Below are 112,488 nucleotides of genomic sequence, written 5' to 3' on the forward strand. Positions count from 1 at the left end.
TAAATGAGATATCTTCATGACATTACTATCATCAGTTCCACAGCCCACAAAAGAGGCAGCTTAAATTTGTTTTTAGCTGTTCCAATTTTAAAATAGTGTTTTCCCCTTTTCTCAACACAGATCTTGCTGTACAAAGTACCTACAATATTTCACTGACTATGCTGGGAATGCCACATCTGCCCAGTTCCTATTGGCTACTTGGCACAATGCTCCATAGACATTTTGGCTTGGACTGCAAGAGAGATCAGCCATCTGCAGAGTGCCTAAATAGGCACTGCAAAGTGCTTGTCAAGCCTGATGTGTGCTCTTTATATACATGAGTTTATTGCTGTTTTGAAGGAGGCTAGTCCGATTTGTTCAATCCAGGTTTAATGGTTTTTTGAAAGGCCACTAGTCTGGCCCTTAAAAAACAGGACTAGTGCCCCCTGGAGAGATTCAGACTAGGAATGAAAGCCAAGTTCTGTTAACTGTGTGTTACAGGATCTATTTCAAATAAGCGCATTACATGTTCTTCTGCCAAGTAAATGTTCATATGGCTAACTTTCTACCTTTTTATTACTTTGTGGGGAGAGTGGTATCATTTTGCCATGCTGGCCACAGCCATTCATTACCAGCACTGCTATTCCATTGAGCTCTTATGGATTTGGGATATACTGGAACTGGATGAATCCGATTTCTGTCTATTTCTCCTTTCAGCCCAACTGACATGTTTCGAGTACACAGAGGTGCACAGGGTGAAGCAGGAGGAGATGTCTGATGATCCACAAAACTCCTTTACCACATTGATTACCCATCACTTGGGCTATTTCCAAATATGGATCTACCTGACTTCTGGAAAAGTGCTAAACTCATACCCCAAAATAGCTCAGCTAACAGGGCATGGATGGGAGTGCAGGATGAAGTGGGAGGGAGATTTCCTGCAGCAGGTGAGTTCCATCCCACCTTTTCATGTACCCCTTCTTTGCTCCACTCCCTGTCAGCTGGGCTATTTTTCAAAGTATCTTTCTGTAAGAGGCTAGGGTGAGGCTTGGAGAGTCATGGAAATAATGTTAGACAACTAAGAGATGAAACAGTTGGCAGTTTATGTCATAAATGGCAACTTAGCCCAGGTGGCAAGAAACCTGAAAGTAATGGCTCAAAACATTCCAAGAGTCTCCACCTTAATGAATTCACTAATAAATAAGAATGATTTGACAAGATTCTGTATTTCCCTAGTTCTAGCATTAAAGAGACTTTGCTATGTCTGCGCAATTCTTGCTTCCTTGATCTCACCCAGCTGCGCGGGACTTGACACTGTCCCAGGTAGCAGCCCACAGTCACCCAAGTCCGCTCCAGGACACATTAAGGTTAGCTATTGGGGTGAGGTGGGGTGGGGTATTTGTTTTGCTTTTCCTGTCAGCAAGGTGACAGTTGGTAGGCAAGAAATGCAGACAGGGAAATCCACCAATCACTGCCCTTAAATTACCCCACATGAAAACTAAGGACAGTACCAGGTCACCAGACTCATCACCAAAGACAAACAGAGCTCAGCCATCAGGACAGCACAATTTATGTCAGAATACTTTTCTGCTAACCCAAGGACTGGAGGAATAAACATTAATATAGCCATGAGGAAGAGACCTTCTGAATTCAGAAAAAAATTCTGAAAGGATTTTTTCTAAAGCATTTTGATGAGTTGCAATAGTATGTAATGAAGAATAATTAAATATGTGTTTATTTCCAGAAAGTTATGAAAACTTTTATTGAAGCCTTGAAATCAATACATGATGTGTGTGTGTGTCTGTGTTTGTGTGCATTAGTGTCATATTTCTTGGCATCGTTCCTGGCTTTCACACATAGTAAACCTGATCTCCAGGCTTCTATTCTGCACAAAGAACCCACATAAATCAATAAGAGTAGCCATTGTATAAGTTATCTCTCAACACATTGTGGAAAATGTTCTTACATATGCACTGCACTCAGAATAAGAATGCCTGAATAAGGTTTTGTTAGAGCAAACTTAGCTATGACATCCATTGTCAGAAAGTAATCAGTGTTCATGTACAATAAGAATACATTTACAAAGCAAACACCAATAAAAATTCCAGGGATGGTTAGGGGACATGCTACTCAGTTTGTGTCTTACTTGTTGACTTCTCGTTGGCATCTGGTTGGCCATTGCAGGGGCGGAATGACTTGGTTCACCAGATGGGCTTCATCAGATAGATCTATACAATAGGCTTCTTCCTATATTTTTAACCCTCCCCTCCCATACATATACTTTACCATTTGGAGAGAGTATACCCTCCACTGAGTTTGGACGGAAATCTCTACTGAACTCAGAAAGAGCCATTTTCGTAGAAGTGAAATCCCTTCTCCCAGCTGCCTATTGCTTGGATGCTGTTTGCTTTTTCAAACACTAGCAACTGATATTTATATTAATGTCCTATCTTGTTTGGTTTTATTTGTATATGTATTAGTTTCTATGCATGTTTAGAATTAGTAATTCACATACCTAAAGTCTCCCAGCTATGAGGTATTATTTTTTTTTCATTTTTTTTTCAGACATACTTTTTTAACACCCACTATTTTCTAAAGCTTTTGGAATGCATCAATAATCTTAGAAAGAATTATTAGAGGCATAGCAAAAGGAGGTCTGAAAACACCCCCAAAATGGGTCATTAACAGCAGTAATACAAAAAATGAGAGGCAGTGGTAGAAATAGTTTACAGTTCCTTTATTAAATCCTCTTATCCAGTTGCGTTCATTTTCAGCACTTCTCTCCAAGATGTCTTTGAACAGCCAGCCCTTTCTGCATGAGCCTGCAAGTTCATCTCTCTTACCTTTGCATCCATTCTTTCCAAATTATAGTCTTAAACTATCATTGCAGTAGGTGATGATTACTATAATTTTTAATTTCTGACTAGTAGTTTGGCCCAAAAGCAGTTCCTGTGATACACTCACAAACTGTATGCCCAAACTTGTTAATGTCTTGCAAAATTACTTCTCTTAGGCTGGTTTCTAGAAATTGACTATTCTGAAATCAAACCATTTACTTATAGCAACATGAGGTTTGCCTGTATAATCCAAAGTGATGTTTCTGAAGGAGTCCTTGCCATACACTTCATAGACACTGCATAAGAAACAGACCAATACTGTGTTGATGAATCCATTCCCTTTAATAGCAATAGCAGGCACAGAAGGACATATGTGAGAGCCAGTTTGGTATAGTGGTTAAGGCACCGGGCTAGAAACCGGGATATGGTGAGTTCTAGTCTCGCCTTAGGCACAAAGCCAGCTGGGTGACCTTGGGCCAGTCACTCTCTCTCAGGCCCAGGAAGGAGGCAATGCAAACCTCCTTTGCCTCTTGGCAAAAACTTTGCCAAGAAAACTGCAGGGACTAGTCCAGGCTGTCACCTGGACACACATACAAGGACATACATATGCATTTTCCTTGTTCTTATTCATTTTAATTAACAAGAGTTAATAACAGATAGGACAGAACTTTGTTGCTTACATATTCTTCTCTCTTTCAATATCACCTACCCTATTTCTCCAATTCAAAATGAATTTAAAACAGATTATTCTGACAGAAAGAAAATATTCACTTTTTTGAGAGTAGTGAAAGACTGGAAGGCATGAGCCCAAATATCTTTGATTTTAACTCTACTGGTTTCTCAACTTAGTGTTTTAGGGCTGGCCCAAGACATCTTGCTATTTGAGGCAAAGGACAAAATGCTCCAACAATTCCACATACAGAAGCCAGTTGGACCAAATCTATTTCAGCATCCTTTCCTGTACCTGAGGGCTGCAGTCTAGCCCAGGGTACTTAGTGCCAACAAACAGCCTCCTCCAACACCTGGTCACATCTGGGCAGTGTGACCCAGTAGCCGAGTCCGCCCTCCAGATTGTATGTTCCCATTCATATTAATGAGAGTCCTGGGATTCTCTTCATTTTGATTCACTAGAGATTCTTGTATCAATCTCTGAAAAGGCATCAGTGTTGCAGCTCTCAGACTCATGAGCTGGTCCTCATGATGTTTTGAGTTTCATACCCCTTTCTAACAGATACAAGTAAGTCCTCAGCTGAATGTAGGCGGGCATGTTGCAAGGAAAGAAAGTTAGGTAAATTAATTGGCCTTGGAAAGGGCACAGCCACAAAAACAGCTCTTGTGATTCAAAGTCGTCTATGTGGGCTGTGACCACTCTCGTTCTTTTGAATGTTGCGCTGCAAAAGGCAGATGAGAGAGTACATTGGAATGTTGTTCTGTGAGAGGAGAAAAGGTCCCTGTGCTCTAAAAACCTCACCCCCGGTTGCTTGTTTTCTATCTGGGTGACATTAGAGTCCGGCAAGAATGGGAGATGGAGGACAGTAATTAGTATGTGAATATCCTGTATCCAAATTAGGCAAGGTAGATGATACGTTGGCAGGTCTTACATTGCTGGCAGAGGTTCTGATCTTCTTCTGCTGTAAGTATGGGACAGGTAGAAGGAGAACAGGGCAGCTTCCTGGATATTGTATTCTTCGATTAGGTGAAAACAAAAGATCCCTGCCTCTAATCTAATTCAGAGTCTTAATTTTTACAACGGAGCTCAAAAACGAGTTCCTAGTTGAACCTGGGTATTTGTATCATTTTCTATCACGATCACTGATTAAAATATCTTCCTCCTTCCCCCCCTTTTTTTTTGGTCTAATCCGTTTTACGCCAGTGGGCACCACCATAACTGCGCTACAACTGATGAAAGCTGCATCTGTTGAATTCCTGCCTTTTCTTCCAGCAACAAAACATGGCCACATTGACACCACAGGACAAATCCCGCGCCGTCCACGCCCCCCATCCCTCCCTCCCACCTCAGGAAACTACGGAGAGGAGGGACCAGCGCAGCGTGAAGTCCTCTGGCCCTCTGCGGGTGGTAGCGGCGGGGTCGCTCCGCCCTTCCGAAGCGCCAGGCTCAGGTTGATCTTGGAAACCAGAAGCCTCCGGTTCTTCTTTCTCCCCGGATCGGACCCGGTTAGGGAGCGTCATGAATTTCTGCCGGGAGGCGTGGACGTGGGACTTCGCGTCTTCTTCTTAACGCCCAAGGAAAAGAAAGCCGGCGAGGCGTGAGCGAGCCCCTCTCGCCAAGCATCGGGTAAGCGGGCGCCTCCGTGGCTCCTTCCCTGGGGCGGTTTGCTTTCATTTCCACGGGGTTACAGTGTAAACAGAGCAAACGCGGCGGGGGGGGGAGAGGGAGAAGAGGAAACGGGGTAGCTCCTTCAGGGCCCTTTTCCCTCGGGCTTCCTCCTTATACCCCTCAGCTGTTCTAGAGGGCGATTTTCTGCGGCGCGGGTGGGTGGGCGCGCGAGCGTGTCGCCAGGAAAGAAAGTTAGGTCAGTCAGGCGGCTTTCAGAAAGAGCGTGGCGACAAAAACAACTCTTGTGGCTCGAAGACATCCGCGTAGGCTCCGACCACTCTCGTTCTGATGAAGGGTAATTCCATGCCTCTGTTGTTGCGCCGCAAAAAAATAGGTAAGAGGACCTTGGAGGGTTTTTCTGTGAAAGAGAGGAAGAGATCCATGCCTGCAGAAAACTAGTGCGTGAGGAGGATTACGCTAGAAACTTCACCCCGGTTGCTTGTTTTCTGTCTGGATGGTATTAGAGTCCTGCGAGAAATCTACATGTTAAAAACTACAAGGTTTAACCACTGCATCCTGCATGAGAAGAAGGCAGTGCCACTGGGTTTATCTTCAGATGTCCTGGTTTATTCAAAATCATTTCCACCATAGAAGCCTTGGGCCTTCAGACTATTGTGTAGCACCAGGATCTCATTTTCACCTTGACACCTCCCCTCTTTTTTCTGTTATATTACCTGGCCTCTGATTCCTTCACCCCAATGGACTTTTATCAGGGCTGTACTTTGACCTTCTATAGGAGGAAGCTATCAAGGAAGAGGAAAGGAGAAAAGCTTTGGAAATGTAGGATGTAATTAATTCAAAAGGTGTTTCCCTTTTTTACCTGCTGCCTGTCATATCCTAGCAGGGGTTAATCTGCTGGATTTCAGTATAAGGTTTTGATCATGTAAACAGTTTGCATGGTTCTAGCATCACCAGAGCAGTAATGATTTTTTTTTCCCTGAGTAAATGGAGAATTTGTGTTTAAAATATTTGACACAGTTGTCTTCATTAGAGTTGACAGGCTCCCCACATTGGAAGTGTTCCTGCATATTAGAAGTCCTGAGCAGCCAGACTAGAATTGGAGCCAGCCAGGGATGTTTAAACCAGCTCCTTACTCCCAGAAACAAAGGGGAGAGTGACTGTTGCACATGGATGAGGGCAATGGTGGCATTAATTGTGAAAGGGAAGGCAGAGTATCCTCCAGTCTCAGACTGCTGGCATTGATTTTTATTTGTGGTTTCTACCAGCCAAGCGAGTTGGAACAACTAGCATGTTGCTCTGAGGGTGATGAAGTAGCTACTATGAGGATGGCAAACTGTAATAAAGTTGAAGAGAAATATATCAGGAACCATATTTGGTATAGAGAAGGCAGTGGAACAGAGAAATATATCAGGAACCATATTTGGTGTGAAGAAGCTGAGAGGGCATTTTAGGGGCCATGTAAGAAAAACATATTAACACACACACACACACACACACACAAATTGGAAGCCAAATAGGCAATTAGTTCAAAAGGTATTTCCCTAGGGCTGTACTATATATCTGAGCAGCAAAAATCAGAACAACTACTAGATGGCAGCAAAGAGTTAAACATTCACTGTATCTCTTTGCAGACCAGACATGATAGCCACAGATTTTCCAGTCATCTTTGAACAGTTCAAAAAAGCAGTGCTTTTTTGGATTTTTAAGTTAAACAGCAAACTTTTTTTTCCTAAACATCTTGCTTGATGTTCTTTCATAAACTGAGATCATATGTGGTGTTCTTTGCCATCAGAAATGGAGATCAGTTGTGCCATTCAGAGATAGGAATGATATAATTTTGTTGTAACCTTTGCCTTTATTTCAAGCAAGGAGCTTCAAGCCCATATAAAGATCTGCTTGCTAAGGTGTCATGTTTTAGTATGTGTTATGTGGGTCTAGCCATTATGGCTTATAAACCATGGTTTATGGCCGAGCATGATTTAAGAATCCAGATAATTGGACCTTCTAAATAAACCATGAAATAGTATAAAGTATTAACTAGGTTATAATAATCCTTTAAGAATATTTTACCCCTGTTTTTACTATGCAGAAATATACATAGGCACAACTCTGTGTATACTTATTGGAAGTATGTTCTTTGAAACCAGTAGTGATTGCTTAAACATAGACATGTATAGAATTTTTTTTTTTTTTTTTTTAATCCTTCTTTTCTTGAAGCCCTTTTACCCATCATAGCAAGTGCTGAACAGGAAGTGCTGTGAGTGAAGAGAAGCATGCTCCATTTCCTCAAGTATTCCACGATGGACTGACTCTTCTCCTGCCTTGTTTTTCATACTGGAGCGCATTGGGGCTGGTGTTCTGAATATATTTCATCTGTCTTTGAGCTCAATGAATGGAAAACTACTCAATGTTTTACGTAATGTTGATAAGTAGTAGCAGCAGCAACAGTTGTAGTTTGCAAGATCCTTACAAGATCCTACCCTGAGCCGTTCAACATAAAAAGAGAACCAGAATTATTAGCCTTAGGCCTTGGAGGAATGCTGATAAATAAAGGCTTGTTCCAATAGAAGAGAATATATGTAGCTCAGGAGTCATTTCAGTCTTTCATTCATCTCCTGAGCTTATTTATAGAGATGAGAATAATTAAGTTTGAGGCTTGTTATTCTAGGCCTAGGATAATTAATTCCATTGGCTAGGCAACTTTTGATGCTTCAGGTATTGCTGAACTACAAATATGATCCCATTCCATCAGCCATACTGACTGCTGTGGCTGCTGGGGATGGTAGTTCAGTTCACATCTGTTACAGTACAAGCTGCCTATCTCTGCTATGAATTATCATTACTTGATGCTCTCATTAGCATAAATTTAAACATGTAACCTATCTTTGTTATGCTGCTTTGTAAAAGAGCTGTTTGCCTTATATACTCTCTCAGCTTCAGTGAACTAGTGAGTTATCCCTATAGTTATTCTTGGATACTGGCAAATTGTGTTTCTTAGCCAGTATTAGATTCAGAGCCCCAAGAGAAAGTTGCTATCCTGAGCAAATTCAGAACTGGACTGAAATGCATAATATAGCAGCAGGCAGCTTTGGACCGGCATGTCTTCTGTGCAAACAACATTGAACGTTCGCTCTGCGGGCTACTGTGATGCCTGTGTTACATCCAGTTAGGCATTTGTTCTATATTTATAGTACTATGCTTTACAAATCCATACGAGTATTTTAATACACAACAGCTATTTGTATTCTTTTCATTCATATTGGAAACTGAAGAAAACTTCATTTTCTTCCATTTTATTTCCTTTAACGCAAATGGTTTAAGCATTGCAGTAACACGTCCCACAGTTAATTCAGAGTCCTTTATATTAGTTAGCAAAGTAGTTCATATGCTGTAAATAGCAATGCAGGGTAACTGCGTCCAGTATAAAAAACATAAGATTTCCCTGATGTTCCAGGTAGAGCTTTAAAATAGAAGTCACCCCTTTAGAAAATAGACTTATCTTCAATTCTTACTTACTTTTCTTTTATTTTACCAAAGTATGGTCAAGGGCTTTATAACCCATTATTGTCTTTTTTTTAAAAATCAGAATGACAAAAAAATGCATCATCTATAAGAGAAGGCTTTTTACCCAGGCATTTGGCAACCAAAATTCCAAAGCCCCTGATCCTCTCTCAGAATGTCTGCAGAAAATTGAAAGCCCCATTTCCCACCAATTTAAAGTAGGGAACAAATGAAACTGCAGCAGTAATCCTACAATAAGTAATTCATAGTTTATTTAAAAAAATAATAACAACAACTCCCCCACATTGAACTTCATATCCCTCACCATCCACCAAGGCTTAATGCAGCTCTTGGTCATCAAGGATTTCTACCCACTGCTATGGCCCTTTTTGCAGCCAAGTTAATTTATAATCTGTCTATGACATTTGGCTATTTTATCTTTGCAATCAGAGATCCCATTGAAAATAATACTGTGGCCTTGTCATTCCCTTTGGCTTTGTCAAGGCCATGGTATAGGAAGCTGGGCCATGGTGAGCCAAGAGTGCAACTTGGGGACTACATAAAAATATACCAGCAACAGGAAGAGTTTATTGTTCAGATAATTTTCTATGCTAAATTGTCCTTCCAAGTAGTACAAAAGTCCAGTCACCAGTATAGGTGGACTCAGTCATGAAGTGTTTCAGTTAGTAAGATATTCCAAGTTGTAATTCCAGTAGCTAGAGATCCAGTGGTTAAAGTACTGGACTGTCACTGGGGACATCCAGGTTCAAGTCCTCTCTCAGTGATAGAAAGTCATTAAGTGACTTTGCTTTCTCTCAGCCCAGCTTACTTCACAGAACTGTTGGCAAACCATTGGAGAAGGGAACCCTTTATAAACCCCTTAGAGCTCCTGAACAGAAGGTGAGATATAAATGTAATAAATCAATAATCATCAGGGAGGCCCAGCTACATGTAGTACCAAATTTATCAACTTCTGAGTCTCTGTCAACATATTTGAAGATCCAGGAAACAAACAAAACATTGAGGGGGATCTCTTTTTTCCCCTTTGGGAAGAATATTTTCCTTTTGGCCTTCCCTTTTATTGGAGGAAAAAAACTGGAAAAAAAAATCTTCCCCCAAATTCATTTCTGCCTCAGCCTTCATATCTTTAACTCTATCCCTGATAGAGGCATGCAATACCTTTAAGGAGTAATAGACTATCTCAAGAGTGTCTCATGTTAATCCTCAAAGGTACCATAAAAATCTATAGCAAAGAAGAAGAAATCTTCCCTTCATGCCTCCTAAGACTGGGCACCCTACACCACTTGCTTGAGTCCACATTTTATTTAATATCTATCTAGTATAGATAGATAGATAAAACCATATAATCATGTGAAAGTGATATTTCAGATATTGTTTGATAATTTGATAATGATAAAAAACATATATCCATATATCCAGTGGATCTGCTTCCTCAGATCTTCTTACAGTGCACTACCATTTCTTTTGCAAAAGGAAATGAAAAACAGAATATCTGCTCTAGATGTTGTACAGTATGTTGATCTTAGTCCTGCAGACAATTAGGTTTTGCTGAGCTATCAGTACACTAATCAGATGCAGCGTTTTTTTTAAAATTCCAATCAAAATTCCTTTTTAGGTAGTCTTTCTCTTTCTGTCTCTTGTTACTTGTGCAAATCTACAGTCACTATTCCAAGGCATTTGGAAACCAGATGACTGAAGAGAAACTGAGGACACTCACTACATGCAGAATGCTAAGTTTTAGTTGAATGGGTTGAATGAAATATCCTAGAAGGTAGTTTAGTTAGTTAGCTAGTTAGTTAGTTCTCTAGAAAAAAAAATCTCTGTATTAAAGAAGGAACTACTCATTAAGAGTTTAGTTTGGGCCAGGGTTTAACGTTCAGATTTGTTTCCTGTACCAGAGTTTCACAACAGTGTATATGAAATACAATAAATATGAATACTTCTAGTACATGAAGGTTAATTTGGCTCAATATTGAGTGCCTTCACCAGTCCTCACATATTTGGGAACAGATGGAAGATATAGTTTACAGGATTGTTTGACACCTGAATTTTAATTTTATAGCTGGAAGACTGAAGCTGATACAAAAGAAATTGTAATACAATCGCTGCAATGGTGTCCATGTAATTAAGGTAACCCTGGATTCCAGACCAGATTCTGCTGGAAGCAGAATGCTGCCATCTGCTGAATATGATAAACCCCAGCCTTCCTCCAAGTCTTGGAAGGTGTAGAAGAGATGTCGATTGTCCTTGCAATTGTGCATATTTCATTCTCCAGCTTCAAAGGTTAGACTCAATGTTGCTGAAATACATGGAGTGTCTTAGCACTTAAGACCAAACCAGAAAGTTCTTGCCATCTTTATGACTCTGGAGCTAGAAGGGATGGCAGATAGATCTTATGCCTCTGGATTGCTAGAGTGTCTGAAGTGTCTCAATTTTAAACATTCCCATTTCAGTGCCCCACTGGAAGCTGGGGGTCAGAGCATGTTATTGTTCCTGGTAACTTGGTGTTGCCAATAAAACCAGCCGAAAATCATAGACCTCTTACATAGATATGTGAAGTCAGAGTCACATCTAAGTGTACTTCTAGATGATGGGATCTTCATATATCATGAATGTTGAGTGTCACAGATCTCATGGTGCTAAAGCTTGTTAGTCCAGAGATTGCCATCATCTACCAAAATCAAAGGTTGCAATCCAAAATGATAATGGCTATTAACCCAGTATGATTAAACTATTTGAATTTCTGTGAATGAGAAAAATTGGTATTTATAACTATTATCAATTTCACAGACACTTTTGTTTTATAATTTTCTCAGGAATGGAAGAATAATGAAGGTCTTTAAAAGTAATGCAGTTTGCATGTCTCTCTGCCACCTGCCTTACTTTACAAACACCAATTATTTATAGAAGATGTCTGGAAGTAGCCATGCTCAAGTAGGGAGATGAGTAAGGCCAAAGTTGTGACAGTTACTTTTTCAGTAGCCTGGGGAGAAAAAACGGGGGGGGGGGTTACAAAATAAGTATGAGGAAAAGGGAATACATTGTCTCTTATATTTAAATCCTCCATATATGCACATCTTGATGTACCCAATTTGCTTCAGTAAGACTGAAATTAACTAAAAAGCATTGTGAAGAAATCAGGAACAAGGGAAGACTTTGATCTAATGTTTGAAATAAAATAGAAGTAGGAATGAGCATGTGGTTCTGTAAGGCAGAACACATGAAATGTATCCACTAAAACACAATTGAGGAATGTTCTTATACAAAAAAAAAAGATATTAGATAAAAAAAAGAACAGAGAGAATGGGGATACCTGCATAAAAAGAGCCACTCTGACAAATGTAAGTAATCGTTATAGTCTATCTGTCAATTGCTAGAGTAATACCTACACAGTTGAAATGGCTCCAGGCCATTCCAGGCCATCCATCAAGATGTGAGAAGGATAGCTGTGTTTGATATTCATATGTTCCCTGTTTGTATATACAGGAAAGAATGAGAATTAAATAACTTCAGAGGAGGAGAATGGTTAAGGGGAACACCAAGTTCCCCTGCTATAGCTTGGCCAAGCACTCCCTTCCCTTTTCTTGTACTGATAACAGGGAAGAGCCAGTTGGGGAAGAGAAATGCCTAAATTCCAGAATTTGAGAAGGGTTCAGTTCATCTAACAAGTGGGCCCATTTTGGTCTAAGACAGCTTCAACCTCCATTTGAATAGGAGCAACCGCTGTTGTCTGTTTACACATATCTCCTTTGGCCCTGATGGATCTGTAGTTAAAAACCTATGAATGGGAAGTCTGTTTCAAGTGGTGATGTGGAGAGGGCAGCAGTGACTACATTCCTCCATTGGAGAGTAGAGGTTGTTATGGTCTGCCTCCCTTACATCTTCTGCAATGCAGGTGCTTAAGTAAGTTTGACCTGTCAGGCCAGTCTGTTTCAATAGGTGGATTGACTGAAGGTGCCATCTTGCCCTTCATGTCAAAGAGCAAACTATCTTAGGCTAGCTTTGTTTGAGCTGAGTATTGCAAACTTTCCTAAAGCTTGCATTTCACAGCCTGGGAAAACTCAGCAGTATTTCCAGTGTTGTACTAATACACTTAAAGGACACTTCAATACAGTGTATTCTCACTCAAACTCTCCCCTCTCCCCATCGCTCAAAAATCAGTCTGAAGCTTCTGCCAGCTTCAGAACGCTGAGAACAGGCCAGGAACACTAGGAGACAATCTGTCCTTCCTCCAGCTGAGCAGTAGGAGACTTCAAAAAATGGAACTCAAACAGTATCTCACATCTGAGCTGCTGAGCTGGAGTTAGAAAAATGTCTTTGTCCCCACTCCACACACACACAAAAGAAAGTAAAGTTCTAGTCCCATTCCTATTAAAATATTCAGCACATGCTGCATTTTATACCATTTACAAAAACAAAATGAGCAGTGGTTACCAGGTGGAGGAAAGCAATACTGTGTGTTTTCTTTAAAAAGGTTCTGCTGGCTATGATGCAGGAAAGATAGCATGGTGACATTTTTGCAAGCAGGTGCTTTTCACAGTAGCTCTAACCATGATTGTAGTTTGTGGTGAAGAGCATCTCTGTGTGGGTGTTGAAGGTGAGAGTGTAATTCTGTATCTTGCATGAGCCCAGATGCAGCAAGATGGGGTTCAGTGAAAAGGCAGGTTTTTGTTTTCACAAAGATTGTGAAATTGATTAGAGATTGGGTTTGTTAATAAGGTTGCCTGCATTCTTTCCCCAGCATAATTGCAATTTCCTCGTAGGCGAGGAACTAGGAGGTAATGAAGCAAGAGCAAAGCCAGTAGGAAAACAGACTGCCCACAGTCTCCAGAACTGCATGGAAAAAGGGTCCAGCTTTCCTCCTGTTTCAGATAAACCAATATGGTGCCTAAACAGCTAGTTCAGCCCTTACGATGAGCTAATGCCGTAAGGATGGCAAATCCAGTGGCAATTCTGGAATGGCCCAAAGAGACTTAGGGAGAGAAAATTCTTTCAAGAGTACAATTTAAATACTCACCACTGTCTGCCATAGCAAGATATCTGAGGCCTGTAGATCACTGTTGATAGCGCTAAGTCTTTCCTTCTCTACAGATCTTCTATAACCCTAACTTGTGCTTCTTTCAGAAAATTGCACACTTTCCTCTGGCTTTTGGTTTAGTTAGTGGAGCATCTTAGCTTTTAGCATTTGTTATATTGTGGATGGTCGATATTTCACTGCTTCTAATTTCATTTTAATGGACTATCTTGACTTTTGCTTAATTGCTATTGCCAGACACCACACTAAGAATGTTCACCATTGCATTATATACAACTGTACAACCCTTGCACTATGCTGAGTGGTTTAAGGAGGTTTTTTAAAATAGTTTAAAAATGTTGATGAAAGGCTGAAATTTAAAAAATGTTATGAATTTTGGCATGATTGAAAAGCATATTCTAACAGATCTGTTGGAATTGCAACTCTAGAATTTCCAGTTAGAATGGCCAATTGTAATCCTGATGTATCTGAAGAGGACCATGTCAGGGAAGACTGTTCTAATGGTATCTTTTAACATAAGAGGATAATAATTCATTTCTGAATTAATGTATGTGGAAAAAAGTGAAAATGGCTGGCTGTATATAAAAGGATGTTCTTGCCTACTTTGTTATACAGAAGTGAAAGTTGAGTGTGTTAGGACAAATATAAAAGTAAATTGAATGTAGTAGGAATGGGGTACTTAAGAAATGTGTGTGGTTAAAAAGAGAGAGAGGGTGGTGGTGGTGAAGAATGAATTATGAATTAATGTGGATTGAATACAAAGTGAATGATGAATATGAAAGAAGTAAATTGAGATGGCCTGGTATTATAGAGAAAATCAGTGAGGATCAAATTGCAAAACAAATATATGAAGGAAGAATGAATGGGTTATGAGGAAGAAGATCAAGAAAGTTGTAGTTGGTTGAGAGAGAGGTAAGAAGTTTAAAGTGACTTAAGGGCATGGTAGAAGCAATGGAGAGGTATATTGAATGGTGTTATGGTAGACCAGATTTAACTGTTTCTTTTTCTTATCTCAGGGATTTAATTTCTTGGGCTTACTACATTCTGCGCATAAAGTTGCTTGCTCCAAAAGGGAACAGTGTTTTGGATAGAAGTGTTTGTAAGATATCTTGATTTTTTTTTTTTTTTTGAGTTGCAATACAGACAGTCCCCTACTTATGAACTTTCAAGTTGCGAACTTTCACCAATATGAACAAGATGGATCCAGAAGTTGGGAGAAGGAAGAAAAGGGTTAGTTTCCAGCACACTGCAAACAACCCCTTTCCTGCCTTCTCCCACTTCTGGGAGGTTGGCGGTTTGCGTCGGAGTTTACAGTGCGCTTTGGGAGGCTGCAATCTTCAGCCTTCCTCCTGCAAGGCCTTGCAAAGGGCCAGCAGTTTTGCCTCCTGCATAGCCACCCCCTTCACCCAGGGAGCTACCGCTGCCTCTCCTGCCTTGCCTGGCACCGAAGCACACTGCACCCCACCAGCTTGTCCCACAGCGCTCTTAATAGTCTGAGGGCTATCGCTTCTCACATTGGCAGCAGAAGACAGGGCTTCTCTGCCCACACCACTGCCATGCCTCCTGCCTCCTCCTCTTTTTTTTTTTTTTTACTTTTGACAGTACTTTTTACTTGGTTGGACTTACAAACAAAACAGACTTATGAACAGCCTCTTGGAACATAACCTGTTCGTAAGTAGGGGACTGTCTATATTGAAATCAAGCCCCCTCAAGTCCTACCTCACTGTGGTGGGGTTTCTGGGAGGGATGAGCAAGGAATGCCAGGAGTGTTGCTAAGGGTATATAATCTCAGCAGGCTCACCAAAGGCGTGAAGGTCATTCCAGCTGCCCGCTAAAGCAGGCAGACGCATATATTTAGCAGCAACGATATAAAAAGATGCCAAAGGTAGAAGATCACTTTAGTGACGATGGCAAAGGTGTCATTTCATACTGTGCAGAAGAAGACAATGGTATATACCCTGTGTTTTTACCAAGAAAACCACATAGATAATATGAAGTGACTGACAATATAGTGGCAGTTGTTGGGCCCCATGGGTTGGATGGCATTTGACCTGCTACTGAGGAAGAGTTGAGGATCTTTCAGAGTACTAATGGTGTTTATGATGTGAGTAGATTAAAGCCTTTGGGTCATCTAGTTACTGTTATTGCCATGCAAAAAAAAGAAAATCCAAAGCTGAAAAGTCAGAATTACCATGGGAATATGGAACATAAGCATGAACCCAGGAAAACTCAACACAGTAAAAGATGAAATGAATCAGTGACACATTGACATCCTAGGCATCAGCAAATTGAAATGGACTGGAATTGGACACCTTCAGTCAGAAGATCATACTGTTTACTATTCAGGACACAAAAAAACAAGGAAGGAATGGTGTTGCTTTCATGGTCAGGAAGGATATAGCAAGGACAGCACTATGAAATTTATGTTCAAGCCACTGATGCAGCAGAAGAAGAGAAAACTCAGTTGATGAGTTTTATGGTCAAGATAAATCTGAAATCAGCAGAACAATCAAGATGCTACTCAGTGAAATGCAATCAGAGGCTTCTAATTAGTAAAGCTTAGGTACTGAGGTAGCTATGCTAAATGCAGGATGAGCTTATCTGCTCTATTTACAGTCCATCCCTTGGCTTTACTTTCCACCCAACACACACAAACCCAGGAATCTTCACAACTGATTCCTTTATTTTAATTCCTATCCCAGTGCATAAAAGATTCTTATGCAATAGTGCCTCAGTTCCTAAGCATTAGGGGGAAAGGTTCTGCACTTTCACATGGCTTGAAAAGGAAAAAATGAAGTTAGAAAAATTAAATAAATCTGTATATACATATATTCACAGACATCTTTTCTGGAAATGATTTTTTAAAAAAGGTTTGACAGTTGTAACAGTAAAAATTACTCTCAAAAGCATTATTACAATATTTATATCTCCAAAATTTACCTTGATAAACAGAATGCATGTGGATTTATAAATGTCTTATTGGAACATAATTATTTTATTTATATTTTGATTGGACCCAGCTTGTTAGAATGATTGATCAAACTTAGGAAACAAAAGGTTTAAAGCCACTGGAAAGTCATATCCTACCCTGCCAATTTTTTCACCTTTAAATTTTCCAGAGATTGCTACTCCTTTATTTCATTGTGAGGGAACAACTATAATTGTCTTCACCTCCTGAAAAGGAATGCAGAAATAATGTTGGCAAAGGAATGCAAGAACCACGGCAGAACTGTTAAGAGATAATAAATGAAAAAGTAAAAGGCAACTCAGTCCTGGGAAATGAAGTGCGAGAAAGAGACTCAAAATAGCCACACCTTGATTCTGTATCATATAAGAGGGGGGCAGAGAGAATTCTGCCAGGCCTTCAAGATTTTGTTATTATACCCTATAAATGTGTTTCTCAACCTTGGCAACTTTAAGCTGTGTGGACTTCAACTCCCAGAATTTGCAGCCAGCTTGTTGACTGGGGAGTTCTGGGAGCTGAAGTTACCAAGGTTGAGAAACGTTTCTCTGTAACAATAAAGTGGAGTTCCAATAATCCTTATGGTGTCCATTTCCTGACCTGGCCTACCTTGAGGGTTATCATTTAGCATCCAAAATGCATGCTAAATGATAGGATTTTAAATCCATCATACCTGGAAGTTTTGAAGCTGGGGAAAAACTACTACAGACACAAAAAGATGCTTCTTTGCACAGGAAACTTCAGAAAAGCAACCTGAAATTATGAAGACTGTATTTTTACCATGTGGGATGAATGTGTGTATAAGTGTCACCTTCCATCAGTGCTTTTGATCATCTTTCCAGCTTCCCAATTATTGTTAACTTGTCAAGGACACCAGATCTGCAGCTGACTACAGAGAAGGTCATAGCCTCTGTGGGAGACTGAGCTGTTGCTTCTCCCTCAGAAGAGATTTAAGAGGAGTAGTGGGTGAGTAGGAAGTGAACATGCACAAATCTTGATACGAATAAATATAAAGGAAGGGAAAACACAGTTTTAATCCTCTGGATGAATCGAACAAGTTGTCAGACTTCTCTGGTGGGGGAGGGAAGGAGGGAGCTGTGTCATCACATCATGTTATTAAGTATTAATGGTGCTATTAAGGGACAGATACCTTTGTCTCTTCAGACTGTTATCCAAACAGCACTGACTGATCCTCCAGCAATCAATCCTTTAATTTCCAAGATTGTCTTTGAGTCCATATGCAGCATGTTCTTTTGTCCTGAAGTCTGTCACAAATATACAAACCCTCTGAAAAATAACTTGCAATACATTTAGAGCAGACTTCCCAAACTGGCATTCTCTCGATATATTAGGAATACAACAACCAGAAGATATCATAGCCGTGCTGGTTGGGAATTGTAGAAGTTACAGTTCTACATTTTTGAGGAAGTTGAAGAAGACTGTACTGCAGCAACCTTTGTATCTGTAGACTACTTTAGGTAATTTTAGGACATGCAGATTTTCTGGCAGAGGTCCATATTTTAAAACATTTAGTCTCCAGTAGCAATATAGGGCACATCTGATGCTATGTGCAAGGGCAAAACCTTTCAGCTATTCCCTCTATTAGTGTGAGAGAGTTTTATGATATAAATAGGTGCTTTTACATCTCTTGGAAGTAAAAGGTTACACTACTAAATTGATATCAGTATGAAATGTTGGTGATATGATCTGGAAATATTTTGAGGATGCAGAGATGTGTTTAGGAGCCACATAGGATCTGGGGACCATAGATCATCAACTCTACTTTTGGGAGGCCTGTAATTCTCATGTACCCATTAGGTATGGAAAACAATTCTACAAATCAGTAGTAGTACTGCTTATATTATAATCATTAGAAGTCACTTTCCTCTTGTGTAAAAAGCTTTGTGCAATATGCAATTATCTAGTCTCGCGTGAAGATAGCAATAAAGCTCTTCACACATTATCACAACACCACTAATTATATAAATTAATCATAATAGGGGGCTAGAGTGGATTAAGAGTTTAAAATAAAATCAATACTGGTTGCACTGTAGTTCTTCAAATTGCTTCTTCTCGTGTATGTTTTCAGGAGGCTGAAAACACTCCCAAGAGATCTTCCGAGAGTTAAAAACTGAGAAAATGCCTCTATTTTAAAATACTGGCTCTCCTCGCACAACACTGTTATTTGATGGGTCCAGTGGCTTCTTTAGCCACTACTTTTACAAACCAAGTAGCAAGAACAGCTGCGGACAGCAGTGAGAATCCTCATCAAGCACAGAAAGCTGCTGTTTTGCTCATGCCCAAAGGCCCCAAAAAGGGATTTCATTTCAAACTGGGAAGAATCGTCTTTTCTGATGGAAATAGTTTTGTCTCCCTAAAGATAAAAATACTTCTGATAAAAGCATTTCCTTTTATATTTTTTAAAGTCCAAAATTAGTTTAAAGAGGACAAATCACCCTTTCTCCCTTTCTCACACCTCTTAACTGGTCATAAGTATGGGCCTTGTACAAAATGAATAGGTTAATTTTGCTCCAAAAAAAGGAAGTTCTTGTCCTCAGAGTTATTCAAACACGACTTTCCAGTCCTGCAGCTTTCTGTTTGCTGTGTCTTTGCACTTCCCTTTGGCTAAAAAGCCTAGGATTAAAACAAACATTTCATTTTTCATCACAGGCCAATCAAGTTTTTGCCCTACTATCACCACAATCTCAGTCAGGGATTATACAGATTACTGAGAATTTGGGTTTCTTTATACCTAGTAGTTTGAAGTCTTGTGAGGAAATCAACTCAATCCAGAACCGGAACAAACAAGGCGAATTAGGCTTTTCTTCCTTAAGGACCTTGGGGAGATTTTTTTTTTTTTTAATTATATATCCTAACTTTCCTCAAAGAAGCTCAAGGTGGCATAAATGCTTTTGAGAATACAGACTTCCACAAAATTATAACATAAAAAATACAAAGTATAAACTATAAAAGTAGTATTCAATGCAATATATAAAAACACATAAAATGTAATAAAACCACAGGAGCAGATAAAATATTAGTTAAGTTACTCAAAAGCATGGTGCATTCTTATCGTATAGATAAGAAAAAAAAGTCTTTATATAGCCACCTATAACTCTGGGCAGCAAACAATCCATACAAAATAATATTAAAAAAAACCTGATAACCAATTAAAATAATCCAGTGAAAGAAAAGATAACTGAGGCTCTACATAATTATTCCATAAAAACAAACACAGGTATATTGGGCTCCCTAACATCCTGACCCTAATGCCCGGGGGAAAAGCCAGGTTTAACAGCCTTCCAGAAGGCCAAGAGAGTTGGACCTATCCACATCCCAGGAGAGAGGCTGTTTCATAGGGCAGCAGAGAAGGCAAAATTGTGTGAGTAGGTTAGATTAGATTGAGAGATAGTGATTAGTCCAAGACTGACTGGTTCAATTTAAATATCGTAGGTTATATTTCATGAACTTGCTGCCATCAAGGTGTGTTGGATTAAAGTACCTTAATGCTCAGCCAGCATTAAATTGATGGAAAATCAGGAAGACATCACCTTGGGGAAGCCTGTCCTAGCAATTACATTAGTTAAAAATCTAGCTTCTAAATTATTCTTTAAAATAAAGAATTAACAAAATATGAAAAAAAACATAAATGGACAGGTACAAAATCATCCTTGTTCATTGCTCATCTTAAGAGTATCCTTAGTATCATAGTAAGGACATTCCAGAAGTAAATGTCATCAGTCACAGTAAAGAGCAGTGTCATACAGTCTAATCCTATGCATTGCCAACTTAAGAATTGCCTACCTAGAAATAAACCCAAATGAGCACAAATGAGCTTAATCTGAGCTAAACAGTATAAGACTGCAAGTACAGTTGTCTTTAAAACCTCTTTTGGAACTGCCTCAGAGTAACATAAGATTTTCTTGAGGAGAACTATGTCGTCTCCATGCTCCTTCAAGGCAATCTGCATCAGCCACATGACCCAAAGGACAGCCTAGAGGCCATGCTCAGCTTCATTCTACTGGCCTAGTTCAGCTGCAAGGGAAGGAGCAAAAAGGCTGGGAGTAGGGAGCCCACTCTAACATATATGTTGTCTTTGAGAGGTTTCAAAATATGCTGTTCCTAAAAAGTTATCAGAATGATTACTAGTAGAACTGAACAAATATCAATACAGAAGGATGGAATTGAGGAACAAAAACCACTTACATATTGGCATATATCAAACAGTTTACATACTCATCAATCAGCCTGTTGATTTTCAAACAAAGCAATGATTTGAAAAAATAATTTTTGTCACAGAATTCACGGATTAGTCTCATACATTAATTACTAAAATTCACTAAGGCTATTTCTCTGTCAGTCTGAGAGACAGCGTGTTGCTTTATAAGCTTAAGTTCTCAACCCACTTTAAAATGTGTAAACCTCAACCAACTTTCACTTCTCTTTAATGTTATCAGTGAAATTCTGCCGTAATGAATGTTTTTCAATAAGATGGACACTACTGAGGCACTAAAAACTAGAACATATAGAAGCAATCAAAGAAGCATTTTAGTGACCACAGAAATTATTGGCACTTGCATACTATGCTATTTCCACTCTGGAATCCAACTAGAACAAATTAAAATGCATCTGCTAATCATTTTCACTCAGGCCACCTTTGAACAAGGGAAGTCACAAAAGGCATCGTACAATCAGTGCCCCACCCAAACTTCTGCTGGAGGTGGAGCAACGGAAAAGCCCCTCAGTTTGACCCCACATGAAAAGGAAATGAAAAATGTGGTTTCTGTTCCCCTGTACATATTTTCAATACCTGTTGTATGTGCTTGTATGGTTGTTCATAGAAAAGTCTGTGTTTGTATGGTTGTCCACAGAAAAGTTGTTCACAGAAAAGTGTCTGTTATGGGTGAACCTGCCTGACCAAATTGTATTCCTTCTGTATTAAAAACCCCATTGACACCTCTGAAGGTAGAATGGTATTATGGGACCAATGTTGCAATCAGGTGCTTTTTCCAATGCTTCCAAGCATGCTTTTCACAGTTGCAGTAGCAGCTGAAGCAGGGAAAGGGGGCATTACATTCTAAGCAAAGTGCATATTTTGGCGGTGCAGGAACTAAAACTCATCATAAAGGTACTTCCGTGCCATCTTTCTTTCCACTCTACAGATGTAGCCAAAATTCCAAACCTTCAAACTATACACGAAAGGAAAAAAAAAAAAAAAGAACTACAAACTCCAAGCCTTCTGGTGCTTTGCATACCCACTCCTCCTTTGGGGAGAGAAAGCAGATAGAACTCTTGTCAATTTCACTCCTGCAGAGAATGGGCAAGGCTGTGCCTGGCACTGCCTTTCACTATTCTTTCTGTCTTCCCCTCCTCCCCATCCTTCTTGCTGTATTTGCAGAATATGCAGAAATCTCTGGCTGCTGCAACTGCCAGACGAGGTCTCAAAGTAATGTGAAATGCCTCAACAAGCGTTATCTCTGCACTTCAAAGTGAAACACGACTGCCTTGCAGATATCCTAAAATCATCTTATTTTTGGATGTTCTGTTAATGTTTACTAATCACCAAAGCATCTTTATGTGTAAATGTGAATGGCAACCTATATCAACTTTTCAATTTATATTTACAAGGATTCCGTAATATTGTTTTGCTTCTGTTTTTATGTAACATTATAAATCTTGATTTCAATCGATTATGTGTCATTAAGTTGATATCAACCCTTAGCAACCACACAGAAAGGTTTTCTCTGGGATGAATTATCTCCAGCCTGGTCTTTCAGATCTTTCGGGCCTGCTAATGGTCTTTTCAGATCTTTTCCAATTTTTAAAGATAAGGACCTTCTCCAACCTTCCTGTAGGTCATCTATTCTTCTGGTTTCTCAAAAATAATAAATTAAGGCTCAGCCAAACCATCAACTAGTTATTTCAGTACCGTAATATGTAAGACATCTGATCTAAAGATTTGATCTATCTACTTCCCTCCCTTCCTCCCTCTCCCCCAACATGTGATCCTAAAGTTTATCCTGTTGATTTTAATAGAACTTCAGGATGAATAGAACCAAATGTTAATGCATATGAAAAATTAGTACTAAAATATGAATTATAGTGTGTCATCACATCTTCAGATTCGAGCCTGGTATAAAATGTATGTACTACTAAGACAGTAGTAGTATAGCATAGGGAAAGAGATTAGCTGCATGCAAAGTGGCATGGTAAGTCATCTGAACACAAAAACACATTTAACATGGTTTCTTGGAATGTGGATTGTAGCAGTATGCGATGTCTATTCTTCAGCACAAAGTAGTGTTGGTTATGCCAAGATTCATCAGATTTCAGGAGTATTCATCAGTGGGGGCAAATGGGAACACTAGAAGAGTTCATTTGAGGAAGCTGTTTATTTTGCCATGATAACTTTTTCAGTCAGCCTTGAAAATGGATATTGCATCTAAGTTTTTACCAAGCATGCAGCTTCAATCAGTCAGGAGTAGTGCGAGAGATGCTTGCAGCTTGAAGTTTGTTTCTTTTGGTTTATATAGTTTTTATTTACCTAGCTACCTTCTTGTTTGCTCTAAAATATAACCAGTACTAGAAATCTGATTTCTGAAAGCAGCCTTCCATTAGTCCTTTGTAAGCCTGTAAGTCTGTGGCAGTTATTTTCCAGCTGACAAAAAAACAGATCATCTGCTTTGTATTCAGGAGGCTGATGCAGTCAACCAGGAATAAAAATTTCTCTAGGATAATTAAAGATGAACTTTCTGGATCCTGGCATACCATTGCCCAGCCAGCACAGTGTGGTTGTGTGTCTGTAGAATTAGTGGCCCAAACTAATGGGACAACTCTTGGAAATTAAGTTAGACAGAAAGAGCTTTAATGTATAGCTTATGATGTGGCCTGTACTTGCTATGCTACAGTTTCTACACTGTTCAGTGGTGGGAATAGTTCATATATTGTTGTTGTTGTTATATTTTTATCCCAATTTTTTAAAATTTATTTTGGTCAACTTAAGGCGGCAAACATACCATTATTAAGCAAGTTCTGTATAAATAATTTGAGCCTACATTGGTTCCATTACACTTTGAATGGATATAAGCCCTACCACGGCATTTGAAATAGACAGATCACCGGTCACATCCAATATCTGTACATAATCAGCACATTGGTTTTCTTAGACAGTATGCTGAAAGTACAATATTTTTTGTAGGCATGTTCAAAGAAGGCTAGAATACTGCTCAGGTGTGCCATCAAATTTGCATAAAGTTGTATGGGCATCATCTGTGTGGGTATTTATTTAAATATCAGAATTCTAAAGAACATCCCTATTAGATTGTCATGGGTTCTTTTAGGATAGCTCAGTAAATGGGAACTTCTGTGAGACCAGTTAGTAATTTAAGCCATTCCATCTTTTTTTATATGGAAGAGAGGATCTTTGTTCTTCAAAATATGTAATATTTAATCTTACCAACAGGAAAGGAAGGAAGTATATATTCACTTACCAAGTCTTCTAGAAAATCATGGTTGTGGTTCATAATAAGCCTTAAACAAATGCTAAAAAAAAGTTCATGTATTTGGTATGTGTTCTGGGAATCTATTTAAAATTCAGGACAGTATGAACCTGCTTAGACATGCTTTCCTACAGATGTTGGTCTATAACTCTCAAATTGCCAGCCAAAATATGTTTATTTTCTTCCAACTCTCATAATTTAAGTAATCTGGAGCCAGTGTGATGAAGGTAAAGGTTTTGGACTGAGGAGACCCAGGTTCAAGTCCACTAGGAACCACACTAGGTGGCTTTGCCCAATCCTTCTCTCAGCCCAACATATCAGTCTTACAAAATAAATAACTTTGGCTGCTTTATTCATTGTGAATAACTTTCCCCCAATTCTTTTTTAGACTAGCTTACAGTGATACTTAAAAGTTTATGAACCTTTTGAATTTTCAATGTTTCGGCATAGACATGACCTAAAACGTGATCTGTTCTCCACACAAGTCCTAAAACTAGATAAAGAGAACCCAGTTAAACAAATGAGTCAAAGACATTATGCTTGTTCTTTTATTTATTGAGGAAAATGATCCAAAGCTACATATTGTGTGTGGCAAAAGTATGTCAACCTTTGCTTTCAGTAACCGGTGGGCCCTCCTTGGGCAGCAATAACTGCAACTAAATGTTTCCAATAACTGTTGATCAGTCCTGCACATTGGCTTGGAAGAATTTCAGCCCATTCCTCCTTACAGAAAGCTTCAACTCAGGGATGTTGGTGGGCTTCCTCACATGAACTGCCTGCTTCAGGTCCACAACATTTTTAAAGGATTAAGTTCAGGACTGACTTGGCTTTTCAAAAACATGAACTTTCTTCTTTAACCATTCGTTGGTCATATGACTTGTGTATTTTGGCTTATTGTCTTGCTGCATGATCCACTTTCTTTTGAGCTTCAGTTCATGGACAGATATCCTGACATTTTCTTGTAGAATTTGCCGGTACAATTCAAAATTCTTAGTTCCATCAATGACGGCAAGCCGTCCAGGTCCAGAGGCAGCAAAGTAGGCCCAAACCATGATACTGCCACTATCATGTTTCACAGATGGAATAAAGCTCTTAAGCTGGAATGCAGTGTTTGCCTTTCACCAAACGTAACACTTCTCATTCAAGTCAAAAAGTTCTATTTTGGTCTCCTCTGTCCACAGAACATTTTTCCGATAGCCTTCTGACTTATTAGTGTGGTCTTTTGCAGACTGTAGATGGACAGTAATGTTCTTTTTGGAGAATAGCGGCTTTCTCCTTGCAAGCCTATCATGCACACCATTGTTGTTCAGTGTCCTCCTGATGGTGGTCTCATGAACACTGACGTTCGCCAATGCAAGAGAGGCCTTTAATTCCTTAGATGTTACCCTGGGGCTCTTTGAGATCTCCCGGAGTATTACATGCCTTGCTCTTAGTGTGATCTTGGTTGGTCGACCCCTCCTGGGGAGGGTAACAATGGGATTGAATTGCCTCCATCTGTACACAATCTGCTTGACAGTGGACTAGTGGAGTCCAAACTCTTTGGAAATAGTTTTGTAACTTTTTCCAGCCTGATGAGCATTAACAACTGTTTTTCCAAGGTCCTTAGAAATTTCCTTTGTTCAGGCCAGGACACACTTCCACGTAACTATGTTGTGAAGATTAGACTTTGATAGTGAATACCCAGAATTCTGTTCTTTAAATAAGGCAGGACCTCCCACACTCACACCTGATTATCATCCCATTGATTGAAACACCTGACTCTAATTTCCCCTTCAAATGAACTGATAATCCTAGAGGTTCATGTCCTTTTGCCACACACCAATATGTAGCTTTGGATTATTTTCATCAATAAATCAATGAACAAGTATAATGTTTTTGACTTACTTGTTTAATTGGGCTCTCTTTATCTAGTTTTAGCACTTGTGTGGAGAATAGATTACATTTTAGGTCATATTTGTGCAGAAATATTGAAAATTCAAAAGGGTTCATATCTTTTAAGCACCACTGTACTTTATTATGGCAGTTAGTTTTTGTAAAGTTACTTTTGCTCTAGTGTGAAGACCTTTGGTCTTTCTGTACCATCTGTCTTTTGATTAACACTCTAACTGTATCTTTACTTATTTGCTTAGTATATTTATCTCTTGCCTTTCTTCCTTCATGAAACTGAAAATTATCAATATTGGAACCCCAGGGTCAAACTTGCTTAGCTTTATTGAGATGGTTGCTTCATGGACTGTTGTGGTCCATATTTTGTTCCTATTAACTGCCTTTGAGAGAAATTCAAATCATTTTGAAATATGCTCACTTTTCTTCCACTTCCCTTTATGCAGTTTATCCTCACCTTAATCCAGATGGACTCTAGACAGTTTATATACATACTTCCTTCTTATAGTAAATGCTACAGGAGATACTATATTCTAATAACAAATGTTGCAGAGTATGCTTGGTTGGAGTTTCCCTTCAGTAAAAAGCATTCCATAAACTTTAACATAAATAAATAATAACATTATTGTTATTATCACAGTATCCAATACAGTGCAAAGAAAAGGTGGTTGTGGAATAAAACTGCAAATATCATGCAATTTGCTCACAGGAGAACTCTCAGTGGGAAGTAACATTCAGGCAGTGACTCTTGGAGTGATGAAAGAGGTGACATCAGGACATCACTGTTTTCTCTTGTGAAATATTGGAGGGTTTACTTTTGTGATGCTCCCCAGTGGAAATAATGTCCTCTCTCTTTAGGGGAACAAAAAGTAAGCTGTGTTGCATAAAGAACTAAGTTACTTATGTGGAGATTGTGTCATGCTTCTTCCTATATTGCTTTTCAAGAATATTCTCAGTGTTAAAATGTTGGTTCTGCCTCTCTTAAATTCTGAAAAGGCTCATGCAATATTTTCAGGTATTTTTTTAAAAATCAGTTTAGCCCTAAGTAGTAAATTCAACATTGCTTACCTTTCTATAATTTTATTAGTTTATAAAAAAACTTAAACATACATATAAAAAATACTTTACTGCTTGTTGGCTATGTTATCCGTCTTGTTTCCAAGAGCATGACTATGTGTGTTCCTATTGCACAAAAGAATCCTCTTTTTAAAAGGGTCCATTATTTGAAGGGCTGTACAGTCCAAGTCAAGCTTAGAAATAAAGAAATATAAGGAGCCAGACAAGCAGGGGACTTAAAATTGTTCATCAACAGTTAGCGTTGAACAGCAGATGGAACAGGTCATCTGGGCATAGTCCCTACTAGGATGAGATCTATTTAAATTACAGCACTTGTATATAAATATGTATCCATGCATATTTGCTTGTTTTTTCTTTGCTCTTTTTTCTTTGCTCTTTTTTCGATGATGCAGCTTCCCCCCCCTTTTTTACAATATATTAGTAGCTGTCTAACTCTTTAAGTACCTCATAATATAGCAACCATTGTCCAGATGTAACTTGAACAGACTTCCTTTATATGTGACACTATCTGTAAATACACAGATACACACATAGCATACAAAGTATACTCAGTAAAGGTTAAATTAAAAGAATAGCTGAGTCTTAGCTTTGATTTGCTTGCTTTGCATTATTTGATTCCACTGCAGCTTTGAATAACAGATAGAGAGCTTCACCACAGTGGGCTTTAGCTAGCTGTCATTTCTGCTGCTGCACCAACCTATGAAAGAAATCTAGTTACTTCTTCCCTTACAGGTAGTCCTCGCTTAATGACCACAATAGGGACTGGAAAATTGGTCATTAAGCAGGGAGGTTGTTAAGCGAGTCACCACATGACCAAACCCGATTTTACAACCATGTTTACAACAGTTGTTAAGTGAATCATGTCATTAAGTGAATCCAGCTTCCCCAATGGACTTTTTTGCCGGAATTAGCTTAACGACTCTAGTGATTTGCTTAACAACCATCATTAAAAAAGTCATAAATCGTGATCATGTGACTGGTGGTGGTATGACGGTTTGCAATAGTTGTAAGTGTGTGATGGAATGGAATTATGAAGGCCAGACTCAGGGAGAAAAACGTTTTCTTTCATCTCCTGAGGCGTGAGGGAAAGATAAGAGGATGAGACTGGCACCTCCCTGAGGAATTCACAGTGTTGTGGCTGGCATTACTTGGGAGCTGGGGTTTGAGTCTGGGAAGATTGATGTCAGGCCTAGGCCAAGGAACTCCAAGAGACCATGTCAATTCAGTCCAGCAATGTTTATTAGCTACAACCTCTAGCAAGAATCTTCCCAGACTGAAACCCCAGCTCCCAAGTAATGCCAGCCACAACATTGTGAATTCCTCAGGGAGGTGCCAGTCTCATCCTCTTATCTTTCCCTCACGCCTCAGGAGATGAAAGAAAACGTTTTTCTCCCTGAGTCTGGCCTTCATAATTCCATTCCATCACAAAGTGTGAGTATAGGTCATAAAGCACTTTTTCTGGGGCTGTCATAACTTTGAACCATTGTTAAACAAGCGTCCATTAAACGAGGACTACCTGTATTGCAAACCTAGTTAATTAACCCATGATAAATACAGTGGTACCTCAGTTCACCAACTTAATTTGTTCCACGATTCTGGTCGCGAACCAAATTGGTCGCCAACCAAATCAAATTTCCCCATAAGGTTCAGTGTAAATAAGGTTAATCCATTCTGACCCCTATGAACGTGGTTGCCAACTGAATTGGTCGCCAACCAAATCAAATTTCCCCATAAGGTTCAATGTAAATAAGGTTAATCCGTTCTGACCCCTATGAACGTGGTTGCCAACTGAATTGGTCGCCAACCAAATCAAATTTTCCCATAAGGTTCAATGTAAATAAGGTTAATCCATTCTGAACCATATGTATTTTTTTTAACCACAAAAATATGAAACAAAGTACAGTACAGTACAGTATGAAGAGAGAGAACACTAACCTTGCTTGAGGCGACACCAAAAAGCTTCACAGCAAGTGTCTGTCTGCAACCGCGATCTCGCGTAGAGGAAGCCATGGCCACATGTCAGAGCAAGGAAGATGGCCGCGGGTCGTGTTCGTCACCCAATGCGGAGTTCGCAAACAGAAGCAAAAATTTGCGAACGCTGCTGTTCGCGAACCGAATTGTTCGTGAACAGAAGTGGTCGTGAACCGAGGTATTACTATATATTGTATAACATCTGTCTTTTACTGCAACTCTTACAGTTTAGTTTACATTAGGTGGAATCAAAATGAATTTTCAACCTTTGGCCTTTAATGGAAGATCAGGCTTAATGATGCCTTGCTTTTCAGCCAGGATAGGCTGTTAATCCCATCTCACTGATGCAGGTGAGACTGCCCCATCTTTCCTAGGAGCAGTGGACAAAATGCCATATTGCCTGGTAAGAGTATAAAGATTGATCACCTGGGCCACCTTCACTGAATATCTGCTTCCTGCCTAGCTCAATGACTGGAGCATTTTTCTGGGTGATTCCTTTGGTAGTCCTCGACTTACAACCACAATTGGGACCAGAACTTCCATCGCTAAGTGAAGCAGTTGTTAAGTGAGTTGCATCTGATTTTATGACCTTTTTTGCCATGGTCATTAAGCAAATCATGTAGTTAAGTGAATCCAGCTTCCCCCATTGACTTTGCTTGTCAGCAGCTTCCTGGGAAGGTCGCAAATGACAATCACGTGACCCTGGGACACTGCAACCATCATAAATAAATATAAATAAATAAATAAATAAATCATAAATACATGCCAGTTGCCAAGTGTCCGAATTTTGATCATGTGACTGCAGGAATGCTGTGACGGTCATAAGTGCAAGGATTGGTCGTAAGTCACTTTTTTCAGCACCATTGTAACTTTGAACAGTTGTTAAACAAATGGACTACCTGTAATTTGTTGAGCAACTTCTTTTCCTTTAAGCTGAGCTAAGGAATCCAGCACTGATTCACTGTTTTTCTTTCTTTTATACTTTGAACATAATAGAATTTGTCTATACAAATGGGAGATTCTCATGACCACATTCAAGATAAAATGTACAGTATGATATGGATTCAACATATACGTGTGAGAGGGGAAACAAGGTTATAGCAATAGGCTCTGTCCCCTGACCTTAAAACAGGAGAAAAGGCTATGGTCTTTCTTTTCAGACAGAAAATTCTGCTGCCTTCTACCTGTACGTATTTCCTGTTTTCTTCCACACAGGGCAGGGCTGGGAGAGGATCAGGAAGTACAGTGTATTTGTAACAGAAAAAGGATAGTTACCAACAATTTTGTTTTGTTTCTTTCTTTATTAAAAGTAAAGCTAAAGTATTAAAAAAAAAAACAGCCAAGTGGCAACCCAATCATAAATGCCTGGTGGAGGCTGAGCCACTTCCTATAAATTTAACTGAATTTTGAGCACTCTTGAAATCTCAGGACAGCTGAGCGCATCAAGAGGCTCATTGCATTGCAAATATCAAGCTATACTGTCTCAATTCCTGTATTATGCATTATATCATCTGGCAAACAGGGCATTCAGGCTGAAATGGTCATAATAACCATTCTGTTAAGGAATGTCTGTTTCTGTCATGGAGGTAAAATACATATATGAAGCAGGAGCTTTTATGGTTTAATTTTAAAAAGTAAACCTACTTAATAGCATTTTTGAAACTGAAATACAGGGACTGATTTGTGTCAAAATGTGTTTCATAATTCTGTGTGTGTGCATGTATGTATATGAACAATCTTCTAAGTTAGAAGAGGGACTGCCCTAAGTACTAGCCAGCATATAAATGAAATAAGCACAGCAGTAGTTGTTTCTGGTCTGGTGCTATTTATCATCCCAAAAGATTTATCAAAGTTGTGATGAGTGATGGAGATCAATATCTGTGGACCCGTCTGGTGATGACCACAGCATATGGAAGATTGTAGTGTACAATGTAGGAGAAGTAAAATGTACAGAGCATAATTAACAAATTACATGAATGAAAGAAAAATAGGCATACTGTGCATCTGAGAAACCAAGAGAAAAGAAAGATGCAATAGGTGTGAATAAAGGTGTTCTTATATGGTAGAGTTGGTAAATACATGCAGAAGTGAGGGTATAAGTTTAATTATGAATGAAGGGGCTAAATTGTATGCCAGAAAATATGAGTAGGTGTCATTTAGGTGGTTGTAGCTGCATATGAAAATTGGATTCCATATGTTAATGATAGTTACATGGTGATCATGGGACATATTGTGCAACTTTCTGAATGAATGTGATCTAGAAGAAAAATATTTTACATGAATGGACAGGTGGGAACAAGACAAGAAAAAGTGATTGGGCCATTTGGAGACCAAATAATGAATGAGAATGGTGACTGTTGAATGGGCATCTGCTTAGAAATAGGTATGTTTGCTCAATATAATCTTATTCATATGTACAAATGTAAGAGGAGTAAAACAAAACATGACTGATATGACCTATTATTTCTTAGTATTAATAGTGGATCTTGGGAGAAAATGGAAATGGAAGAAAAGTGAAAGAAACCAGAGCGAAAGTAGAAAAACAGAGAAAATCTGAGTCATCTGTGAATAAGTATTAGAAGATAGAATAATCTCTCAACAGAACGGATGGAGGGTGTATATGAGGGAAAGGAATATGGAAATTGCTTGGAAAAAAATGAAAAGAATTATGTACAAACTGCCACACAAGCATGTAGATTTATGGTGATGGAAAGTATGAAAAAGGATGACTTTAGAATGATGTAATGAAAGGTTATGTATATAAGAAAAATGCATATAATGATTGCTGCAAAATAATGAAAAGAAGAAAAAGATACTGTATAATATATACACAGAGGAAAAATAGTTGCAGAGAATGTAGACAAAGAGAACAAGGAATGGTTAAGATTAAAAGAGGTAGAGATAATGCAGAGCAATTTAGTTAGAAATCATAATTGTTGTGGAAATGAAGAGAGCTTTTTAAAAAAAGCCTCCAGCAGAGTGAATGGGATTAAAATGAAAGCGATGAAATGATTTGGGATGAAAATGAAGTAAGGGAATGCTGAAGAAAGTATTTTAAAGATTTGTATTGGAATGATAGTGGCATGTTGAAGAGAATGGAAAAGGATGGTATAATTGTATTGAAGAAAGAATTGTTGAAAAGAAACTCAGAAATGCTGTGAGAATATTGAAAAATAGTATGACTGCAAGTGTAGATGGTATAATGGGATAAATGTTAAAATATGGATGCAGTTTGCCTATGGAGTGGCTGTGCAACTTGTTTAACATATGTATGAAGATAGAATGGCTTGTAGCCCCACTTTGAACTTTGGGCATCATGATGACATATGGAGAACAGGAAGCATCCACTCTTAGTCCCATTCCCCTAGCTTTGTTCAAGTCACATGTAGGACTGTCTGATCCACATGCATTCAGTTGCAGTACACAAGTGTGGTTGTTATCTGGTATATGTAGTGGAAAAAATAAACCTAACAAAATTAGATTGCACCCCTTCCCCCCTTTTAGATATTGCCAGGGTCAAACCCAGTTCCTCTCTTTGCCTAATCCCATCGGACCCAAATTGACCCTCTCTGCCCCAAAGCTCCCTGCAATCCTATCTAAACCAAAGAATAGAAGCCTCCTCACCAGCTCACAGTCAGCCCAAGGTCAGGCCTGACAAGGGAATTGCAACATGGAGAAACCCCAAAGCTCCATGTTGGTTCCATCAGCTGATGACCTCAACATTCCATCTCCTTTATCAATGAACTTCCTCATCTCTGCTGCCCATTTTGCCTAACAATAGAACAAACCTCAGGTACACTGACAAGGACCTGCCTAGCTTCCTCCAGCGGGCCAGCAAATCAGCATTTCCCACCTTGTAGCCTTCAACTTCTATAAAAATCTTCGCTTTTCCATTGTTCAGGGTCCCTTTTTCTTGTAAAACAGGCACCCAATGATCATTACAATAAACATGGTTCTTCTCCTTAGTGTTGTGCTCAGTTGTAGCTTTTTAATTTTAAAAAGAAATTCTACAGACTGACTGACTGACTTGTTTGTTTGTTTGTTTGTTTGTTTGTTTATTACAGAAGGTAGACAAAAGAACTATCCAAGCATTGGAACACCCCCTTCCCAATGCAGCTGTTGAACTGTCTGTAAAATAACTTGATGTTTGCAAACAAAGTTGGATAATTCATTCAGGGCATGGAATTAGAATTTATCTTGGGAATTTACATTACAAAACAAGCACAGCTCTGAGCATTCCTCATTTATTCTTGTATTCCTTGCTTGTTTTGGTGCCATGAATTGAGCTTAGATGACCTGCTTTTCTTAATTGTTAATCTCAGTTTCCAGATGTCTGATGACTTAAATCTTGCTGTCTGTGCCTTAATCACTTGCTTTCACATGATGGTAAAAAATAATTAACAGGGTGAAGGCCAGTAAGATTACTCTTAGCTGTTGAAGATGCTAGAACCTGTTTCACAGAAGAACAGTAGTACTTTTCTCTTAATCGTTAGATTTTCATGACTCTGGAGATTCTCTTAGCCATGTGTGGGATGGAGCGTGACAGAGATGTCAAGATCACAGAAGCTTTAATTAAAAATAGAGAAGAAAAAAATGGTTGTGTTCAGCACTATCCCAAATGTGTGAGTGAAGTGGCAGATGTCGTCATAAGCCAGGCAGGCAGAAGTGGGCTTACTTCATGTTTATGGAGCCATTTATTTTTTTCTTACTGTTCCATATTACTTCTGATGAGGCAGTTAGATATGCTACCTCCAGGGTAGCTTGCTGGGGAGAGTGATCCTCGGCTTCTCCTCCAAAGAAGCTTTTGATCTAGTTGATTCAAAGCCGCCTGTATCCCACTCTTTCGCTCCTTCCAACTTACCAGAATGAGAACAAGCTAGAGGCCACAGTTTTAAATCAAGAATACCATTGTGTTTATATAGTAGCAGTAACAGTAACAACAGCAATAAAGATGATGATGGAATGGCAGTGATGCAGTGATGAATTTTACCACTTTTTTAGTTTGGGTTTTGTTTGGTTTTGCTTTACAACTTAAATCATGGAAGGAGCTTGTTTGCTTGCTTGCTTTTAGCTGTTCCTATTAGAAAAATGTTTTAAATATTATGGGCTAGAAAAATGAAAATAATCCTATAACATGGATAGCCACAAGATGTGTAATATAAAATAAAGAGTTGCATTTTAGTTGAATGAAAAATATTCCCCTGGTTAAATCTCCTGATAGAAGCTGCTATAGCTTGATGGTGATACACTGACTATAGCTGAAGGCATGTGATCTGTACAAAATGCTGACACCACCAACTTCTTTTTAGCTTGACAAGCACCTCTCTGGAAAAACAGACAATATTGCTATTGAACTATCAGTTGTTACAAGATTATGACTTGACAAACTGGTACTTCATAGTACTATAACTAGCCAAAGACAACACAATACACCATTTATTTATTTTATTTCTTATTTACAATACTTGTAACCCAGGTTAAAGGGTGGGTGGGCGATTGAAGCAGAATTGGCAGAAAATGTATGAATGTCATTTTAATGCCTTCCCTTTCAGCTGCGCCAACCATAATAAGGGTCTGAAATTACAGGAAGGCAGATTCCAGGGGAATGTTAGGGGGGAAAAAGATCCTAACAATAAGAGCAGTTTAACAGTAGAATTGATTACCTAATGATATAGTGAGGTGCCCTTCATTGCACAGTATCTCAACAAAGCCTGAACTGCCAGCTGTGGATTTCCACACTGAAGGAATAGCTAGACTTGATAAAGTAAATGGTCTTCTAACTCTGTGATCCTGTGTTCCTGGTAACTCTTACTGTGTCTGTATTTCTATGACTTCAAAGAAACCAGAATGAAGTTGTGTTGTTTTAGAAAAAGGCACTTCTTTTGCTGTTTGCAGGTATAAACACATTACCAATTACTAGCTTTTGTTTGGGGGTATCTATGTACACTTCTATAGACTCATTTTTGGGAGTCACACAAGCCTTTATCATTCCCTTTTTAAAGCAAATGCCTTAATCATTTTCTGTTTGGCAATCATCTCATAAGGGAGGAGACCCATAAAAAACCTGCTCAGTTCTTTGAGTTCTCTCTTGAGGAGGCGAGAAAGGTTGTAATTTGCCAGATGATGAACAGTTGGCACAAGTAATAAATTTCATGGATGTTGAAGATTGTCAGACTTCCCAGGTAGACCAGACAGGAAATGCGACCAGATGAGCTAATTCTACTTTATTGTAAGGCTACATTAATGGAGTCTTGCAAGTCTGAAAATACAAATCTCCCGTTGTCTCCTTTACAACCCGGGAAGCTAGAGAGGGTCCCTTCTGAGCCTCTTTCTCCGCCCATTATGCAGCTGCGGGCTATGCCCTCTCTTATCTGACTGTTTCCTAGGCAGCATCTCTCCTCCGTCTTTCAAGGTCTTTCTCACATACCATTACAAAGATTGAAGGCCAGGGAATCTAAAATAGAAGAACAAAATGTGTGTATGTACAAATGGACCTTTTTAATGCTTGCCTAAGAATGAGATCATAGATTTTGTATTTGTTATGCATCTGACAGAATGGGCTTTGACTTATGAAAGGTTGTGCCACAATATAGTTCTTAATTTTTAAGGTACCACAGAACTTTGGAGAGGGGAGGGTTGCACATGACCAATAGGTCAAAAATTTTACCTGTCATTGAAAGTGATTATTTCCTCTTGCCATCTGTTGCACTAGTGGTATTCTAAAATGTATTTATCATGGTTGCTACTGATTTGTGCTGAAGTGCATGACCATAAGTATAGAAAGTCCATCCGGTCCATTTTTATTGTAAAGTTCAGACGAAAAGGGGTGAGGGAAGGGGCCTAATTATTCTGTAAGCAATTTTCCTATGTTCTACTGTTTGGCAGTTTTAAGAAAATCTACTGTAGCCCAGGAAGAACTTTTCACAAGGAAAGTTCCGATTTAAACATCAGGAGGAGTCTGGCAGCATCTTTTCAGATTAACAAATTTTATTAAAAGGCATAAGCTGTCGTGAACTACATCTAACTTCATCATATGCATGTAGTGGCTACCTGAAGTGGGATGAGGCTGTTGATGAAGTGAGGGGGAGACCTGTTTTAAATAAGCCAGCCTTAACTTCTATCTTAGATTAAGGCTGCAGTGGACTACCTACAGCAGTGTTTTTCAACCTTGTCAACTTTAAGCTGTGTGGACTTCAACTCCCAGAATTCCCCAGCCAGCTTGCTGGCTGGGGAATTCTGGGAGTTGAAGTCCACACAGCTTAAAGTTGACAAGGTTGAAAAACACTGACCTAGAGAAACATGACAATGGGAGCCATGGAAGTCCTTTCTACAAGTGAAATGTCAGACTATTGATTAAATGAGTCCAATAAAAAGAGAGAGAGACTGGTAAAACCAGGGAATAATTTCATCTTTTTTTCTGCTCTCATGTTATAAGCACTACATATAGCACCTGCCCAGAATATGGTTTCTTAGACCTGTCAAGGGAGAAAGCAGAAATGAACAGCTCATCATTGGAAGAATGAAGCAAGCAATCAAAATAGAAAAGGAACATATAATAAATGAGTAGGTCTATCTTACACACACATACTTTATTTAACACTTTTCTAGTCAAACATTTCTCTGGTTCATTTTCTTCTGTGCTTGTGCCTGACGTTTTAATTTCTTTGCTCCTTAAACTTTAGCTTTAGAGCATGAGGATATGCTCATCTAACTCTGTGCAAGCCGCTGTTGCAACTGCACTAGCCTTCCTTAATCAGCCTCCTCCAGAGTCCTTCCCTGGCTTCAGTCATAGTATACAAAGTTCTGTTTCTACTAAAGGTAAAGGGATGCAGGATAGCTGTTCTTTCACCTCCTTACTCACTGTGTGACTCTCTGGCTAAACAAAATGACTCCCCCTGCCCAAATTTCATAGATTAGAAACTCTCCTTTATTCTGTTTGTGTTCTCTTAGGAGCTGCCCGCCTAGCTTCTGTGTCAAGTGTTGCTAGCCTATTCTGATGATTGCTAGTCAGTGGGACTGGCTCAGAAGAAATCAGCCTTGTCCCTGTGTAGCTTGCCGGTATTGGCTGTGTTGATTCAGCACGCCCAACAATTTTGAAAGTATGTGCACTTAAACATTCTGTGGGGGATAATAGTGCCTGATCTTATCAGTAAGTCTCACATGGGCACATGAGGGAGTGGGGGGACTGCAGTGGCTGGTAGCAAACAACAATTTTTTAGACTTGGTCTTCAACAATGCATTTTTGTGTCATATTTGCTATTCTTTCTTCTTTGTCCAGTGTAATGAGCAGACTAATATATTGCATTGGAATGTCAGTATTATTACTTGGCTTCATCTGTGGTTATTATACAGCAGGGAACTTCGATTATGAAAAGTCATCTCCTTAGCCTTACTGTCCTAAAAGTAGTGTTAATTACTCTGTTAGTTAACATAGCTAGTTCATGCTGGATTTTTATTTTCTTTTATTGGCCTTTCTTAATGCTGCTTATTGTTCTCGTGCTGATATATTTTGCTCTTCAGAATTGTTGGAAAACAATTTCTTGGCCGCAGCATTTCAGGAACTGAAATGTCCTCTGGAATGAATCAGCTTTTTTGAGCAAGCAAATTTAAGATTGAAAATGATGAACAAGAGAGCAGAACACGAACAGATTTTGTTGAGCTGGTGATGAACCAAAGCAACTCACAGGCCTGGCAAGTAGGCGTTAGGGGCACTGGGAATCAAGATGCACTGACAAAGCTAAGTTTGCAGAAGAACAAGGATTGTTTTTATCTGGGATTCATTATTGGGCACAGTGTAAAACTTCATTTTGGAATTTATGGGCAGAAAGACAACACATGAAAGTTACGTTGCTTTCCTTCCTCTGTAATGGTAGAGGCAGAGCTCAAGTTGCTTAGGAAAAAAAAATCAGTGCAATGCTTTCTTTTCAAATTATAATGAAAATGTTTTTTAATGAGAGAATGCAGATGATTGATAATCAGCTTTTTGAAATTCATCCAAAGAAAAATAAGGTTTTCTGTACTTTATTGTACCTGTTCCATAGACAAATAATACAGCCCTTGCAAAATCCAATAGCATGCAGACTGAGAGAAGAGAAAGAAACTAAAATGAAATGATGCAACTAGGAATAGGAGGCTAGGAGGAAAGTGCACAAAGGAAAAAAATGATAAAGATTTAGTCCTGTAAACACGTAGGAGTAAGTATTGTAGATCCCTACAGTGTGGATTGTGCTGAAGTGGAGATGGATAGATGGACGGACAGACAGGTTGATTTTCCATGCATTCCCTTCTGTGGCTTCTTCAGAAACTGACAGCAGCCCCAACTCTTGAGCCCATTTAAGCCAGGGGTAACTTTTCTGATCACTTCAAGCCATGCCCTCTGAAACGTGTCTCAGGCAGCTCAGATATTTTCAGATTTGTATTGTCTTTCTTGACATAGTTACAACATGACTTTTCCACTAATTATTTGTAACTAAGGTTAAGCCAACAAACTTTTCCAGCACAAAAAGGGAATTATTAAAAGGCCACAGAGGTCATTCACATTTGTCTGCTAGTTGGCACAACCCTTTTCTGTACTTCTGCTGGGCACCATATCTTTTCCTCATTAGACAATATGCCTGGGAATATTGCTTTGGTCATATTTGGCTTCAGTCATCATGGTGCCAAATCTGATCAGTGGCATCGTCATGAAGATAAATCAGCTGAGAACAGGATTTCCTGTCCTCATCCTGATAGTTTAAAAAGAATGGTGCCCAGCAACAAGGGCACAACTATGCAGTGTCCTCCTCTAGTTACATCCTCTCCTTCTCCCCCGAAATCAGTAACTATATCTTCTCCATCTTCTAATTTCAGTACCTGTGTATGGATTGGCAAACCTGACCAAGTTAGTAGAAGTGAACCTAGCTGGAAATTAAGTTAAAAGCATATGAGGGACAGCTCTTGAGTTCCATCCAGACAGCTGCTTTGTGATCTTACAGATAAAGATCCAAAACAGACAAATCCTTGCAAACAATTGTGCAAAATGAAATCTGACCCTGACCTCATTAGACAAGTATTTTAGCAACCAGACAGCACATCTAGTAAAAAGCTGGAAGCTGGTTGCAATTTATTATAGCTCTTGGAATACAGACTGGAGCAGGGTAAATGCTTATTCTTGTGGGAAGCAAATGGGAAGGAACAACCACATCCATCTCAAATTGTGGACATTTTAATTGGAGTTTCCTGTGAAAATAATAGGATAGTCCCAGTCTAGTTAGGAAAAATTGATCATGTTTTTGAATTCAAGGAGTCATAAAGATAATGAATGCGGAATAGCCAAGCAGTAGCAGTAATAGGTCCTAATAATATCCTGCGATTTCTCAGCTACTGTTTTTACGCCATCTCACTTCCTCTCCCAACTCTGTTATATTTAGTAAAATATAACAAATTAGTCATACAAAGAGAAATCTTTTATCACCTGCAATTTCCATATTACCCTTATTAGAAGTCATTGGTTTCAGCCAAGCATCTTTGGACTTGAAAGAAGCAAAATCTTGCATTTCAGACAGAATAGATGGGAGAACAAGACTGATGGGAGAACAAATTTACTGATTTGTCCATCTCTAGAGCAAATAGTTATATTGCAATGGATTGGAGTGCACAGAATTACCAGATTCCACAATGCCACTTTTACTAGTGTGGATTTGTCTTCAGAATTTTGCTTCATTTGATCCATCTTAAATGTTTGCATGAAAATAATATAGTCTGTGCAAGACAATGCAAACTGACCTGTATTAGGGGAACTAAGATGATAAATGCTTAACATGTTGGCCAGTGCTAAATGAGCATTCAGCTGGGAACCTACACTGTCTTGAATTTCATGGAAGAAAAGTGGATTATATGAATAATAAATAAGTGATAAGCTCTCATTGTGGATTCAGATGAACAGCTAAGTTGGTAACATCCATTTATAAAATATACTAACATATTATTGCTAGTACTGTAGTAAGATCTCAATTTACCAGTTCCTGGTAAGTAAAAAAGTGATGAGTTGTGAATTAATTAATTGGTATTGGCATGTTAGTTCATAAAACCTGTAATATACTAAATTTGTTCCATACATAGCAAATGTTTACTGATCAAAAGCATTTACATGCAGTCAAAGGGCTGACAACTTTTTGTTGCACAAATGCATATTTTCAAAATGATAGGCTCTGGGTACTTTCTGAATTGCCTTAATTGCACAGTGACTGTATCACCTGCCAGGAGAAGGAATTTATTATTTTTCCTGGCTGTTTATATGATGCTGATCCATATGACACTGCTTCAGAGAGGCATTCTTTCCATGAGTGTCAACTTGAGCTTATTGTTTGTGTTAGATCAAATAAGCTTGTGCTCTGCACAGCCATGCAGAACTTGATCTGAGTACTAACTTGGCTGAGCTCCAGTCTCCTGTTGAGTAGGTACTGGAATAAGCAGTGATGGGCAGTAAAGCAGAACTAATGTGGAACTACATCCTGCATCTTTGTCACAGGGGGGAGAGCCTCAGTCTTTGGAATGTGTATGCTAGGTTCCACGGCTGCAGGGAAGATCTACTCTTTTTGAATTCTCAGATGCCAAAGAAGAGGGAAGGGTTGGGTGAAGTGGCCAGTATCTTTCAGGATGAATTTCATACTCCCTGGTAGGATAACATCAAGGGATCTGATTGATTGATTGATTGATTGATTGATTGATTGATTAAATGTCAACCAACAAACAGTAAAATGTTGCCAGTAGAACATGATAAATAATAAAAAATAATCAATATTTAATCTAAAGCCAGAGCAATATACAGAACATTTGTATGATGGTGTAATTCCAACAGTTAAGCCAAAAAAGTTTTCAGACTTTAACTAACCTCTGGAGGCCATCAATGTTGGCCTGACTTTGACTTCCAGGGAAAGTCGTTATAAGATGGGGGCTATGCCAGAGAAATACGTCCTCCTGACCTGATCCTCAGAAGTGAGAAATCATCAGTAGATTTCCTCAGAAAATTTCTCAGAAAATCAATATATTAGGTTGATTCTGGTTTATCATAGCTGGCTTTCTTCTTGACCAGCCAGCCTCTTATCAAGTTGTCATGGTTCAGGAGATTTAAAGCAAGATAATAAAGTGTTTTCTAAGGCTGGAAATGTGCTAGCAGTACTAATGTGCTAAATATACTAATAACAGATGAGTAATCTTTCTCTTGTTCATATCCAGTTTGCTATCTGAAGCTTCTTGATGTGCTATTTTGTTAATATTAGTGCCACTTTTTTGAGCAACATTGGAACAAGGTATTGCCTACAGAATAAGTTGAGGTCTGTAAAAAGTTCCTGTTACTACTACCAATCTGGAATATTTGAGATTCAGGAGCAGATAATTCAGAACTGAGCCTGGTTAGGAGAGTTAAATGTTTGATTTCAGAGGTGATCATCCCCTTGGTATGACTGCAATATACATGAACTTGCAATAGAAGAGAATACATGAAACCAGCACATGAACTTCTGTCATAAATATGTGAGTTTCTATTTCTGTTTTTGCTGGTAATACAACTACTGCCCTCAGCATTATATATATATATATTAGTCCTATATTATGAGATTGTTAATAGGGTTAATATAGTCACGTTTGTAAGCAGTCTGCAAATTAAAACATGTTATTAAGTAACTACTAATAGCAAGTTTCTGTATTTATACATACATACATACAGCATAGGTGCTACCTGACTCCCAAATGACCCTGGGTGGCTCACAATATAACAAAACAAAAAATAAATAACACAGTACAAGATGGATATCTAGCCACTCAGCAAAAAAAATCTGCAAAACATATGCCACAAGGGGCTCCATTCATCCTACCCCAAGGCCTGGGAGAACAGCCAGAACTTCAAGGCCTTCTGCAACATCATTAGTGTGGGAGCCACACAAATCTTGGGGTGGGGGGGATCTTATTCCAGAGGGTAGGCACTGGGACAGAGAAGGTACACTTTCTGGGTCTCGTGAGATGGTGCTGCTCAATTGAAGGAACCTGGAGTGTGCCAACTCTGTTGGCCCATACAGGCTAGGCAGAAACCATGGGAGATAGGCAGTCCCTCAAATAGCCTGGCTTTATGCCATGTAGGGCTTTATAGGTAACAACTAGCATCTTGAATTACACCTGGAAGCATACTGGTAACCAGTGCAGCTTACAGAGCAGAGGCGTCACATAGGCATACTGAGGCATGTCCATCACTGCCTGTGCTGCTGCATCTGGACCAGTTGAAGCATCTGAGTCAACTTTAAGGGCAGGCCCATGTACAGCACATTGCAGTAGTTGAGCTGGGAGGTAACCAGAGCATGAGTGAAGGGCATGAGTGCTTTGTCTGAAGGGCCTCCCAATCCAGGAAGGCCTCTTTGAGCAGGAGCTGCAAGTCCAAAAAGACCCCCAAATTGTGCACCACTCTTGACTGGGAAAGTGTTGCCCCATCCAAGTTTAGAGATAGAAAATCCCTGGATGTAGGCAGCCCTAATATTCATAGTGACTCAGTCTTGATAGGATTAAGTCACAGCCAGTTCTTCCTCATTCAAGCCCAGACAGTCTCCAGACCCTGAACCAGGACCATGACAGCTTCACTTGGCCAGTCTGAAGTCAACAGGTACTGTATATCACTGGCATAATAATGATACTGAACTCTGTCATCCTTTTGCAGCTGAGGGAAGTGGAAGAACTTCACAAAGATTTATGCCAGAATAAGTTGGTTAATATTCAAAAACTTGTTTTTACTGTAAAGAAAGTTGCATTAGCTTTTGCATCTTATTAACAGCAGTGATGCTGAGATGCACACTTTGACCCTCCTATGTGACTTGTTGTTACATAACCACTTTGTCACTTAATTGCCTAAAGTAGTTTCCACCTATACTGAATGAACAAGTTGGCACTTGGGTTTCACAAAGGCCTAAAGCTATTTGCAATGCTCCTTCTAGATGGTGAAATAAAAATCTTTTATTCCACTTCATAAATGGTTAATTCACACTGGTAAATGAGATACCTTTCTGGAGTCAACAGCTAAGAGAATTATTTGTTTTAGGACATAGGCTTTTTTCCCCCATAAAACTTCAGTTCTTTCCTTTGCAGCTAGCAGCCTTACCATCAGGACCTTAATTATTTCTCTTCTAAAAATTTGCCATATGGTGGAGATGGCCATGCAGTACCAGTTTTTGTACAATTGAATTATGGGTTTTCAGAGGAGCAGGAAAAGATGTGGGTGATTCTTCTTCTTGTTTTTCAGTTTTCAGTCATTGCCAACTCTTTGTGACCTCACGGGCATCCATTTCGCCAGGGGTGGTTCTTAATGTGTCATAAATAAAACTCATGCTTATATCATCAACTTTCCTTCTTGTCTCAGTCTCCTTTCTGAAGTTATCCTCATATGCTCATATGGCAAAAGGTTCTCAATATGTGTTTTCTAGTTATCCCTTGGATAAGGCACTAAGAAAGCAAGGACTACTCAAGTCCTTAAAATGGAAGTGGCATACCTAATTAAAAAAAAAGTAAAAAAATGATTTTGGACCCCCAGCAAATATCTGCATTTTGGAGCACTCCAAGTAAAGAGCTGGCAATAGCAAAACAAAAAAACAAAACAAAACAAAAAGCCTGCAACATGTTTTTGACACTGACAGATAATCTTTTAAGCTTTTTCAATGCAGACATTTTAACCCAAGTGTTCTGTTGCCATGGTGAACAGTGAATTAGCTCTGGATGCTGAATCTGACCTCAACAATCTGGAATGTGATCTTCATTTGTGCACATATTCCATCATGGGATCATGCTGGAGAACAAATTGCAGCTTTGCCAAACACTTAGCTTCCACTGTGCATCATAATAAGAGTGGGAGAAGTATTGTTAATGTCTTAGAGCTCCTCATGCCTTTTAGAGGTAATTTTGTCTTACAAAGTGGAATTAGTTTAATTAAGAAACTTCAGTGGAAGTCTGTTGTCTATTTAAAGGATAAATGTCTATTGAGCATAAAAATTATTCACTAATGGTGAAAAGTAAGTCAGTTCTACCTTCTGGACCCTCTGTGTTGGACCATGGTGGGTATTGGTCAAAACACTTGAAGTAGGAGAAAACTCAGGTGTAGCAGTGTCTTCTGTCCCTGTCCACACTGATGGGAAAGCATAAGGACCCATTTTGTTCACCCGGGTATAGGTGAAGTTGTCTGAATGGAAATTCTGTATGCAGTTTCATACCATCTTATCCAGAATGAATTGGTAGAAACTCTGAACTGAACTCTGAAGTGTTCAAGGGTAATTGTGGGATGGATGAGGAGAACAACCAGACAAAAGTGTCTTACAAACCAAGGAATCCTTGCTAGTATAAACTAGATGGTTATACATGTGTCTGAATGGATGATATTGCACTCCCCTCAAAAAGCTGAGTGCAGTTTGGGCATTCCTCTAGATGTGATGTGATACTTATCATACAAGCACCTTTTTTTCCTCAGCTTTGGTTGATTTTCTAGTTGTTGACCTGGTCTCATGAACAAACACGCTGTTTACATCCAAGCTTAGTGCTATCTGCTTTTGCATATTTGCATTTAATATGGATTGGCCTTGAAGATAATTTGGATGCTGCAGTGTGTATAAGTTGCAGTGGCTTTAAAGGGTAGGAATTCATATCATGTTGCATCTGTCCTGCTTTAGAACAGGTGGAGGAACTTGCTGTCCTTGGCTGATTCTGAGAAAAAAAAATACCATTGGAGTTAACTTCTTTAATGGGAGACTACCAGGAAATCCCAGGGCCAAAATTTGAAACGACATCGCTGAAGAAGGCAGTGGCAAACCCCTCCATATAGGTGCCAAGAAGACTTTATGCCAGTAGGAGTCAAATTGGACTCCAGAGAGTCTTTACTTGTTATATTTATTATGCTGCACGTTCCCTGTTCTAATTGGTAGAGAAGAAGACTCGATATGGATTCCACTTTGGCTACAGCTGGGAGGCTCATTCTCCTAGTTTGCAAGAGGGTGGTCAGATCATTAAAACAAAGGCATTCTTTGCTTGGAAAAGGAGATTCCAATTTCCTCACAGCTTCTCTGAATTGTTATGTTTATTTATTGGTTTGGTTTATACTCTGCCCTTCTACTCAAGAGTAGACTGATTCTTCTACTAGCAAGACTTTCTTGGTTTATAAGATAAAATTGCAAAGCAGAATAATATATACATGATGTTGAGAGGCAATTCTGGAATAAGAATGGTGATGGTGTCCTGTGTGTTGATTGATATATATGCTATGAATTTATATGAATAAATTCATATATGAAAACCTTGGAACTTAGTTTAGCTCACTGCAGAAACTGTTGTAGGTGTCAATTCAGCTTTATATAAGTACACCTATGGGAGAAAGCAGAATATCAGAGGGGGTGATAAATTACACCTATATTCCTTAATTAAAAATATATCAGGAAAGATGGCACTTTTTTCACCAATGTGAAATCTAGACTTAGTAAGACCATGTAGTTTAGAATTTATTTTGAGACTTTCTGAGTGGGGCCATGTACAAACACTGTAAAATAAATAAGCATGTTACTGACTTCTGGGAGTAAGTTACAAATCACTAGACCTGTCATTGGACAGCATTCAGGTTGATGCTGTATCACTGGAAATGTCACTGCTGGTGCTATCCATCTGTTTTCCTTGGAGTGAACAAAAACAGCAACTGTTGTGCAAGTGGATTTTTCTTTACCTATTTTGAACAGATAACAGAGAACATGAAAAAGGAAAAGGAAAAGCATGCTGCAAGATGGACAGAATAGCCAAAGAGAACTGGCATCATCAGCATGGTTTGCATTCTGCAAATGTGCCTTTACTTACTTTCTTGCATGTTCTGTAGTAATGGATCTAGTTTTTTATAAGCTGCAAGAGGCATGGCAGAACCATTTCCACCTGAAAATGTATGAATGGGGAATACAGTATAAGAAATAAGTGAATTGGAAATTGCAACAGCAACATAAGAATGAAACAAGCCAAAATAGCACCACAGAAATTGAAGAGGGTGGAATGTATCCAGAGAAATACAGAAAAAAAGTGAAATACACCCTAAGAAAATCCAAACGAAATAGTCTGTTCCCAACAAAACATCTTTCCATCGACAGCCGCCTAAGGGGAGGTTCTGTTTGGTTGCAGCTGCATTGCTGAAGGGACCAGCAGAAGGGAAGAAGGTAATTACGCTGGAAATAAACAGTGCTGTGTGCTCAGTGCAGTTGGCCAAATAGAGCTAGTCTTTGAGGCTAAGGAGCTTTTGGCATTGTTATGTCCTGGAAACAGTCTGTGGGCTGTTGAATGGTGTGTTTGTGTATTGCAAGTTTCAAACAAAGGCTGGATGGTCCTCAGTCAGAAATGCTGTAGTGGATCTTGCAATGAACAGGGGGTTGCCCTACATGATTTCTAAGATACCTTCCCATTCTATGATATGGGAGCAGGCATTAGAAGAAGTGGGTGCAAGATACGTCCACCTTCAGCCATGGAAAGTCACTGGTGACTGTGTGGGTAGTCCCTCTCCTTCGCCCCATTTAGCTCACAGAGTTGTTGTAGTGATGTTAAATTGAAAGGAAATCCTTTTGTAAGCTGATTTGTAAGCTCCTCAAAGAAAGATAGAATACATATCAAACAAACAAAGCACATGTGCACACACGCACACATAAAGCAAAAACAGAAAAAAAAAATTCATAAACCCCAAAAAGGCAAAAGAATCACCCTTTGGTTACCTGAGAAGTGTTAGCTCGGAGCAGAATTGGAATGACTCCATAGGATATACATTGAACAAATCCATTCTGGAAAAGGCTTTATTATTGAACACAACTAGTGCTGCTTATCTTTTTTTTTTTTCATTGCTTATTGAAATGAAATTTTTTATGCTGTGAAGAAAAATTCAAAAATTTATGCTTGGTAAAACTGGCAGAATAATGATGTATTTTACTCTATGCTGCATGTGTTACAGTCATAGAATTAAAAGAAAGCAAAACACCACTGCAACAAAATAGGGCAACATGGATTGCTTGTTATATGATGTCACATTTAAAACTCTGGATGGGGATGATGGGAGTTGGAGTAAAAAATTAATTCCTGATATTGGAAGCTGGTTCAGCATATCCAGTTAGGTAACTGAGGACATGCAGGCAAGTGGGAGTGTTTCAACTCTCTAAGGGCATATGGGCTTCTCTTCTCTCTTCTGACTGGAGAGAAGCTTGGGGGGAAATGAGTTTTTGCACAGTCAGTAGAGACCTTATTAAGATACTGGATTCAGACCAGTTCTGTGTGCTCATGAGATTGTGGGAAGCAAGCATAGGAGATAAAAGGTCTACCTCTCATGTTGTAAGTATGTTTGGTGTATAATGCGTTAAATATCTAGTTTTTGCTTGACTGCCTATCTTACTACTGCTAAAATATATATGGCTCCTAGTCTTTTAAGGGGGGAAGGAGAGAGGAGAGTTGTGATGGCGCTCAGAGGGACAGTGGCAGCCCAGTCAGGGAATCCATATTCACTCTTCTATGCTTAAGTCTACCTTGCATGCCTTGTCACGTGTATGCAGAAGATCCCCCAAACCTATTCCTTTTCCAATAAGAGAGCAGTTTTTGGTCATTTTAAATCCAGGGCTGAGAAAGAGTGAGTTCTGGGGGAAATGGAAGGGAGAATGCTGGGATCCTCAGGGATAACCTGAGGAAGGAATCCAAGAATAATTAAGACAGGGAAATGACTTTCAGGCAACAATTCCCTTAAGAAAATAGAGGGAAAGGAGCATTTCTCTCCTAAATATCCAAGAAAAACAAACAGGAAATGATTTGCTGGAGAGATGTGTTTATTTATTAGCAAATTTATATAGTTGCCCATCTCACATAATGTGACACTGGGCAGCTAACAAATATAGTAACAATGTAGCAATTCAAAAAACATCAAAAATAAAAACAAAAACATGAAGAAACACCAGGCTAGTGGGAGAACAACAATCACTTAAACCCCTACAGCCACCTTATAGACTCAGTATGGGATCCCCAAGGCTGATGGAAGAACCACGTTTTAAGGGCTTTCCGGAAAGCTTAGCAGGGATGGGGCTAACCTCACCTCAGGGGGAATCATGTTCCAGAGGGTGCGAGCCACAGCAGAAAAGGCAGGTTGAAAAGTTGAAGAGACCCTTCATCTCTAAGGTACAGGTAATGTTTGAATTACTTAGATGTGTGTGCTGGTTATAATCCTTACTTGTCTCTAATCACTGTTCTTTCTGAAGTGTTTTGTACTTACACAGCTACACCATGTTGCTACACCTTTGAGCAGCAGACCTCATCTACCTGAGATCTGTTTATTTCTCCTTGATAGCTATTTATGGGAGTTTCCTTTAGGGCATTATTTGTTATTCTTTTTCAGTATTGTATTTCTTTACTTACAAGCAAGACTATGGGCTCTGGGAGTCCTGACTGTCTCACATACCAGTGTTAAGAGGAAGGTTGCCAGATAAGGCTATCCTTCCCAGGTAAAGAAAGGAGATGCAGCAATAACTACTAAGCAGCTGCATCAAGATAGGAAGGTGGAGCCAAGGTGAGTTGAGACCTCCCACCTTTGCCTATAGCCCCAGCCCTGGTACCACACACGCATTGGACTAAATGTCTCTGTATTTGGGTTAAGTATGTGTGCACCCTAACAATGCAGCATCATACTACATGACACTGTAGCTTTCATGCTATAGGGCATCAGTGTGGAGAAAGCCTGTCATCAACTTTTAACAGATGTCACAAAACAATTAAATCTTGAGTTAATTTGTATATGGGTCAAAATAGGCAATAGGTCCCATCCCACCCCTATATTTCCTTTATATGACCAACAGGCTTCATTTCTTCTTTAAGTAAATCACTTGTTTAAAAACTAAGTGTCTCACTTCTTAAAAAAAAATAAAAAATTAAATGGAACACAGGCTTCTTTGAAGCAAAGTAGCAGCTCCCAGCACTGTCTTTTCTGCCCCACATTGGGATGGTTGAGAGCACCTAGGAGCGTGAAGAGGAAAGGGGGTGTTATGTCGTGGGTCCCAGGAGACATGGCTTCTCTGCTGTGGTGCCCACCTCATGGAACATCCTTCCTCCCAAGATTAGATTAGCGCCATCCCTTTTGCTATTCCAGAAGGCCCTCAAGACCTGGTGATGTGATCAGGCCTGGGGCTCCCAGGGAACCAGAGATCTGCTTAGATGACTCCATCGCTGAGGGGGCCATTTTTATTTTCCCTCCCCTATGCTTTGTATGTTGGTTTTTATAATATTTATTAATGTGGTTTTTTATATATTTTATGTTGCTTTTATATTTGTTTTTATCTGGTTGTTGTACGCCACCCAAAATCACTTTTGGTGAGATGAGCAGCTATATAAATTTGCTAAATAAATAAATAAATGACTCGCCAAGCCCACCATGGCAGATGTTATGTGAAGGCAGATCTCCCATAGGAACCTTTTGTGAATGCACTTCTCACCAGTTCTCAAAACTGCAATTGTGTCCCTGGTCCAAAACTATTACATACCCTGGTCTGGGTGCCCTTAGTCCCATAACACATTCTCCCAACTGACCCTTTGATCTTTTGCTCTTCTTGGTTGTGTTGTTGTTTTATTAACCTATCTGCCACTTCCATCAAGCACACTAAGCATTTTTAATGTGTTTGCCATTTTAAAGTCTATCAAAATAAACTTAGATGCAGGTTACATAAATAGTAAGAATATAATAAGAACCCTGCTGGATCTGATCAAAGGTCCAGCATCCTGTTTTCCAAAGTAGTTGGAAAGCCTGCAAGGAGCATTTGAAGATAAATGTTCTCTTCTACCACTGTCCCGCGATACACGGTATTTAGCAGCATATGTCCTATAAACTTTTAACATTCCAAAAGCCTTAGGTTAACAGGGTTTTACTTCATTAATGCATTTAACTCCCTTTTAAACCCATCTAAACCACTGGGCACCAAATTCCGTAAGTGAACTATATGTTATTCAAAAAAAGTACTTTCTTTTCTGTGTCTTGAAAATTTTGCCAGTTTCATTGGGTAAATCACTGGCTGGCTTCCTAGTTTAATATATTTATAGACATCTTGCTGTTTTGTCTTTATATTTTAAGCAGTGTGTCCCTCAATTTTTTTTTTGTTTTTTGTTTGTTATATTATCACTTTACCTTAGTATTGCCAGAATTTGTTCTCTTGAGAATTAGAGCTCCACATTTGAAAGGAACCTTTGCTTTTTATAGCTTTCCTGACTCTGTTAATTAACCATGCTGGCATCTGTTGGATTTAGTCATATATTTTCTAACTCAGAATGTATTTTCTAGCTGAGTGCTTATTAGTATGGTTTTGATTCTCCTTCAGATGCCTTGAAGAAATTGGCCCTTTTGATTCTCCCCTTTAACTAGCCCCCTCACTCCTTGAGAATTTAATTTGAAATTAAATGTGTCTGCAGCTGGGAATTTTTCCTCTTACTATGCATGCTCTCCAACAGTCTAACATCGCTTGCATCCCAAGTCAAGGGCAGGGTACCACCTCAATTGTCAGCTGTCACCTTGCCCTTTTAGTTCCCATGACTACCTCTTTTGTTGCACAGCCTTTTATTATATGTCTGCAACACAACCCAAACATGCACTTACCCATTCATTATAAGGTTAATTGATGTTCTATTCATCTATATAATTGTTTTCTGATATAGTTCAACTTGCAAAAGAAACCATAAGAAAATATCAGTGCATTATTATTCTGTTATTTTAACACTTTCTTATTTCAGTAGATCAGCATTTATAGTTAGGATGACCATGAGGACAATTTGTGGAGGACAAATTGTCCTCATTTAATAATATCCAAGTCCAGTTTCAAGAAGGGGCAGTAGGGATGCATAAAGCTTTAGCGGCTGATGATGATAAGATGTACTGTATTTTTCGGAGGCATTTGCAAGATCAGTGGCTTTCATCAAAAAGACTGAAGTAGCACTGTGCCACTATGACCTAAGCACCACCTCCTTTAATCCTGGCTCATGTATAAAATGGGTAGAACTTGTCAGCCCCCCCATGCCTCTGATATTTTTATTTAAATTTTAGTAAATAATACTTTCTAAATGTACATCTGAGCCCCCATATGAAAATATCCCACAGGATGTTTTTCACCTAGATATATTGGGGGGGGGGTGCCTTTTTTCTTTTTGGCAATGGGTATGTGGTAGGTTTTGATTTCAGCTTCTAATTTTCCTTGAATAACTAACCTTTTGTTTTCACTGAAAAAGAATGTAATTCCTGCCTAATATAACATAAGGATGGAGAGAAAATGGTTTGAGCAATATTGCTGAGGCTGCTAAAGATTGCAGAAAACCTTACTTAAATGCACTTGCCCTAATTAACACCTGAAACATTCCTTTGTCAAGCCAAAGTTAATTAACAGAAGCACAAGATATACAGTTTTGGTTGCTGTAAGTCTAATAATATTTCTCCACTGAAAGATTGGGTTTTTTTAGCCAATGGCTGCCCACTAGTAGTTATTTCTGAGCTGAAACAAAATAGAACCAAACCTGCCCAGTTAATGTACTATTATTGCTCTAACCCAAGGGGGGGGGGGTGTCTTCGGGAGATGAAGGGGACCACATCTGGAACAGGATCCTTGCAGGATCAGTCTTTATATGGAGAAAAACCGCCTTGCAGCTGTGTCTTCATCCTTCTCCCATGGATCCTGCTCTAGATGACTATTAATCTTCTCCTTTTAGTCATAGGAAAGAACACTAGTCACCACTGATGTTTTTAGGGTGATTCATTTTTCAGAAAAGACTAAGAAAGGTGGCTTGGTTAGAATTCAGGTGGTCTGAATAAAAAAATGAGCAAATCAATATATTTATTTATTTGGCTTTCCATAGTTACAACAGAAAGATGATGCCTCTCAAGATTTCATAAGGAAACTTTCATATGTTACAAAATTAGTCCCAAACAACTTTTAGGTTTATGGGCATTATAAAAGTGATGAATTGCTTATCATTTATTGATGGTCAAATTAGTTTGTTCTAGGATTTATTAGCTGGATTATAGACCCAAAGAAGTTTATAAGAGAGCTGATCTGATGGTTGTAACTACCTATATTCAGAAAATGTTCCCTGTGCAGATTTGGACTAGAGGAAATGGGCAAGTAAACAGACTGGTGAAGAGGGTGATTGGAGAAGGGAGTCAGCTAAAGGTATCTTTGTTATAGGTACACTAAAACTAGAACTAGCAGTTGTATTAAGTTTTAGCAGTGTCCTTTCTTACAGAATTTTTTTTACTTACATATTATGGGTAGAGTTCAGGAATCTGATCTTTGAGTCTGTTGAGAATGCAATCTATTAATAGTAGCATATGTGCTTTGCATGCAGGAAATCCTAGTTTCATTCTCTTGTATCTCCAGATAGCAGCGAAAACCCTGAGTCAATACTGGGTTACAGGAATCAGAATAAGGCAGAATAAATTCCAAGCACTGGGTGTAGTGCTTTTATTCTACTATGTGGGAATGACTTTTTTCCCTGTGGATTTACTAACAGCCTTAGTAACTTTGAGTTAAGTGAAAAATTGGTAAGATGGATTTAGAAAAAGCAGGCAGAGGCAGAGGAAGGATGCAGCACTCATCCCTAGCATTTATTTTTCACGGTTTAAAGCATGTGGAGCTCCTGTCTTTCCTGAAAAACTTGAAGGTACTTTGCAAGCTGCTCCCCTTTTGCCTTTAAGCTACTGAAAATAATTGAAAACAGTTGTTTCAATATGTTCACTGCCTTAACGGAACTTACATACAAAGAATAATAAAATAATAAAGTATTTCTCCATTTAAACTGATTATCACTCATGTTTGAAAATGCTGCCAATCCAATTTGCAAGATAGTTTCCTTTAAACCAAGATTCAAGAAAAGGTCATTTACGAGCTTGGATCCATTCAGTAGTTCTAGCCAACAAGTACCTATTCCTGAATGAAGAGGGGACATTACATTGGAAGAATTGGAGTGGGGAGGAATCGCTAGAAAGCTTAGGATGCACCGGCTTCCAGTATGCGTTGAGATGCAATTCAAGATGCTGGGTATCAATTACAAAGCCCAACATGGCACAGGACTGGGTTGTTTATGGGACTGCCTGGTTATTTCTGCCCACCCCACATGCTCTCACAGGATGGGCATATTCCAGGTCCCCTTCTTAAGGCGAAGTTATCTGATGGGACCTGGGAGGTATGCCTTTTCTGATGCGGTGGAGCCCTTTCAAACAAATCCCCCCCCCCCCCCTGACCCTGTAGGCCTTCAGGAAACCTTTAAAAATTTGAGTTTTCCCTAGGGTGCTGGGGCAGGATAATAAATGAGCCCGACTTCTGAAAAATGGAGTGTATGATTGGTGAGCCCCAGCTCTATGTGGTTGATATGGGTTTTGTGTTTTGTTAACATTGTATGGTTTTTATTTGCAATATTATTTGGAAGTTTTTATTTCATATATGCTGTACAGAGTCATGATTATGTGAGTTGGGCAGCTATATACATCTTCTAAATAAATAAATAAGTGAAAAGTCACAAAGAGTACAAGCTTTTAAGTAAAAATGCATTGAAAGTCCTATGGATCTTCTGAAAGTGGATTTTAACACTCACTGTAGCCTATACCAAATATCAAAAATGGCTAATATATTTCTCCAGATATTGATGAATTATGCCATCAGATCCCATTAGGATTTATAATCAATGTATTTATATGTCAGAGAAACTAATGATTATAATTTAAAAATATTTTTATTTAAATGGTTATTTTTGTCCCCCATTTTAAAAAGTCATGGGTACCGTATTTTTCCGACTATAAGACGATACTTTTTTCTAAAATCCTTATGCTCAAAATTGAAGGACGTCTTATTCAAGGAAGTCAGCCGAAAAGAGAACCGCGCGGTGGCAAAACTGCCCATACCTTGTCTCTGTGAACGGGCTTCCTCCAATCACAAGCCTCCAACCACGAGTGAAACTGCCCATACTTTGTCTCTGTGAGCGGGCTTCCTCCAATCACAAGCCTCCAACCACAAGTGAAACTGCCCATACCTTGTCTCTGCAAATGGGCTTCCTCCAATCACAAGCCACCAACCACGAGTGAAACTGCCCATACCTTGTCTCTGCGAACGGGCTTCCTCCAATCACAAGCCTCCAACCACGAGTGAAACTGCCCATACTTTGTCTCTGTGAACGGGCTTCCTCCAATCACAAGCCTTATGTAACTGATGTCAGCTGATGCTGAACAAACCAATTGGAACGCATCCCATTGGAGGTGGAGAGCCCATAAAGATGTCAGAAAATAAAAATATAAATAAGAGAATGTCTTACTGTGCAAAATTTAAACTGAATGTAATCAGTTTTGCAAAACAGCATGGAAACAGAGCTGCAGAGAGACAGTTTGGACCTCCTCCCACTGAGTGTATGATCAGACAGTGGAGAAAACAGGAAAAACAACTCCTTAAGATGCCAAAAAAGAAGAAGGCCTTAAGAGGAAAACCAGCAAAATGGCCAAACTTGGAGGAGAGGCTTAAGAGTTGGATTCTGGAGCAGCGCCAGAGTGGCTTATGTGTGTCAACCAAGCTTATTCAATGTCAGGCAAGAAGGTTTGCAAGTGAAATGAAGATTGTTGATTTTATAGGAAAGGCAAAATGGTGCTTCAATTTCATGAGGAGAGAAGGGTTGGTCATGAGAGTATGAACAAAGTTAGCTCAGAAAATGCCACCAGTTTATGAGAATAAAATCCTACAGTTTCACTCCTATGTCATATAACTTCGGAAAAAAATATGATTTTGAACCAAGTCAGATTGCAAACATGGATGAGGTGCCTCTTAATTTTGATGTGCCTTCCAACAGAACTGTTGATGTGAAAGGAATCAAAACAGTGGCAATCAAAACAAGTGGCCATGAAAAGACACACTATACTGCTGTGCTTTCATGCTGTGCAAATGGTACTAAACTGCCTCCTATGCTTATTTTTAAGAGGAAAACATATCCTAAAAAGACCATACCACCTGGCATTATTGTGCAAGTTCATGTGAAGGGATGGATGAATGAAGACATTATGGCCATTTGGTTTGCAAAGGTTTGGTCCAGAAGACCTGGAGGGCTCTTAAAGAAGCCAGCTCTGCTTGTCTTTGATCAGTTCCGAGCACATTTAACAGGAAAGACAAAAAGGGTTGCATCAGATTTGCGAACACAGCTAGCAGTTATTCCTGGTGGACTTACAGGTCAGCTACAGCTACAAACATCACTAGATGTTTCAATCAACAAGCCATTTAAAGCCCTGATGAGAGAAGAATGGAGTGGATGGATGCAAAAAGCAGATGGTAACTTGACACCAACAGGAAGAGTGAAAAAACCAACCATTACTGAGGTCTGCAATTGGGTCCTAAACTCATGGTATGGCATCAAACAAGAGGTGATTGTGAAGTCCTTCAAGAAATGTGGAATCAGCAATGCCATGGATGGAACTGAGGATGATCTCACATATATAGACAGTGACTCAGAAGACAGCAGTGATGCAATAGAAGTTGAAGAAACTGATATGTCTGGAACTAATAGCGATGAAGAAGAAAACAGTGGTGCAACAGAGGCTGAATAAAGTGATATGCTCAAAGCTAAGTGTGATGCATAATATCATAGTATTGGTATATAAATGTTACCTAATTACTAAATAAAAATGTGCTCTGGTCTATCTTTAAAATATTGATTTCTTAATTTTGGGTTGGAAAAATGGGGGTCGTCTTGTACATGGGAGCGTCTTATAGTCGGAAAAATACGGTAATCCTCATTTTTTAAAAAAATATATATATTATTGAAAAGTTTACGAAAACACTGATTTAAAGCATACACTCATCTTTCCTCAATGATCAGAGCAAATGCTGGGCATATGCCACCATTGTGTCCATTTCAGGCCAGTAAAAACCGAATCCATCTTTTCATGTGCGAATCACTGCTGATTGAAATGCAAGAGGGAACCATCCTGTTTGCTGTGATTGTCATTTCAGTAGAATTCAGGATATCCTTTTCTATATCTTTGGTTGCAGTTCTGTGATGAAACTGAGTGCCATCATTTTACTTTTCTTCCCTACCAGATCCAGCTGTGGTCTTGCTCTACAGAATACAATGAACAAGATGAAAACGTTCAAGCGCCGCTTTTCCCTTTCAGTTCCCCGGACAGAGACTATCGAGGAATCCCTGGCAGAGTTTACAGAGCAGTTCAACCAGCTCAACAACAGGAAGAATGAAGGTAAAAAGTTGAGGAGGGGAAAATGGCAGCATTGAAATGGAAAGCCCGGGGGTGGGGGGCGTTGAACTAGAGTTCCCAAGACCATTCCAAAAACTTGGCAGCTGAAGTCCTCAGATTACAGGTATCCATCTAATGGGGAGCACAGCTTTTTTGATAGCCATCACAGTCTATGAAGTGCAAGATGTTTCAAATTCAAAACATCTTGAGCTTGAAATAGCCGTTTTGACTGTTCAGAAAGTTTGGTTTCAGAAAGCATGCTGTTCTTTGGTAAGTTAAATGTTCTAGCCATAAAAAACAGTCTTGAAATGGCCTTAGCTCAACAACAAAACATCTGTGTTCTGAGAGTTTTGTTTTGAGTTGGAACCAAACATTTAGGCTGGCTTGCACTAAGAGAACTGACTAATGGTTTCAAGTGGGACCGTTTTGTTCCAGCTTGGAGACACAGCACATTTCCTGTTTTGTGCACATCTCCAGTTCTGTGGTAATGAACCAGGACACATGGCTTGCTTGCTTGTTCGTTTGAAAACACATTTCTGTGTCACCTTGTAGCCCAACAAAGCAGTTTACAAAATGAAATACCATATAATTAATTTAAAAAGTAACAAAGTTAAACCAGAAAGTTAAAGATCAGGTTTTGTTTTTTGTTTTTTTAAAAGGGTTCATTCTAACTATCATTACAACATGTTCCATTCTGACCTACATGTGTTATTAAAACAGATGTAGAGCATTTCCACATGTAGAACAACACATAGTTGAGAAACCTGCCTTTTATGGCTTCTCAAATCCACATAGAAGCCGTTCAAACTGGTCTGGTTCAGTTGCCACAGTAAACCAGACTATATGAGTAATAAATATTAATGATGCTTATTAACATTCAACCTGATGAAAAATTCTGAAGAACTTTGCTTGCTGTTTTGTGATATTTTACTTGTTAATAATAAAAATATTACTCAGATGTGGATTATGGAATAATCTGTCCACTTCGAGTAGTAGAGTACATGATCCTATCATATCAGAAGAGACATTGAGCCTCCAATCTATGTGCTTGGGAAGTACCTGAAATGTAAGAAAAAGTTCAAAGCATAGCTCAGATTCTACAATAGTTCCCTTCGATTGTGTTTATATAAATTTATTTGTATAAATTTATGAGCTATATTTGAATGTGTGAGTAGAAGAAACACATTGTTCAAAGCTATTCAGTGTCTATTAAATACTGGAAAAGGCAAACCACAGTCAAGATCTAATATGACATGTTTTGTGATTTATTCATAATACATATGATTGTTGAGAGGACAATCTTGTACCTTTTTCAAGTTTCATGTTAAATATTTATTAACTGAATATACATACTTGGTTATATTTAGACATTTCAGTTTTATAAACCCTTAAATATGTTCTTCCAGTGAAACCTAATCTTCCCATTAAGTGATTGGTTGAACATTTGTTAAAATTGATTGATTGGTTGGTTAGTTGATTGATTATGTGCCATCAACTCGGTGTCAACTCTTAGTGTCTACATAGATAGATTTTCTCCAAGAGGATCTGTCTCCAACATGATCCTTCAGGTCTTCCAGTGGTGTACCCATTGCCACTATGATTGAGTCCATCCACCTTGCTGCTCATTGTCCTCTTCTTCTCTTTCCTTCTACCTTTCCCAGCACTATAGACTTCTCCAGAGAACTAAGTCTTTACATAGTGTGTCCAAAGTATGATCATTTTAGCCTCGTCATTTGTGTCTTAAGTGAGAATTCTGGATTTATTGTTTGATTATTCATTTGTTTGTTTTCTTGGCTGTATTCTTCTGGTATCCTCAGGAGTCATCTCCAACCAAGAAAAACCACATTAAATATTACCCCTCCATTACTCACCCTAATGCTAGCTGCACCTATTAATAAACTAAAAAAATAAAGTATTTTGGAGAAAAAATAAGTATTACTAAGCTACTACAATAATGCACTGTTACAGTGGAATTGCTTTGGATTCTATGCAAGAAATATAGTACAAAATTATTTCTCTGACAGCCACTAATTGCATATGTTGTTTTTAATTTTATATTGCTTTTATTCTAATTTTAATTTTTTGTAAGATTCCCTTGGGTTGTATTGAAGAACAGGATGTACATCTTTAGAACAGTTAAACAGTTACATATACCTGGTTTCTTTTTCCCATATATGAATTGATTGCTGTCAAAAAGTAAGGACCGGATGCCTCTCTTCAGTTAACCACTCTTACTCAAACCTAGACTTTAACCAATGTTATCAGTCTGGAAATCATATCAGATCTAAACCTTGCTTTGCTTTGCTTTGTTCTGCTTTTTCAGATAATCTTATTTGAGCAAGGTAATGTGCACAGGAAAGGCCTAGAACATACAAAAAGAAAATCAAATAATTTTCTGACTGGGCACAAGGAGTTCCAGGTAGTGTCACCTTGGATTTGGCACAACCTGGTGGTGTAAAGCTGGAGATGTGTTTCTCAGAATCGCCAACAGTTTATGAAAGAGACACCTTCAATTCTTCCTTTGAATGGACCTTCTGCTCTTCTTAATCCCATATGGAAAAGCTACATGTGTCATCTGGCTCCCTGTGATTCACATTCAGTTAGAGAACTTTGAGATCCATAAAGCACAGCTTCAGAGTTGTAACAGCAGTAGATATGTAGATATCATTCTCTTCTTCTCTATAAAATCTCAGAATGAACTTGGACAAGTTGTGAAGATTCTTTAGGCCTCGCTTTCTGTTTATACAGTGGAGATTGTCCCCCCTCTCTCTTCTCTATAGAAGAGCCATAAAGGAAAATATTTTTGTGAGTTCAAGTTTTTTCATTGATAGAGTTATTGGAGTACAAGCAATAAAGGGTATAAAATTGAATAGGCCATATTTAAGGGAGATTTTTGTGGAGCATGGTCTTTAGAACTGAACAGAAATGTTAATGCTTTAACTAAGTAATTAAGACTTGTGATTCAAGCAAAGCAAAGAGATTCTGGCCTAGTTCCCCAGGAGATCAAATCTTGATTTGACAGAGGCCGTGTTTAAATATATTGATAAAAGAGGGAGGCTCATCAAAGGCAGAGGGATGTCTGTGATTTCCCTTTTAATTTACTTTGATACCTTATGCACCCTCATTATATGCTGAGTGGCAGGGCTGTCTGTGATTCACGTAAAAAGTGAAACAGAACTGAACAGGTCTCTGCAATGTTCTCCCAGAGGCTGCCTTCAAGTCCAGTTAATCCTTTGGCCAAAGCGGTTAGGATGGAGACGCCTCCTAGGCTTCCTACTCCATCTAGGCCTTTTAGCACAACCTGCTGTCATCACAGGATAATGTTGTATCTCTTATTCTCTCCTCCCTCCTTTCTTGTCCATACAGGTAGTCGTCGCCAACTGCCTCATTCGGTGATCGTTCAAAGTTACAATGGCACTGAAAAAATAGGTTTATGACCGCTCCTCAAACTTGTGGCCATTGCAGCATCCCTGCAGTCACATGATCACCATTTGGGCACTTTGCAACCAGCACACATTTATGTTGGTTGCAGCGTCCTGTTGTCATGTGATCGCCATTTGCAAGCTTAACTGCCAGCTTCTGACAAGTAGAGTCAATGGAGAAGCCGGCAGTGAAATTCGCTTAACAACCTGTGATTATTTGTTTAATGATGACAGTGGAACTGATGTCATAAGTCCGATGCTGTCACATGATGTTATGCTTAATGATCGCATTGCTTAGCATCAGAGTTGCCAGTCCCAATTGTGGTCATTAAGTGAGGACTACCTGTATTACCTTCATCAGAAATCTACATTGTATATAAGTGAACATGCTACTTGCTGTTTTATTTTCATATTGCTTTCTCTCACCTAATAATTTCTTAATTTGATTTTTTTTTTAATTTTGACACCTGCATTCTGATGTTTGATGTGGAATCTTTCTGTTCAGTTGCCTTATAGGCTTTTAGCATATATATGAACTCAGATTCTGTTCTGTATCTGCTACAATATGTTCGTGAGACATATACTGTATTCAGGGAATCTAGATCAACGGGGGGTTTTGTTTTGTTTTGTTTTGTTTTGTTTTTGGAGACTAGTAGAAAAACTGTGCAACTCTGTGCCACACATCCAAAGCTGGTTGTGAATCTGTTCACTACCCTGCCTAATTGCCCCACCCCCACCCCCATGCATCCATGGAATCTTGAAACTTATCAGTTTAGACTATGGCTGAAGTGGCCTCCCAAATTTGCCATTCTAAGTGCAGATTATACATTTGGAAGATCCTTACATTGAACATTTTGGGAGTGGTTTTGGTTCCCCCAAATGGACTGGGGGAAAGCCAATATTTGGGAACTATAGGTACTTTTAAGTTGGCCTGCAGCTTTTTAGTCCTGAGACTAAAACCAAGGCAGACTATTGTTTTAAGCTGTGCGGTACATGCAGATTCATCAGAAATTGGACAACTGTCCAAGTAGATTGAAAGTCATGCTTGCCATGGGAGGTAATTCTCAGCTGGTGAAATTGTAAGCAGCAAGCCAAGCCCTAGGAGGGGGGCATGCTTTAGGCAAATTAAACATTGCATTTTAGTTTGCTCAGAAGTCCACCTGCTGATATTTGGCCTTTTCATGCTATGCATTACATTTCCTGTGATAAGCAGGCAGAAGAGATGCAGCTGTAAGAATTGGGGGGGGGGGAGAGAGAAATTTTGCTTGGGACTGTGATCAAATGTGTTTTTCTGATCCAGCAGTTCTCCCCCTTGGACTCCTTTAATCTATTGATTTTTATGATGCACCTATTGAACTAATATTGTACTGTCAGTACATAAACAGCATTGCTCTGCTGCCCATCCTAAGTAACTTTTATAAGTTGACATCCTTTAAAGAAATCAGTGTAACTGGAGACTTCATTATGTCTGCCCTTTCATAAAATTTTCAGAGGCAGGTGGATGTGACAGCACTGTTGCCTTACTAAAACAATGCAGCAATGGAAAATCAAACAGAACCATTAAGTAGAGAAAAAATGTAGAAGTATGGTTGGCTGTATTCATCACATTAAAAACTATAGCTAAACAAGAATATTCCAAGAAGAACTTGGAAGCCAACTCTTAAGTTCATGTTAAAACCACACTGTGGTCATTTGTAGTTAAGAGAACTTGATAGGCCAACCTACAGTGAATACTCAGAATGGCTTCTAGTGCCATAATCCACATTATGTGCAGCTATTTCCTCTTTTCCTCCATCTCTCTCAGTAGAAGAAGTGAAGGGAGAACAAGGAAGATAATTTCTGGACCTTATCCCCCAATTCCTTGAATGAGTCAGAGAATTGCACAATAAGCACCCACTTCAAACACATGCATAAAGAGGCAGATAAAAAACAATGTTTAGTCCTCAGTATCTCCAGGTAGGACTGGAAAATATTTCTGTTGCAAAATTCTAAAAAGCATCTACCAGTGTGTTTAAATGATAATGTACCGATGCTTTGATATTTCTGGAATAGAAATGGCTTAGAATTTAAGGGCCAGGGTCCCAAGGAAGCACCTAGAAATACTGCAGTTTGGAAGACTGGTAAGAGTGGTACATATTTTTGACATGTGTGTTATTGATGACAAATCTTTGGAATATTTCAACACAAACCTCTATTCCAGGAAAATCTCCTCTTTTCCTAGGAACTATTGGCATGGTGCATTAGGAGCCTGTCTCATATCATGAAATAAATAGAATTTGCCCACAAGGATTCATTTCAGCTGGGCTCTTGAAAAAGACTTTCCTGTTCAGTTGAGCCAAACATTCATCTAATAGAACATTGCCACTGTTAAGCGAAAAGCGCAGGTCATTAAGCAAGGACTTCATGTGACTGCAACTTGCCACTTCCTGCTGGCTTCCCACAAGCAAAGTCAATGGGGAAGCCGGCTGGAAATTGCAAGTCCCGGGCAGCTCGCAAGCAGGCCAAAGGGCGGGTGAGTACTATGGAGTGAGGTAGGGAGATGCTGCACGAGTGCATGCAGGCTGGGGAGGGGATGCTGCAGTGCAAGTGCATGCTACCAAGTACGAGATCCCTGAGATCCCGGCTGACTTTGCTTGAGGGAAGCTGGCAGGGAAGGTTGCAAATGGTGATCACATGACCACAGGATGCTGCAACCATTGCAAATGTGAGCCACCTTGCTATTCTTCCATCTTTGTGAAGAAACAAGGGTTAGAGATATGTATTTATATTTTATTCAGCTGAGCTCTTCTACCACACTTCTTTAGTTCAGCTCGCTCTACTGCTATTTTTCAAACTGGTACCACATCAACAGTTGCCTGTTATTTTAATCAATGTTTACATTTGTACTAAAATACTTTTTCACCTCCACTAAAGTTATTATGGTAGGTTTACACAATCAAACTACATACTGGATTAAGTAAAAATGTTTCACACAAAGCATAAAACATAAGAAGCACTGTGCTGGATTAGACCAAAGACCTATTTGTCTGCTAGGTTGGCATTTGTTCATTCATTCGTTCATTCATTCATTCATTCATTCATTCATTCATTCATTCAATGGCCACCCAACTGCAGCTTACATCATTAAAATGTTAACATGTGTTTAAAATCTTTCTTTAAAATTATCTACAAAATTGGGGGGGGGGTTGTTTCCTATTTGTTTTTCCTGCATTAATAGCATTATATATCTGTGCAAAGAGCGTACATAAAACATTACCACAATGATGAGAGATCTGGAAACCAAACTATAGGAGGAAAAGTTAAAGGATCTGGGTACGTTTAATTTTAAAAAGAGATGGCTGAGGGGAGATGTGATTGCAGTCTTCAGATATCTGGAGGGAGTGGCTGTATTATTTATTGTGCAAGAGGGCAGGACCGAAACCAATGGTTTAAAACTGTAAGGAAGTAGATTCAGGCTAGAAATCAGGAAGAGCATCCTAAGTTCTTCAGAGGCTGGATAGTCATCTGACAGAGATGCTTTAGTAGATCCTGCGTCTGAACTGTGTTTTAGCTTTGGTGTACCTGCATCCATCTTTTCTGTCCTTTGTGAAAGGTCCAATATTACCTTGTAGAAGGGCTATGGAATAAGCAGGTGGTACCGCTCTGTTAGGTGAGTTATAATTATGAAACAGTTCTTTTGTTTGCATGCTTTTCATAGAAATGCCTCTGCAAATTCTGAGAATTTTATGTAATGGATCCCTTCAGTGAAAATGTGAAGTGTTTTGCTGAACTTCTGTCTGGGTCTCCCTTCTCCAGAACTCTTAAACAACAGCCATCAAACTGTGGACCATGGAGAAGTAGTTACACATGGAAGGCACCTTTCTTTCAGATTTCATTTTCCATTTATGGCTCAACAACACTTCAGAACTACTTTCTCAAGAGATCACTTATATTTCTTAGAGAGGGTCACCTTTTCTCAATAACACTACCAGTTAACAAGTGAAGAGTGAACACTTGTGAAAGAGTGTTCACTCTTTTCAGGTGAACACACTTGAAAAGCTATTTGGGAAAAAAAATGCTTTGAACCTCTCACAAATATAAGGAATCTACTCATTCAAGTCTGTGTGACTCTTGAAGTAGCAGCGGAAGTCTGAAAAAGCGGAGCTACCCTAATGACAGGTCATTGAAGCATGCACAACTAATGTTTAGTTTAATCCTCTATACCCTGTTTATATGACAGTGACCCTCTTTGGCTCTGGTCCTCAGCTAGAATTGAGGAGTTTGGAATGGCATGGGCGTCTCAGTAGCCTGGAGAGTACTAAATTAATTCACAGGTGGCTGTTTCTGTCTTCTAGGGAAAAGGCTGGGATTCAGTGTGGTATGATCCATGTCTGCCCTCTACATCATGGTCCCTGTTTAGACAATTTTATTGTGTTCCATGTGGGATCTCTGGTACCTGATTGTCCAACTCACCCTAATTACTAGGATAGGGGATATTAATGTCCTTTTCCTTGAGCATAACCCCAACAGTTAAAACATTTACAAACTACCTGAAAAACTGATGGTATTTAGTATATAGCATATGGTACACAAACTACTAAGAGAATCTGAAAAGTGCATACTCTGGCATGCAGTAGTCAGAACCTGAGGAAATAAATTTAGCTCATGATAGATGCCAACATTATAGCATCGCACAGAGTGGAACACAGTGTTAATCTGTGGAATTCCATCAACCGTGGTGATAAAGCACTGAAGTATTGCAGTCAGGAAGAAGGATCTGTGCTTCCAAAATGATAGTTTAATATGCTAATAGTGTGTGTGCACATGCACGTATGCTAGCATCAGATTGAGATAAATTAGAAGTCTGAAAATATGGAACATTTTTGGAGAATGTTTAATGCTAGTTGGCCTTTAAGGGCTTTTACACAAAGCTGGGAGGGCGGGTTGTTTGTTTTTGTACAAAAGCCACATGTTTACAGTCATCTGCTCTGAGTAAAGAAAAAATATATATTGCTACAAGCTATACAAAATGAGAAATGAAAGTTACCTATAGTTCTCAGTCCAATTCATACCCAAAAGAATGGATTAATTAGTGGTTATAATACTGGTTTTATTTCATGGAAGTAGAAATATTTGCCATGATAACATTTGGATAACAAGTAGGATTGTCTGCAAACAGAGAGTCATTTTCCACTTATGAGTAGCACTTCGATATTAAGAAAAATCTAAGTACTAATGCAGATGACTTTGTAACGATGAACTGGAATGTCAGGATGCAAGCTAACATTTAACAAGTAACATTCAAATTTTGAGTTGACTTACAGGATAAAATGTATTCTAAAAGTTAAAATAATTTTCAGCTTTTCCTGTCCACATTGAATCAAAAATAGACTGCCAGCCTTCTTTATGACATATGCTTCACCTACTGATTTAAATATTTTAAGTTGTTCTGTGTTACTTTGTGTTTATCTCAGCCCCCAAATTGTCCCAGGCGTTGCCGGTCTCTACGGTCACCTGGTGATTTGCTATTTATTCTTCCTTTCTGACCAGATATGGCACAAGGACATTTACATCTGGGTCACCTGAATAGGGACATCCGAATGCAGCCCAGGTCTGCCTCACCTTTGGAAGGTCGGTCCCCAACTCCTGTGCGTTACCGAAATGGCAACCAGCGCCGCTTTTCTATGGAGGTAACCTGCAAACTGGTAGACACATTTTGCCCAATGGCAGAAATGATGCTGATGGAGTTCTGGGAGATGGGCCCCTTTTAAACATAGCAAGGTACAATTGGAAGGTCTGACACAGAAGGGAGCTGGCTTCATATATCAATGGCCTATCTAGTTTTCTTTTAAAATGTATTTTATTATGTAACAGGATTATATATTTTTATGTCTAGAAGAACTCCCACAATGGGTAACAATGGATGTAACCTGGCAATTATTAAAGCTGTACTGTATTGTTTCACAATTGGATCTGCTATCCAATTTGGAGGATCTTGTCATCTGTGATGTGTTATTTTCTTCCCAGGATGTGAGCAAGCGTCTCTCTCTGCCTATGGATATTCACCTGCCCCCAGAATTCCTCCAGAAGCTAGAAATGGAAAATCCAGAGATTTCTAAGCCTCTGAGCAGGATGTCACGACGGGCATCTCTTGTGAGTCCCAAGACTCATGGAAAAATACAGTTCCATGCAATTTAGCATGTGTCTGTTCTCATATATTTGTGTGAATGTCTCCCAGATGAATGATTTAAACATTAGTATTGAAACAACACTGGAAGTGTTTGTAGTATGAGTGTTCTATTTATCTGTGTTGCAGCCAAGTTCAGAAAGTAATTTGTTTTTTCTATAAGAGCAAGGATTAGAAATTGGAATTCTAAAATGGAAAAAATGAAACATATCCAAGGAGTTCCTGTTTATCTGTGCAATTCCATCTGAATAGTAACTGATAAATATCAATAAGCCACTAAATTAGCAATGCATGTTTTTTGTAAATTTATAAATGTGCTGCTACATTTGTTGGACATCTAATCACATCAAACTTCCTTTATTTAGAATTTTTACTAAATTGGAAAAAAATAATTTCAAATAAGTCGTGTTTTATACAGTACTAACCTATGATAACATTTTTGGAGTTTGTATGCAATCAACCTTGAATTTCCAGTGGAATAAGCTGTGGTATAAGCACATTATTATGATATATTTCAGATAAACTTAGGCATACCATGCCTGAACTACAAACATCCAAATGACTACTAGATGACAGGAAATATATACATGAAATTCTAAAACTTTGCTGCTTTTGTAGCCCAAATATGGAATCCCTGATGTGGATATTGGCCATTCTGTTTCTTTAGCAAAACCTGCTATGGGAGAACCCAAGTTACTGACTGTTCCTTCTGTCCACAGTTTTTGTGTTTAGGTTGTAATGTGATCAGATGGTACATGATCATTGGCTAGAAGCTTGCTTAGAGTTTCTCTCAATTCTTACAAATTCAGCTTAAAGAAATCATTTAAATGTTTTCACTGTAAAGTAGCATAATGATTTTAATATTTTTCCTTTCTGATATAGTTAGTCCTCAATTAGCAACTGGCTCATTTAGCGACTTTTCACAGTTACTATGAAAAAATAACTTTGTGACCACTCCTTGCATTTACGACCTTCGCAGGTCTGTAAAGCAAAGGAAAGCTGAGGGGAAATTGTAAGCACAGTCACAGTTTCACTTAGCAACCACTTTGCTTAACAACTGAATTGCCAGTCCCAATTTTGGTCACTAAATGAGAACTGCCTGTACTAGAGTATCAGTTTCACCAAGAGATGAACAGTCATGTCCTGTTATTGTTCCACTTCTAATCTAGCTAATAACACTTCTTTATTGAACTGAGAATGAAATATTTCTAAAAACCTTGTTGTTGTTGTTTAAAAATATGTGTCTTTACCACCACCTGCTGTTGAATAGTAAGTATGTTTAAAATGGGACACATGAGCCAAACATATTTCATACTTCCATAGAAAACCTCTTAGCACCCTAGAATGATTAATCCTATGAATCTTTCATCTTCATTACTACTATATATATTTTTTGGAAACCAGTTACCATATTTGCTGAGTAAAATTCAACCTAAATAGATAATGTTAGTTTTTCAAGCATTGTGATATTCTATGGGAATAGAATCTATGAGAAGCCAAAGCCGTCTGACTATGACTTCTGATGTCACACAAGGTGTTAGGGGAAAAGCTGGAGAATTAATCTGGTTACCTTGACCCCTGGATCAATATCTTTATATTGCATAAGCAAAGGAGAGAACCACCCAGGCAACCCTCACTTTTAATTAATGTATGGGCTGCGCAAAGTAACAGGCCATTTGAGGAGTAGGTATTAGAAATATTGCTTGCTGCAAAACACCCAAGCAAGACAGTGATGTGAGTGGACGTGCTTTAAGTCTGCAATGGGAAGAAGCAAGAGTTCTCCAGGTTCTTGAAAGACAAAATGGCTGGTGCTTCCCAGCAACTGGCTGTTGATTGTGCACTTTCAGGAAGTAACTGATGCAGTATGTTGAGCTGCAAGTTCAAGGACCTGTCTTCATTTTATTTCCCAGAGAATTTGTTTGAAGCAATATGTTTTTTACAGAATGTAACCATTGGTAAGCTTATGTCTCCTAGAAGTAAAACTCAGTGAAGTAGACTTCTTAATAGACATGTGTTGGCCTGTGTTGTGAGTTTCTTAATATTGTATTTTGTACTGATATTTCTTCCTTTTTTATGATAGTCAGACATTGGGTTTGGGAAGATGGAAACCTATGTTAAACTGGAAAAGCTGGGGGAGGTAAGAATAATCTGAAATATTATCAATCCCATCCTTCATCCTTTGTAAGTTCCTACTGTATCTTTGTGATCATTTTTACCTTTTGCAATCTGCTTTGGGAAATAGTCATTTAACATTTAGGAGTTTAAATGTTTAAAACCTCTCTATTTCTGAACTGAATTTAAACATGACCATAGGATTTATCTGCATAAAAAAAAATAGTTACTGTTGAGTGCCTTAGAGTATAGCCAGACCACCTTCGGTAGAGTTTATTATATCCTTGTCCTTTTATTTAGTTTCATATAACATATTTTTCTTTTTATTTCATTAGTTAATTCATTAATTCCTCTTACATTACAATACATCCTCTTCATTACCATTTATTCCTCTTACATTCCAAGTTGCAGCTCACATGCCATGTTCATCACCAGATAGACATGAAGGTATTGACCTCTGCCATCTATCATGGCCATTCCCAGCGTGCTACCTAAATCAAATGCACTTTCTGTATTAGAATGGACTAGGAAGAAAAAATGGCAAAATTGGTGTAGTAAAGGGGCTGGCCTAGAAATCAGGAGACTGAGTTCTAGGCCTTCCTTAGGCATGAAAGGCGGCTGGGGGACTTTGGGCCAGTCCCTCTCTCAGCCCAACCCACCTCACAGGGTTGTTGTTGTGGGGAAAACAGGAGGAGGCAGGAGTATTAGGTATGTTCATTGCCTTGATTTGACTAAATATTTTTTAAAAGATGGGATAAAAATCTAATAATAATATATTAGTTCAAGCCTTTCTGTGGAATTTGTTTGGCAGATGGCGACAGTGGAGAATTTTTAAATCCAAATTAAAAAAGATTCAGGAGTGATTTAATCCAGTTCAGGGAGCCCAGAATTAGAGAGAAAGATGTGAAATAGATTGCGTTTTGTGCTACTTAACTTTTGTTGCCCCTTTCTTCACAGGGCACTTATGCTACTGTTTTTAAAGGACGCAGCAAACTCACCAAGAATCTTGTTGCGCTGAAGGAGATCAGGTTGGAACATGAAGAAGGGGCTCCCTGCACAGCTATACGGGAAGGTAAACAGCAGGTTTTGGGTTTCCAGCCACCTACCAGCAACATATAGCATGTATTTTTCTAGATATATTCGTAAGGGTGCATAGGTGATCAGTTTTCCCTAACATGGTTTCTTCCAGATGCCTTAGATTACACCTCCCATAATTCATACTCAAGTGTCCTGGGAATTACATAAAGGTAGTCCAATCAATCTGGAAGGGTGGGGATGAGCCTGTGATTCCAGCTCACAGCTCTGTCACTTTCAGATGATGCATGATTGATATTGTTATCCTTTTGTCTTACAGTTTCCTTACTGAAGAATCTAAAGCATGCCAACATTGTGACTCTGCATGATATCATTCACACAAAATGCTCCCTCACACTTGTCTTTGAATATCTGGTAAGTCTATGGATCTCTTTCTTAGGGAAAGAGTAGCTGGCTCAGGAACATCAGGCTTGCCTGGAGTATATTAGTAAGGTTCTGAGCAGCTCTGAGGCTTGTTTTGTTTTGTTTTTACTCTTAGCTGATCAACAGTATCCTTGTAGAAAATGTCCACTGGAAAATGCTTCACTTATTGTCCACAGCCATTGTTTAACTGTGCTCCAGGTAGCACAGATAGCAATCCTGTTTACTCAGTCATCATATGTACTCAGTCCTATTGCATTTGCTAAGCCTTCCAGAAAAGGTGAACAGAGTGGCCTTAAATAGTAATGGAAATGATGTGTGTATAAGAGAGAGAAAGAAAATAGCATTTTCTTAGCAGTAGCAAAATCTGGTTTAGAGTTGGGAAAACTTGAATTCTCTGGAACAGATGTGTTTATCAAGAAACAAACATTTAGATGGCCTCTGGATTGGGTACGTTTGCTGGAAGAAGAATTACTTTTTATCTCCCATAACAGTTAGTTGTAACTGCATATTCATTAAACATGATGCAACAAACCTCTGAAAACCTTGCATAGTTCAGAGTTGTATAATCTTACTATAATCTATATTTTGCTGGAGGAAATAGCTTGTTGCAAACACATCCTGTGCTTCTGAAGTCTTGGGAAATATAATTTGATTTGCATTTTCTGATGCTGAAGAAATTGTGAGTGTCTCATTTCTCATAGCAAGTTACACCCTCAGGACATGCTTATCTTTTCAGGACAGTGACTTGAAACAGTACCTGGATAACTGTGGGAATCTGATGAGCACGTACAACGTGAAGGTGAGTGGACAGGTAGATGGATATAAAGAATGGCCTTTACAGAGGCTTCCTCTCTTGTAAAATAAACATGTGAGAGAATTGTGCATTCCTTCTCCATTTGGTGTCCTGCGAATATATTGGATTACTGTTTACATACTGTAATTCCCATTTGGGAATTAGCATATCTGGAAGGCATCAGGTTCAGGAATCTGTATTTCCTAAAAACAATCTGTGAATGTACCAATTATTTCTTCTCTGATCTTCTGCTTCAAGATTTTCATGTTCCAGCTGCTTCGTGGTTTATCCTACTGCCACCAGCATAAGATCCTACACAGAGATCTCAAGCCACAGAATCTGCTCATTAATGGGAAAGGAGAGCTGAAACTTGCTGACTTTGGTAAGTTAGTGAATGAAACCATATTCTTGCTTAGGTTCTCCCTTGCTTTCAGAGTGATGGAATTTATTTATTTACTTATTTAGCAAATGTGTATGGCTGCCCATCTCACATAGTGTGACTCTGGGCGGCATACAAACACAGCAACAATTAAAACAACATAGCCAATCTTAAAACACTGGACATAAATCAAAATAAAAACATGAAAAATCCAAGATCAGAGAAAATAACAATATCGTACAACCACCTAGCAGGCTTCCCATGGAATCTTCAAGGTTACTGGAAAAAAATTAACCTCTATTGTACTCTGCTGACCTTCAGAACATGTTTTGATAGATGCTTTTAATTTTAGGGTCACACATCTCAAGCAACTTTTTTCTCTTTTATATTTTCCTGCATGTTATTTACAAATAACTTGGTCTCTTATACAAGTTATTAGATTGTAAGAAACTTTTTCAGAAGCATCTTTAAGTTGCTTCTGTTACTGAGAACAAGCTCCATTGAACTTAATGAACTTAGTTCTCTAAGTGGAACAATCAAACCAGGTAGCGCATGCATAACTGTGACATGTACCACCATTCTAAGCACTGAGTTACATAGGACTTCTTTTTGTAAAATATATGAGTTTTTGTAAAACAAATATAAGTATGAATTTAATATAAATCTTAATTAGTAGCTGCAACTGAATCTCACTGGCATATGTTTCATCCTTAGGTCTAGCCAGAGCCAAGTCTGTCCCAACAAAAACATATTCCAATGAAGTGGTCACATTATGGTACCGACCTCCTGATGTCCTACTAGGATCTACAGAATATTCCACTCCCATTGACATGTGGTAGGCCTAGTGTCTGTGCATGGGTGAAGATGTGTAAAATGATTCTTCTTCCTGTGGTTCTTTTTAAAATTAGAAAATAGTGGTTTGGTTGCCCTCAATACACACTTTTTCCAGACTCCATGGCATGCTGATGGCATAGTCTTTTTGTCTGCCAGTGTTCATAGACCATCGTCTGAATAAGATGGGAGTGCATTTTGCAGACAGCCACTTAGCAGGACCAAAGTCTCAGGTCGGGGAAGGATGCTGTAGAGGATGGAAGTAATTAGAGAGATTTTCATGGCTCATTCTTTCATGTTCCTTGAAACCTCTCTTGTCTCATTATCAATTCAATAGGAAAAAATAAGAACCACTCCTATCTCCTGCATGATCTTCTGGAGTCATTCTGGACTCAGCATTCTCTTCAGAGATTGAATTAATGAGAGGTAGACAAGGCAAGATAGGAGATGGCATACTGGTCAATTCTGCTTCATGAACACTTCTCCTTTTAGGGGTGTGGGTTGCATACACTATGAAATGGTCACAGGACGTCCAATGTTCCCAGGATCCACTGTGAAAGAAGAACTTAATTTAATATTCAGAATGTTGGGTGAGTCTTCCTCATTCTGTTTCTATATATAGATTGGAGAGGAGGGAGGGCTAATGGAAGATAATACAATAAATTTCATTCTTAAATGACTATATGCAATTTAATGGGAAAAGTATAGAGCATATGGAGCCCTGCCCAAGAAATTCTGTTATAGTAAGACAACCCAAATGATGCCTTCAGATTTTATTTTACTAAATAGGCACACTTGTGTAATTAACTTCATATCCATGCTTTGTGTTCTCAAAAAATCATGAATATTATTTTATGAGCAATTGTTGCCAGAGAAATAAAATAGAGATAAAAACTGCATGGCAAAATACAGATATTTGGAATAAGCAAACACAGGACTGCAGAGAATTACAAGGAAGGAGTTTCATTTCCATTCCCAAAGAAAGCAGGTGCCATAGGAGAATGATAGATAAATTTTTGGGGAGCACAATTTACCAGACTCATCTGTGGTATTTCTTACCAAAAGGATCTGAGGTTGATAGAATTGGTAAACCCATAACCATTGCTAATATCAAGATGCTAGCCTAGAACATCTTTATCTCATATGTCAGTCTGATGCTTCCCTTGATTTCTATATTGCTTAATCTACTCTCCAGAGAATGCATTTTTAATATTTCTCTACAGTGCAAAGGAATAGAAATATACTAGTGAGTTTGAGTTTCTTAATCTTGGTTTCATTGTTTGAGATTTTCAGGGCTCTAACATGACAGATACTAGATTCCACCTCATGCCATGCTGCATGTGGATCTAGTAAAAGTGTTCATCCTTCCCTAATGCATCCAATCCTTCTTTCCTACAGGAACTCCTACAGAAGAATCTTGGCCTGGCATCACATCCAATGAGGAGTTCAAAGCTTACAATTTCACACAGTATCGAGCCCAACCCTTGATAAATCATGCACCCAGGTAGAGGCAGTGTCAAGGACAGACCAATTTATTATGGATCATAGCTGCTGTTTGGAAGAACGGCAAGGGGCAACATATCAGCAGTCCTGCGATAAATAACTAGAGAAAGAGACATAGGGAACAAATGATAATTTAAGGAACTCTTGGAAAAGTTGTCTGACTATCTGCACTGCCATCAGTGAACACAGAGGATTTTTCTCTGTCCCAATGCAAGATGCATCGTTCTTATCCTCTGTGTTACAGGTAGTCCTTGACTTACGACTACAATTGGAACTGGGACTTCCATCACTAAGCGATGCAGTCATAAAGCAAGATGTCATGTGAACACATCACTTAGTGACCGCAATCCCGGCAGTCCTGGTTGCCATTGTTAACCGAGAATCGCAGGTCATTAAGTGAGCATCCACCCCAATCTAAGCCATTCCAGACTTGGTCCCTCCCAGCCCCGAGCCTCAGTAAGGTAAAGGACTGCCTCCAACTCCCCCCATCCACCTATATCCCCCCATCTCTTCCCTTCTAGCCACCCTGCACCCTGCGTTGTGGGGTAGAAAGCAGCCCCAGAATCACATGGCTCTGGGGCTGCTTGCCATGCCCCAGGAAGCCACAGCTGTCCCAGCCCAGTCCCAGCAGCAGTCACCCTCGCCACCCTGCACTTCGAGCCCCCTGCCGCCCTGCACTACGCTGCCCTAGCTGGCCTTCGCTGTCTTCTTGCTCCCACTGCTGACGAGGTGTGCCCAGCCTGGCTGCTGGGTGAGTTGAGCTGGGCTTCAGCTGTGGAGGTGGGGGGGAGCCAAAAGCCATCCCTGAACCGCAGTGCACCGAAACACCCCTTTGCACCATGCTCCTGGGTGGGACTGAATTGGACTTCTGCTTTGCACTGTGAAAAAAAAAAGCCAAAAGCCCAGCCCAGCCCCACCCAGTAGCATGGCCAAAGGGGCATTTTGGTGCACTGCAGCTCAGGGGCTGCTTTTTTTTCTCCCCCACAGCCGAAGCCCAGCCCAGCAGCCAGGAAGGGCACGTCTCGTCAGTAGCGGGAGCAAGAAGACAACAAAGGTCAGCTGGGGTGGCAGAGCGCAGAGTGGCAGAGGAGCAAAAGGCCATAGATGTGGGGGAGATAGGTGGGTGGAGGGAGTTGATGCGCCCCTGTGGTCATAAGTGCAGGCAGGCTGCCAAGTGCCTAAATTTTGATCATGTGACTGCAGGGGCACTGCAACAGCCATAACAGCCATAACAGGCACTTGAGCACCAGCCATAAGTCACTTTCTTCAGCATGTTCGTAACCAAACGGTTGCCGAACAAACAGTTGTAAGTCAAGGACTACCTGTATAAGAGGGGATTGAGGTGGGGGAGGGGCACAAAATCTTGTCTTCTTTTCTGGGGCTGCCACTAGATGGCATTACCGCTTTGAATTTCAATCTGCAAAGGTAAAGTGTAGGCATTTGTAATGTGCTGTGTCATCTCTAAGAAAGAACTCAAATTGCCAACAGTTAAAGTAAGTATTTTCTAATTAGCTTCTCCAGTCTGCCGTCCTCCAGGCATATTGAACTACAGTTTCGACCATCACCACCTAGTGGGGCCATCAACTTTGGGGAAGTTGATCTGGGTCTTTTCATCCAAGCTGGAGTCATATGTTCAGGTGTTGGTCCTGCAATAAGAGCCAGCTCCCTGAAGAGTCTCCCAAATATAACAGGCCCCTTTCTTCTCTTGCAGGCTAGACACAGAAGGAATTGACCTTTTGACAAGTCTCCTCCTGGTAGGTGGCCTTGACTGCTAAGCTAGGTATCAGAAATGCCACAGCTCAACCCTCGGATACTTCACCACTACTACCCATGTGCTGAAGGGATGTGCCAATTCAGTACCTTTGGTTTCCTACCTGAGAATCTCAGGGAGATATTCTAGGGGGGACCATGTATCCAAAGGAACCTTCCCAAAGCATTATTTCTACTGCTTCCCTGGATTCTTCTAGGTGCCAGTTTTTATTCTATAAGTGAAAAAGTAAGATTCTCAGTGCTGAAGATCTGTCAAATGGGTGCTGAAAATAATATGGGTAGTGCTGTCCTTTCCACATTTTGGCAGCCCTGCCATGTGAGTATGGTAGTGTTACCCCAGCATGCAGGCAGATCTAGCATAATTAAAATTTCATGACTGGCAAGTTCAGATCAAAAGAATTGCTGTAACTAAGTGCTGTGGCGAGGATGGGGTAGGATGAGGTTGACCCAGAATGATTCTAATTGGACCATCAAGCCACTCCACAGCACTTCTGGGTCTTAGTTAACTGACCCTGTTTTACAGATGTTGGAGATGATTATTCTCCATAATTATTCCAGTGGGGCTGGTGAGCTGGGAAATACAGTTTGGAGCTCCAGTCAAAACCAGCAATTCCACTGTAATTGGCCAGAAGACAAGCAGCTCAAACAGTAAGATGCCACTGTAATTGGCCAGTAAGACAAGCAGCTGCAGAAATACCAAAATATCCATAGTAGAAATTAAATGGTAATCCAGTACTTAGAGAAGGATTCCTACAAGGGAACATAAAATGTCTGATCATTATGGTGAACAGGCATAAATGTTCCTCCATTCTCAGTCTGATCTATGATGCTATCAAGTCTCAGATTTGTTGATTCTTTTGTTGCTTTGGTCTGTCTGCTGCCAAGATTCTTTTGTCCTGTTCTGGCTTTTGTAAGAGATGTTGTTTGGCTCTGCAGCAATTGCTTGACTTCCCCTTGCTGAGCCAAAGCTAAAATAAAAACATAGATTTTCTTAGGTACAGTTGTTTTGCATGACTGCAGACTGGACAACATGAAGAAACCAGACAGGATGCAATTTTACAGAAGAATTTGGAGATCATGGGGTCAGACTTAAAACAAATGACACAACACAACTTGTATAGCACCTCCACTAAACTGCATAGGAGATTGGGAAAACTGCATTGTTATAACAGGTAGCAAAATAGTGTTGCGTTTTATGTTTTCTGGTATAGTTTGCATCCCCAGTCATACTATTCAGCCAAGCATTTGTGTTTCTTCAGCTGAGTAATGTCCTCAAATCAGTCAATTGTCTAAAAACTCTGCAGCCACACAATGAATCATTATCTGGGAACAATGTGTAAAACTACTGTACAAATGTGTACTCAAGTCTTTTTCCCCCCTAAGTATGAAGCCAAACAACGTATTTCTGCTGAATCAGCTCTACGACATCCCTACTTTATGATCCTAGATGAACGAGTACACCTCCTTCCTGAGAGTAAGTATACAATGGGACATAAGATGACTTAATAATAGTTCCAAAGTATGAATGAAGACAATTGTTGTGGAACAAATTAAGCCCTTTCCCAGATCCTCTCAAAGCATCGTTTACTGCAAGCCTTTAGTCACAGTAAAGTTCCAGAGGTATCATAGTTCCCTAAGAAGAACTAAGATATGGCTTGCTGTGCTGCATGGTTGATAGCTGCATTTTATTGTTTGTAGGTGTTTTGTACTTTTCACTGTCACTTTGAACACATCTGCATTTTAGTCTCAGAAATTCAGAGCCCAAGCATACAAAATAAATGTATAAAATATGAAAAAGGGCAGGGGTGGGAAAAAATAAAATCTGAGAAATTTAATTTTTCAAAACAACAGAAGATGTGGGAAGAGAAGTTGCTGCCAGAACATTAGTAACATAAGCAACATCCAGTGGATACCAGCGATGCTAATCCAGTCAGTCTTCTACAGGTGTACTTACTGTAGGTGCTCATCCACTTTAATCAAGTGGGGCTTCTGGGTAACATACAGGGAATGGATCAGAATGGCAAGTGACCTTTGAGAAATGTAATCCATGACTTCTGTCTCCCTCTCCTTCTTTCCTCTAGCTGCCTCCATCTTTTCTTTGAAGGAAATTCAACTTCAAAAGGACCCTGGCTGCAGAGGCTCAAGTTTCCAGCACGTTGGTAGGTACCAGCTTCTCTTTGACTGAAGGCTTTGCAGAAATCTCTTCTGTATTGTTCTGTTATAGATTGGCGATGTGCATAGCAACCGGGCTCTCCAGATATGTTCTGAGGATCAGATTTCATGAGATATTGTTCAAAGATGGTTACTGAACCATCTTTGTTCAGTATTACTGTTGTTCTAAAAAATAAAGTTAAGGTGTGTGCCAGCTAGTTTGCCACCTATATACCATGCTAGTTATATAGCCTGGGTAGTTGATGATTCACAGGTGAGATCAGTGGCAGCACATGGTAGCCCATAAAACCCATGTAAATGAATATAAAAATCCCAGTAGGTGATGCGTGTGGAGGTGTGGGACTTCTGGCCCTCCAGCTGTTGCTGTGGTGTAACTCGCGGCAGACGCAGCTGCCATGACAAGGTAAATTAATCTGCAAGGTAGAATTTGGCAATATCTAAAGACCCAGAGGGGCCAAACTTTCTCCCCACATACTTTTTGGGACAAAACAAATGAGTCATGTTTTTTTTTAAATCATATCCAGCCTAAGTCTTGTATATTTCTTGTAGTATTCTTTGCACTTGAAAGTGACACTTCTTAAAATATTTCCACAGAACTCTGAGGTTTGAGCTGCAATCATTTATAATCAAGTCTCAAAATGTAGCTGAATTAACAAATAGGAATGCAAACTTGTATGATGGTTTTATGTTTGACATACTTTGAGAAACTTTATATTTCCATTCCTCCTAAATGTCTAAAGTAGAGAAAGGAATCTTGGTGAAATCTCCTTTTTTATCTCATCTTCCAAACCACAAATTTTGGTCCATGGTTCTTAGACCATCTAACTTTTCTTCTTCTGTACTTCTGCAGCTCGTGGAAAGAATAGGAGGCAAAGCATATTTTAAGCCTGTTTGTTCATTCATCCAATCACTGAGAAGATCGAAGCACTGAGAGGAGAGAGGACCACTGGATCCCAAGTAGCCCATCCCCAGAAAGATTAGGGATGGCATCTACTGTACAAGAACTGCCTTGCAATCCCAGGCATGTAGTACAGCTATTTCTCAGAAGCCCCCCTCTTTGGCCAGTCAGAGAGAAAAAGAGAGACAATGCCAAGCCTAGGCCAGCTCCCATTCTTCATACAGCAATTAGAATATTGCCACCTGGGCAAGAATCTGTATCAGATGGTGAGTGGCTTACATGCTGCCCTGAAACATGGAGGCTGCTGTTCTAGATGGAAGCAATCCCACCGTGGAATCCACATCCGTTCTGCTTCTGAGATATCTTGTCATAACCAATGTTCTGAATTCCATTGTTTGTTTTCCTCACCATGAGATGATTTCTATGACAACTTGCAGATATGATGAGTACAATGTAACAGTGGAAAGTACTGATTTTTATGCAAAGCCCTCTCCCTCTCCCTTTAAACTGAAAAAGAAACCTGAAGGTTTAACATGGGGCAACAACAATAACAACACTTAAAAAGTCTGTTTTCTTTGAGTTTCCTTTGCTCTATTTTTCAAGAAACATTCTCAATTCTGAAAGGTACCATTCAGGAGAAAGTACTGAATGAAGAAGAGAGGCGTTTTGATAGATTTTCTTAGGCCTCTCATTCAAAGTATGATACTAAATTTAAGTTTTTTCACACAAGATTTCAACTTGCAGAGCATTATTTAAATCATCCATGCTCTCTAGATATGTTGGATTACAATTTCAATAATTTCCAGAAGCTAGGTATATATGAAAATTGTATTTTAGTACAGGTAGGAAGCCCCAGTTTGGGAGAAGCTGATATAAACCATACTTTGTTAAATATATACCTACTTTTTGAGAATCTCTTTTTAAATACATTTGTCAAAAACAAACAGATGTACAAAAGTTGAAGTCCAAGTAATGAAAAAAATTAGAAAGCACTTGAATCTTTAACCAGGTTGACTGTAAAACTGAAAAAACTTGAATCTTTTTTTTTTTTCTGTCCCTTTATACTTGTGTATTCCTATACCAAATCCTGCCTTTATGGTTAGTATATGAAGATACAACTGTTCTTCATTGCTTGCCCGTGTCGCTACAGAAAGATACTTTAAAATCACAAAACATCCTTGGTGACCCTGGTCACAAGGAGCACAGGCACAAACAGAAAAATTCTACAGTCCTCTGCACATTTATGCTTTACTAAGTACTATTATGCTAGTAAGCATACTCTCTAGTAAGTATCTGTTGCACTGCAACCAGATGAATCCACTTAAATCTATGGAAAGTAAAGGCTGCTGATCTATTTTTATTCCTGTGGTCACTAGAGGGATAGTAGAACTGGAATGGAAAAGCTTGAGACCAATTTCTCCTAAAGCTACCACTCAAGAGACATTATGAAACTGTTCCACTTTTTTAATGACATTTCTATGGTAAAACAAAAGTTGTAAGAAGTGGTGGAAATATGTGGAAGGGATATGAAACAAAGACATTAATTTCTGGACAGACGCATAAACTTAAGTGAAGATGCAAAATGAATGTGCAATAAAAACTTAACTAGAAACGTTTTTATGTGGGAATAAGTGTGCTTCAAGACAGAGAGCTCCTCGTATTACCAAAATCTTTTTAATTTTTTTCTGGTAGAAAAAGATGAAAGAAATAGTGAATAAACACCAAGTGGTTCCAAGTGGAATACAATATTTTCTAGATATATTCCTCCTCTTAAAATTTCATGAATGAGCCAGGGCAATTACAAAATAAAAACCTTGTTTAGAAGCACCCAAAATAGCAGATTGTGTAATCAGTTCAGATACTATATCTGTGTAACTCTTCTTAAGATTACACTACTTATTCTGCATAGCCTGTAGAAAAGGGGTGGATAACCTGGTTCCCATTAATACTACTGTGCTCAAGGACTTTTCCCCTGGCCCCCACCAAATTCCTTATCTTTGCCTTTTATAGTATTTTAATTAAAACAGAGTTCAGTTGGAAATGGGCATACTGGAAAGTGAATATTAGCCTTAGGGCCCCATAAGCATTCTTAGAAAATAACAGCAATCAGTGCCTGCAGCACAGTGCTTTATCTGAACTTGTGCCCATCAGCTCAGAAGAATCCAGAGTGGAAGCAAGCGTTGGGGGAGGGGCCGGAGAGTGATGTCAAAATAAATTTGCTTATTGATAAATCTGTGGTTTGTGACTGCCGCACTGACAAGATAGGTATTTTGTTGCTTCATACTCTCAAAAATTGCAATATGCCCACCATATGATTGCCCATCTCTGCTCTAGGAAACTATGTTCTTCAATGCTTCAGCTTTGACAGCTGTTCAATGAGAAGGCTTAATTGAGTGGCCATTTCCATTTTTGCAGTAACCATTCAAAATATGTTCTGTTTTGGGGTTTTTGGGGGGGCCAAAAATTAAGGAGAAATCCACTTAGGCGGCAGATTCCAGAAGAAGCACCAAAGACAAAGACAAAATATATCTAGATTTTGCATGAATTTCTTAACAGAGGAAATGGTTCTGCACAGAAATAGATTGACCTCATCAACAACAAATTAGCAATTTTAAATTATCTAAAAGCTTGCAGCAAAGAACTGTCTAGCTACTTAAACTATTGTGTGAATGTAGCCTTTCTTCTCTTACCGCTTTTTAGTCTGCTTGCTCCCTCACTCAGCCATAATACCCTGGTGTTAAAAGAAACTATAACTGACCTACTTCCCTTTCTTTGCAATTTGTATAGATCTAATCCACTCAGAATCCATAATGCCAGCGGATCCCTTGGAACCACAGTCTTGAACCTTCAAAGTTCCCTTGTCTACTTCCTTCCTGCCGATAATACACAATCTTAAATATTGTGTTGTGTTTTACCACTTTCTCCCCCATCTTTCCCCCCTTGGTTATTATTTCCAAAATGGCCATTTTTTAATCAGGACTCTGCTTCCCAACCCACTTCTTACTTTATCCCATCTCTTCACTGTCTCTCCATTTATCTATGCAACATTCCTTATTATATACAGCTCCTCAACACTATGAAATTTCTTTTGCAGAGAACATCTTGATAGTTTATATCCTTGTCATTTTCCACAAACTCATTCATCGTTCCTTCCTTTGGATTCCTCTTAATCCGCTGCTTATTTTTAACCATCATGTCTCTGGCTCTTTCTTCCTTGCAAAGCTATTCCCTATCACTAAGGCCCCAGGGAGCCTTAATTCCTGAAAGAAACTTCTTCCCGTTCCATCACAGAAGAAGCTGAAAATATTGTAACAATTTATTTCTTGATCAAGTTGATTCTGTTTCATCGCTCTAGTTCAGCCAGGCAGTACCATACCATGTCATTTTAATGCCTTCTAATATTAGGCTTTAATGGCCCAATCCTTCTCAGTTTGGCTATTCCAGAATAAATGATTTCAGTTATTCTGGTTATTGTTCAGTTATATGGTTTTGGTACTTTCAGGAAACACCTTGCATACACATGCAGTAATTAGTTAACTTTAAAATTAAAAGAAAAATATTTGAAATATCAGACCAGCAGACAGGGTCCTCCACCAAGGAAGTACAGAGTGGCAAGGTGGTTGAGCTCTGGCATGTCAACTGTGTCAGTAGAGGCCAAAAGAAAACTGCCAGGGTGAAGGACTTGCTTGGGATTCTAAGGGATCCACCCAGCCTCCCTGCACACTGACCATTCCCTCAACATGTTGTCTCAGTGTTTTTCTGCAGCTGAGACCCCAAGGATGGCTATACTCTGCAAGGTAATTTTTGCTAATATAGATGCTGTGTCTAGACAATGCAGGGTGCACTGATGGTCATTGGGGAGGCACCCTGAAATTACCTACACCATGCCAGCAGTGTCATGGCCCCAGTTCTGCCCATTTCTTCAGTCTTGCCCCACAGTCCTCTTCAGGCTTCAGGGGAGACCAGATCTCTGGGTTCCACAGTCAGAGTTTTTGGTTTTTTTAATGGGTTGGTCAACTGGTTAACCTTGAGAGTGCAAAACCCTGAAATTGATTAACCCATCCCTGACTTTCACTTAAGCTGAAAGTATAATAGAAAATACCTGTCTCTTGTACTTCTGTAGCCTGTGTGGTTGGCAATTCCTTTCCCAGTGGCTGCTGTTCCAGGAGAGTCCTGGTCCTTTTCTCCCTCTCTTCACATCCTAGTCCTAGGATAGTGTACAGCTGTCACACCAATTCACATGGCTAAGACCCTTCCTCACACTCCAGCTCTTACCCACTGGCTGAATCTCAACTGTGGAGTCCTTGGGGTTCTCTGAGCTTGGTTGTTACAGCCAAGCTCAGAGAACCCCAAAGACTCCACAGTTCAACCCTGAGCTACACATATTTGCTTCTATTGAATCCCAACTACCAGATCTGGAAAGCCACTAGACGGCAGCCAAGAGATACAAAAACCATGGTTCTTTGCTGCCACATAGTGGTTATTAAGGTGCTCGGACCCACACTTTCAAGAAATAAAAATAGCAAAGTTCAATCAGCAGAAGGAGGAGGCAGGCAGGCAGGGGAAGAGGAGGGCAGGCGGGCAGGCAGCACAAGAAGTAACTAGGGCATTGTGCACGTCAACTGGAGAAGGCTTTTCACCTCCTGGATGACACTGGCTGGGGCTGGAATTTCAGCCAAAGAAACCACCAGTCAGGACCCTTAGAATGATGTGCTTTAAAGCTGGACAGGCAGCATAGATCCATTTTGGATGTGTAGTAAAGGGGTTCTGTGGGGGCAGCAAGATTTAGGGTGGCATGATTTCCTGCCAGCTCTGATAGGGAATAAGACCACAGGAAACAGCTGTGTGGCTATGGAGTAAACCTAATTATGTCTTGAATGAAGGAGTAGGTTTGTTGGGATGAGTATCATGAAGTTAAAAAGCTTTCCATTTTATGTGATGAAATTTCAGAAACTGGCAGGGAGAGAAACATATCTTTTTTTTCCTTTCCCATTCTCCAGAAATCTCTCTTGCATGTACTTCTGCAATTAATTGCTGAATGAATCATGAAACACATCTTTACCAGCTTTTTCCTCCACAGGATACAAATGAAGTGGAACTTAATGTTTTTTCTGAGCCAGCCTATTAGATTATACTAACAGTTATTTGACATATCCTGGAATAAGTACTTTGTACGACTGAAGCCATAACCATAATTGTTTACCCAGTGTCATATTCATTTTTTTTAAGAGTTCAGTACAAAATAATGCTTAATAAGTACTGAGAGGAAAGCAGTAATATTAGTACTGGATTTTGCTGACAAATGTTAGGCTACTTGCAGTGCTATTTACAGAGTTAAGAAGTCAGTTACCTTATTTTTTAGTCAAAACTGTTGGCATAAGAAATGGATTCAGTAAAGCATTTAATCACATGGTAATATTTAGCACGTAGACTGACATATGGAAATCAGTAAGCCTAAGTACCATAGCAATTTGGTGTGTTACTATTCCTGGGATGAAACGTGGTGATAATCATTGCTTATTGTTTATAATCATTATTTATTCATAGCATTTTTGCCCTGCTTGTTAGCCAGAAATGCTGCCAGCAGCACAATAAAACAAGACACTCCTTGCTTCAAGCTGGTAATCTAAAAGATACCACACCAAAGAAAAATGGGCGGGGAGGGATAAAGGAGAAAGCAGATGCAGACTCAGTTCTTAAAATTATGAAATTCTTACAAGGACCAGCTGGAATTAAGACAATTATATGAGGTGGAATCCAATGGAGTCTTTATTTCCCATTCCTTCCTGTTTTGATCAAATGGCTCTGACTTTGTTAGATTCTATTGGTATATGTTTCCTCTTCCTTGGCATTCAGATTACTTAAAATGGATTAGTGTGCCAAATGTTTTCTTAGCATACATTCTAAAGTTTGCTTCCTCTATTAATACACATATAACAATCCTTGAAGACAACAGGACTTCCTTCAGTACACAATGGAATTGTACTATAGTTATTTAAACTCAGATATTTACATATTCTTCCACTGTTGTAGCATTCAGTCAGTACTTTCTCAGATCTAACACAGTTGTGAATCTTATTGAATTTTCTACCTCTTCTCACCTGAGGATGTAACAAGAAATTTTAGTCAACTATATCAAAATTATTTGGGCACAGATCTGCTAATAGTCACTATGGTGAAGGGGAGAATTACATGATTAGAAATTAATAACATGTCCAGAGAAATATACCTATAGGAAAAAAATGCAGGGTTTCTAATCTCCTTTCTAAAGATATGTAATTGCAGGGCCATATATCTGGGCTTTGATATAAATAAGGCATTAAATTAGGCTACATGTATACATACTTTGAGAGAGCCAGTTTGACACTGGTCTAGTGGTTAAGGCTCCAGACTAGAAACCAGGAGACTGTGAGTTCTGGTCCTGCCTTAGGCATGAAAACCGGCTGGGCAACTTTGAGCCAGTCGCTGTCTCTCAGCCCACGATGTCAGGCTCAGGCAACAAGTTGGTCAGTCAATTCCTGTCGCAAGCAATAGATCAATATTCGGTTGATCCAAAATAAGCGGACCCTGCACCTGTAGGAAAAATGCTAGGATGAAAAAAAAAGTATATGTACATCAGGGATATATTTTGTTAGCATTTGTCCAGCATGGTTGCAGGATCTGGTTGGTTTTGCACTGCATTCCTACAGTGCATGATCCAGTGAGGGGTTTAGGGTTGAAAGGAAGTGACTGGCCCAAGGTCATCCAGCTGGTTTCTAAGGGAGGACTAGAACCTAAGTCTCCCCACTTCTAGTCCAGCACCTTACCCACTAAACCATGCTGGCTGTCTTATATATACATCAGAGAAAAAAGACAAATTAGGAGTACTGGGCCTGGGCCTGGCATATGGAATAGTACTTCTTATTACCTTGATGGCACTATAGTAATACATTCTTACTCATCTCTTTGAAAGTTAGATCAATATCAAGGTTTTGGCCCTTTCCCACAACACTTAGCCTGACCAGCTACTGACTGTAAAATCTCCCTCCTGGTTGTTCTGGTGGGATACAATTATTCTGAGTCAAGTTGTCATTATAGAAATCCCAGCCAGTTCCTTCAAAAAGGGCCCAGTATCCCATGATGCCTTGAGCCAAAACATCTCAAGGGAAGAATTATAGAATTGGAAGAGCCATTTTAGGCCATTTGCACCCAACACCCCTGTTCTGAACATAGCTTCTGCCTTCTAGGGTATTAGCATCCCATCTGATTTTCTGTCATCCGCAAATATGTTACCTCCATGTCTTTATCTAAGGCATTAATGAAAATATTGAAGAACAGAGGAACCAGGACAGACACTTGTGGAAGCCCATCCCACTTGATATCTCTCTCAAATTTGAAAAGTAACCACTCTTTAAGTACAATTTTCAATCTGGCTTTGTATCGCTTAATTGATTTGCTATCTAGCCATACTTTACCAGCTTGTTAGTCACTCATTGGGTGTTTTGTAAAGGTATTTCCACAGCTTTCCCACAATTCATTAAGGAGGTTACCCAATCAAAAAATGAGGTAAAATTAATCTCACAAGATTCATTCTTGACAAATCCATGCTGACGTCTAAGTAATCACAGCATTGTTTTCAAGATGCTTAGTGATTAACACGTGTATGGCCTGCTCTAGATTCATCCCAGGTATCAGTGATAGACAAGTCTATAATTTCTTTCTCTTTCCCCTCCTTGAAGTTAAGGTAAAGACAACATTTGCTCTCCAGTCAGGTGGGATTTCACCAGTTTTCCAGATTTCTCAAAGATAAAATATTAGAATTTGGCCAGAACATCACCTAGTTCCTTCAGTGAGCTAGGATACAGTTCATCTGGTCCTGGCAGTTTAAACTCATTCAGAATAAAGAGGGATTCTCTGATCACATTTCTACCCATCACTAACCTCTTCTCAATAGCCAGGAGGGCAACAGTAGGAATGGCTTGGGCGCTGTAGTCAATCCACCAGCAAGGTGTGTTCTGTGCTGAAGCAATGAGTTCTGTAACGGAGAGGCTTCTTTGGTCAACTACTCTTTCTCTCCAAACCTTTTTGTTTTGTTCTGCTTTGTTTTTGGAAAACTAAGTAGGCAAAGCAGGGTAACAATGAATTTTGGTGGTTTCATGAAACAGCTGACTGGATGGAGTTAGTTTAACTCTAGATAAATCTGGGTCTGTTTTCCATTAAATGTAACCTCCATGGGGTTAGCTGGCTGTGTTAATTAACTCCTTTTTGGTGTGCTCACAATATGTTAAACCTCCCAGTTAAGTGCTTTGTGGAAACAGGATTGTTGAGACTTGGTCATTTGGAACAAAGCGTCAGTGTTTGCCTAGTTGAGACTATGAAAGCAAACTTAACCTTGACCCACGGAATTCTTTATGCATGTACACCAGCAATTTCACTGTACTTTCCATCATTCTCCTTCACTACTGGGACTTTCACATGAAAAAAACCCAGTGGCCTATACTATTTAAATTCTTTAAGCCTTTTTTAAGGTCATAACCTTGCTCAGCAAAGATACATGTAGAATATACATTATCCCAGTGCAAAAGTCTTCAGCAAGACTTTTTGGATCTCACTTGAGGAATATAAAGCTGTATTTAACATCTTCAACACATATGAATGAATATATCCCTACTGTTCAGATAACATGATGGGAAAAGGTTCACCTTGTCATTCAATTTTAAAAGTATACAGGCCCTGCCATCCAAAAAGCTGGCAGCTCAACTTAAAACAGGAATGTTTGTGATGTATTTCTGCAAAAGTGAAAATAATACATCTTGTTTAAACAGAATAGAGGAAGCATTATTCAGGCATTGCATCATTTTTTTTTCTTTTCATTTTAGGATGTTATTGACAAAAACAGAAATGGAAGGACACAGTCAATAGACTGTTCAAATTACAAGTTCAGTTTTCCTTATAACATAGAGTCCATTTTAAATATAAAACAAAAATATTACTGTATTTGTTGTTTCAGCAGCACTCTTTTAAATGGTCAAGCGATGGAATGGTGAAAAACAGTGAGGGTTAACAAGTGATTTGGCAGTTCTGCAGGATCTGCTGAAACAATTCCTGGGAAGCAAAGCTGGACCTGTAAATTGCACTGTCTAGCAGAGAATGTGCTCATTTTCCTTCCAGGATAAGTTGGGATTAAAGTACTGGGGGCCCTCCTGAAGAGATTTTTCCTATGTGTCTTAGAGAGAGGCATTGCTCAAACGTTCTCTGAAGCCGAAAGTTGTTCCTGTCCCTTGTTCCTCTGGATACTGTTGAGTACCCTTGGCGGTTTCCTGAAGAAATTATCAGAAGGACATGGCAATTTATTAGACTATGCCTAGTTACCAGTATGAGTTTGAGATGACCCCTTTTGTTCCAGCACATTTCAATATACATTTTTTCCTAGTCAGCCAAGTGATATCATCAGCAAATATTTGGTGCTCTGATGTAGGCAGTTTGCTTTATTATTCCTCTATACTTGCTCACTCATATGACTTGGCAGATGGAATTTCTGTTGGAGCACAAGCACACTGCCCTTTCCGTTTAGGTCTTAGAAAAAACCTGCAAGCCAGAAAGACTTGGACAAGAAAAGGCTGACACTTTCTAGCAAAAGTGATAATACATATTGAAAGGTTATATATTTTTTTAATCTCCTAGTCTTAAGGTCCACATTTTCATTTCTGTGTATGATTGGAGTCCTTGCTCTAATTAGACTTTATAAATGTGGCTAGCAAATTGATCCAACTAGCCAGTCACTAAACACAGTGAAACTTTAATTAGGATTGCTTTGTTAATTGATGTTGCACAACTGCCCTGCCTTGTTCATGATGCAGATCCAGACAACATTTTTTCCACTGGTAATTTTCCTATTGACTTCTTCCTTACAAAGAAATAAGTCTTCCAAATAGACAGTTTCTGTTATCCCTAGTCAAAATAACAATTTTCCTTTCCCACATTAATTTCATTTGATAATGGAGTGGGAAACCAGTGACCTTCCAGAAGTTGGGTCAGTAAGGAGAATTTGTTCAGCAATATCTAGAGTGCCACCAATTCCCCGCCCCTTCTATGCACCTGCTTACCTGGGAATTAGCCAGCCAGAGATCATCCCATGCATTTGGAATATTTGTTCTGCAGGCCAAAACCCAACACATGGCTATAAGTGGAGCTATGTTTTATACTGTCCATTCCTGTGTTGCAGAAAACAACATATAAATGATTTAGGCTATATTTCTGTGTTTTCTAATCAGCAAGTACCTCTCATTTAAATTTGAGTAATTTCTAATTATATAGACATAGGTTGTGAGATATGAATTATCATCATTATGGCAATGCTTTTATAGTATTCTCTGGATCTGTAGGACTAACTTCAATCACCTGTGTTGGTCATTGTATGATTATTCCCTCAGATTATGCCTTCCAGATGTATCAGTCTACAACTCCCAGTATTTCCACTCAACACGATGAGAATTGAAATCCAACATGTGGAAGTCACCAATTTGGGGAAGTCTGCACTAGCACAATCTCTGTTTGCAACAGACTTCAGATAAGTCTGTTTCCAAGACAACCTTTGCCTTTTCATACACAAAAATAGAAAACATACATTTCTCACATGCATTTTTAGTCATATTTTAATGCTATGGAGAAAATAATACAGAAAAGAAATTCAGAGCATCATTCTGGGCATGTCTTAGCTGAAGCAAGTCCCAACTAACTAGGTAATTGATTACCAACCAAATGAGCCACCCATAACATACTAATTCAAAACAAAACTGATTTGAAATGTGTGAATCCACTTATATTCAAGAAAGCAAAACTGACTGATCTCAACAAGAAAAATACATGGGAGAACCAGTCTTCTACTTTCCCAGAAAGCTTGCCACAGATGTTTTTGCAGTTGCATCTCAGAGTAGATGCATCTCAGAGCCATCATTCATCTCTCTCCTAGGGGACCAAATTGTCTAAAGGGAACAAAAGACTCATGTCCAACTAGAACTGGAATACTCATGCGTTGCTGGTGTTTCCGCTCAGATTGTTTGACGTGTATGTAGCTGAGCACAGATGTAATTCCAATTCCACCTCTATCCTTTCCTACAAACTGGTAACCTTTGGAGACACCCTGTCCATTTATCTGCTTTTCAAAAGCCTAACTTCCATAACAAACATGCTAAAATTGCAACATTCCTTTTTCAGCATTACCATAAGTCACTTTTGTATGGAGAAGAATTTTTCTCCTTTTTATTTCCAAATTCAGTCAATCACACTTCTTAAATTTAGTCCATGTTTCCTCTCTCTTTCCCTCTTCAAAAGGCTTCTGAGAAATTGACAGGGCTGTCATGCTTGTCCATTTACCTGTACTTGTCCAAGGAAAGTGAAATCCAGTCTGCTGTTTTTAAAAAGTTGCTCTTTCGTGAAAGTGTCCACCATCTGGTAGTACTGAAACCACCTCAAACATGAAACTGAGTTTACAAGGCAACCCTAGTATCTCCAAGCATGTACCTTTGCTTTTTCCACTTTCGATTACTGTCTCTAACTTTCAGTCATGCTATCAGGAAGGATTCGGGGAGAGTGCCTGGTTCCCACTCAGCATGACCAGAAAAGCCCCCAAGTGTAGCAAGACTGCCTTATTACATCTCACAATAATTAAGCAATAGCCAGAGCTCTCTTGTAACACCACTAAGTCCAAAATCTAAAATTCTGCAATTCCATGAGTGTTGACTTCACGTATTCCCAAATCATGAGACTTGGGAAGACTTTAGCAAGGAAAAGATGCATTCCTCATGTTTTCCTTTTAAATCTTTTATATTCTTCCTTTCCTTGGTCAGCATCTTGCCCTCACTTTAAAACAAACATGACTAAATTAAAATGCGACCTTGAGGTGTGTGGGTTGTTATTTTTTTTAACTTGCTCACTTATTTAATTCAACACAAGGGGAGAGTGTGCAAGCAGGCTGAAGTGCATCATGTGTTTTCAGCAGGTTAACTCCTATCAGCTGATATCAGGTTCAAAGCCATGTGGTGTTTTCAAGGTCCTGTTCTAAAACAGTCTGATTGCCCAGGGCAAAGTAACTGACTTCCAATGGGTCATTTCAGCTCCCCAGCCTTGGAGACATTATTTCCACAACTGCTGAGACCTTTTGCTCCCTTTCCAGCACGACGGGGTTTGAGTATGACTTCCCCAGCCCAGCATGCGTGCATGTGTGTGTATGTGTATGAATGACATGCTGGTTTAGGTACTTATGTCTCAGGCAAAGTCTGTGTACCATACTGTGGTCCTTTCGGATGAAATCAGGATATAAAACTAATGGGATTTGACAAACAAGCCACAAATCAAGGCCTGACTATCCCAGTCTGGCTTTATCTGCATCAGCCTTACATCCCGTGTTTCCAGTAATGTATGGAATGTGCCCATAAACCCTTCCTTGTCTCCTGCTTGATGGCATCATGCAACAAACAGTCTCCATATTCTTCATTGCCCATGTCTAAAAATAGTAGTTGTGTAAGATCACGTATTCAACTCAACACCATATATACTCTGGTAAAAATGTTTTGGCATGATTCATCTTGAAAATACTGATAATATATTGAAACTTGATATTATTGTGCAAATAAAAAACAAGCTTGAAGGTGATTATTTTATCAAACTTTTGTCAGGTAAAGCAGTTCTGTTTTTAACAGAAAGTTTTTAAATAAACTGAAAGGGTGACCAGGATAAAGGTAGCATTCATCCTTACCTGAATGTGTGCCTCCACATGTTTTATAAATGGTAGTTTGGGAGATTCTTTGTCTACGACATGGATTGTTCTGTTTATCACTTTCTCACTCAGGCTTACCTTGCAAAAGTATCATTCAGTACTACTGAAAATAAACTTTGCAAAATAAGAAGTTGTTCAGAACAGAAATTTTGTTTTGAAAGGTAGAAAGATACAGTGCCAGTCACCAGTGTGTTCTGATTTTCATTTAGAAAGTTTGGTTCCCTTCTTCTTGGAATGAAGCTCCCTTTATGATAATCTCTTTACGTAACTCCAATGTTGTTCAAAATTTTGTATAGTTATGGAAACCACTTCATCAATAAAGTCATAGTGATCTCTGTGTGCGTGTGTGTGTGTGTGTTTAAGCTAAACTAGTAATTGAATATTTTGGTCAATGAAAACTTAACAAATGTAAAACAAAACTTAGAAAAAAGAGACAAAATTTTCTGCTGTTTGAAGTGCCTGAAGTTTTTTCTTTCTAATGTTCTTTTTTGGAATGGATATTTGCAATTTGGGTGGCTTGATGCATGATCTAGAAAGCCAGCCAGATCTCTCTGAAATATTAAAGCCTGCTTTTAATATTTCAGAGCTAAATACTGCTGCCACAGTGACAGAGTGACAATTACTACAGCCCTTCCAAAGTTGCCACCAAATTGTAGGTTTGAATGGGTAAAATTATAAAATTCAAGAAGAATAATTGTGGCAACAGTATTTAAGTTAGTTCATTGCAATAATTTTTAAATGGAAACAACATTAAATCAGATTTTGCAAGAAAAGAAAAATAACAAATTCAGTGGAATTCCACAGAGCACAAGTGATGATCTATAGAGTAACACTAAGTCAAATAGGTACATTAGGAAATGTGCGTTGGTTGGAGTTGCTTCCAAAAGTATCACAAAGTCCACTTTGATGTTTTGTAAAAATCACTGTGGTGTTCCGTAGCCACATTAAATCTACTGCATAGTCATCTATAAAATACTTTCATGTTTTCCACATCAAAGCAACAAGCATACTGAGACCCCATACAAAGACAAAGACAGTTGGCATATGTACTATAATCCTCAATGTGCTTATTCAGAAATAAACTTGGGTTTCACTGAGTTCAGTGCAACTAATGCTCCAGTAAGAAACTGCAGCTTGAGACTGATCATTTAGTTTAGTCATAGCAGAACAATTTAAATACTGGAGTCAGAGAATCAGACATGGGCACACAGATAAATTTTTCACAAAGTTTTCTATAGCTGTTTTAATCCGATATCTGTCTTCTTGATAAAATTGATCATTTCATTTGGGGAAGGCTGTTGTGATAAAAGGCATTATTACATATAAAAGTTCATGCCTGGCATTTTCAGAAATGGCTGGGAAAAACTCTTGGCTGAAATAATGCTGAGCTGTTGTCAATCCATGCAGGTAATACCGAAACAGCTTAATGACCTGATGCCGTATAAGCCAGTTTCTTATGCTATTCTCTTTAGGACTCATTCAAATCTAATTCAAGGTTTTATTGAAGTGTAGAACGAAATTCAGACACGCTCTTCTTAGCAAACCCATTTAGTTTTAGTTGCAGCTTATGTTTTGTAATGCATCTCTTATCTACCCCTCCATCAAATATACTGTAAATTCTTCTCACTCTGAAATACCTTTTACCCTGAAGACATTCAGACATTCTATCAGATGAATTACTGGTTTCATGTGTCATATTAAGTCAGTGGTTGGTTCATTTTGGGTTTAGCATGTTGTGTGAACCCAGTTGTGTCTTACTAGGTAAACCATGCCTTAGCACAAATTATCAAAATCTGAAGCAGATTATGATTTAAAGCATGCTTCATTGTTCTAGGTGCCAAGTTTAATATACACTTTGAACTTCCATTAGAAAAAATATACTCATCAGCTACACATGTTCTAACAAGGATGCAGCTTTCACAGGTATGAATCATACATAGGAAATGGAGTATGGCAAACAATAGTTTGCAAAACAGGTTTGACTTCAAGCTTGACCTCATGATTTAGCACCGTCAGCTCTCCAATAGAGAACAAAAGGGAATACCATTATTATAAGCAAAAACTCAAGCATGAACAGGATTGAGAGATGTTCAACATAATCTTCCGGTATGCCTCAACGTACCCATACTAAACTTTTTCACTGAATTGTCTTGCTTACATTGTCAGATGAGAGCCACTGTCCCAAATTCATTCAGTCAGAGATTTTAATCACCTGGGTAGAATGCTCTTACCTTGCAGATGCAAATCCTATCCACAGGAGACATGCTTACTGCCTTCAGTGCAATTGATTGTGTGGCTTGTACTATCTCTTATTTTTGAAAGCATCCACTTTGTGTCTTCAGCCAAACTAGCCAAATGGCAAATTCCTTATGGTGGTTGTATCCAAGAGTGAATCTCATTGCTAAACAATATGTCATTGCATTGCATGTTTCTCCTTACTATGTCTTGTGCAACCCAGAAGGTTGCATTAGAGTTGAGAAATAAGGGTTAAAGTTTAGTGCAAAATGGCAAGGAACTTAACTCAAGTGCTAGGGTTTTGATGCACTGGTCTGTAACTGAAAGAAGTCAGAAGTAGAGGATATAAGATCCTTGGAGACATTAAAATATATAAAGGTAGAGATTAAGGGAAGTGACAAGAAGCTTTGTGTTAGATATCAATGAAGAAAATTAGGACACTTGGAGGAGGGAGTCAGAGTAGAGGTAAAAAACAAAACTCAGAATAAAGAACGTATTAAAAAGTATAGAGCTGTGGCATGCAAACACAGACATAAACAGCATTCATCCACAACAGCAACGTGCTTTTCTTCCATCAAGACAGGAGATGGAAGGTCATTGATAGAAAAACTGCTCCCCATCTCCAACTACCTTTTACAATGACCTAGCAACAACATCAGTAGTGTTGCTCCCCCCACAGAAAGTAGTGTGGGTAACTTTCAAGGCAGTGATTAGTTCTTCTCTTCCAAGCCTGGGCTGGAAAAAAGCAGCTTCATGCATTAAGCATGTTCACCACCATCTCCTCCAGCCAACCCTGAATCAGAAGGCCTGCAACCATGCATTGCTGCCAAATGTAGGGTCACCGGACTCTTTTTTGGTTAAGTCTTGAAACCCATGCAGCTTACAGCTTTCAACTCAAGAAGTAACGCACCCTTTGCTGAATTCAGGGGGGCTTCTGGCCCCATAGAATCCCCTATCTTGGGCCACTGATGGAGCATTGAACGGGGGAGAAAAAACAGAAGAAAAATGTAAGACAATAGCCATGAGGAGGAAGAAGTGGAGGTCTCAAATGGATATTTCGACTCTTCCCCCACCCCCACCCCCACCCCAGTCTCCAAAGGCCCTATGTTTATTATCCAGTAATTTCCATTCCAGGAATCAAAGGCTAAAGCCAGAAGCTGCAGCAGGCGATGTTGTTGCTGAAGAAACAGCAAGTGACGGTGCATTCACAAAAACTGACGAGTGACAAACCTACTTTACTAAGGCATGAATTTACATAAGTCCTGCAGAGCCTTTTGTTCTGCGTACCAAAGGATTAAGTTGCTAGCTCTGAGCAAGCTTTATTTCACTGAGTTCAATTGCTTAGTGTTGTTTAAGGTTATTCTTCTACCTGTATGCTACTATCTGTATGGTGGCTGTTTTTCTAATGCAAGCAGTAAAATAAATTGTTATGGTCTGTTCATATGTAGGGTTTGATATTTTTTCTTACTGGATGCCCAGGAGGAGAATTTGCCCCTTAGAGCATCCCTGCTGGTTGGAAACTTGGCAGAAGGTTTGTTTAAATTGTAAAAGAGCTGGAAGGATTCTGCTTGGGAGAACTCTGACCAGCTCCTCAAAGCCAGAACAGTTCCTGTGTTAAAGCTGGAGCTGTGCTTGTGACATAGATATGCCATGGTTGGGGGGGGGGGGCAGGCAGGAGTCTGCTGGTGACAGAAAGGCTTAGCCTTGCAGAGGATAATGAAAAGCAAAGCAGCGTGTTTCCCTCCTAAAGTGGCCAAGGTGATGCACATACCCTTCTTTAGAGCCATGAGAGGACTGCCCTTTCAATTCCTTAAATAGGCTCTGAGTTCTCCAGAGGCAGCTCTAAACCCAGAACCTCTTGGCTATAAGAAGATGGTAGTTCTGGCTTACCTACTCGAAGGATTCAGAGGGGATTGTCTTAGACCAGTGTTATCCAAACTTGGCCACTTTTAGATGAGTGGACTTCAACTCCCAGAATTCCCCAGCCAGCCATGCTGGCTGGGGAATTCTGGGAGTTGAAGTCCACTCATCTTAAAGTGGCCATGTTTGGACAACACTGTCCTAGACTGTTCATTGGATAGATTCATATCAGGGCTGTGTGTGCAGCCCAGATGCTAACTTTCCATTCCACATGCTCTGAAATACTTCCATTCCTTAAAAGAACTCTTGAGATTGCATGGCAGCTATGGAGGGCAATCACACAATTCTTAGAAAAGTTATGTTTGATTTGAAGGAGTTGTAGAGGCATGTTACCTTCATACCCTGACATGCTCTACGGCACTTTTCTGTCTGAATCCAAGGCACTGCAAAGCTTTGGATTATATTCTGTCTTTCTGTTCATAAAGAACACTCACAGTTAAAGCACAAACACAATATGTTCACTGTAAGCTATATAAAAACAGGTAAATTAAAAGATGCATTAATTGTGGCCCGGTAAAAGAGATGCATCTTGGCTGGTCTTCGTAAGGCAGACTTGGTCAAACACAACTTCCAAGCAAATGCATTTCAAGGAAATCCAGCATAAGACCGGCTCTCACGTGCCAGATAAATTAATCCATGGCAGCGGGGACGTCTTCCATAGGCCCTCTCTTACTGATCTTAATGGTCAGAGTTGTAACAAGTGTGTGGTCACTTGGACAGACAGGCCCCAAGCTTTTAGGATTCAAACATTAATACCAACAGTTTAAATTGCAAATTGTGCTTTTAACTGGCAACCACTCCAAAGCAGACTATTAGTACAAATTTCATACAATTGCTTTACCTTACAATAACTAGAATGAATGAATGAACAAATGAAGCTCTCTCTCTCTCTCTCTCTCTCTCTCTCTCTCTCTCTCTCTCTCACACACACACACACTCTCACACACACACAAATGGCATCACTGCCATGAGAATTTTCACTACTTAGGTCACTGAGATACATATATCCACTTTAGAACATCAGTTGAAGAACTAGTTTCCTTATTGTACACCGATAAAGAAATATGAAATACTTACTGCAAGCCAGTACATAATAACTTCATTAGTAAGAAATGAAAAAGTGTGTGTTTGTTTTTAATTGGAATCACCTGTGTGTGGAAAATAGCTCCCCTTGGAATTTTCTTAATTGCATAAGGTCTTAATGGTGCTTTAATACGATTATACATTAAAAAATTATAGTTATATAGTTTTATATTTTCAACATTACAGCTTTTATTGCACTTCTTGTATGCTACTACCATATTAGCTTTGAGGAAAAGCAATATTAAGACACTATTAACTATTGTCAAGTGACCATTATGATCACCATTTCAGAGAGAACATTTATGAGGTACTGCTATGGTTGGTACAAATTTCTACCCACTTAACTCAGAGCAGCACCCCCTGACCTCAGGAAGAATGAATCTCTGTGTAGATAAGTTTTGGAAAGCAAAAATAATAGGTTTACTTAGATCTATAACTCAGAGTCATTTAATAATGATGTAATAAATGATCCATTAAACTAGGAAGCAATACCAACACACCTTCATTCAGATGAAAATACTGTATTAATGAATCAAATTTTAGAAATCTTCAAGAACAAGCTTTCTGGAAAGAAGCTAGCAGTAGTCATGATTTTTATTTAATGTGTGCTTATATCTAAGGATATAGACAAAACAATTCTATATAACACAGTGTAAACCAGTAACAGCAATAAAACAACATAAGAATCTATGTAAGACGTCTCCTAATACCAGCACAAGTATAATGTACATCTATATTGAATAATTATAAAATTCTTCCAGATTCGTAAAGGTCCTGAGAAAAGGGTCTCCTTAACCTTCAAGAGATTGGCCTCCAGATGCAATTCAAGGAGGATTCAATTCCAGAGGATAGCAGCTAGATAGGAAAAAACTTTAAAATGTGAGGTGGTTATTTTATCAGCACGACAAACTGATCTTGATTGCATAAATGAGCTAAGCACACAGGAAAATGAATTATAATTAAGTTATTTAAATAGCAGTGTTCCTGTACACATGGCCCAGAAAGTCAGGACCAGCCATTTAAATTGATCATCTTCCCAAATACCCAGTCACTGTAGGGATTGGCAAAAACAAGAAACAAGGGTAAATCAGAAGAGGTTTAGGGCCACACGAACTGTACTTTTATGAACCTGAACTAGGTTATTTATTAGATATATTATTTATTAGATATTAGTACATCCCTTTCACTACATCTGTCCTGGTATCTCAGTTAAATTTGAATTCAGAGCTAGAAAGGATCATAGCATGATGAGGTTAGGTTCATAATTTCCTTGCTTGCTCCATAGGCAGATAGCCCAAAAGTGACTGAAGAGTCACTTTCTGCAAAGATATTCCAGATAATAGGAGTATCATTTCACCTATGTAAATCTATATCATAAAACTATACACACATAATGATATTTGACACAACAATGCATTATGACTGTGTTTGTGTTATCTCCTATCGCATTAAGCAACCAACTTTGAACTCCATGTTTGGCAAAACATTGCATAATTCAAGCCTATTCCCTTTCTCATACACTCTGTAAATCAACAAATGTAAAATAAACTTGCTTTCTCACATTCACTTGCTCACCGAAGAGCAAAATAGTCTGTTCTTCTTCTCCCCAACGTAAAACTGCACTGCACTTCCCAAATGTTGCTGGCTGTCTCTCTTCATGCTCTTTCAGTCAGAATTCTCCTGCCAAACTCCTTCCAAGACACACTTAACAAACTAATCCCCCTGTAGTTTTTGCATGCAGTCTTACTATCTTTCCCTTTGTATAAACAAATCATAACTATTGGGGCTTTCATATAAAGTTTGTAATAAACAGAAGGTGCAAAGTAGGTTACCAACATCAGTTGTACCTGTGCCAAATGCAGCATTCCTTGCTAATGGTGAGGATAGCACCAGACAATTTTGGCATACTTTGGCCAATCACACCATTTTAGGCAAGCTCGCATCTCTGTTTTAGAAACGACCTTGCAACCATTTCCAATCTGTTTAGCTGAAAGTTATTCATCTCTCAATATGCTGGCTTTTTTCCTCAGCCTCTTTTATTATAGTTTTATTTGTTGTCAAGTGCAATTTCTGCCCACTGTTGTTATGTATGTTCAGATATAACTTGTACCAATGTGATGCTTTCAAAACACAGGGTGGAAGAAAAGGACTTTGTTTTGTCCTTCACTTCGTCTTCTTTAATGATGCAAGTGACTGATCAGATATAGTTATTAATATTAATATTAGTGTTGGGCCTAATTTAATATACATATGCAACATGCAGCTGTGAATACCCCACCCCAATCTTTTTATTTTAAAGCCTATACAGCTACCCAGCTATATATGCAGTCACAATACTTTATTTAAGGAATCTGAAACATACCTTATGGCCTGTGGTCCCTCTATAAATTCAAATAATAAAGCATATGAAACTCTTCAAATAACAGTTGCAATACTGTGCATTGGTGTGTGGCGTTTTATTGAATTAGAAGCACAATAGATACTATTTTGTATTGATTAACAAATAACCACTAAGCAGCTTTTTTTTTCTTTTCTTTTTTTTTGGTGCCTTCAAGTCATTGTTGACTCCTGGTGACTGCCTGAACTAGTCCCTGCGGTCTTCTTGGCAAGATTTTTCAGAAATGGTTTGCCACTGCCTTCTTCCTGGGGCTGACAGAGAATGACTGGCCCAAGGTCACCCAGCTGGCTTTGTGCCTAAGGCAGGACTAGAACTTACCATCTCCCAGTTTCTAGCCTGGTGCCTTAACCACTATCCCAAACTGGCTCTACTTAGGTAGCAATTACTTGTGAAATATATATTGGCACAGTAGTGCTCTGGAAATTAAAGGATTCCAATGTATGTTCTAGGTAGCTCTATGTTGCCCAGTCTCTATCTTTATTATTAGGTTAAAAAAAAAAAGCCAAACTTTTCATGTGGGACTACCTTTTCACAACCAAACCAGATTATATTTCCTCAGTTCCTTTAGGGATACACCATCTTTTTCCCCATGGGGCTCCAGTTACGCACAGATGATACTTGACATGGTTAATATGGAGATAAGCAACAGCTGTTAGCTTCTTAGCAGCATGTTCTCTGCTAAAACCATCTACTTTTTCACAGTGCAAATCACATTCCCCAGTTCTACTTCTCATGCCATCTGATATGTTGAAAAACCTACTTGCTTTTCATCATTGTAATACAGAGACAAGAAATTAGGCAGAAAGGTATTAGGGGTTGTATACAGGAATCAACCACCTAACATTTTCACATTAACCTTCAGGGTTGCTTGCTTGCTTGAGAGAGAGAGAGAGAATACTAGAATAGTTTGCTCAACATTTTAGAAAATTCATGACCAGTATTTGAAATGTGGGAGCAGTTGCATCCCCATTTGTAAAGCAGGGTGACTGACTGAGTTGGATCAGCCCCATTTCAATGCTTCAGTGAGGTGGAAGATCTTGACAGGTTTAATCAAAATATCTCATTGAGTTGAAGTGCCTCCCACAATCCTAATATGTGTGCATGAATGTACACTTTATTTCATAGAAGAAACAAATCTTTGTGCCTGTTAAGTAACGCCTCTAATATTATGGGCTACATTTTCCAGAGGGATAGCTTTGTTAATCTGATACAGAAAAAACAACAAAGGATCTTCTTGTATGTTTATTATAGCAAAATCCTTCCTGGACAAGAGTCTGCATTACCAGATATATACTCTGCTACCCTGAGCTGCACACATAGAAGACTATGGTTTGGGAAGACAAAAGGTAACAGTGAATCAGAGGAAACAGATGCAGAATGAACAGACAATGATAATTACATTATTAACATTAAGCATTCACAAAACATTGCCGATTACATATACAGTACATCTTGGCTTTGGGTAAACTAATTAATATATGTAATGTGATTTCCCTTTATCCTCAGGTAAATCACAGATGGTAGAATTGAAACTTTTGATGAATTGTATCTCAACAGTTTCTCCCTGTAGGTTCCCTTTGATGTGTCAGTACTCAAGAATGATTACTTTCAATATAAGAATGTCTTAGGAAGCTGAAATATTCTCCACTGTTTTTCTCAATATCTCTATTTCTTATGTCATTTCTTGTGTCTATTTTTATGTGTACAGACTGGCCTGTTTTTCCTATATAAACACAGAAAGGTATTGTTGAACATATATCACAAGAGAAGATAAAAAATGTGAACTCCTGACATTACGGATGATTTATAATAGAATTGACAGAGTAGACAAAATAGATTCAGGGACAGAATTGGCAGCAGGTTTTGTGGCAAGATGAGTCTACCTTTTATTGGATTTTTATTATTTACCTACCATGAATAACATCTGTACAACATTGTCAACCTCCAGGAGTCCTATGGGATTCAGCAGTATACAGCTGATTGAATGAACAAACTAACCAACATTTTGGGGTTGTGTGGTCTATTCTTGCCAGTCAGGGGCTGTTTTAAACTGAGATTGGAAGGGAGGTCTTGCCAGCCCTTTGAGGTAGGCCAGGTCAAGAAGCAGACACTGCAGGGATTCCAGGAATGTTACTTTATTTTTGGAGGTATATTAACAGACTCTTGAAAGCCTATCAGTTTCTTTTTATTCCATCTTATATGAAACAAAATCAAGATCTTTTTTTTTTAGTTCAATCTCCAAGTTCCTCCTTAATGGCTCATTTCTTCCTTTCCCAAGGTGAGCTCTATTCAGACCTATAAATTCCTTTATAGGTCTGTATAGAATTATTGAACCACAATTCAATGACATTTTGAAAGGGAAGTACCACTCCCAGGAACAGTGTTTCCCAACTTCAACAATATTGAGATGTGTGGACTTCAACTCCTAGAATTCTTAGCAGGGCCATGTTGGTTGAGGAGTTCTGAAAGGTAAAGTATCACACATATTCAAGTTGCCCAAGTTGTGAAACACTGGCCTAAAATGAGTTGTAGCTGATAGACAAAGTTATCCAGTTTGTACCATTTCTTACCTCATGGGTGGCCTGTCCCATCTCAGAGGGGTATGAGACTTTCCTTGTTTAGAAAAGTCCCCTGTGTTAAGATTTTCTCTGCATGTAGAAAGACTTTGAACTATACCTTCATATAGAATATAGTCATATGAATATTTTGCAGTGACTCATGGGAAAGACTGCCTTTTTGGTGACAATTACATAAGAGGTTTGAGGAAAACAGAAACCTCAGTGTAATCTTTCCCAGCCAACACCCAAATACTCAAGTCAATAAAAGTTCCTGAGCTGTCCAAATAATGGAGATCTCTGTTCCTTCTAGATTTTATCTTGAAAAATATTGCGGGTAAAAAGAAAGAAGGGACTACAAATATTGAGGTATTACTTTTCATTTAGCTTTAAGTTCTGACACACATTTTGACTCTATTTTTTGAGACTTCTTAGTAGGTATTTTTAAGTTCTAGCCAGGCTTTGAAAAATGTTTTGCACAGGGAGTGTCCTTCACCATCCTAACTTGTTAAGGAAGTTTTTGCCCAACTATAGATTTAATAATGAGGTTCATAACCTACAGTAGGAAAGGCCAAATCTTAGGCAATTTTCAGCCCTATCTAAAGTATATCTGGCTGCAAATATAGGCAAATACTAATTTGTACTTGTTACACAGTGAGATAGATCAAGAAGCCTTTCATTCATGAACTAATCCCCCTCCATCCCATTTTATGTTCAAAGGATTTATTAAAACATTTATTAAATGTCTGGGATGTGGAGAATCTGGAGGAAGTCATTTCTGTATACGGACAATCTTTTCTTGTTAAAAAATACAAAACAGACAAGAGTCAATTGCTATTATTCCAAATGTGCTTGCTGCAATCTCTCCTGCTAGCAACCAGACACTGAGAAATCTCACTATTTCATTTAAACAAACAGAATATTTTAGGTATCTGAAAGACCTAATGGAACAGAATTTTGATCAGAAATTCTGAAGAGGCAAATTAATTCAAATAATTAAAATAGATGGTTTTGACGGACAGCTGGCATATTTTAAAAATAAATAAACTCTTGGGAAACAAGGTCCTTTGATTTAACACACACACACACCCCAGCCATATAATTCTAAAATAATCTCTACCCTTTGAGGGTAGAGTCCTTCCCTGGATTCATTACAATTCTTTATAAAATCTATTCCAGGATCTAGGCTAGCAAATTTGTTCATCCAAAATGTGTGAATCTAAAAATAAAGAATATTCACATCCCCTCCAACAGACAACACCCTGATAGGCAGAGATTAACACCAAACAATCAAACAGAAAACAATACCCTAATCAAGGAACTACCAAGGAGAAAACCACACTCACACCAATAGGGCAAGCTACTGTATATAAACAGGAAGCAAGCCCCACACTCACTAGCACTGATGATGTTACCTAGTTGGATAATGAAACGTCTACACACAAACAACCAAGCTGAGAGAGCACCAAGGACTCCATAATATTCTTCTCTATATAGCCTTAGAATATGATCCTTTATATAGCAATAAAGAGCCAGTTTGGTGTAGTGGTTAAGGCACCAGCCTAGAAACCAGGAAATGGTGAGCTCTAGTCCTGCCTTAGGCACAAAATCAGCTGGGTGACCTTGGGCAGTCATTCTCTCACCCTAAGAAGCGGGCAATGGCAAGCCACTTCTGAAAAACCTTGCCAAAAAAACTGCAAGGACTTGTTTGGGCAGTTGCCAGGAGTCAGCATTGACTCAGAAAACGTATAGCAATAAAGAACATTCGGAGAAGCCTCAGACAAAATTCATTCGTATCTCCCAGGAGTTATTAGTCCTATCCATTACCATAAAAATGGTCAAGGCTGCAAAAAGAAGCACGAACATCTTATTACAAAGTCCAATCAATATCGTACATGTCACAGAGCCTGCAAGAGGCAAAACTCAGTAAAACATGGTATATGAAAACTTTCTGATGGTCTATCATATTTTTTTTAATCAATTACTATAGTAAGAATATCTATTTTTTATTTCCCTGAGCTGGTCTTGATAGGAGCTGGGAACTTTTCTTGAAGACCTATACGATAATTAAATGTTCTATCATCTGTTAATGAGCAAGATGGAAAGGGGTTGTCAGTTACTGTTCTCTAGGTGACAAACAAAAGAAATTCGCATAGAGCCAACAGCTTTGTTGTTTAAGTATACATCTCCCAAAATAGAGAGATACCTTCTTAAAATAAAAGTAAGCCATGTCAAGTTGATAAACCTCAGCAACTGCAATCAGTATCACCCAGGTCATTATCCAGACTGCATTCAGAAAAAATGCTAAAAATATCATTGTATCTTTCCAGCATTGATTGCAAAATGAAATGCAATACAGATACATTTTATTTATTTTATTTATTTATTTTATTTAATAGACTTGTCCCTGCCCATCTCTCCACAATGGGGGACTCTGGGCGGCTTACATCAAATTAAAATCATAAATACATAATTAAAAGTTATAAAAAAATGGAATTTTAATGGAATATATACCACAAGCCATTCTATTCTCTAAACATATTTTTAAAATTGTTTTCCCTTATGAAGTTATTTCATTGTGTGTTTGTTGCTGATATAATTATACTGCTTTAATCGGGCAAATCTAAGTAGCTTACATATAACACATAACAAAATAAACAGCAATACAGTCTATAAAATTACCACCAATTAACTATATAAAATAATAATAAATGACATCCTGTTTCTAACTCTCCAGGGGGTGCCACATTTTATTTCAATAGAAACTGTCATTTTGTCCTGGGATAAATGGAACTGTGTCCAGGACTCCTCAGATTCCTTCCTTCCTTCCTCCCTCCCTGCAATGTTGCTTCTTCTTTAAGGTATGCGCTGTGGAGAAAAATAGCTACAGAAACACCATAATCAAGTTACATTACATGTGGGCATCTGGCTTCCTGCTGAGATCTCTATTAAATGCAATCAAATCCCATTATATTAAACAGACTTTCTTTCTTTCTTTCTTTCTTTCTTTCTTTCTTTCTTTCTTTCTTTCTTTCTCTCTCTCTCTCTCTCTCTCTCTCTCTCACACACACACACACACACACACACACACACACACAGAGTCTTGCAATATAAAGGAATAAATTTTGAGTAGCAGAAAATGTAGCTTCAGTATCCATCTAGATGTTTCAAGTAGATGGGATGGTGGGAGGGGATCCAATCTAGGTTCCTGTGAAATGGGATTCAGTGATTTAAAATTCGAGATGAGAACACAAAAGGAGCAAGCTGAACCCTCCTCCCCAGCCACCTTTTCCCACCCAAACCAGCTCTTTCGATCTTATTTTCTTCCAGCTGTGGTTTAGTCCTGGAATCTTTCCAGGAAGGCAAAGGCCTAACAAAATGAAAAGTGTGAATTCCTGTAGGAATTCAACTCTGTCCTTCTTCCCATCCACATGGAATTTTAAGTTATGGACCACCAACTCCACCAGCTAGATCCTGCATATGGCTCTGTGATAAAAAAACATATCTCCTTCATCTCCCCATTGACGTACCAGCCTTGGAGAGAGCTGCTTTTGTTTTTTCTAAGCCGTTTCTGGAACACACTATGGCTTTAGTCACCTACTTACAACCCTGCCCATGATTAGGCATAATCATGACTTTCCAAAAGCCAAATCTGAAACATAACAAAGCACACACTCAACCATATGAACACACGCTAAAGCAATTGGAAATCGGAGCAGGCTGGGTTATTTTAAAAATATCAGCCGTATACTGATGTGACACCTTGTCCCCATGACATTTAAAATAGAATTATTGACATGGTATTATTTGATGCAAGCCGACCAACGACCACAGACTACAAAACACTATTCCTAGGGTATCCCTAAAGTCTCCTTTGAATCCAGGTGGACTCTTGGTGACTCCATGGACACAACCTTGTAGTTTTTGTGGGAATGATATGCACGTGGTTTGCTTCTGCCTTCTTCTGAGATGGGTTTTCAACATTCCAGGTATTTCCCAAAGGCTTCCTATCCAAGTACTAACCAAGTCCAACCATGTTTAGTTTTCTGAAATCACCTGAGAGCTAAGCATTTCTAAAAGAGCTTGGCTGCAAACAAAGGACTTTCTGCAAACCTCTGATATCTCCTGACTACATAGATACCAGTCAGTGTACAGTACATTCTAAATTCATCCACCTATCTATACGTACACACAAGTGAGTTACTCCTTCCAGTGCTGCAAAACACTTTGCTTTTTTTTACACATACGGTGGTCAGTCAAATTTGCACTAAATGACAGGCCTTTCCTATGTCTCATCTGATCATGAAAAAACAATCCTAATTGCTGCCCGGGCTTCTGAAAGAATAAAAAGTCTTATATCATTGATGGGCCTTTTTAGATCAGCCATAAAAGATTCATACTAAGCTACTGTCTCTTTGTGCTGTCTGCAAATAAAATTCTACTTTCAAACTGTACCGTAGAGTATACTAAACTATTCTTTTAAAAAATGATGGGGAAAAAAAGCAATTCTTTGGTTGGCAATTGCAACACCGAAGATTTTAAAAAGCAGCTGGCATTTGGACTTCTATGGGATTGTGGGGGGGGGGGGTGACTCACCCTGCAGAGTTCCTGCTCCAGAATTTCTAACCACAGGGGGTGCCTGAAATTCAGCAAATGTAGAGGAGCCCAGGCTACCCCATGCTAAGCAGCTGGATCAGTGAACCTGTATTAAATTTCCCACATTGAAGTTGAATGACAATATGTTGAAGGCATAATGGGAAGTTAAACAGCTATTCCAGGAAACCTTGGAGGCAACCAGAGAAAGGGGAGGAGCCAATATAGGAGAGGTCACCAGGAAACACATCACTTCTGATCCTGGCTTGATCCCCAAAAGGAGGAATTACATGCATAGTGAATAGTGGCTAGCATATAAATCAGGTGTTTTTCAAACTTGGCAACTTTAAGATGTGTGGACCCTATGTTAAAGCTGGCACATTTGAAAAACACTGATATAAATAGTGCTGCAATAACAATAGTGCACCACAGATTTGTTTGTGGGCTGCTAGATCGATCTGAGCTGTAGATTGTTAAACCATAAATATTTCTAATGTGAAATGTTGCTTCCAGAGGACTGAAATTGAAATGTTTCCCCATTTCATTTTCTTTCTAATCTTTTCTTCTTTGGATTACCAGCTGAACTCCTACAATTCTGACCCAATGATGCCATAGTGTTAAGTAGCCCATCAGATTCAACTAGGTGAGGCGAACATTGAGGTCAAGTAAAGCTGATTGAGAATGAAGTCAGGGCTGTCTAGACTGGCCACATGGAGAACCTCAAGCAATCTGATAAGTATTGGCCTTTATTCAAAAGTGGTTGTACAGACAATATTTCCCCTTCTCCTCTTCTAAGTTTTGAATAAAGTTACTTCTTGCAGCTATTCTACAAGCCTGCAAAACAGGTTTCATTGTAGCAGGATATTCTGCTCTAATAACACTGCTCCAGGTAACAATTTTATCTGAAAACAGTGAAATACAGGTATTCCTTATTTAGTAATTGGAACCTGCAACTCTGTTGCTAAACAAAGCAGTTGCTAAGTGGGAAATTATGTGACTGCCACTGTGCTCTCTGGCTCACAACTGACAAGACTAATCAGTTTCACACCTTCGCTATTTGTTTGCCTCCTAACCACTCCCCAACCCTTCGGAATGCTCCCTCCCCTCCCACGGGGGACTGGAATAATTAACAAGAAGGGAATTAATGTTTGTATATCTACTACATTCCTTGGAGAGGAAGGGATTACCAGAAAATAAGCAGGCACACAATGGAGAATACACATTGAAAGCAATGCACTGGTGCCAGCAGCCTTGAGTGTGCTATGCAAACAGACTGGTGCATTCCCCATTGTGTGCCTGCTTACTCTCTTGTAATCCCTTCCTCTCCAATCGCTCTGCTCTGTGGGGAGAGGGAATGGGTCAGGCATAGGAGATTGCCTACAGAAATCACTTGGGTTCCCCCCCCCAACCAGAGCAGAAGATATATATTGGGGTATTTTTTTAAAAAATGATGTATGTTATTTGTTAATGTTTACTCCTGTGATATGTCACCCAGAGTCACTTTGCTTGACTTGGGTGTCCTTATATATGGACAAAATAAATCAATAAATTTGGGGGATTTAGCATCCACATCATATATGTTTTGTCCCTAAAGTGTCTTTCTAAAAGTGTTATTACTTTGAGTTTAAAATTTTATTTTAATTCATTCATTTGGCTCTATCATTTTACCTTATGTATGTAAATTGTACCCAGCTTCTACTGACTTTACGTATTTTAAAGATACATTTTTGTTGTTTTTTAGTCATTAAGTCGTGTCCGAGTCTTTGCGACCCCATGAACCATATTGCGCCAAGCCTTCCTGTCCTTCACTGCCTCCCTGAGTTTGCTCAGTTTCATGCTCATAAAGGTATACATAGATTATATATAAATCAGTTTACTATGGCTTATTCAGCAAACCATAGTTTAAAATATAGACAGATTACAGATTTTGAAAAAAAACACAATTTTAACAGGATAACAGTGAGAGACGCTGAACTCACATACATCAAAAGCTTTCAGGCTATCTCAAACACAATGGGTTTTTCACATTACAATTGTTCATTGATAAAGCACTTGTAATCTGTCTCATGTAACCTATATCTGCATAACCAACCTGCCTTCCCCTCCCTTTCCCCACTTCATCCCAATTAAAATCTTACATCAGTAGCTACCAGATCCAGCAGGGTGGGCATGTTCCAGGTCTGTAAAGAGCTACAGAGATGACCTTGGAGAAACTATGCAGAGGCAGTTACAAAAGCATGTAAAGGAGAAGACCACAAAAAGGGATTCAAACTGACTCCACCCTAACTTCCTGGGGTCTACGAGGAAGGGAACAGACAACACAATCAGGCTTTCAAGGTTCTGGTACTATAGCCTAGAATTTCTTAACCTTGGCAACTTTAAGAAGTGTGGATTTCAACTCTCAGAATTCCCCAGGCAGCTTCTATCTCAATAAAGTACAGTTCCAGTCAAACTCCTGAAGTCTGTTTCCTGACCTGGGCTACCTTCAAGGGCCAACAGAATCCCTTCTGTGAAGCAATGTCACCTGGCAGGATCCAAATAGCATGTCTTCTCTGTTGTGACACCTGCCTTATAGAACAGCCTCCCCCCAAACTCTGGATGGCCCTGACACTGCTGGCCTTCTTGAAGGCTTTGAAAACCTGACTTTTCTCCCAGATGTTGGAATCGAATGGAGCCCAGTATGTATGTGTGGGTCTCAGACTGTTAGGTTTTTAGGATGCCTTAACTGGATTTTTAATTGGTGGTTGTTTTAACTGTGGTTTTACTTTTTCTGCATGCTGCCCAGAGTTATTATTGGTCAAGATGGGCAGCCATATACATTTGTTTAATAAGTAAATCTGATTAAGTGAGCTACAACACACAGAAGCTCATGCACTTTAATAAAATGTTTTGGTTGGAAAAGGTGCCACCAGACTCTTCCTGACTTCAGGAATTCAATGAATTCCTTTGTCTGCAAGCACCTATTGTGCTAGGATTTGAAAGACATCAAGGTCATGGATAAGCATCAAAACAAGAGCTGCCTTTTTGATTGTATCATGACTGACGCATAACTTGACCTTGGATAAGTCCTTCTTCCTTTCCATTCCTATTATTTCACCATCAAATATGGCAAAGATTTGACCTATTATTCCAATAGTCTTGAGCTATTTCCTTGGTTGTTTGCCAATATCTGATTGGTAGGTTTAAAGGCATTCATCAAGTTGCCCTGTTTACCACCTCTGCTAGTTTATCTAATTAACAAATACAAAGTATTTCACTACTTCCTTGCACCTTTGCCAAAACCAATCACCTACTTTCTGCTTTATTAGCATAGTGGAAGCAATAAACCTTCTTTGAGCAATGAAACATATGTTTGCTACACCTCTTAATGAGCACTCTAATGGATGAAGCATCTATACTTTATTTATTTATTCTATTTGTATAATACCTCACCAAGCTGTTTATAATTTAAAACAATGACATCCAAGAGAATGCTTCAGTCTGATGGTTCCTGGTTCAGGGATTAGGATCTAGGGGGATTTTTTTTTGAAGGGTCAAGGTCAAAGGGAGAGCTTTGAGTTTAGTGGGGTGGGGAGGTGCAGCCTCCAGCTGTGCTCCACCAAGGGCAGAAATATCTGCAGGCCTTTCCTCTCCAGGGTGGAAAGGGGAAACATCATGGATATGGCAGAGCAGATGGGGAATACTCTGATTTGCACAAGGGGTGGTGGAGCTCATATTCAAATAAATTGCTTCCACTGAAAATCTCCGCCAAATGCTGGAGCAACAAGAAATGGAGGAAAACAGAATTGTTCACTTGTCCTGCCAGCGAGAGTCCAGAAAGGTTTTGGCTTCTTTATAGCTTCTAATGTGGATGATCATCATTAAAAAGGCTAAATTGCTCTGCTGGAGATATGATGCAACAAGAAAACAGGTTGAGAAGGAAAGAGTAAATTAAGTAAGTAAATTAAAGTCATCAACTGTTTCAAAATGTTCAGGAGGCAGCCCTGGGAATGAAGCATCCAAGGAAAGGATTGTTCTATTATATTAGCATAGAATATTAACATAAACAGCCCAGAATAAGAAACTGCAGCACCAAGGGTCTTCTGGGGAAGGGCATCCAAAATCATCCTGAGTCTCCAGATGGCTATTTTCACACAAAAACTGCCTGAAAGGGAGGAAAAAGCAATAGGGTAATAAACAGAATATGGAGATGAAATGAGAAATTCCACCTGTGAAGTCACTTGGACTAGTTATTATTGAGGGAGGTAAGCAAGCAGGGTAACCTGTGCATCTTCTCCAGCTCAGCCAGCCACAGCTGCGTCTCCCTCCTACCCTTGACTACATTTTTTTCCCACTATGCTGTTTTCCCTCCCTCAGCCTCCATGTACACTCTGTACCATTTTGCCCTTTGGTTGAGAAGAGTTGAAAGGGCAGACTTTTGCATGAGAATTACTTGTGAGAACACTGCAGACCAAAATATGAAACTGATTGTGAGAATCTAATTGATGTTGGAGATGAATAAGGCATTGTAACTCATTGTAAGTTGAGCTAGTCCTATTAGGTCCTATTTTGAGGTGAAATCACAGGATTCTTATTAACTCTACATGATCATAGCATGTCACAGATTATCCAGACCTACCTAGCCGTGGCCTTATGACCTGCCTGCTCTGTTTCCTCCAATTCTTACCCACTCATTCACTCACCAACTTTACTAACTACAGGGCTCACACAATATACTAAACTGAAGCCAGACAAATCACAGGATGGCTTAGCATGATACTGTATGTGAACCCCACAAAGTTGAAACCAAACAAGTACAACCTGAAACCAGCCAGCAAGTCCCAGTACAATTTTCTGGGAGTACCTGTGATGGTTGGGTGGTAGAAATGTGGGCCAAAGTAGGGCGTCTTCTCCCTGTTTATATACCAGGAGGAGGAGGAGGGAACTGGAAGAAGAGGAATTGGGGAGGTGTAGATAAAAAGGCAGGTTTGAGGATCAGACTCCTAGCCCAGGAAAATCCTCCACCTTTCAGAGGGACAGGGTTAGGAATATATTTAGTGCCAGAGCAGGCAAGTATTGACTAACTATAAATACATTGTAGAATCAAGAGGACCTGTTTATAAGCCATTTTAAGTTATTTAATGCATGTTAACTCATTTCTTTAAATGTTAACCATGTGAGTGTGCTGTGCTATACAGTATCTTCTTCACATTCCACTTAGTCATGTTATCTCAGAGAGATAAAGAAATAAAGGATAAAAAGAAAAAGATTTCTAAGCCAGAAAAATATTTAGTGGTTGTAGCAAGACTAAAGGACCCTGTAGAAATCTCCCAGAATTTGTGGGATTTCATTTAATTTTTAAGAACAAAAGACACCCACAGCCAGGACAGTATATGACATGGTCTATCCAAGAGGTGTTATCCAAAAGAGCATGACAGCACCTTGGTGAAGAGATCTGTGCAAGAGATCCTGAGCAACAAGAGGTTGAAAAGGCTAAGCAGGTGGCTCTTCCTTCAATTCCTATTCCAGCTTCCCCTGGAAGTTTCTCCATCTACAGCTGCATCTTTCATCTTGCTACCAAAGGGCTAGATCTTCAAGATCTTGAATTTGTCTAAACCTGAATGCATCTATCTGCCAAAAGGAACTGGAAAACATTGAGAACATTATATGATTATTTGTTACCTGGGAAGCCATTTAAGCCTTTAAAATAATAGCAACAGTTTAGGGAATGTTCTGTATTTGTCTTATCATCTCCAGATGTGCTGGACTATAACCCCCATTCTCCAAGGAGCATGCTGGCTAAAAAAAAAAAAGACAGGATTTGTAATTCATCACTTCTGAAGGGTGCCAGATTGGGGAAATCTGATTTAAATTATGTCCATCTGGCATAATCCTTCTGTGTACATGATATCTTGGATAATTGCCCAGTGAGAATTATTTCTGAATAGATTTGCCCAGGAGTACACAGTAAATCAACCTTTTCCAATACCTAATGAGGATAATTAATTGCACTATTATGCCACATTTTGGGGAGTAATCACAGGATGCTTAAGACTTTAGAAGATTACAGCATGTCAAGGATGCATAGGCCTTCTTGGTTAAATCTCCTGTATTTATCAGTATATCAATAACTGAGGATTTTTCATGCATGGGAAAGTAGCAAAATAATTATACAATAATGGAAAGTTATATCTTCACCTGATCTGCAGTTATGGATTGCTGGTATAAATTGTCTGTCAACATTTTAATTGGTACCATTTCAACAAAGGGGCAAGGAAGAGGATTTCAAACAATCTGATCAAATGTTTTGGTGTTGCTGTTCCTGAAGTAATTTTCTATGCCTCTTCTCCTTTAAATGGTAGCATTATATCTCATTGTTAACACACACATACATTTAATCCATTAACTTAATTTTTTAAAAAATCTTCTTAAAAAGAGTCTTCAAGGCACCTGCCTTACAAGAGGGTATTTGAAGTAATTAAAGATAAGACCTTCAGAGCACAATCTTATGCTTGAAGCAAGCTCCATTAGCTACATCTTTGCAGGATGGCCATCCCTTTCATGTCTGGGAGAGGGGAATGCATTGAACAGTTTTTTCAATGGGTGGACAAATTATGAAAGTGGGTGGAATAAAGTAGGATTTATTGGGGGGGGGTTCTGGATTTGGAGAAATAATTTTTTGAGGAGGTTTGGGGATCTTTAACTGTGTTAAGACTACTTTAATGCCCAATTAGGTGGCAGTAGCTAAATAACCTTTGCTGATCTTGAAAAAATAAGCAGGGGCTGGTTAGTACTTGGATAAGAGACCACCAGGACTTTTTTTTTAAATAATATTTTTTTTTAAATCCTGAAAGGAGGAAAGGGCAAATCACTTCCACACCATTTTCAATAAAAACCTAGAAGACAAATTCAACTCAAGGAAGTCTTTACCTTTATCTTAATGGTAATGTACATTGTGGTCAACTGTGCCAAGAATCTCAGGTACAGAAAAGAAAAACATCAGTGAATCATCTCCACTTTACTTGCCTGTGTACTGTGCTGCATTTCTTGGGAAAAATAAGGCTGGAGGAAGTGAGCAAGAAAGTTCTAAAAAATACCAGTTACTGTTTCAAATGCAGCGGGTAAAGTATTTATAAACTCTTCTTCCTCCAG

At 39.1% G+C, this 112,488-nt stretch overlaps 1 protein-coding gene across 1 annotated transcript; it reads left to right on the forward strand.

The window, feature by feature from the left end:
* Positions 1–4,873: 4,873 nt before the first annotated feature.
* Positions 4,874–90,910, forward strand: CDK18 (cyclin dependent kinase 18). Its single transcript, XM_088128451.1, has 16 exons — positions 4,874–5,112; positions 56,161–56,315; positions 65,264–65,403; positions 65,741–65,866; positions 67,981–68,037; positions 68,970–69,084; positions 69,367–69,461; positions 70,207–70,269; positions 70,522–70,645; positions 71,357–71,477; positions 71,966–72,063; positions 72,872–72,977; positions 74,688–74,730; positions 76,130–76,220; positions 76,828–76,905; positions 77,769–90,910. The coding sequence occupies exons 2-16, from the start codon at positions 56,192–56,194 to the stop codon at positions 77,801–77,803; spliced, it is 1,416 nt and encodes a 471-aa protein (XP_087984577.1). The 5' UTR covers positions 4,874–5,112; positions 56,161–56,191; the 3' UTR covers positions 77,804–90,910.
* Positions 90,911–112,488: the final 21,578 nt, after the last annotated feature.

Source organism: Python bivittatus, unplaced genomic scaffold, assembly GCF_059951505.1.
Source record: "Python bivittatus isolate LINGU-HERP-01145 unplaced genomic scaffold, Pbiv_v1 ctg000700_np1212, whole genome shotgun sequence".
NCBI lineage: Eukaryota > Metazoa > Chordata > Lepidosauria > Squamata > Pythonidae > Python > Python bivittatus.

What these genes read in the sequence shown, in the direction of transcription:
- CDK18 (XM_088128451.1), top strand. Translation starts at nt 56,192, where the DNA reads ATGAACAAGATGAAAACGTTCAAGCGCCGCTTTTCCCTTTCAGTTCCC. An exon ending in CAACAACAGGAAGAATGAAG is followed by an intron (nt 56,316 to 65,263) that starts GTAAAAAGTTGA and finishes CTTTCTGACCAG; the next exon opens with ATATGGCACAAGGACATTTA. An exon ending in CTGCACAGCTATACGGGAAG is followed by an intron (nt 69,085 to 69,366) that starts GTAAACAGCAGG and finishes TTTGTCTTACAG; the next exon opens with TTTCCTTACTGAAGAATCTA.